Here is a 144,179-nt window from a genome sequence, read left to right as displayed (position 1 = left end):
TGCAGCCCGATTTGGGGAGATCTTACTTTCGTGTGGGCTCTGCAATGCAGGCAATACCTGATGTCGGGAAGGGAAAATAAGCAGACATAAATGACCAAGTATATTTTGGCAGGATGTGCAAAAACACAGACTAAATGCCCAGCCAATCTGATAGGGTTAGGAGAAGTCGCTATCATTTATACAGTGACCCAAAGGAAATAGGAACCTGACATGTAGGAAGCAAGAGAGGAAAAAAAGAGAGGTGGAGAGGTAGCAAAACATGTGTACTCGGCCGTGCAGAAAAATATTGCTTTATGTGGACATGTAGAGCCTTGTTTTGAATTAGTCACTGACCAAAACGCTCTAGTCAGAAAGCTAACTCTTTTACATCATAATTTGGTTGCAGTTCTTTCCTACTGAAATAAGCCACAAACTCCTCACAGGGTTTGTAGGCAAAGTTCCTTTTTAACAATGACTATGTTCAAAGACAAACGTGAGCATCAGACTCAGGGAGGAAATCTAAACGTCAAAAAGGTCAATCCATTCATTTTACAGATGAGAAAATCCAAATTCAGAGACGGTAAATGCTACCTTCTCTCCTGCTTTGCTAGCTGGAGCCGAACAAGGTGCAGAATCCAGGAGTACTGGTTCTCACTTTAGAACAGATTCCTATTCTCACTTTAGAATCGATTCCCGTTTTCACTTTAGAATAGCTTCCCCTTCACACATCTTCCACTCATACTGCACACGCCAGTCTCCTACTTTCTCCTCCCATTCTTCCCCTTCTCTCTCTTTACTGAAATAGAGATGTAAGAGCATTTCCCAGGAACCTCCCATTATTTTTTTTCTATTTTTGAATTTTATTTTATTTATTTTTTGTAAAGCAGGTTCTTATTCGTTATCTATTTTATACATATTAGTGTATACATGTCAATCCCAATCTCCCAGTTCATCCCACCACCACCACCCCTCCCCTCCACTTTCTGCCCTTGGTGTCCATATGTTTGTTCTCTACATCTGTGTCTCTATTTCTGCCCTGCAAAACGGTTCATCTGTACCATTTTTCTAGGTTCTACATATATGCATTACTATACGATATTTGTTTTTCTCTTTCTGACTTACTTCACTCTGTATGACAGTCTCTAGATCCATCCACGTCTCTACAAAAGACCCAATTTCATTCCTTTTTATGACTGAGTAATATTACATTGTGTGTGTGTATATATATATATATATATATATACACACCACATCTTCTTTATCTATTCGTCTGTTGATGGGCATTTAGGTTGCTCCCATGACCTGGCTATTGTAAATAGTGTGGCAGTGAACGTTGGGGTGCATGTGTCTTTTTGAATTATGGTTTTCTTAGGGTATATGCCCAGTAGTGGGATTGCTGGGTCATATGGTAATTCTATTTTTAGTTTTTTAAGGAACCTCCATACTGTTCTCCATAGTGGCTGTATCAATTTACACTCCCACCAACAGTGCAAGAAGGTTCCCTTTTCTCCACACCCTCTCAAGCATTTGTTGTTTGTAGATTTTCTGATGATGCCCATTCTAACTGGTGTGAGGTGACACCTCATTGTAGTTTTGATTTGCATTTCTCTAATAATTAGTGATGTTGAGCAGCTTTTCATGTGCTTCTTGGCCATCTATATGTCTTCTTTGGAGAAATGTCTGTTTAGGCCTTCCGCCCATTTTTTGATTGGGTTTTTTTTTTTAATATTGAGCTGCATGAGCTGTTTCTATATTTTGGAGATTAATCCTTTGTCCATTGATTCGTTGGTAAATATTTTCTCCCATGCTGAGGGTTGATTTTGTCCTATTTGTACTTTCCTTTGCTTTGCAAAAGCTTTTAAGTTTCACTAAGGCCCATTTGTTTCTTTTTGCTTTTATTTCCATTACTCTAGGAGGTGGATCAAAAGAGATCTTGCTGTGATTTATGTCAAAGAGTGTTCTTCCTATGTTTTCCTCTAAGAGTTTTATAGTGTCCGGTCTTACATTTAGGTCTGTAATCCATTTTGAGTTTACTTTTGTGTATGGTGTTAGGGAGTGCTCTAATTTCATTCTTTTACATATAGCTGTCCAGTTTCCCCAGCACCACTTATTGAAGAGACTGTCTTTTCTCCATTGTATATCCTTGCCTCCTTTGTCATAGATTAGATAACAATAGGTGTGTGGGTTTAGCTCTGGACTTTCTATCCTGTTCCATTGATCTATATTTCTCTTTTTGTGCCAGTACCATATTGTCTTGATTACTGTAACTTTCTGGTATAGTCTAAAGTCAGGGAATCTGATTCCTCCAGCTCCGTTTTTTCCCCTCAAGACTGCTTTGACTATTCAGGGTGTTTGTGTCAAATTTTAAGATTTTTTGTTCTAGTTCTGTAAGAAATGCCACTGAATATGATAGGGGTTGCATTGAATCTGTAGATTGCTTTGGGTAGTATAGTCATTTTCATAATATTGATTCTTCCAATCCAAGAACATGGTATATCTCTCCATCTGTTTGTGTCATCTTTGATTTCTTTCATCAGTGTCTTATAGTTTTCTGAGTACAGTTCCTCTACCTCCTTAGGTAGGTTTATTCCTAGGTATTTTATTGTTTTGTTGCAATGGTTAATGGAATTGTTTTCTTAATTTCTCTTTCTGATCTTTCGTTGTTAGTGTATAGGAATGTAAGATAGTTCTGTGCATTAATTTTGTATCCTGCAACTTTACCAAATTCATTGATTAGCTCTACTGGTTTTCTGGTGGCATCTTTAGGATTTTCTGTGTATAAAATCATGTCATCTGCAGTGACAGTTTTACTTCTTCTTTTCCAATTTGGATTCCTTTTATTTCTTTTTCTTCTCTGATCGCCATGGCTAGGACTTCCAAAACTATGTTGAGAGTGGCCAGAGTGGACATCCTTGACCTGTTCCTGATCTTAGAGGAAATGCTTTCAGTTTTTCACCATTGAGAATGATTTTTGCTGTGGGTTTGTTGTATATGGCCTTCATTATATTGAGATAGGTTGCCACTATGCCCACTTTCTGAAGAGTTTTTATCATAAATCGGTGTTGAATTTTGTCAGAAGCTTTTTCTGCATCTATTGATATGATCATATGGTTTTTATTCTTCAATTTATTAATATGGTGTATCCCATGGACTGATTTGTGTATATTGAAGAATCCTTGCATCCCTGGGATAAATCCCATTGATCATGGTGTGTGATCATTTTAATGTGCTGGATTCTGTTTGCTAGTATTTTGTTGAGGATTTTTGCATCAATATTCATCAGTGCTATTGGTCTGCAATTTTCTTTTTTTGTAGTACCTTTGTCTGGTTTTGGTATCAGGGTGATGGTGGCCTCATAGAATGAGTTTGGGAGTGTTCCTTCCTCTGCAATTTTTTGGAAGAATTTGAGAAGGGTGGGTGTTAGCTCCTCTGTAAATGTTTCATAGAATTCACCTGTGAAGTCATCTGGTCCTGAACTTTTGTTTGTTGGAAGAATTTTAATCACAGTTTCAATTTCAGTGCTTGTGATTGGTCTGTTCATATTTTCTACTTCTTCCTGGTTCAGTCTTGGAGGGTTATACCTTTCTAAGAATTTGTCCATTTCTTCCAGGTTGTCCATTTTATTGGCATAGAGTTGCTTGTAGTAGTCTCTTAGAATGCTTTGTATTTCTGTGGTGTCTGTTGTAACTTCTCCTTTTTCATTTCTAATTTTATTGATTTGAGTCCTCTCCCTCTTTCTTGATGAGTCTGGCTAATGGTTTATCGATTTTGTTTATCTTCTCAAAGAACCAGCTTTTAGTTTTATTGATCTTTGCTATTGTTTTGTTTCTATTTCATTTATTCCTGTTCTGATCTTTATGATTTCATTCCTTCTCCTAACTTTCGGTTTTGTTTGTTCTTTCTCTAGTTCATTTAGGTGTAAGGTTAGATTGTTTGAAATTTTTCTTGTTTCTTGCAGTAGGTTTGTATTACTATAAACTTCCCTCTTAGAACTGCTTTTGCTGCATCCCTTAGGTTTTGGATCATCATGTTTTCGTTGTCATTTGTCTCTAGGTATTTTTTGATTTTCTTTTTGACTTCTTCAGTGATCTCTTCGTTATTTAGTAATATATTGTTGAGCCTCCATGTGTTTGTGTTTTTTACATCTTCTTCCCTGTAATTGTTTTCTAATCTCATAGCACTGTGGTCGGAAAAGATGCTTGATATGATTTCAATTTTCTTAAGTTTACCGAGGCTTCATTTATTACCCAAGTTGTGACCTATCCTAGAGAATGTTCCGTGTGCACTTGAGAAGAAAGTGTAATCTGCTGTTTTTGGATGGAATGTCCTATAAATATCTATTTAATCTATCTGTTCTATTGTGTCATTTAAAGCTTGTGTTTCCTTATTAATTTTCTGTCTGAATGATCTGTCCACTGGTGTAATTGAGGTGTTAAAGTCCCCCACTTTTACTGTGTTACTGTTGTTTTCCTCTTTTATAGCTGTTAGCAGTTGCTTTATGTATTGACGTGCTCGTATGTTGGGTGCATATATATATATTTATAATTATGACACCTTCTTCTTGGATTGATCCCTTGATCATTATGTAGTGTCCATCCTTGTTTCTTGTAACAGTGTTTATTTTAATGTCTATTTTATCTGATGTGAGTATTCCTAATCCAGCTTTCTTTTGATTTCCATTTGCATGGAATATCTTTTTCCATCCCCTCACTTTTAGTCTGTATGTGGCCCTAGGTCTGAAGTGGGTCTCTTGTAGGCAGCATATATATGGGTCTTGTTTTTGTATCCATTCAGCGAGCCTGTGTCTTTTGGTTGGAGCATTTAATCCATTCACGTTTAAGATAATTATCAATATATATGTTCCAATTACCATTTTCTTAATTTTTATGGGTTTGTTATTGTAGGTCTTTTCCTTCTTTTGTGTTTCCTGCCTAGAGAAGTTCCTTTAGCATTTGGTGTAGAGGTGGTTTGGTGGTGCCAAATTCTCTTAGCTTTTTCTTGTTTGTAAAGCTTTTAATTTCTCTATCAAATCTGAATGAGATCTTTGCCAGGTAGAGTAATGTTGGTTGTAGGTTCTTCCCTTTCGTCACTTTAAATATATCGTGGCACTCCCTTCTGGCTTGTAGAGTTTCTGCTGAGAAATCAGCTGTTAACCTTATGGGAGTTCCCTTGTATGTTATTTCTCGTTTTTCCCTTGTTGCTTTCAATAATTTTTCTTTGTCTTTAATTTTTGTCAGTTTGATTACTATGTGTCTTGGCGTGTTCTCCTGCCTGGGACTCTCTGTGCTTTCTAGACTTGGATGGCTATTACCTTTCCCGTGTTAGGGAAGTTTTCGACTATAATCTCTTCAAATATTTTCTCAGGTCCTTTCTCTCTCTCTTCTTCTTCTGGGAACCCTATAATGTGAATTTTGTTGTGCTTAATGTTGTCCCAGAAGTCTCTTAGACTGTCTTCATTTCTTTTTGTTCTTTTTTCTTTATTCTGTTCCACAGCAGTGAATTCCACCATTCTGTCTTCCAGGTCACTTATCCGTTCTTCTGCCTCAGTTATCCTGCTATTGATTCCTTCTAGGGTATTCTTCATTTCAGTTATTGTGTTGTTCATCTCTGTTTGTTGTTCTTTAATTCGTCTAGGTGTTTATTCTTTAATTCTTCTAGGTCTTCGTTAAACATTTCTTGCATCTTCTCGATATTTGCCTCCATTCTTTTTCTTAGGTCCTGGATCGTCTTCACTACCATTATTCTGAATTCTTTTTCTGGAAGGTTGCCTATCTCCCCTTCATTTAGTTGTTTTTCTGTGGTTTTATCTTGTTCCTTCATCTGGTACATAGTCCTCTGCCTTTTCATTTTGTCTGTCTTTCTGTGAATGAGGTTTTCCTTCCACAGGCTGAAGAACTATAGTTCTTCTTGCTTCTGCTGTCTGCCCTCTGGTGGATGAGGCTATCTGAGAGGCTTGTGCAAGCTTCCTGATGGGAGAGACTGGTGGTGGGTAGAGTTGGGTGTTACTGTGGTGGGCAGAGCTCAGTAAATCTTTAATCCACTTGTCTGCTGATGGGTGGGGCTGGGTTCCCTCCCTTTTGGTTGTTTGGCCTGAGGTGACCCAGCACTGAGGCTACCTGGCTCTTTGGTGAGGCTAATGGCGGACTCTGGGAGGGCTCATGCCAAGGAGTACTTCCCAGAACTTCTGCTGCCAATGTCTTTATACCCTGCCCCCCACCTCTACAGGAGACCCTCCAACACTATCAGGGAGGTCTGATTCAGTCTCCTATGGGGTCACTGCTCCTTCCCCTGTGTCCTGATGTGCACACTACTTTGAGTGTTCCCTCTGAGAGTGGAGTCTCTGTTTCCCCCAGTCCTGTCAAAGTCCTGCCATCAAATCCTGCTAGCCTTCAAATTCTGATTCTCTAGGAATTCCTTCTCCCGTTGCTGGACCTCCAGGTTGGGAAGCCTGGCGTGGGGCTCAGAACCTTCTCTCTAGTAAGTGAATTTCTGTGGTATAAGTGTTCTCCAGTTTGTGAGTCACCCACCCAGCAGTTATGGGATTTGATTTTATTGTGAAAGTGCCCCTCCTACTGTCTCATTGTGGCTTCTCCTTTGTGTTTGGATGTGGGGGGTATCTTTTTTTGGTGAGTTCCAGTGTCTTCCTGTTGATGATTGTTCAGCAGTTAGTTGTGATTCCAGTGGTCTCGCAAGCGGGAGTGAGCACACGTCCTTCTACTCTGCCATCTTGAACCAATCTCTCCAATTATTAGAAGTTGGCCACCATTCTGTACACTCTGTCTTCTCCAACTAGTGAAATCCGACTCAAGTATAATATATGCAAATTACATTGAGTTGATCTTACAACCATCTGCCATCTTGTGTTTCATACCCTTTGGTACGGAAGTTACCCTAGAGTGGTATGCATTGTTACTTCACACTTTTGTACACACATGTGCTATTCTGGTTTCCCACTTCACCTCCGGTGAACAATAATACTTGACACTTAATAACAGTGTCATAATAACAGCAACAAATAATATTCTTATGATTCATCTTCAACTCACAATTTCAGGAACTTCAGCCCTTTTTTAATATCTCCCCCTCTCTCAGGTATTTCTGGAATTCTCCAATGAGTACATGTATGCTGACATATGGAGTTCATACTACTCACTCTCCTTCATTCATTTTAATTTGGGAGAAGTTGTCACTCAGCCCCTCTGAGTGGCTCCAAACTCCAACTTTTGTAGCTGATCTCTACTGAAACTTCTGGGGCTGCTGGACCAAACTTGCCAAGGCCAGCCCAGTGCTAAAGCTACCACGTACTTCCCACCACCCCCTAGGTCTGTTCCATGTTCTCTCAGTGTCCTCCCAACTGAAAATTTTTTGTTGAAACAGCTCTTTCAGTTTGCTACTAACAGAGTAGCAAACAATCTAGGGACATACACCATGCTGCCTTTGGAATCTCCCAGACTAACCTACTGGGATGTGTTGCTCTTGGATTCAAGTTGTCTGCTTCTAATGTCTCTTCCTTTAAGATGATTTATTTAGCAGAAGTTTTATTTTTGGTCCCTTTTGCAGCTAAGATTCCCAACAGACATATCCTGTAGCTATATAACTTACGATGTTTCATCTCCATAAGATACGATGGAATCCAAAGCACACAAAGATTGTGTGGGGCAAAGACAAAAGGGCCAGTGAGGTCTGAAATGCAGCCCACACTCCGCTCACCGAACTACGCAACCTAAGATATGTTTGCACCAAACTATGCAAACTATGTCTACCTAAGATAGTATCTTTTTCTAATTTACTTAATGGCTATGGCCCTGCTTGAATTCTTAGACTGATGCTTCAAATAGGAACTCCTGTTATATGGAGAGCAGGGACCGTAACTTATATTTCTTTTGTATAGACATCATCATATGGCTGAGCAGTGAGCATAGGAGCTACTTCACATGAATATGCTAGATAAAATCTATGAGGAGGCTGATGGTTCCTACCTAGGTAAAATCTCTGGCCCTGGCAGTCTTAGAAAACAATATGGAGATAAGAAAAGTAAAGGGTTCTTTAGAGTGCAAAATGCTGGCTTTCTCTCAATTTCTAAAATCAAACTCAAACCCCATGGCATTTATTTCCTCTTCCTGTACTGGATCATTGATACAGCATTGTGGTCAGGACCATATTCTGGTATTCTTCTATCAGGTAACCTTATTCCTCCAGGCATTAAGTGTTCCTAGAGCAGTACCATATAATTCCATGCCCCTCCTTCCTTAACGTGTAATCATTTCACAAAATAGGGATGTTTTTCACAATTCAATATAAAATTCTAGTGCTGTTGTGATTGTTGGTAAGAAAGGAATGAGATGGGAAGAGTCCGATGACTTCCCTGTAGTGAAAGCCAGAATTTCAGAACACCGAGTGGTCCAGCTCCTACTTCCCTTCTTCCTCAGGTCTGTTGGGCAGTGCTAGCTAAGTAGTGAGGACCATCCGGATTTAGAATTGCATCTTCAATTGTTTGACGCTAAACAGTATCTTACTATATGTACTCAGCAAACCTTCATTTTCATCTTCTTGTTTTTTGAAAATCTATACTTCACTCCCCCCCAAAGTTTTTCAGTTTACTGTCAAAGTTCACTGATTCAGCAACTTGCCCTTCCCAAAGTCTTGGAACCCACATGCAAAGATTAAACCCTGCTGTACAAAAAGTCAGACAATCCAGCCATGGAGCTGAAGTGGTTCCCACCCTTCACACTTGCCACACCCCATCAGCCAACAATAAATCCCCTCCCAACATAAAAATCCTCTCTCCCCCACTCACTCAAGAGTAAATCCCCTGTTGGCAGAAAGCCAGACTGAACAGATGTGTCTGCCACCACTTCCTGGGGTGGGGTCAGGCCGCACCAGCTTTGATCAACAAAAAGGAGGAATTTCTAGTGTCAAAGGCCCTCTGCAGAGAATGCCCCAGGGCCCACTCCAAGAAGTAAAGGGACCCAGGATTAAAAAGCAAGGAGGAGCATCCCAGCAGGGCAAAGCAGCACAAAAGACTCGTGCATCCAGAGAGGTGATGTCTTGGTCATTCTTCTCATTTCTTGGACAGTAGTACAAGTGCAAAGAAATCCGCCTCTCATGGCTAGAAGCTGTCTCTGAAGAAAGGAAATGCCTTAGTGATTTTGAGTTTAGTCCACCCTGTTATTTAATCATTCTTGCTAGTTAAAGACATTCAGGAAAGACTATTAACCCTTAATGCAACTCAAAGGTGTGTTACAGTAGTATTAATTTGTATTAATATTTGACCAGACCTGAAATATCTCCATAAATCAGTACGCTGGCTCATGTAAGGGACCATCACTGTTTTCACTTTCCACTTTCCACTAGGGTCATGTTTCACATTCTCCAGATGAGCCATTCAGGTTGGTCGTATCTGAGTGCTTCACTTGGAACTAAAACTCGAGAGCGTTAAAAAGTATTGCAACATTACTCACAGAAACTGAAGGAAACTTTTACGGTGAAACAGATAGCTAGTGGGAAGCAGCGCATAGCACAGGGAGATCAGCTCAGTGCTTTGTGACCACCTACAGGGGTGGGATAGGGAGGGTGGGAGGGAGATGTAAGAAGGAGATATGGGGATATATGTATATGTATAGCTGATTCACTTTGTTACAAAGCAGAAACTAACACACTATTGTAAAGCAATTATACTCCAATAAAGAAGTTTAAAAAAAAATTAAAAAACATCTTGGTCAGTCAGCCAAGATTTGCTATCCACTGCCACTGAGGAAATCTGTCCATCAGTGAATACTCTTTGTGATTTATTCCAGGTAGGAATCCATACTGCGTTCTGTTTTGGAGATTTTGTTAATCAGAGTCGGCGAAGTATTTTAACAAAAAATTCCAAAACTCACCCACCAATGTCTGTTGCTTGCACACTTTTCAGACCTGTGCAGGTTGGGGAGCATGGGAAAATTGGGACTCTGCTCCAAGCAGAAGCAGATTCTTTCCCTCTAGTAGCTCTGCCATCAGGCTTGGAGTCCTTTACTGATGCTGTGAATCTGGCAGGGTATGAGGGAAGACAGAGAACAGGAGCATTGCACCAACACTTTTATGGGCTGAGCTTGGAGGAGATTGGTGCACCTCCCTTTCACTCAGGCTGCTCTGGCCTTTGTAACTGCAAGGGAGGCTGGGAAATGTAATAGAGTTATGTGCCTAGTGAAAAAGAAACATTACAGGTTAACAGTTGCTACACAATTAATGCTTACTGTGGGTCAAAATTTGCGGTAAGAATTTGCACAATGAAAGAGGGGAGCCTTTTCATTCTCAAGAAAAAAGTCTATTCTAGTTTACAAAATGCAACATACAGCCTTTTCTTGACAATATGGTTTTTCAGCATTGATTTGTTTTCAAAATTTCAGATGGTAGAAGTTGCAGGTAGAAGAAACACTGAGCAATCATACACATACACACACATGCACATGCACACACACACACATCCTATGACTGCCTGAAGTATAAACCCAAAAGCCTGCATTTACCTTCATACATTTAACTTTTACTGGCAATTGAAGAGCTTTGCAGGCAAGATCAGGTTTTTCTTCTTTTTAATTAATTAATTTATTATTATTATTATTATTATTTGGCTGCATTGGGTCTTCGTTGCTGCACTCGGGCTTTCTCTGTTTGCAGCAAGCGGGGGCTACTCTTCGTTGTGGTGTGCGGGCTTCTCATTTTGGTGGCTTCTCTTGTTGTGGAGCATGGGCTCTAGGCATGCAAGCTTCAGTAGTTTTGGCACTCAGGCTCAGTAGTTGTGGCTCGCAGGCTCTAGAGCACAGGCTCAGTAGTTGTGATGCACGGGCTTAGTTGCTCCGCGGCATGTGGGATCTTCCTGGACCAGGGCTTGAACCCGTGTCCCCTGCATTGGCAGGCGGATTCTTAACCAGTGCACCACCAGGGAAGCCCAAGGTCAAGTTTTTCTAACTCCACATTATTTTCTATATATTTTAATAAACAATGAAGTCTTGTTCAGTTGTTTATAGCTACTGTGTTTGATTTAAAATGCAAAAGGTTTAGGGGATCGTGGAGGATGGAGATGGGTACATATAGGGATTAAGCTTCATTTTTGAAAAGTACTACTATCTTGAATGTTCAGAAGTTTACAACATGTGCAAGAAAACGCATATTAATGAGTGCTGGTGTGCTTTGGGTTGAGATGTCCCTCCTTTGGGACAGGTGCAGTGTGAGAAATACTATGAGAAAGAAGAATGAGGGAAAAGAGATTTCAAAAGTGTTGTTTTTCCTTCTCTCTCCATTTTCCTTTCCCTTACCTTCTCTTCTCTGGGGCAAAGATCAGCAAGTCAATCAAGGAAACAGGCTGTGACAGGGAGGAGCAGAAATGGCCATTGTGGTTGGAAGACTGAGTACATTGAGTAAATAAGCAAAATTGAGCAAATAATTCAATATATTGAGGATAGTGATACACACATAAATGTATGTCTGTGACAAATACATACACACATAGATATAGAAACAAAGATGAATGAGGGGACGTATTTACATAATATGTATACATATATATTTATATTAAATGTATATATTTATACATACATTTCTGAATTCTGTCCACTGAGAGGGCATAGAAACAGTGGCATCCCAATATAAAGTACAGTGAGTATACTAAGCATCTAGATCTTAGCTTTCCTATACCTACCTCTACTAAAAAGGAGTGGGACTCCTTTAAGAAATTGTAATTTCCAGGATTGGGATAGGAAAGCATAAAATAAACCTGGAACATGTGGTTTCTCCAGAAAATTGGGAAATGTTCAATAAATGATGGGAACATATCAAAAGGAATAGAAGTTCAAATAAGGACCTAAAAAGTGTAAATACATAAATAAATCAATGGGGGGTTGAGCGGGGAGAGTAAGCTCTTCCTTACTGTGAATGCCAGTAAATAAATGTAAAAGGAATGATGTAATTAGAGAATCACCTCTTGAGAAATATCACAGCAGGGGTTGATTCAGACGGGAGTCTTCAGAATATGCTAAAGTTGATGGGTGGAGATTTGATGAGGCACAGAATGTTGGCATAATCTCATGATACTTCCTTATCATATATTAGTAGTCCATTTGTAAAGCACAAAATCGAGAATTTGGAGAAAGTTGACAAGAACCAGTATAATGAGGTGACCACGGTTAAGATCCCCAGAGATGGATATGTTGGAATGGTGTGCCTCCTCTTTTGAGGGACTACGAAGAGAACAGCATCACTTCCATGATTTCCTGTCAAGAAAGCATGGTCTGGTCATGAGAAGTAGCAGATGAACCCAGGCTGCGAATGAAGATATAAAATCGAAAATCTGTACTCTTTCAAAGTATCAAGGCTGTGAAAAACAGGGAAAGACTGAGGAAGTGGTCCAGACTGAAATATCTGAAGACACAGGGTAACTAAATGCAGAAGTATTTCTGGATAAGATCCTGGAACAGAAAGGAAAATATGATATTATTGGGGCAATAGCGGAAATGTAGATGGCCCCATGGAAGGATGGTAGTGTTGTATCAGAACTGTAGATTTTCTGGATTGGAGTGTTGTATGCTAGTTATTTAGGGGAGCGTCCTTGTTTGGGTAACACATCCTAGAGTGTTTCAGGGTTATGGGGTATCATCTTTCGAAGTATACTTCGAAAAAGTTAAAAATAAACTAATGATAATGTGTAGATAAGTGACTGGTTATGGAAATGCAATAGTATGTTAACATTTGGGGGAGCTGGGTGAAGCAGTTACAGAAGTTTTCTGTACTATTCCAGCAAATTTTTTTAAGTCTGACAGTTTTTTCAAAGAAATAGCTAACCAAAAATAAAATAAACCGTCTCCATTTAAAGTAAAGTGTCTGTGAATCTCAAATTGGGTACACTTTGATATTTTTTAGTAACTCCAATTAAAATGTAAATTGCTTCTAATTATTTTTGTGGCCAGACCATGTTTTATACATGCAATTCCATTTCAAGATTGGACTCATAGAATCCAAGCTTTCATTCAAGTTATAATATCCAACTTTTATGAAGTGCAAACTAAGCTTTTATTTAGTGATAATATCTAACTTTTATTGAACATAAAAATGCTTTACCTGTATTATTTCATTATATCCTTACAATAACCCTATGGTTAGGCACTGCTTTTGTCCCCCTTTCCTAGATAAACAAACTGAGATATATTAGTTAGGATTAGGTTTGGCTGCACATTACAGGAAAGATCAAAATGACAATAGCTTACGCAAATTTGAAGTTTCTTTTTCTCCCATCTAAAAGATGCCTGAAGATATGCTGTCCAGGGCAAGTCATGGCCGCCCCCCCCCCCCACCCCCGCCCCACTTCTTTCTTTCTGTTCTGCTTTCTTCAGTAAGTGATTTCCATACCTAAGATCAGCTCATGACCCAAGCTGGCTGCTAGAGTTTCAGTTTCATTTGCATTTCCAGGCAAGAGTAAGGAAACGAAGTAGAAATCAAGGGCACTGCTTTCTTTCCCTCTAGTTAGTGTTGCCCAAAAGTCCCAAAGATCATTCTGTCATGGCCCAAATTGCCACATGGTCACACTTAGCTACCCAGTAGCTTGGTTAATGTCATGTTTCTGCTGAGCACATTGCTCTGAATTCCGTGAAGAATTCTACTGATAGTGGGAGGCAGCTAGCAATCTCCAAAGAGAGTATTTATCTCAGGTCCCCCAGCTAGTAAACTGAGGAGCTTCGGTTATCTAAGTCCAAAGCTTGAGCATTTCACAGGATGATAAACTGCTCAGTCATGCGGGGGCTGGCACCCTCCTGCAGGTAGCAGCGGTCTCTGCATGGTCAGCAGTAATTGCTGAACTGACATTGGCACTCAGTATGGCTTCAAGCTCATCAAAGGCCTTAGTCCAACATCACCACAGGAGCCAGAATTAGAAAGGAAAAAAATACATGAGTACTGTGTTTGAAGTGAGAGGACTCTATACCTGACTGTACATGAAACATTCTCAGGAATAATTGGTCAGGAGATCCCACAACAGGGAGCGAGGATCGGAGTTCTGAGGCTGTCATGGCCTCTGTTATTCCCCTGTATCCTGGGGAGTGATCTGTGATGCATGGGAAATCTGTAGATGCGGTGGAAATCTTCAGAATATTTTCTCAGTGTCTGAGGGGGTTGAAGGGAGATAAAGAGGTGGGTGGAAATTAATTGGACTTATCCTTCCTTATCACACTTTTCCCTGCACACACAAAACACTCTTCCCATAGTTACAGTAGTCTCACTTTCCTTGGAATAAATAACAGACATCTGTACCTACTCCTGCATTCTCTAGAAAGTAAAGTTTTTTAACCTCTCTTCCAAAATCCTTTAGAAGTCTCTATGGGAGGCTACCAGATGCTAGTTGCCTAAAACTAGACAGCAAGTCTGGTCCTATCAGATGACCTGGAGGACAGTGAAGACCCTGTCTGAAGTTCTACTCTGCATGCCACTGTGCCCCCAAGGAAACAGGAGACAACTGACTAGTTGCCAGAAATGGCAATAGATGATATTTTACCCCTCGAGCGTGGGGGTAAAAAAAAGTTTCGACACTTTCTTTATTCACTGTCTGTATAATTTCTCTTTCATAATGAAATCTGTTTAAGCCAGAGGAGGGAAAATAAATTCTCCCCAAATATTCCAAACTAAAATTGCTTTTGGCTATTTCCAAACCTAAAAGAATCAGCCAAAACAATTTCAAGCAAATCTTTTTGAAAGCACAATAACAACAACAACAAATTTCCCCTGAGTGTGATGTTGTGAAGGTCAAGGTCTAACCTGATGTAAACAAAAACATCTCAGTAGAGCAGAGTTAGAGGTTAAATAAATGTTTCTAACAACAGGGATTTAAAGCAGCACCATTAAAAATAGATTCTGTAGCCTGTAAAAAAAGAGAAGAAGGCAATGACTGCCTTTAATCTTTTCTCTGAGTTCTGAATGAGAAATACAGATTCAGGAACTCACTCTGGAGACAAAAGAAGAATAGATTTATGACTAGAAATGTGAATGAAAATACCTGTACAGCAAGGAAAATACTCCATTTAAAGCACATTATGTGCTAGTCATTTTGATAGAGAATAAAGTCCTTAAAATTTTATTTTAAAAATATATTCATCTTTTTCCAAGTCATATATGTCATTAGTGAAAACACATATAACCAAAAAATAAAAATCCCTCCTAGATCCCAATACCCACTAAATGTTCATTGTTACTAATGTCTTGGAATATCTGTTTCTTTTCTGTGCATACTCACACATATATTTTTAATTTTTTCTAATTTGTATCATATTGCAAAAACTACTCAGTAACACCTTTTCTCACTTAGCAAGTCAAAAACAGCATTAACCTGTATCACTAAATATTGTTCTAAAGCATGTTTTTTAAAATTGCTGCAGATTATTCCTTGTTATGTCCATACATAATTTCTTTCTTTCACAACTCTTTTATTTTCATCTGAATACATATTATTTTCAAATTTCTGTTATTATAATCAGGCCTGCAGTTTACTTTTTACATTTTTCTACATGAATCTTTGTGTAAATCCCAGATTCCTTCCTCAGGATAGTTTTTTAGAATGAATTACTGGACCAGGTAGCAAGAACATATTTAGGGATTTGGAAGCCTATTTCCAAAATGGCATCCAGAAAAGTTGTACTGATATCATTCTCACCAGCAGGGTGAGTGCCCGTCTCTGCCCTCACAGATATACATGTGGATAGATCATTTTATGTATACCTCCATTTTAATAAGGGAAATGTCTTTATTTCCCTAATTTCTAATACAGTTAAATACTTTTCATATATTTAGTATCATAATTTTCTTTTTTGGTTCATTGCCTTTTCATGTTCTTTGTTTTCTCACAGTCCACTTGTATTTTTATCAGTTTGTTAGAACTCACATATTCAAAGTGATGAATATTTTTGCCAGTTTTTAATTTGCCTTATTATTTTGTTTGTGATTATTTTGTTGTCTCTGCTGTTATACAGAAAGCTTAAATTTTTACGTAGTCAAATCTATTAATCTTTTCATTAATATGCTTAAATGTTTATAAAGGCGTATCCTATTCCCAACTGGATAAGTGTTCAGTCTTGTTCAGTTGTGGCTCTTAAATTTAGAGTGCATTATAACTGAAAGAATTACAACGTAAGACTAGCTTAGGGATTTTTATGTGATAATACAGTCCACTCGGTGGGGACATCGTCAAGTGAAATGGCCAAAATGTCCAGGCTTCTGTATGCAGAGGGGATTTCTGACACTGTGAAACAGGAAATAGAATGGAGTAAAAGATTTATGGGCAATGGGGGAAATCATCCCTTTCAGCTGAAAGAGTGGTCTTTATGACTGTTCTCATAGGCAGCCCATAAGATCTGAGAAATAGGAACCCTTCTCAAGGAACAAGCCACTTCAGTAGACGTTGGTAGAAAGTGAATTCTGCACGTACGTGCAAAGGCAAATAGAAGCAATTACAGCTGTGTAAGAAGTTGGTGAAGCAACCATATTTCAAGGCTGAGCTTTGAGTAATTGCTTTTAAAAAGGCAGAGGAATTGCCTCACTTGCTATAGACACCCTGACAGAGAAACACAACATTTAGATCAGAGTGGAGTGACAGAGCAAGCAAGACACAAATACCAGAGGAATTTTTTTATAAGACCAAGGAAGAGATAGATTTTGCAGCCACATTTGGCTAGTAATTTTACCAGCTCTTAGTGGGTTATGGCTGTGCTGCCTTTCAACCTGGTTTGTTAAATTTTTGCTCAAGCTTAAACTTTAGGTTATAGCATTCAGCCTCAATTGGTTTTTCTGTTGTTTTCCAATATCTCTAGATCAAAGATCTCACTCAAATATTGTTAAAGGCAGCATTCTAACCTGCATGATCTGTGTGACAACTGTGATCTAGATTTAGGTTCCCAGAGTGGAAGCACTACGTAGAGATCTCCTTTCAGGAAAGTGCAGAGGCAACGCTGATTACCATTTGGGGGTGTCATGCATACCTGACAGTAGAACGGGACTCCCCTGGACTGGGTTGTGATCAGGCAGGATCACTAATTATGTGAAGAGAATATTGTCGGAGAAAATTATCAAGATAGCATAAGGTACGTATAGGGTAGTTACTGAAAACTCAAGCATAGGTCTCAGAACTGGCTTTAAATAAAGCCTTCCCACCTTCTAGCTGCTAAACCTTGTGCAAGTCATTTAATTTCTCCAAGTATCAGACTCCCAGTCTGTAAAATGATTTTAATATTCTCAACATCATAGAGTTGAAGTGGGGATTCAAGGAGATAATGTATATTAAGTATTTAATCTCCCAGTCACAGAGCCTCATTTATTTATTGGCTCAGTAAACTGTTCCCGTCATTATAAACAACAAACAAGGAAAATTAATAATGTGTTTCTAGAATAATCCCTACATAAAAATGCAAGTAAAATGATTATAACCTAATACCTGCCTATAAACGATAATTGATTATTATCCCACCAATTAGTATCAGTGAAATTTTAAAGGAAATAAAGATTCATGTAAGAGTAAAAACTCTGATGCAACATGGCATTACCAAATCAGTGAGAAAACGGAAACACAATATTGCAAATCATTAGCAATCTCATCTAAAGATTGGTTACTCTTAAGTTTGGTTAAAACCTTCTATCATTATACAGCAAAACCAGATATAAATTCACTTATGGAGCCTTTATCATGTCCTAGGAGTTATGATAACTGTTCTCATTTAAATGATCTCATTTAACCTTACATTTTATTACAAAAGGAAACTGAATCACTAAGGATTTAAGAAAACTGTAAAATCAAACAGCAAAGTAAAGAGTTCAACTGGTATTTTCACTAGGCGTCATTTTCAAGCTTGACATTCTATTCATACACCATGAAGCAAATAGGAATTAATCTGTTGCAAACTGCCCAAACTCACAGCTTTTCTTGCAAGTTTATCTGGAAAAGGAAAAACATAGAACCATACCCACACAGTCAGAAACTAATTTCCAAGCTTTGGCTTTATACAACCAGAGGAGGAGTCATTCATTAAGAGGTATTTGGAATTTTTAGTTTGTTTTTTGTTTTGTGTTCATAAAAGCCTTGAGGAGTTGGGAGGGATCAAAAGAAGGGAATTGGTTATAATAATATGGTAACTTGCAGATCATAAGGCTAGTCAAAAGATTTTTCTTTAAGGACTGATTGAAAAATCTGAGAATTAATGGAGAAGTGTGAGTTTGACGTAAGAGTTCCTGTTGGATATTTAGGAGAATAAAAGAAATACCTAAAACTTTCCAAGGGCCACTTTTGCCTGTTCTAAAGAACCTTGGAGTAGCAAAGCCCGCTGGGCGCTTTACTCAGAATCAGGGGAATGTGCTATGGGTGGAATGAGACAGATGGAGGACTAGACCAAGAGTGTGTGTTGAGGCAGAATGGAGTTTCCTTAAGCTGAATAAGAAAGTCATAGACCTGAAGGCAGCCCGTCAATATTTGGATGCACCCAGGAGAGGATGTCAGCAGATTGCAAAGGCTTTAAACTGTGGGTTCTGGTTCTCAAACTATGAGGATGATCATGTCATGTACAGTGTTAAATACCATCACTCATATTGTAACGTCTAAAATAATTTTGTGGAGTGGTGAGACAGCATGGATGTATCCGTAAGAGCAAAGAGACCCACCTCATATTGACACACTTTTTCTGGGTCCTGTATAGCAGCAATCCTCTACAGGACTGCCTGTCACAGTGCCCCTTGGCTGAGACAGGACTCAAGGAAGGAGAAAGTCTACCAGTCTAGCAGAAATAAGGCAAACTTCTTTTCCCCAAATATTTTTTGAAGGCAGGTCACACTTTTGAGGAAGGGTAAATTGAGAATTGATTTATTTAACAGAAAGCTGACTACTACTGACTACAAATAATTCTGCCGCCTTCTAGATTTGAGAAATGCCACCTGCCAATTTAGTGCCCAGGAGGGAGTTTTTACAGCAATTACTGTTAATGGGAAATAAAGTTCATTTTCAAAATTGCAAACTGAAAGGAGCAGTTGAAAGTTGGATTCTGGTTTTCCTGAACTACGCAGTGTTTTTCTCCCTCATAAAAGACAACAAAGTTGACCCTCTGGTCCCACTGAACCTAAAAGGCCATCTCAGGGAAAACAGGACGTGGTTGAGAACAATGACATCTCTGCAAACCGCAGGCAGAGCCAGCAGACGAATAAAGCCCTGGTGTTTTTCAGAAAGTCGGAAGAAAAGCATGGATTCAAAAGGAAAACAATGACTGTGGAAATACTGTTGTTACTTTTGCCCACAAACCAAAATTACCACCTTCCTCCTCATACTGGTCCGTTGTCACCTGAATATAATGCCTAGGAATGACCTTCTCTGTATCAGATGCCCTCTTGCCCATGTTCTGAAGCCCACTACGTGGTTTTTATGTCCTTCGTCATTATTGTGATCTTTTAAATGACAAGTTTGTTCAAAAATTCTCAACAAGGAATCCCTAGTCATATGAGTCACAGAATGTTTGTATGTATATATGTATGTATATCATATATATATATATATATGATATACGTACATATGTTTTCAACCATAAGCATTGAAATTCAATAAGCTAGGAAGAATAACTGTGCGGGTGGGAAAGAATTATGACCACCTCTCCAAAACAATTTGTATTTGGTCTAAGACACTTTATAGCCAGAGTTGAGATTTCTGCTAAAATACAGAAATCTGTGAGTAGGAGATATTTTGCAGTTTTCACAATTGCTGTCACAATGAGAGCACCTATGAAAATGAACAAGAGAAAAGATCGATTTCAATCAATAAAGCAATAACAATGCATTAAGATATTCCTCTCTGTAACACTCAGCCCATTCCTCCTGCAACATTTCCTTTCAACGTCCTTAATCTAGGTACAAGGATTTTTAGAATTTCAAGCAGTTGTAAAGGAAGACATAATCATTTAAACCTAACTAATTTAGAGGAACATTAGCTCAAGAGCAAAATATGAACCACAATCTACTAAATTTACTATTTCTGCTATTCATCAGTTTCACTGATCATTACAAATAAGTACAATAAAAAGGCAATAGCTGAGGCACTTAAACTACATGAAAGAGAAAAAATGAATCTGTGTCATCTTTCAAGAGTTGATTTTTTAAAGTTCTTTTTATTCCTTACTGGCCCCCTTTTGTATCACGTATAAAAAATAATTAGAAATGGTAAAAGTCAATATAAAGGTCCAGATCCCTGTGTGTGAATAAGCTATTCATGAAAAAGTTGGCTTGCTCCTTTGAATGGTCACCAAGTACTTAACAGACACTCCTGTTAAATTTGTGAGGAAAATGATGAATATCTCTTCTTAGATCATGGGGATCTTAGGCTGCTGGTCCCATAATTTCCTATTATATGATCTTCATCTTCATTTGAATCTTGCATTTTTAAAAAGTTGTTTTAATGTTTCTAAACAGAAAAGTACTAAGTTATAAGACCCTTGAGGGCAGGACCTAAGTTTATTCATCTTGTTTTTCTCCCTAATGATTCACAAAGTAGCCCATATCATTAAAACTGCTTAATAGGTGACAGATGAGAGCTTTAACCTTTGCTCAAAATAGTACCTTTTTTGTCTGATTCTTGATTTTGAACTTGACACGTTTTCCTTTATATTTCCAACTTAACTTGCTTTACTTGGGTAACTAACAAGCAGCTTACTAAGCCAGAATGGCATCTCCCGATAATGAGTTTGGTTATCCAAGAACACCCCTAATTTTGAATTATGTTTTGCTCTTTACCTTATTTTATGTTATGTTCCATCTTGGCACTTGAATATCCTGTCTGTATTTTGCTCAAATGATGTTGCTGACGTAGGTAGAAAACCCTTGAAATTTATGTGTTCTGCAATTTCTTACATTTTGTTGCTGGAACACCTTGAAATCCTGATTTTGTACAGAAACTGTCAACATAAGGGACAAACTGGTGATTTATAGATAGAAATGTGAGTCTAAATTTCTATGTTGCCAAGCTGCTCATTTTAAAAACACAGTGAATTACAGGAGAAGTAAATCCACAAAACTGGAATGTTTCCCCTCATTTCTCCAATGAGTGATAAGCAATGTTCCTCTTCAGTGAATAACTTTTGTTTATCTCATTGATCATTTGCACTGAAAAATGTCTCATCCAAGTTTCTAGTCATCTCTTTCTTTAAAAAGAAATAATTACAGTAATCTTAGGATGATATTGCATATTAAATACCTGATTCTTTCTTTTGCATTTTATGACAGCTTCTAAAATTATATGCCAATTGGTACTGAAGTTCTGGTTTTGGAGAATAACAGCTCAAAGAAAATATGAACTCGATCCAAATTGAAATTATTTTAAAAGCTACATTATATAATAATGCTCAGGATATAAATGCTAGCTAAAGAAAGGGAAGTTATGCTTACCTTCTTTGTAAAAAAAATCAAAAATTTAACTTAGGACAATGAACAAAAAATCTAAAGAACTATCATGAGAAGATAACATCACACCCACCCAGCTGTAGACTAAAGCCAGTTTTCCATCAGAAGATAACATGGACCTCCACAAAAGTAGAAACAGAAATTTACTGTCTTTCTCAATATTTCCCCTTCTTATACTGCCATAATCTCTGACTCTCCTTGTCTTCATTCCAAAAACAACAACCAAGTAATAAAAGCAGAAGTAGCACAAATTTCCTCTCCATTATCTAAGGCTCAGATCCATTCTTTCCTCTTCTGTAATATCTCTCTTGACTTCTGTGACCCATACTATTATTTTTTCAACTCTCGTTTCACATTTCAGCCGTGACATGCAGCTTAACACTAGCTTTTGGACTACTTTTTTCCTTCTAACTGAATTGTACATTGTCTAATATTAACAGCTAACAGTTTGCCTGTTTTACATGTGTCAACTCTTTTAATCCTCATACAACTCTATTAGTAGTACCATTTTAGAAGTGAAAAACAGCCTCAGAGAGATTAAGTAACCTGTTCAAAGTCACAGTCGGCAAAAAGTAGAGCTAGGGTTTGGGTACTGGGTTTATATCCCTAAGCAGAATGCTATACTCTCTCAAAAACATTTCTACCTGGAAACAACTTAAACCTCCTCCTTGATACCTAAGACAGTGCTCCCTGGTAGTAGGGATTCCAGGTATCCAGATTCTGGTAAAGAAGAGAGACTTAGTTGGATTTAATCATGGACATTTATTAAATTTGTGCCTCTGACTTAATTTTGGAAGGCAGAGTAACCTTGGAAAATATGCTGTCATCTTCTGGGACCTTTCAAGATCGTTTTGCCAAATGGGGATGGAGGATACCGAACAAGAAAGGTAAAGGATCAGGTGGGCAGAGATGCCTGTAGCTACAGACCAAGCATGACGTACAGCCAGCTGCCATCTTTTCAGACCTGGACATTCTAATACCTGAATTGGGATCTGCTTTTGACTTAAAATGACTGTGACACTGCCTGTTACTAAGAATGAGCAGACAAGCCATCAGCCTGTCAAAGTAGCCAGTCCACAGCCAAAAAAGGATTACTCTCACTACATAAAGTATAGAGGGTGGGTGAGGAATAAAAATACAGTTTTATATGGATTGTAATCTACACAGTTGAACATACTGGTTACTCATATTCAAATACATGTTTGTGACTTTATTTTATTGTATTAACCCTATTAACATCCTCTGGAATTAATGCTTTACAGAATGGATTTTGAAAAATGCTATTAAATTTGTGAATGAGAGAGACGTTAGGAGGATAAGATGAGGTAGCACGCCAAGAGGGAAACTCAGATTTTTTGAGGGCCTGTTGTGTAGAGTGCTGTCTGGCCAGTGAGTTACATGGTTTGTTCTGATCTAGGACTCAAAAGAAGCCTATAAAATAGATATTATCCCATTTTGAAGAGAAGGAAACTGAGGAGGACATTTTACCCTCAAAGTTTACTATGTACTCGCCAGTTTATCTTTTAATTTCCACTTTTCGATTACTGTTAAGCTTTGGTATTATTACCCTTATTTTTATAGTTGATGAAATTGAGACTTAGATAGGTCACATATCTTATGCAACGTCACTCTGACCAGAGAGCCAGGATTCAAATCTAGTTCTAATTCCAACATCTGTGTTCTTAATTGAATGATTTAAATCCTTGAAATTAATTTCACTAAAAGAACTAAGTCATTCAATAATATTTCTAGTCTAGCGAAAGTTGTGCTTATGGCCCAGGGGTCACAGAGAAAAGAATGAAAATCAGCTCTGTGCTAATATCCAACTGCCTAGATGACATCTCTGTTGGTCTGAGTAACATGGCCAAAGCTGGATTTTTGATATTTTCCCTTAAATCTGCTCTACTTACAACTTTCCTCACTTTGGCTAATGGAAAATCTATTCTTCTACTTGCCCAATCTAGGAAAAACCTGGAATCACACCAGTTAACAAAGAGAATATAAAATAAACAGTTGTTAACTGGATATAAAGTTGTTAACTGAGTAACTGAAAAGGCAAAAAGTGGTATAATGGACGTAGAAAGGGCAGGAAGCAGCAACCGTGGCGGGGGAACAGAGGAGAGAGGTCGAAAATATTAACACTTAGTAGCTCAGGCCTCTAAGGAGAGGCCCTGACCGGCAGGTGCCTCTGAGAGAGTGTGACGAGGCTAGTTCTGTGAGCGCTAGAAAAGCTACAAACTGCTCTAAGGGAAGAGACTGCTGGGTTGCAGAAGCATTGCTGCAAACAGGAAGCAGACAGGAAGCCAATAGGAAGGAGCGAGTCCCTTCTTCCCCCTCCGCGCGCTGGCAGCCCCCAGAGTCTAACAGGGGAAAAAAGCAGAAAGGTGGCTCATAGTGTCCCAGCCCCAGTATCACAAAGCCAAATACAAGAAGGGTGAGTTTGCAGTTGAGAGTTAATAGCTTATTAACTGGCACACCCATTTAAAAAGTGTATAAGACATTGCCTTCCTTTGCTGAAAATCCTGCAAGGGTTCACTCACCATTTTCCTAAAATAAAAGCCAGAAGCCTAACAGTGACCCATGGGGCCCTGCCTGAATTGCTCCCCAGATCTCTGTCCTTACCTCCAGCTCCTCCATTCCTTATTCCCTCTGCTCCAGCCACTCTGCCCTGGCCGTCTTGCTCTTTCTCAGACATACTTAACATGGTACCATCATAATGGCCTTTCCTCAACAGTTCCCTCCACCATTCTGGAATGTTCTGCCCCAGAGATCTGAGTGGCTAACTCCCTCACCTTCTTCAAGATTTTGATCACATCTTACCTTTTCAAAAAGACTAGTGCTGACAACCCTACTTAACTCAGCACTCTGCCTTCCCACCCCTGCCCTGTGTCCCAATTCTGTGACCCTGTTCTGTGTTTTCCTTATTTTAACAGCACTCATCACCTTCTATCGTATTGTATGAGTTACCTAAATACTGTGTTTATTGTTACAGCCTTCTTTTTTTTGTTTTTTGTTTGTTTGGTTTTTTTTTGCAGTACGTGGGCCCCTCACTGTTGTGGCCTCTCCCGTTGCGGAGCACAGGCTCCGGATGCGCAGGCTCAGTGGCCATGGCTCACGGGCCCAGCCGCTCCGTGGCATGTGGGATCTTCCCGGACCGGGGCACGAACCTGTGTCCCCTGCATCGGCAGGCGGACTCTCAACCACTGCGCCACCAGGGAAGCCCTACAGCCTTTTTCTTGACTGCTATCGTGTAAGCTCCATAAGAGCAAGGATCTTTGTTTCTTCACTCATATAGCTCAGGCATCTAGCACAATGCCTAGCACATAGTAGGCACACATTAAATATTTATCAATATGAAAAGATTTCACTTTAGTCAGCTATGTAGAATTATTCATGGGAATGAGAAGAATGATTAAATTTTGCTGTTGTTTCCTTTATAAGTACAAAGGACTGTGTTTTGCCTACCCTGATAGGCAGATCAATTTGCTTTTCTTGGGTTAAGCCTTGCAGAAGATGGAAAAAAGTGCTAAAATACAGCCATTTAATAAGGGGAGGTGGCCTAGAATAAAAAATTCCTCTCAGATAACCATGAAGTGGTTGCTTTATAGGCAAATAATTGAGTCGATTGCTCAGCAGAATATATGAACATAAAATAACAATTGCACTGTTGAGCTATTAAAAACCAAATCCATATTTTCGCTTATACATTCCTCATTATTTTCCATATGTCCAAAGGGACCAAGTTTTAGAGGACTTATTTTTTCCAGCCTGAATAAGGTAGCATCTCAAATAATAAAGTGGTAGGTATGTAGCTTTATAATATTTCAGTAACCTGAACCAATAGGTTTTATGTACTTTTTCTCAGTGCATACTGTATTTCACAATAGAGGAATAAAAAAAATGTTTTAAAAATCATAGACAGCAAGACTTCCATGAAAATAGAAAACGAAACTGAGGTCAACGCCTGATGTTTTTGTGCTTTGTGGATATTATTTATCCACCTGATAAATGGACTTGACAATCGCAAGTTCCCTAGCCCTTCCACTTCTGGGAGTTCTGGTGTGACGGTTTTGCTCGGCCCCAGGGAGGGTGAGCTGGGGATGTTAGGAAGGCCCAGGCAGGAGGGCAGGGCTGTTTTGGAAGGGCGGGCAGCGAGGAGACAAAGGCGCTGCAGTATTCCCTCTCAGACAGGACAGGATCAAACTCCCTCTGAGTGATTAGCCTCTGGGGTCCCCAGCAGTAACAGACTCAGGCTGGTTCTTAAAACAAAAGTAACAGCTTTCACCAAGCCAATAACTTCTGGCCTGTGTGAGCCCTGGGAACTTGTGCCTCCCAGAGTCCTCTGAAAGCCTGATTCGCTACAACCTCATGAAAAATTTAAAAAACAAAACAGAACTCTTCCTCAAGCCTTTGGAATAAGGAATAGATGATCCTAGAGGGCAGATGGGACACTCCTGGACAGCCCTTCGTACTTGAAAGCAAGGCCAGAGGAGAAACTGCAGAGACAGAGGAGGCGATAACTTGCTGACTGAGCAATGACAAAGCACTCACAGGAAGGGAGAGGCCCCGTTCAGCCCAAAGGCAAAATAAACTGACAACAGGGCCAGGAAGACGGACCGAGAGAGAAGTTAAAATAGGCATACCAGGAGCTGTCTCAGCAGGCCCGGGCAGAGAAAAATCAGGCCTCGTCACAAATTCATATAGGATAAAGATCGTCCATATCTCCACTGAACAGGAGAAATGAGTGAGAACCATAGAAATGCTGCACATAATCCTATCTGGGTCACCTACCATAGCATAGCATGTACATATCAGAGGACGATGTCAGTATTGGAAAAGAAAAAGAAAATTCCACAGAGTATTGTCTTCCCCTACAAGAGGAACTCAGTGGTTTCCTGAACCATCCCACTTTACTGAAATTAATAATTTCCTTTCTACTCCCTAGAATCCAGGAGCCCCTCACCCCATCTTTCCTCGTCCTGTGTGTAAGATACATTAGGAAGAGGTTACACGGAATGGCCCTGGGAGGTAAAATTATAAAGAAAAGCCAGTCTTTATTGCCCTTCATAGCCTCCCTCCCTCCTCCCATCTCTATCTTTTTCTGCTACACACACACACACACAAACACACACACACCACCTTTTGGGGCTCCATTTGCCTTTCTCGGTTCCCAGCAGAAGTTACTTCCTTAGACATAAGGAAGAAAGGAAAGGCCTATCTAAGCACATTCTTTTGAAGCTTTGAATACATGAATCCCAACCTTTTAGAGATAAGTACACATCTATTCTCCATTTCAAGCTGGAAAACCACGTTTGGAAGAAAACCTGCTGAGAGCATGAGAAGCCCAGTAGCTTCTTCCTTTCTAGCAGGCTCCAGCTACTCCTTCCTAATGGTAAATATGTTTTGCAAACTTGGTAACTTTCAGACAAAAATCCTTTCCCAACAGAAATGTTCATTGGCAGCGGAGAATGTGGTCCTGAGAACAATTGCATCTGTGATTTTGGTTGCAAAACTGCTTCAGGCCATTCCTCAAAAGCTAGTCTGCCATAAAACTGTTAGCATGGCCATTACTCTCAAAACATATTGCATGAACACCATTTTGGATACTTTTGCTTTTGAAATATCTCCTACCCAGAATGCTCTCTTCTCAATTCTTGATTTATTTAAATTATGCCCCTTCCTTCAAATTTGAATCCAAGATTTATCTCTTCATGAAGCTCAGTCGCTGCAGCTGCATAGTTAACAGGTTTGGGGGGAAAACTAACCACCCATAATAATACTCTTCTCTGGGAACTCCACCATCCATATCCCCTGCTGAAGTTCAAGTTTGTTCTACCCAATCCATTTTTCTAGTCACAGTAAACTCAACCAGAGGTGAAAAACCTGCCCCAGCCAGTCAATTCATTTGCTGCCTAGAATGAGTCAGGCGACTAACTTTCACTCTCTCTTGAGTTTGAACCAAAAGACACGGAAACAGAGACTTCAGTCAAGCGTGCCTCTAAATTTTAATATTTTTTCTCATTCCCCAGGAAAATTTTATGGAGCTTTAGTTTCCATAATTTCCATAATAAAAACATTGGTTAGGTTTTAACTTTTCCAAATATAAAGTTTTTTATTGAAATATGAAAGATGGATATATAAACTGCCCATGCCCTTCTTCTCCAACGCTAAAGATTCATATACGCATGTCCCATCTGGAGTAGACATGATTCCTCAGTTGAGGATCAGGGCTGCAGTTGGCAAATGGGAATAACCTATCCGTAAGATCAAATAAACTTGAGGTCACCATGTTGGACCATGTGTAAGCAATGAAAGCCAGTCTAGTGAAAGAGTAGACAGACGGTATCAAGATAACTAGAGCTGAAATAAAGCATGCAGAGCCTGAGAGATGGAGTAAGGACATTATGTGACCCTTGGGAGACCCAGAACTGATTCTGTTTCTTACATCTACCCAGCTCCAGTTTACAGAAGAGCCAACTATTTTTTGATTCCTATGTTTGGAAGCTTGCCTCACCATAGACTCCCCCTTTTCCTTGGCACAGAACTAAAACGTTTCTGTTCCTTGAAGTCAAACCAGGCTTAATTTAAGGGACCGATAATAGGTGATCTGGTCTTCAAGTTATGATAGCAACAGATCTAAAATCCACTGTCCTTTGACTAGAGTAATTTTGGACTCTTGCTGATTTTAACTCTGTGTACATTTTGTCTAAACATACTATAACTTAAAGTATTAGATTTTAAAGTGATAATGACACATTAGATGAAGCATAGCTTTTTTGTACGGTATTTATGTTTTCTTCTTTTTTGATGTCTCACAAACATTTAGTATACATAAGGCAGATAATGCGGTCATAAGTGTTTGTGAACTGAAACTGTGCAGTCATTGTATGTATGGTTATTGAATAACATTCTTGGATGAGAGAAAAAAGATCATGACCTGCCTTTTTAACAGTTAATAAGTGGAAGCAAGTGAGCATTTCACTAATTTGCCATGCTCACACTAAAGCTATGCAACAATAATAAAAACTAAGCATTCATTCTAACCTTTAAAAATACCTTGGACAGAAAGCTAGGGAGATGGTTGGGAATCTTTCAGAAATCAAATAAATAGCAGTGGAAAGGCCAAAATTTAAATTCAGCTGTCCTTACAATAAATCTAGTAATGTCTCCAACATTCCACAAAACAATCTTTATTTTGAAACAAGGCAAACTTGGTCCAGAGATATTGTGTTATTCTACATTATAATGTGGTACCTGAAGTAGCCACTCACAAACTATTCTCCTAATAGGCAGGTGTTCAATATCTAATGCCAGGAGGCCAAGGGTTGATCTGTGGATATCAGTGATGTCACTGTAGATGTTTTGTTTGTTTTGTTGTTTTTTATTTATTTTAATTTTATCGGAGTATAGTTGATTTCCAATGCTGTGTTAGTTCCTGCTGTACAGCAAAGTGAATCAGTTATATGTAAACATATCTCCACCCTCTTTTCCCATATAAGCCATTACAGAGTATAGAGAAGAGTTCCCTGTGCTATACAGTAAGTCCTTATTAGTTATCTATTTTATATATAGTAGTGTGTATATGTTAACAGCTGAACTTATTCACTGTAGTTGTTTTAATGGGCTCCTGGGGAGAAAAGAAGCCATGCCAGTTGTTGAGACTTAAACAGGGCATAAATCACCCCACTCCTTAACTTTTCCCCTTTTTAGAGCTATCTTCTGAGGATAATATGCTTTGTGTATGATTCACACACAAAGTTGGAGAAGTAAAAAGTCTATACTCTAGGCAATCAATCCAAATGAATGACTTGTTTTATGTCTTAGGGGCATGTGTGTATGTGTGTGTGTGTGTGTGTGTGTATGTGTATGAGCATGTGTGTTTGCACACATGTGGTCCTTCCTTTCTTCGAAATTTGGATGGATGTATATTGACTTTCCATTTCAGTCCTTCATGTTGAACCCAAAACACCTGATACCAGGTAGTCATCTGCCCCAGGGATGTCTTATTCTCTCAACCAACAGGCCTCTGAGAAGGAGGCATTTTCTTTAAGTGTTTTTTTTAAATGTCTGTCTTACGTCCATCCCTAAACACCTCCCTTCACATTCTTCCTCACCATACACACACTTCTGTTTCATCCTTCATTCTCTTCTAAATGTTTCAATATCCGTATCATGTAGTAATTATTTTCCTTTATAATGTGTTAAATCATCAATATCAATAAGCATTTTCTGAATAAAGAGTTATTTTGGGTGTACAAAAGGTTTGATATCGGGCTGTCTGAAGGCTACTTGGGTTAAACCAAGATGCAGTATAGTGTGTCTACATTCAAATCTTGACTCCCCCATTTATTTGATATATGATATTGGGCAAGTTATAAACTTTAAGCTTCAGTTTCTGTATCTGTGAAATGGGGATCACAATGGAACCTCCTAGGAATATTGTGAAGATTAAATAAATTTATGCCTAGAGACAATATAGAACAGTATTTGGCAAATAAGAGAAATTCATAATATGTTCAGCTATTATTATTTAGCTACTAGAGCTTAGTTGGAAGTCTTCTAAAAACTGAAACAGAAAATAAAAACATACAAATTTAATACTTTTAGTTTGGTTCCCCTTCCTTTAACTCTCATCCTGATCATTTAATTTGACTTTAGATGAGCTAAGTAAATAGCTTCCTGCTAATTGAGATGCAAAATGATTAGGATTCTTCCTGATACCGATGACATGTTTTTGTTACTACGGACTAGCAGTGGCCTTACTAAATAAAACAGGTCCTACTATCTAATTATTAGCAGAAAGAATCATTTAAGATTAAGTATACTAAAACCAAAATTATCAGCTTCAAATATATTCTCTGGCATTTAATTGGCTTTTATCCAAAAATTTTATATGAGGTCAAATTATTCAATTACCCAAAGGCATAGTTTTCAATTAGTTAATAATAGAGGTCTCACAAATATCTAAATTGATTAAAATTTGACATGTGCTTATGTATCACTGATTTTTTTTCTCTGTCGGTGGTATGTGGTAATCATACCCATTTTTAATATTTTGTATCTAAAAGTGTATTATGATAACATAATATGGCATATAAATATAGTCTCCATTGCTATCCTTTCATAAAAATGTTGAGCCTTCCTATAGACATTCCTCTGATGTGGAGTGATCATCCACTCTGGCCTGTTTTGGGGGTAGACTCACTAATTTTCCTTATCCACATCCCTTTCAACTGACTGTCAAATCATAGGGTTCTCCTCTCTCAATTGTCACCATAGAATATTCTTGCCAGGGATTACAGCCTTGCATTCTCTGCAGGCCCCTTTGAGAGAAATAATATCACTCTGAAGGTTCCAAATGTTATTCTTAGATTGAGCCAGATTATCAGAAGTATGTATCAGAACTGCTTTTTCACTGTAATGCCAGCAGACTATACTGAGAAAGAGAGGCTTTGAATTACAGTCTTTGGAAGCAATAACATTATTTGGGTGTTGGTGAGGACCTTGTCTATTACATCCATTATATCCACAAAAAGACAAAAAAAAAAAAAACAAAAAACTTCTGGTTGTAATGTAATTGTTTTATCTGTCCCCTATGAGGTCACCAATTCATTGTAGACAAGTTAGTCATTTAGGGTCAGTCAAAACTCAGGATTTTTGGCTCCAGGTAAGGGGTCTAAATAAAAATCCTTCCCTGTAAGAGCTTTTTTTTTTCTGTCAATCCCAATTTAATTTATCTAAAACATTTCTTAAAGCTCAAGTGTCTTACAAGCACCATCTAATGGGCTTCACTGTTTGGTTTCTTTGACTTATCATAAGTGCTGATAACTTCTTGTGTACATTAACTAATAGGCCTCTTTCAAAGTATGCTGACATTTAGCTTAGTGTTAAATGGTTTTTAATGAGTTCCACCACAACCCCCTCCATCCTGAGTTTCTGCAAATGAAGCCCATTTTCTCTGTAATATGGAGAACTAATGGTACTGTGCATTCCAATGAATGAACCATGTCTGGATCCTAACTGGGTAACTTCAAACAAAATTACTATCACGAAGACAAAACATTCTCACGGTTGACTAATTTTTTTTTTCACTTTTTAGCTAGATAGGTGGCAACCCATAGACCTAGCCTCTGTGTCAAAGTATTTATTCCAAATCATGTGAAGAGTTTAATAATTATTTGAGAAATTTGATCTTTGGGACAATTCAATCAAATTCTGTTTACTTGGAGTGTTACATAGATTTTATTAAAGATTTGGGGACGGTGGTGGTATTTATCAGCCCACATTTTCTCAACAAATTCAGTTCTCCCATTTTTCCTTCATCTCATGGAGACTTCTCAGGACCTAAACCAAGTGAGGAGAGAGGATAGCAATTATTTGGCCAAGTTGGAGAGTAAAAAGTCTATACTCTAGGCAATCAAGCCAAATGAATGACTTGTTTTATGTCTTAGGGGCGTGTGTGTGTGTGTGTGTGTGTGTGTATGAGCATGTGTGTTTGCACACATGTGGTCCTTCCTTTCTTCGAAATTTGGATGGATGTATATTGACTTTCCATTTCAGTCCTTTATGTTGAACCCAAAACACCTGATACCAGGTAGTCATCTGCTCCAGGGATGTCTTATTCTCTCAACCAACAGGTCTCTAGGAAGGTGAGAACAAGACCAACAAGAACAAAGGCACCATCTCTTCTTTCTGTTGCATTGTGTCTCCTTCTTTCCTGATGCTTTCCTTGATTTCAAAATGTCCCAATTCACTGCATGCCTGTTCCAGGAAGGGGGGAAAAAGTGAATAAAAATAATGTATCATATACAATATCTTTAAGAAATTCACATAAATATTTTACAGACTGTACAGTAAATAATGTATGTGTTTAGAAAGGCAATGTAAATGTATTATAGACTGCAGACTAACTGTTAAGGTCAAAATGAAATCACTATGTTTGGAGAAATACAGTATGCCCTAAATGGTACCACACAATTTTACTGTAACTTAGTACAGTGCACTTCATAAATCACTGCATTCTCTGCATTACCTGGGAGTCAAGAATCCCAGTGGCCAAGGGCACTCCTCCCACCTCTCTCTACTGCTTTGAAAGACTCCAGCTCCCAGCTTGCCACTCAAGGCCCTGCTTTGAACTATGGCAGTGATCAATACCTGCTCCTTGAGAAACTAAATGAGGGCATGTGCATGAATTCACCCAGATTGCCTAATTTTCATGAGGAGGGTGGTGAGAAAAGTGATCAGGAAGGGACAGAGAAAACACCCAATGAATTCCAGATGTAACCTGAGTTGCTGCATATTTTTTCAGGTGGCCCAAGACACATCATTTTGGTTTCCTAAAGCCCGCTCCGTGTGAGTCTTGATTGGCCAGTCCAGGGTTCAGTTATACATCAATGCCCTTGTGATGCTTAAATATTATAATATTTACCAGATTATGTGAAAAAGACACAGGTATGTTCTGAAAGATGGATAATCCAAATATCAAAATCTTCAGAGGAAGGGTAAAATCGGGTCAGGCAACTCTTTTTCCAGCTAGCTGAAACAATGGGAATCAAGAATAATGTGGTAATCTAAGTATAATGAAAATGTTTCCACAGTTAGTTACCCGAAGAGCAGAAGAGGAGGCTTACCCCCTCTAGGGTTTTCAAAACGCTGCAGTAATAATGTCTTTGAGAGAGAAACACTCCAAACCTCTAACAGAAATGAAAACAAATATATAAAAAAGAAAGCTATAGGTTTAAAGATTATATGTAGAGCACTTTGATTAGTGAGTCAAATAAGAAACAAAGGAGACCTAAAGTGGCAGAACTCAGAAAAGAACTTAAGAATGATGGGAAAGAAGACATAAACTAGAAACCACAGCAGATTAAGGCTATTAAACAATATTAAAAAGAATCATCCTGAAATGCCATAATGAAGGGAGTTGCGGGGGGAAGGGGGATAAGAGCAAAAGACAGCAAAATGGAGGAGATTGGTTCAAGACGGCGGAGTAGAAGGACGTGCGCTCACTCCCGCTTGCGAGACCACTGGAATCACAACTAACTGCTGAACAATAATGGACAGGAAGACACTGTAACTCACCAAAAAAGATACACCCCACATCCAAACACAAAGGAGAAGCGCAATGAGATGGTAGGAGGGGCACAATCACAATAAAATCAAATCCCATAACTGCTGGGTCGGTGACTCACAAACTGGAGAACACTTATACCACAGTAGTCTACCCACTGGAGTGAAGGTTCTGAGCCCCATGTCAGGCTTCCCAACGTGGGAGCCTGGCAACAGGAGGAGGAATTCCTAGAGAATCAGACTTTGAAGGCTAGCGGGATTTGATTGCAGGACTTCAACAGGACTGGGGGGAACAGAGACTCCACTCTTGGAGGGAACACACAAAGTAGTGTGTGCATCAGGACCCAGGGGAAGGAGCAGTGACCCCATAGGAGACTGAACCAGACCTACCTGCTAGGGTTGGAGGCTCTCCTGCAGAGGCGGGGTGTGGCTGTGACTCACTGTGAGGACAAGGACACTGGCAGCAGAAGTTCTGGGAAGTACTCCTTGGTGTGAGCCCTACCAGAGTCCATCATTAGCCTCACCAAAGAGCCAGGTAGCCTCCAGTGCTGGGTTGCCTCAGGCCAAACAACCAAAAGGGAGGGAACCCAGCCCCACCCATCAGCAGACAAGCGGATTAAAGCTTTACTGAGCTCTGCCCACCAGAGCAACACCTAGCTCTACCCACCACCAGTCCTTCCCAGCAGGAAGCTTGCACAAGCCTCTTAGATAGCCTCATCCACCAGAGGGCAGACAGCAGAAGCAAGAAGAACTACAATTCTTCAGCCTGTGGAAGGAAAACCTCATTCACAGATAGACAGACAAAATGAAAAGGTAGAGGACTATGTACCAGATGAAGGAACAAGATAAAACCCCAGAAAAACAACTCAATGAGTGGAGATAGGCAACCTTCCAGAAAAAGAATTCAGAATAATGATAGTGAAGATGATCCAGGACCTCCGAAAAAGAATGGAGGCAAAGATTGAGCAGATGCAAGAAATGTTTAACAAAGACATAGAAGGATTACAGAACAAACACCTAGTAGAATTAAAGAACACACAAACAGAGATGAACAATACAATAACTGAACTGAAGAATACCCTACAAGGAATCAATAGCAGGATAACTGAGGCAGAAGAATGGATAAGTGACCTGGAAGACAGGATGGTGGAATTCACTGCTATGGAACAGAATAAAGAAAAAAGAATGAAAAGAACTGAAGACAGCCTAAGAGACCTCTGGGACAACATTAAACGCAACAAAATTCACATTATAGGGTTCCCAGAAGGAGAAGAGAGAGAGAAAGGACCCGAGAAAATATTTGAAGGGATTATAGTCGAAAACTTCCCAAACATGGGAAAGGTAATAGCCATCCAAGTCCAGGAAGCACAGAGAGTCCCAGGCAGGATAAACCCAAGGAGAAACATGCCAAGACACATAGTAATCAAACTGACAAAAATTAAAGACAAAGAAAAATTATTGAAAGCAATAAGGGAAAAATGAGGAATAACATACAAGAGAACTCCCATAAGGTTAACAGCTGATTTCTCAGCAGAAACTCTACAAGCCAGAAGGGAGTGCCACGATATATATAAAAGTGACGAAAGGGAAGAACCTACAACCAACATTACTCTACCCGGCAGGGATCTCATTCACATTCGACGGTGAAATCAAAAGCTTTACAGACAAGCAAAAGCTAAGAGAATTTGGCACCACCAAACCAGCTCTACACCAAATGCTAAAGGAATTTCTCTAGGCAGGAAACACAAAAGAAGGAAAAGACCTACAATAACAAACCCATAACAATTAAGAAAATGGTAATTGGAACATATATATTGATAATTATCTTAAATGTGAATGGATTAAATGCTCTATCCAAAAGAAACAGGCTCGCTGAATGGATACGAAAACAAGACCCATATATATGCTGTCTATAAGAGACCCACTTCAGACCTAGGGACACATACAGACTGAAAGTGAGGGGATGGAAAAAGATATTCCATGCAAAGGAAAGTCAAAAGAAAGCTGGAGTAGCAATACTCATCAGATAAAGTACACTTTAAAATAAAGAATGTTACAAGAGACAAGGAAAGACAGTACATGATGATCAAGGGATCAATCCAAGAAGAAGATATAACAATTATAAATATATATGCACCCAACATAGGAGAATGTCAATACATAAGGCAACTGCTAACAGCTATAAAAGAGGAAATTGACAGTAACACCAATGATAGTGTTACACCAAGTGTTACATAACTTACACCAATGGACAGATCATCCAACCAAAAAATTAATAAGGAAACACAAGCGTTAAATGACACAATAGACCAGATAGATTTAGTTGATATTTATAGGACGTTCCATCCGAAAACAGCAGATTACACAGCAGATTCTTTTCAAGTGCACATGGAACATTCTCCAGGATAGATCACACCTTGGGTCACAAGTCAATCCTCAGTAAATTTAAGAAAATTGGAAGCATATCAAGCATTTTATCCAACCACATCGCTATGAAATTAGAAATCAATTACAGGGAAAAAAACCGTAAAAAACACAAACTTATAGAGGCTAAACAATACATTACTAAATAACCAAGAGATAACAGAAGAAATCAAAGATGAAATCAAAGAATACCTAGAAACAAATGACAACGAAAACATGACGATCCAAAACCTATGGAGTGCAGCAAAAGCAGTTCTAAGAGGGAAGTTTGTAGCAATACAGGCCTACTTCAAGAACCAAGAAAAATCTCAAATAAACAATCTAACCTTACACTTAAATGAACTAGAGAAAGAAGAATAAACAAAACCCAGAATTAGTAAAAGGAAAGAAATCATAAAGATCAGAGCAGAAATAAATGAAATAGAAACAAAGAAAACAATAGCAAAGATCAATAAAACTAAAATCTGGTTCTTTGAGGAGATAAACAAAATTCATAAACCTTTAGCCAGGCTCATCAAGAGAAAGAGGGAGAGGACTCAAATCAATAAAAGTAGAAATGAAAAAGGAGAAGGTACAATGGACACCACAGAAATACAAAGCATCCTAAGAGACTACTACAAGCAACTCAATGCCAATAAAATGGACAACCTGGAAAAAATGGACAAATTCTTAGAAAGGTATAACCTTCCAAGACTGAACCAGGAAGAAGTAGAAAATATGAACAGACCAGTCACAAGCACTGAAATTGAAACTGTGACTAAAATTCTTCCAACAAACAAAAGTTCAGGACCAGATGGCCTCACAGGTGAATTCTATGAAACATTTACAGAAGAGCTAACACCCATCCTTCTCAAACTCTTCCAAAAAATTGCAGAGGAAGGAACACTCCCAAACTCATTCTATGAGGCCACCATCACCCTGATACCAAAACCAGACAAAGAGACTACAAAAAAAAGGAAACTACAGACCAGTATCACTGATGAATATAGATTCAAAAATCCTCAACAAAATACTAGCAGACAGAATCCAACAACACATTAAAAGGATCATACACCATGATCAAGTGGGATTTATCCCAGGGATGCAAGGATTCTTCAATATATGCAAATCAATCAATATGATACACCATATTATTAAACTGAAGGATAAAAACCATATGATCATCTCAATAGATGCAGAAAAAGCTTTTGACAAAATTCAACACCCTTTTATGATAAAAACTTTCCAGAAAGTGGGCATAGACGGAACCTACCTCAGCATAATGAAGGCCATATATGACAAACCCACCGCAAACATCATCTCAATGGTGAAAAACTGAAAGCATTTCCTCTAAGATCAGGAACAAGACAAAGATGTGCACTCTCACTACCATTATTCTACATAGTTTTGGAAGTCCTAGCCATGGCATTCAGAGAAGAAAAAGAAATAAAAGGAATCCAAATTGGAAAAGAAGAAGTAAAACTGTCACTGTTTGCAGATGACATGATACTATACAAAGAGAATGCTAAAGATGCCACCACAAAACTACTAGAGCTAATCAATGAATTTGGTAAAGTTGCAGGATACAAAATTAATGCACAGAACTATCTTACATTCCTATACACTAACAACAAAAGATCAGAAAGAGAAATTAAGGAAACAATCCCATTCACCATTGCAACAAAACAAAAAAGTACCTAGGAATAAACCTACCTAAGGAGATAAAGGACCTGTACTCAGAAAACTATAAGACACTGATGAAAGAAATCAAAGATGACACAAACAGATGGAGAGATATACCATGTTCTTGGGTTGGAAGAATCAATATTGTGAAAATGACTATACTACCCAAAGCAATCTACAGATTCAGTGCAATCCCTATCATATCACCAGTGGCATTTTTTACAGAACTAGAACAAAAAAATCTTAAAATTTGTATGGAGACACAAATACACCAAATAGCCAAAGCAGTCTTGAGGGAAAAATACAGAGCTGGAGGAATCAGACTCCCTGACTTCAGACTATACTAGAAAACTGTAGTAATCAAGACAGTATGGTACTGGCACAAAAGCAGAAATATAGATCAATGGAACAGGATGGAAAGCCCAGAGATAAACCTACGCACCCATGGTCAACTAATCTATGACAAAAGAGGCAAGGATATACAATGGAGAAAGACAGTCTCTTTAATAAGTGGTGCTGGGAAAACTGGACAGCTACATGTAAAAGAATGAAATTAGAACACTCCCTAACACTGTGTACAAAAATAAACTCAAAATGGATTAGAAACCAAAATGTAAGACCCGACACTATAAAACTCTTAGAGGAAAACATGGGAAGAACACGCTTTGACAGAAGTCACAGCAGGATCTTTTTTGATCCACCTCCTAGAGTAATGGAAATAAAAACAAAAATAAACAAATGGGACCTAATGAAAATTAAAAGCTTTCGCAAAGCAAAGGAAACTACAAACAAGACAAAAGACAACCCTGAGAATGTGAGAAAATATTTGCAAATGATTTAATGGACAAAGGATTAATCTCCAAAATATATAATCAGCTCATGCAACTCAATATTAATAAAAACCAACAACTCAGTCAAAAAATGGGCAGAAGACCTAAGTAGACATTTCTCCAAAGAAGACATACAGATGGCCAAGAAGCACATGAAAAGCTGCTCAACATCACTAATTATTAGAGAAATGCAAATCAAAACTACAATGAGGTATCACCTCACACCGGTCAGAATGGGCATCATCAGAAAATCTACAAACAACAAATGCTTGAGAGGGTGTGGAGAAAAGGGAACCCTCTTGCACTGTTGGTGGGAATGTAAATTGATACAGCCACTATGGAGAACAGTATGGAGGTTCCTTAAAAAACTAAAAATAGAATTACCATATGACCCAGCAATCCCACTACTGGGTATATACCCAAAGAAAACCACAATTCAAAAAGACACACGCACCCCAATGTTCATTGCAGCACTATTTACAATAGCCGGGTCATGGGAGCAACCTAAATGCCCATGGACAGATGAATGGATAAAGAAGATGTGGTACATATATGCAGTGGAATATTACTCAGCCATAAAAAGGAATGAAATTGGGTCATTTGTAGAGACATGGATGGATCTAGAGACTGTCATACAGAGTGAAGTAAGTCAGAAAGAGAAAAACAAATATCGTACATTAACGCATATATGTGGAACCTAGAAAAGTAGTACAGATGAACCGTTTTGCAGGGCAGAAATAGAGACACAGATGTAGAGAACAAACATATGGACACCAAGGGGCGGAAGTGACGGGGCGGGTGTTGGTGGTGGGATGAATTGGGAGATTGGGACTGACATATATACACTAATATTTATAAAATGGATAACTAATAAGAAGCTGCTATATAAAAAAAAAATTCAAAAATTCAAAGAAAAAAAATAAAAGACAGGAAAATGATCCCAAAGATAGTAATTCAAGCAATATGATCACCTGGGAGCTTGTTTTAAATGTAGATTACTGGGCTGTCCTCCCCAAAATTTTAGTTCATAAGTTTTATAGGGCCAGGGAATGTGCATTTTGAAAAGCTTTACAGGTGATTTTGATGCAAGTAGATTGTGAGCCACATTTTGAGAATCCCTTGGTTATCATGACAAAATGTGAGGGCAAAGAGGGATGGATGGAGGGGAAGGAAGGGTGTGTGCATCAGAGAAGGATAAGTTAAGCATTCTGTCTCATGCCACACGTCAACTATTGCAGATATTTGGCACCCAAAATCACTATCATTGTATATAATGAGCACCATGCATCTTTAAGAAGGTTAAATTTAGTTCAGTATTAGCAAGAAAAAAAAAAAGCAAGGTGCAGGCAGTTACATTCAAAGTGAATGCTCTTCTAAAACAGGGTACTGCTTACTATAAATCCTATCCATCATCCTATGGAAGCATGTGGTTTGTTAAAACGTTATACCTCACCGATAAATGATGGGTGGTCTCATTGTCAATTAAACTTCTCTTTGACTGTTTGTATAATAAGAGGACTCTGGGAACAAAGAAAAGGCATTTGGTTTGTTTAGTGGTATGGGAACAAGATAAATTAAAACCATGAGAAAAGGGGAAACAAAACAGAGAAGAAGCATGCTTAGGTTATCAATTTCTATGTAACAAACTACCTCTGCCTTAGCGACTGAAAGCCACAACCACTTCATCATATCCCACAATTGTGCAGGTCAGGAATTTGGGTTGGGCTCTGCTGGATGATTCCTTCGTCCCACATTGTATCAGTGGTGGTTACTGGTGGTATTCAGGTTGGGATGGGCTGGTCTAGTGAGTCCAGGATGGCTTCATTACATGTCTGCCTCCTTGGAGGAAAGGACTGGAAGCCTGGGCTCAGCCAGGACTGGAATATCTCAACATAACCGCTGCAGTATGGCAGGCTCAAGGTATCTGTACAGAACGGTGAAACTGCCTGCTTCTCAAGGCCTAAGACTGGAAACTGGCACAGTCACTTCTGTCCTGTTCTATTGGTCACAGCAGTCAGAATGCCCAAATTCAAGTGCAGAGGACAGACCCTACTTCTCAAGGAGAGGAGTGCCAAGGAATTTTCACCCGGATAGCTAAAATCTACCACCGAAAATGGCTGTGGAGAGTCATGTAAATATTTCTTTCTTTGCTGGCACATCAAGGATGAGTGAACTTGTAATCATTGCTTCCTTCCCCCCGCCCCGCCCAAGGTGAAGAAGTCTTCAAAGGATAGTTAAACTAATAAAGTCAGGATTTGTATGATTCACTTTTTCCTTACTAATACTGTAAGGAGTTCTAAGCAAAGATCCAAAATTGTGTTTTGTATGTAATGACTCACTGGTATAAATTAATTTGTCTTGAAGTGTATTACAAATAATTGGTTGCTGATAGTAACTAAAAATAATTTTCCAAATAATTTACTTATTTTTTAAAATAGAGTTGGGTTCAATGTCACTCTCATTCACATGTAGAGTTACATGTAGTTCCTAGAAGTCTCCCTCAGTATGGGATAAGCCTTTGGAGATGTTCCAAGTAGGTAGAAATTACCAGGCATTACTGGTGATGAGGAAAAAAATTCCTTTTCAGATGTAACTTTTCAGCTGAGACCCAAAAGATGAATGGGAGTTAGCTGTGCTAAGAGTTAAGAGCGTTTCAGGCAGAGGGAACGTGTGTAAAGGTCTTGAGGCTAAAACAGGCTTGTCTTAAACAAATAGCATGGGAGAAGATCAAGACGTAGGAGAGCTAAATCAAGCCAGGCAGTGACTTGGGAACACTAAGAATCACTTGGGCAGGGGCGGAATACTCAAAACAAAAAGAATAAAAAAAAGTTTTTAAAAAACACATGAAATTGAGTTAGCTTAGTCATTAATCACAACAATATTCTCCAATTAAGTCTTACGAGATTTGCAAACAATTTGCAGAATTGGCTAGGTTTAGTATCATCTTCTTCCATGTCTCCTGTGTAACTTTTAGAGAAAAACATGGAGAAACAGCTAATAACCAGGGAGTGGATCGAGGTAACATGAGGTCCTTGTACCGTTAGCAAAATGCTAAGCTGGTTTTCAGTTACTTTAAATATTTCTAATAAATTTCATCATAGAGTTGTAAAAACATTTTTCCAGAATATCTCCTTTGATTAAATTCCTTCTTATTTTATAGAAAATGGAGCTAAGAACCAGAGAAGTTGAAGGACTGCGTCCCACGGCCAGTTGAAGAGCAGTGGCTGGAGGAGACTCATCTTTTCCTGATATTTCCAGACCATCACGATCCACCGTATATCACTGGATGAGCTGATGACATTCCTGAAATGCACCTTTCAAATTTAGACAAATGAAAAAAGAAATCAACTTCCATCGCAAAGCATCAGAGATTGGGCTCTCCACAAGGCAGATTGAGACAGAGATGAGCATTTATTAGAAAGTGCTTTTAGGATCAACACTTATGTGGGGAAAGAAACAGAAGCAGGATGAGCAAAGAGAGAAGTTCCCAACCCTGCAGGGAACTCTCAGGCTGGAACGGCCCTTCAAAGTTGTCCTGCATTGGGTCCAGAGAGCCAGGTCCTTATACCCATGCATCAACCTATCATTGTGTTTGGACTGCCCGGGGAAAGGAGCAGGTGGCTCTTTTTAGAAGATACCATTCCCAAAGATGGTTAACAGCTGGCTGCTGGCAGTCAGACCTTCCCAGCAGCTGGAGTATAAATGCTTTCCGTGGTGGGCAGGGAGAGCTGAGCAACGCAGCACAAGGTCCGGAGCAGAAACACCACCACTTCTCACCACCCCACTGCGACAACCTCCACTAAGCCAACCGTGGGTCACTCCTGGACTCTTGCCGTAGCTCCCGGATGGTCTCCTGGCTTCAAGTTTTGCCCTGTTCCAGTACATCAGCCACATCACAGACGGAGTCCACCTCTTAAAACGTAAGTGAGATCACGTCTCGTCCTCGCTGGAAAACCTGTAATGAATTTGCGTCTCACACACAGTGAAATCGAAATCCTTTACCATAGCCTGTAATGCCCTACTTGATTTGGCCCTTCATCTTTATTGCTTTCTCTTTTGAACATACAGTGTACAGATTTTAAGTGTACAGTTTGGTGGGTTTGGCAAATGCACACACCCGTGGAGCTGCCCCAATTAAAATACAGAATACTTTCCTTTACTGCAGAAAGCTCTCTTGTGTACTTTTGCAGTGATCTGTCCTGCCACCCACCCCTACTTCTATGACAGAGGTAACCACTGCATTCTAATTTGAAAGATCTCGCAGCAATTTAAACCAACAGTAAATAGAATTGATTAAAAATATCTAATTTTTCTACTTACAAACTAAATGATTCACCCCTCTCAGAAGGTAGGCAGAGAGGACAAATCAGCAATATTCGGAACCGCTTCTTCCACAAAGAAACACTTTAAAGCTCTATCACCCCTTAAGCCAGGATTTCACATAAAGTGGTATAATAGTCATAATTAGCATTTTGCAGTGGTTCCAACATATTCAAGTTTCATTTCCTGATGTGAGCATGTATGCTTACATTTGTGCATAATAAGCATCTTCTGGTTTGAGTTTGCTTTGCTCACTGGAATGTAAATTTAAAAGAATCTAATGTATTCCTTTAATGACAATCATGCTGCTACAAGTAAACAAAATGGATGCCACTGCCCTTAATTTTTAAGCAATATGAATATCTGTAGCGAGAACTACATTCACGCCAGTGCCAAAAAGATTGGCTTTAAATAGGTGCAGATGTTTAAGGTGTTTGTTGTTATAGTTCTTGTTGGTGATTCTTCAGCATGTACCAAAATGCATCATTTCATAAGACTGATTTTGGCAAAGGTATTTATTCCCCTTTAGCTTTGAAGATTTTTTTATGAGGTACATTACAGCTCAAAACGAATGAAGGATTTCAAATGCACCAACTTCTTCCTTCTGGATATTTTTCCACATAGCAAATTTTTCAAAAATAACTTTGATTGCAACCAAGGGTATGTATTAGCCAAGCTTTATGGTGTTCAGCCAGAGATCTCCGAAGTAGCTTGAATAAATTGGGGAGAAGAACCAAAGGATGACAGGACTGGTGGTGGTGTTGAATTCTTGGTGCCCCAGCACCACGTTCGGGAAGTCACTGAGCTTCCAGTAGGATGCAATAGGGGACAGGTTTGGGTCTTCAGCTACCTATGAATTGGAAGACAGTGGGTGGTTATTCCTGGCAGACAGTATCTGAACTCACTTTTTACAGGTCTGTTTCAGATGACTGTTCCATTTTGATGACCCCCTTTCATGGGGAATTCTGAGATGTTAAATAACATTCTGTTGTTTACAGGCAAAGTTGTACCAAATCCATAGAGGAAACAAATCACATTTACCTGTTTCAAATGCAAACTGTTTACCTGTTTCAAATCACATTTACCTGTTTCAAATGCAAACTGATGAGAACAATTTGTTGTATGTGAATATTCGAACAGTTCCCACCAATACACAGTTCAAACCAGTACCTGATAAAAGCATGTTTGCTATTACAACATTTGATAATGAATTCTTAAAACCATCACTCAGGGCATACTGGAACTCAGCAGATTTCTCAGTATTGTCCAAGAGCATGGTCCTGAGAACAGAAGTGCCTATACGAGTTGACTGCAAGCCATTGACCTAGTCACATTGAGGTCTCATGTCAACATTGAATTCAACCAAAGAATGTTCGGATAGTTTGTGTATGAGTGTCAAGAGGACATGACAAAAAACAAACCCTACAGATTTAAAATGATTGAGCTTTGAATTTTATCTACTTTTATCTCATAAAGTTCATGAAACACTTGTAGCGTATTATTTGGTTATATACTTCATGGTATATAGAGTATCATACAGCTTTCGCTACAGAGCCACTCCAAAAATTCAGTGGCTTAGCCATTTTATTATTGGCAGTGCTGCCCGGTGGGCCTTCTTCTGGTTCAGGCCAGACTCCTGGCCTCATCTGGGTTCACTTATGTGTCTGCGGTCATTTGGTCATTTGGCAGGTTGTCTAGGGCTGACTGGCGTCAGATAAACTTGCTTACAGGTCTGGTGGTTATGGTGCAGTGTGTCAGCTGGAACAGTGGGGTATCTTGGCTCTCTGATTCTGATCATCCCATAGGCTAGCCCAGCCCTACCCATATGGTGGCACTGGCAGGGGTTCCAAAACCCAGTATGAAAAGGGACTTTAAGTCCCATTTTCAAATTGCATTGACCAAAATATTTGTGGTTAAGCCCAAAGCAAGTTTGGGTGGGGACCATACAAGGTCATAGATACAAGAACAAGTGAAAATTTCAGGACCGTTGTTTCATTAATCTCTCACATATAAAATGTGTGAATTCAATGTTAATAACCTATAGAGAAAATGGAATTAAAAATTGAAGTGTCAGTTTGAAGTACTAATGCCTTTGAATGATATAACTGCCTCTAAGGAAGCAGCTTCTTTGAATAACACCATTGTTTTTTTTCACATCATCCTGTATTGTTAGGGGTTCAGTCGTTCCCTAGTCCAGTTTGTTTCCATGTAGAAAGAGCTCCACTAGGATTACACTCTTGGCCTCTCTACAGCCCCTCACTCACTGCTCCTCGTGGGAGGAGGGTTGAATTCTCTTTGATATTTTCAAGAAGAATCTACTGGGTAGCTCTTTTCTCTTACTCGTGTAGATGAAGCTGGCTGAAGACAGCACATGTTCTTTGCCATGAGGTAAAAGCAGAGGGCTGCCCAGTATGATGGGTAGGTGAGTCTGTTTAAGTCTGTAATTTAATATTACAAAGGTCACCTTCCACAGATATAAGCCATATCGTCCAATATGTAATAAAGATGATATTGTTATCTCCTATTTGCCTTAACCTTTTGTTTTATGTCTCATTTGAATCAGAACTTGGTCCCCTTCAAATCCTAATGTTGGTTGTGGGAATACATGAGATTAATCCTGTCCAGCTCAGAGTTGTAACTAATATATGGAATACAACTTGAAAACTTACTTATTCCCTTCTGGTTTCTCAAATGCAGTGTCTGTTGTGCCCTCCACAACAGAATCATCTGGAGCATTTGTTAAAAATTCCTATTTCTGGGCCCCAATCCAGACCTACTGAATTTCTGAGAGTAAGGGTCAAAGAACTGATTATCTTTAACAAACACCCAAAATGGTTATTAATTTTAAATTGCTTTTTAGTTATATAAGGAAAGAAAGTATGTTGTTTTCTTTTTAAATTTTTTTTTATTTTATTGGAATACAGTTGATTTACAATGTTGTGTTCGTTTCAGGTGTACAGCAAAGTGATTCAGTTATACATATACATATACTCATACTCGTTCTTTTTTAGATTCTTTCCTGTTATAGGTTATCACAGAATATTGAATAGAGTTCCCTGTGCTGTACAGTAGGTCCTTATTGGTTATCTTATATATAGTAATTTGTATATAGTAGTGTGTGTATGTTAACCCAAGCTCTTGATTTATCCCTCTCTCCCATGTTTCCCCTTCGGTAACCATAAGTTTGTTTTCAATATCTGTTAAGTCTGTTTCTGTTTTGTAAATAAGTTCCTTTGTATCATTTTTAAAATTAGATTCCACATATAAGTGATATCATATGATATTTGTCTTTCTCTGTCTGACTTACTTCACTTAGTATGATAATCTCTAGGTCCATCCATGTTGCCGCGAATGGCATTACTTCATTCTTTTTTATGACTAATATTCCATTGTATATATGTACCACATCTTCTTCATCCATTCCTCTGTCAATGGGAAAGTATATTGTTTTCAAAGTACCACTCCTGTCTTCTCTCCAGATATCAATATGTCACATTTTCCACCTTGTGTGCTAACCAAGTTAATGACCATTTTTTACTTTAACATGGCTCCTTGCAGGCTTTTTCATTGATTTTACATACTATATGTGTATGACCAAGATAGTATTTGCTAGGTTTTTCTACTGTAGAGTTACATCATTTCCCCCTTTCCATATTATACTCTTTTGAAGCGACTCACTAAGTCCAGCCCACGTTCAAGGGTTGGGGAGGGAGTGGTTAAGCTCCATCCCCTTGGAGGGGAGTGGGTACCATCTACAAAAAGTGTTCTGAAGGAAGGTTTGTCTCTTCTCTCCTACTTATTTATTTAGTCAATCATTTATCTGTATCAGTATGGACTCCCGTATATTTATTTTATACTTTGGGTTACAATCCAGTACTATGTTATTTATTTTATTACTCAAATTGTTCCAGCTTTGCCACTGGGAGCTCTTTTAGGTTGGTTCCTCTGTCTCTTTGACAAGCCATCATCATTTGCTTCCTGAGCACATCTTTGAGACACTACAAGATACTCTAGACTTATTTTGTGTTTTCCCCCTTTTGCTTTTATATTTGATAAATTTCTTTATATATTTTAGATGATTTTTCTTTATATATTATAGATGTGTGCTATATATATATATATTTGAAAGTGTTTTTCCCAGTTCTTTGCTTGTCATATAATTTTGATATAATCACAATTATGCATATTTTAAGGGGTTTTTTTGTTTGTGTAAGAAGACCTTTTTTATCCCTTTGGTCATAAAAACATGCTTATATGTTCTTCTAGTAAATTGACAGTCTTGCTTTTACTTTTTCATGTTTAACCCATCTGGAATTTATCTTTGCATATGACATGAAGAAAAGAGAACACTTTATTGTTTTCCACACAGATAGACAATTACCCTAACATTGTTCTCCACTGTTTGGGATTGTCACTTCTGTCATTTGCCACATTCAGTCTCTTTTCTTCTCCCTTGATCTGCTTGTCTGTTCCTTCATCAGTATCACACAGTTTCAATTACTGTAGCTTTGTTATATGTCTTGATTTCTGTTTGGCCACGGAGTGTCTTAAGTCCTCTAGGTTTGAAAAAAACACTGATCTAATGCAGGGTTTCTCAGCCTCAGCACTATTGACATTTTGGGCCAGGTAACTCTATGCTGTGGGGGCCTTCCTGTACATAAGATGTTTGGAAGCGTTCCTGGCCACTAAGCACTAGATGCCAGTATCATACTCCCCCCAACGTGACAATCAAAACTGTCTCCAGATGTTACCAAGTGTTTTCTGGGGAGTGGGGTCAAACTTGCCCCCAGCTGAGAGACACGGTGGCCTAATTGAGGGACTAATGTGATGGACAAGACTCTTAAAGGACCTACTGTAGATTAAGATTTTCCTGGGTATGGTGATTCTGGGGACACTGGAGAATTGCACTTCCGTGTCTCCTGGAAATTAGGCTTGGATATATAATTTACTTGGCAAATGAAATAGAAGTAAACATGATACGTGTCCCCATTGAGAAGTACCTAAAAGCCAATGTGCACATTTCGTGTTCTCTCTCTCCTCTGTCATGGAGAGATTGGAAGCATGTGTTATATGTCAATGCATCTTCCAGTGACTTAGTTGAGTAGCACCCCTACTAAGCCAAGTTGACTGTAGTGTAAACTAGAAATGAACTTAATATTTTAAGCCAATGGGATATTTGGATTTTTGTTTTCAAGCATAATTCGGTCCATCCTGACTGATATACTAGAGTCTGAGCAATAAGAGAAATATGGTGCTGCTACTATACCCTGACTTAACTAGAAAATTATGTCTCTCTTTCTGTGTGTCTTCTGTGCCTCAATTCTGGGGAAAAGTATGAGCAAAAAACTGTCTAGGTAAGTGAGGTTGGCAGAAACTTTTGTTCTTCTTTGTCTGTACTTCCAGATACCAGTTAAGGAACTGGAAACTAAAAATTTTGGTGATGTGGAGAGAGGGTCCTATTCGAATCTCCATTAGAAGCCAAAGCACAGGTTTTCCTGTATCCATTTCATGGTTTCACTTTTGCAAAGGAGCTTCATATAATTGGATGGTCCTTAAAATATTTTATCCCTAAGAAACTCTCAGAAGAAAACAAAGCAGGGTCAAAGGAAAACAGACAAAGGCCTTCCTAATTTCAGGGGGAAAAAATCAACAGAGAACTGCATTTAGACTTGAAATTCAGTCTAAACTTGGGCTTGCTTTTACCAGTACTTGCTGTTATCAGTACTTCTAAAAACATTTCATGATGTAGTCGTTCATTGTATCAAATCTGAGACCTTGCTTAACGGCCATTTTTCTCCAAGTCTAGGAGATAAATCACATGCAACAAAACGGTACAGTGACCTCTTCAGGTTATTTTTTGGTAGGAGTTTACAGTGTTTCACCATGTTCTCTGTAGAGACCTTCATACAGTCATCAAAGTCTTGCAGACTAGAGTATTTATATTTAAATGTTCTGTCTTCTCTGCAAATCATTCCCAATGCCAGTGAGACAAAGTCTAAGGAATTACTTTATGGAGACTTTGGATCATTCAAAGAGCCTCCAGCTCTCCACATACCCTTTGGAGCCAATGCCCTGGAACGGAAACTCTAATTTTCTAAATTGGTAGGTGTGCACCATTACTCACCACGCAAATTTATTGCCTAAGAAAGCGGAAACAAGTGTAATTGGCTTATGCCAGGTAGAACTCCAGCAGGTGTACAGCTCTCCTGTCCAGCTACATAAACCCATCTCCCTTCAGTTCTTTGGCACCCATTTGCCAGAGACTCCTTATTCATGTCACAATCATTTGCAGCCCAGTTCCAAGGGAACCTGCCAGGCAATGTCATTCTCACTTTAAATGACTTTGGTCAACAAATGAACTCAGTTCTATTGTAGAAGGCTTAATGGTATTAAAATTCCAGTTGCTTGAATGTCAGCATTGGCACTTTTGATCACTAATATTGAATAGGTTCTTCATGGATTGAAACATTGGGAGCATTTGTACCCAGGAGCAAGGTAACTTCTTTGAAGTTGTTCCTTGAGTGTTATGGACAACAAAAATGATTTTAATAACAGGAAAGAGTCAAAAAGCTGTCTTTCCGGACTGCCCCAACGCAAAAGTGCTTGGCCCATAGCTGGCTCTCAGGAACTTTCAAGTGGAACACCCAGCTCAGGCCGACATCTTTGATGGACAAAACAGAGACTTGGTGGTTTACAAAAGCATCTGTACTGAGAAAGTGAGTAGTCAAAGTTCCAAATATGCTTTTCTGGAGTGTTTCATACCATTATTTAAAATAAGCCTTCTGTTGCTCTTTTAAATGACGGCATGGAATATCTTCAGTAGGAAGTGTGGAAATGTGACTGGGCATACTTTTATTACAGTAATTATGATGATAGTAGCAAATTTATGGCGTGCTTACTATGTGCCAAGCACCGTATGCTAAGTGTTTTCCTGGATTAACCATGATGGGCTCCATGAAAGCAAGACGTAGCACCCTGTCCCCAGTAGCTGCAGACACATTGTGCTTGGTACTTGGAAGTGCTTCATAAGTACTTGTTGAATTAATAAATTACTACAGAATCCCATTTAGCCTCATTCTATCACCAATTTACCTATAAGAAAATTAGGCTCAAAGGTCACAGCTCTGCAATTGTTGTAGGAGTATGATTGGAATGCAGGTTGTCCATCCATAAAGCCTATGCTCTTGACCCCTATATGGTGTCCATCTAACCTTTCAATTTTAACCTGCAGAAGAACATAGAAAATTCAGGAAAGGCAACTTCATAAGGATTCACTGATTCCTAGGTTTCCCCACCTTATTCCACTAATTATAGAGTGGCAGTATAAATCTCGTTCCCTTGCCCATTCAGGAAATAAACCTAAGTGCAGGGTAAATAAAGAATGTCATGTCTGGGAAACTAGGACGTGAGGGATTAGAAAATCATAGACATCTTGTGCAACTTTGGGGAGATTTTATTTGTAGTATCACACCAATTATACAGGTCTTTCTATTCACATAAAGGGCTCATGTAATCACTGACTCTTACAACTGACCTCTTCTTGGAAGATGACAAAGAATTCATTGTGCAGGGCTTTATTAGACAATTACTACAGGTGAAAACTTCTGCATTCCTTTTTCATTATGTCTTTGGCACTTCTGGGAACAGGAAAGGCGCTGAGTTGCTTACATACCTGACCAGTGCCATGCAATTTTGAGCCGGCCAGGATAGCTGCTCTTGGGCAAAGCAGTAGAGAAGAATGCCTCCATTGTCAAGCCTGCAGCTGCCCTGCTGAAAGGTAAAGAGGAGGGGAGATTCTAATGCACCCTACATTCCTTGGACCATCACATCAAACCACACGTGGCATGAAAAAGTGCAGATTTCAATTTAGGTAATGTACACGCCGTTGAAGGTTAGCAGAGGACCATGACCAGGCCAATTCATCTTCAGTAGATTAATGTCTGGGTTAGGCAGGTATGTCATAAAACATGGCCAATGCAGGGAGACACACCAGGCTTGCCTCCTCTAATGCACTGCAATGCTGGCCTGTAAGAGAGCTTTGATACTTGTAGAGCTATTGCTTTTAAACCTTGCCTCTGACCCAGATAATGTCAGAATGTCTGAATGCCTGTGATCCTCTTGTTCCACAAGAGCATCCCTAATGTAATGCAAATGCACATTGTAGGGGAAATTCCAGCTGAGAAAATGAGGCCTTATATTTCTAAAACCATATACATGTCAATAGCCCATTATTCTCCTGTTTTAAATGTAATTGCAGCCCAGTTTTGAATGAATTCCTGAAATAATAAAATACATTGAGTAGCAGTCCCTGACTCTTGCAGTTATTTTATGCCTGCTCTTCCTCCCGCTGTCCCTCCCCAGCCTCAAGAAGCAAGCAGAAGTTGTGGAGAAGGAAGGAGAGGCGAGAGAAAAGTGGAAGTCAGGTCCCTTGCCTTGAATGTGTTATCAGAACACTATGTGCAAAGAAAATAGGCCGCATTACAACATTGGTGCCTCTAAACCATTTATATAAATGTATCGTGCATGGTCCAGTTTTGCATGACAAATCATTTCCAGGCAATTAAGCATACTTATAATTGTTTTCTTTGGTAGGAACTTCCTTCAATTTCCAATTTTCCTTTAAAGCTAATGTTTCCTGTAAAGCCTCAACAGCAATCACTTGGAAAGAACCCTTCAGAATGGCTTTCTTTCTTAGTCATGGGAGCTGTCTTGCCTCCTCTTGATAAATTTAACATGTGTGTAGTACAACCTTTATCACCAGAACCGATGGATTTAAAGAGACCATTATTTCATTTGACTGCCCTCCTCTCTACCCTGTCCACCGACTTCCCACCATCTCCTTTTCTCAGGAATTGTCTGAAAAATACTTCTTATTTGGTTAAAGGTATCAGAAGTTAATTTTACAGCTGGGAGACTCATAGTGATCCTCCTAATGTTCTCTCTTTACAAGGTAATTGAGACCACTTCTCATTTTAATAAGTAAAATTAAGATGTCTTGACTTCCTGGAACACAGGTGTGAAACTTACCAGAAAGATTCCCCAAAATAGCAAGTGGGACCATTTTAGAAAATGAAATGGAGTGTTATTCAGTGTATCCTTGCACGTTTGTAGGAATTCTGACTTCTCAATTCCTTTTAACTTTCAAAAGAGCAGTGAAATATGATTTTTTAACCTTAAAAAGTTCTTGAACTCAACTGTTCCTTTACCTGTGGGTTAACTTTTACAAGGGGAAGATCACTGTGGTCCAAATTCTTCCCACGATTTCCTACAGGAAAACACTTTTGGGTGATCCCTGTGGTTCTTTGGCCCAAAGTTTTCAAATCTGTTTTCTGTTCTTTGAGTCCCTGAGTTGCATGATGAAGTGTATCACCCTCTGGCAGAAAGAGTCTATTAAGTTTATCATTTTGAATGCTTTTTACTACATGTAACAAAATACTCAACCAAAAGTTGCTTAAAATAGAAGACACTTATTGCTTCCAGAACAAGAAGCCCAGAGAAGGTGATTCCTGAGTTGTGTTGGGATTTAATGATATCCCTAAGGGCTCTGGTCTTCCCAAGCTTCTGCCCTGCACTTCCACCATTAGGTGATGAGATCTCTCTTGATGGTTGCCGATGTACGAATCATCAGAGTTTTTTGAAACCACATTCCGAACAGAAGAGGGGAATAGGAGTGATGGCTGAAAAAAAAAAGCCTTTCTTCTTCATACTTCTGATATCACCCCATCAGCCAAAACTGGCTCCTATATCCACATCCATAGCAATAACTGGCAGAGGGGAAGGAGTTACCTATGATTTACGTATGACAACAGGAGGAGCCTCCTGGGACAGAGCACCTTGCTATGAAACAAAACTGTTTTTTTTTTCCTTTAATAAGAAAGAAAGGTGGAATGGTAGACACCTTATAATATTTGTCGCATTAAGGGACAAAAGGAGTAAAGTACTATGTCTTCTTCCAATTAGCCATTTTGATTCTTACTGTTAAATTTACTGCCCTTTCAGGTAGATGGAGAGACTCTTAATCAGATTGAAAAAACCTTGAGAATGCAATCTGGTTAACAGGCATTTCAGTCTTCAGTCAGAATCAACTTTCTGCTCCATTGGGGGGAAAAAAATCTATAAAATACTTGCGTTAAGTAAGACACTGGTTTGTTTTCTCTGGACCTGTTTGGCATTGCAAATCACAAATTGCTTTGGAAAACTAGTTAAAGTTGGTTGTATAGAACTTTGATTATATGTTTCAATAGAAATTATCAAAAATTATGATTGGTCTTCTAGCCAGCCCCCCAAACTCTATACCTCCCAGGAGATCCCTGGGGTATACTGCTGACTCTACCCCTGCACTTACATCTTAATTGTTTCCTGAACAATAGTTACACGTTAAGCAGCTATAAGTCTTGGGTCACCTGTAAAAAGTGCTTGGAATTTACCCCCAAATTCTGGTGCTATGCCAAACAATTTATGTCCTAAAGCAATCAAATCAATCCTTTGCTATAGTTATAAACGTATTTCTTTGATGTCTCAGTGAGCTCATCCTTAAGTATTTGAAAGAGATGCAGTGCCCTTCCTGCAATTGTCACTTGGCTCAGAGCCATGTGGATTTGCTGCTTCTGATCGTGTAATCCACATAATCAAAAGTTTTTCCACCTCAAGAGTCAGCCTGTTACATTTTATTATTCCATGTTGATTGCATCAGCCTAGGAACAATGGATGCCATGTGGCACCCCTTGCTTTGGTAGCACTCTTTCGGTGGTCAAAAAGATGAGTTTTATTTGTTTCTTTGGGGGCCTTATTTATTTTACATAGTTTTAAAATAAAGGTTGAAAGTTTTAAGGATATTTACAAGTTCCTTTTTATCATGAACAAAATCCTGATTGTAAAATGGAATGCTTTGAGAATCTGTTAGAAAGCCTTGGCTACCAGTTAATAGGCATCTGAAAAACAGTGGCCCCAACATCTTCGGGGTTATCGTTCCCTATCATAAAAGAGCTCCAAAGAAAGCCCAGAACTAATATCACGGGCATTCAGTGCATGTGAATTTCTTCTCTATTTCTGCTTCAATTCCACCAGTTCTGTCCTACGGTTCACAGTAAAGAAGCGGAGTATGATGAGAGTGGAGGATGAAGGGTCGCCAAGGAAAAGGAAAGGGGTCGGAGAAGAGGGGAATCCTCATGGGGACAGAAGGAAGGCTAGGGTGGCATTTCCTGGTAGCTAGAGGTTGTAAAATTATATTGTTAACAAGTAGGGTGGGGACTGCCCATCGTGGAGTCCTCAAACATTATTTAGTGAGGTGTTACCGAGAACCTTGGCGCTTTCATCTTTCTTTAATCTATATCACAGATTGTATTCATAGAAATTCCATCTCTTATCTGTTTCTCATCAAGCTGACTTTCTGTCAATGTTTGTAATCCTAAGGATAGACAAAACTCAATTTAGCTTCACTTTAGTCTGAAGGGGGAATTATTTTTTGCAGGTAAAAAGTCTCTTTAGGTCTTTAAGTCTATAGTAGTTGATTAGTCCCTGAAGTAGAGAAAATTAAATTTTGTGGTTGAGACCCAGCGTACTTGGATGGTTTCATAATACAATGGCCACCGTCCAATGGCTGACAACCAAGAACTAAGGTGCACTCTGTACTTTACTCCCTCGTGCAACACCTGAAAATCCTGGAGTGAGTCAAGCAGCAAGTTAATGCTCAGACAACCCTCACCTGCAAACCATGCACAGTATAAGGAACTCATTTTAATGGTTTTTGGCTGAAGTCATAGGGGATAGGAATACAAAGAATGGCCATGATGGAATCCTGGGAAGTGCTGAAAGCCCCTTAGTTTGTGGTATGTTTTTCCCCTTTCCAGTTTCTTGTTACCTTAACTGTGCTTAAAAGACAGTGATTTTTTTTTCTTCCAAATTCCAGGCTGTACAAAGGCCAAATTGAACACTGAATAGCAAAAAAATAAAATAAATCTTCTGAATAGTTGTATATATGAAGGGACTCTTTTGGAGAGCAGCATTTGGAATTTAACTGTGTCTGTGGAGCCCCTCTGGTCCTAGGCTGAGATTCCTTTGCAATGGACAATCCAGTGATTCATGACTCCACATATTGTCAAGTTGATGAGAAAAACCAAATAGGCAAAAATACCACTTGCAAACAGATCTTGGACTTTTTCCTAAGTCAAATCTGAATCTTTTTTACAGATACTAAAACGTTTGGTTTGATGCTCTGTGCTTGTGTTCCCAAAGAAATCCCTGGAGAAAAGTCTTGGTATTTTAATTTGTTTATAATGGGTGTGGGTAGTGGGTTAGGGACAGAGATTGAAAATAACGATCCAAAAACAACAGAGATAGAGGATGTGGATATGTATTCATTTCCTATTATTGATGTAACAAATTACCACACACTGAGTGGCTTACAATGACACAAAGGTATTATCTGACAGTTCTGGAGGTCAGAAGTCCTAAAGTCAAGGTATTGGCAGGGTTGCATTTCTTCTGGAGGCTCCATGCCCTTGCCTTTCCCAGCTTCTAGAGGCTGTATTCCTTGACTCACGACCCCTTCCTTCATCTTCAAAGCACATCACTCTGCCTTCTGCTCACACCTTCTTTGCCTCTGATTTTGACACTCCTGCCTTTTTCTTATATGGACCCTTGTGATTACATTGGGGCCACCTGGATAATCAAGCACACTATTCCCATCTCAAGATCCTTAATCACACCACCAAAATCCTCCCTTTTTTTTTTTTCCCATATGAGGTAACATATTTGGAAGTTCTGGGAATTAGAATGCAGACATCTCTGGGGGCCATTATTCAGCTACCACAGGATGTTTTAAGCTAAACTTTCTAATTAAATTGCTGATTCTGGGATGTGTGATATAAATTCCTTTTCAACAAGGGATGGGGTGTGTGCTGTCTCTATACCACTGTGAGAATTCTTTTCTAAAACTCAGTTCTGAGATGAGAGTGGTTTTGCTACCAGTTCAGAAAACTTTAAGAGCTTCCCATAATGTAAAATAAAATGCATATATGTGCTTAGCAAGCCATTCATCCAAAGTTTTTCCCATATGGTCCCAACTCCATGCTATTATTTCCATTTAAACTGCTCACTCACCCTGTGGTGCATTTTCTTCCCCGTGAACCCTAAGCTACTCCCTCAGCCAAGTCTTCCACTATGTGATCAACATGCAACCCATTCTACAAGAACTATTTTGTATCCCATCAACCTCCGTAAAGTGTTTCCAGATACAGCTAAATTTGGAATGATCATTATTAAAATAAGAAATCCAAAGGTTTTTCAATGACAAAGAGATTTCATATGCATGATGTCATTTGTTTTCAAAGCCTCTTAAGATTAATTTACTTCATTTCCAGATGAAGAATCTTAGTCTCAAAGAAGTTAGATTGCTTGGTGAAACCTGGGACCTCTGAAGCCATCTCTCTCCTTGATCTTTTCCTTCAAACTTTGTTTCTTTGTCATCATATTTGCTGCAGACTGTTTTGTATCACAGTTGTTTGTACTTGTCTGTTCATTTCTGCCATTCTGTAGGCTCTGAGAGCAGGAGCCGTGTCTTTCAGTTTTGTATTCCATTTAGACTCCAAGAAAAAGAACTATCATTTATTGAGTGCTTATTGTATACCAAGCACTTTTCACTTTTTTATATTATTTGTACCTCACAATTACTTTGTGAAAGCAGTGTTATTATTTTCATTTGATAAATTAGGGCATTGGAGGTTAGAAAAATTTCATAAATTTCTCACGGATGCACAGCAGCTCGGCCTGATTCTCAAGCACACATTCTCTCCATGTACCCTGCTGCATACACACTCAATACATTTTTGTTGAAGGAAAACAAATATCACTATAGTGTAACTATTGTGAAATATCTTTCCCTCAGGGAAATAGTAAGGTAAATGTGGGATATGCCTTAAGGTGAAGTTCCAGGAATACTTTCTGAATGCCAAAAACCACGGGAAGGAGAACTTTGTCAGTCCACCTTATACTTCGAGGCCATCGAACTATCCTCCCCCATCAGAAAACTGACGTTTGAAGCCAAAGCTTGCTTAAGAGGCATGATTTTTTACCCTTTGGTACATAAAAAGTACCTTACACTCAGTTAGCCAGGAGAAGTGATTTCAGTTTTATTTCTGGACAATTGAGTAACACTTTGGTATGTGATTCACTGCCAAGTGGACGCCGTTGTTTTCACACAGCTGTAGCTAGGGATGGTGAGAGCTATTTACTGGGAAAATGATAATGCAAGTGGATGTTGTACTGAACCCAAGGGCAAGATCATTTCTGTTGTACTGTTTCACAGGATTGCAATTAGAGTCTGTTTGGTCAGCTTATTGGTAGAGCCTATGTGTTTGATGCTAATTCACAGGACAAAGTTATAGAAAAAAAAAAAGTTTACATTTTAAATTAAATCAAATGGGGTAAAGGTTCAGACCCAGTCAATTCATATTTTTCAGATTCATAGTATACTTTTCAACCATATAGAATGTATTCTTTCCTTTGGACTTACTTAACTGAAATGTTCGTACTTTGACTCAGTAATCTCATTCCTGGGAATGTACACGAAGGAAATGTTTTAACATAAGAAAAGAAGCAATAGGCCTGTTTTTGCAATATTATTTGTAATCACGAAACACTGGAAAAAACCTAAATGTCCAGCAGTCAATGAATGCCTAACAAATTATGGCACGTCCTCTTAAGGGAGTCATTATGCTGCAATCAAATCATAATTATGAAGGTTATTCAATTTACAAAACCGTGTAGCAATATGGGAAATGCTGATGGTGCACAAGTCAGTGAAGAACTAGATGGCAAGTTTAGCCAAGGTGTCTCATTTTATGGTTTGGGATGCAATTCACATACCTTTGTCAGGTGCCTCTGGCCAGTAATGTCATAAAGTCCAGGCTCGGCCACCAAGTCCTCAGCTCTCTCCTCATAGGATAGCCAGAGATTCCCAAATGTATTCCAGTGACTAAGATATGGGAGAAGTCTGTTCTACTTCAGTCATCCCTCCTTGTGCTCCCGAAGCTGAAGGTGGCTGCCTTCTGAATATAACACAGTCTTTTCTGGCCATGTCCAAATGAAAGTAGCTGAGGGGAAGCATCCTGCTCCAGTAGATGTCAGAGGCACCAAGGTGATGTTTACTCTTCCATCACATGTGACAGTGGGAACTCCCCATCAAAATGAACAGAGCCCTTGGTCTCCAAATGCTGTTCATTATCTCACCCACCCATGCCCACAGGACATGAAGATGCCCCAGAGTAGTGGACTCGGGAAGGTTTCTGGTGTCAATTCCTTCATAATCCAGTGTTGATGGAGAAAGGGGCTATAGTGCAATCGTGGCTGACTTGGAGAAAAGCCTCCTGGAAACCATGGAGCCAAACTGTCTCCAGGAGAAAATGGAGGCTGTGGGAACCAGTGCTGCTTCTAAAGCAGAGATGATTGAGAATTGCTGAATACCGAGGAAACTCTGAGACATCCAGGTGGCAGGGAGGTAAATACTGTTCTCAGGATATAGCTTCATTCCCCTGCTCTGGTTCTGACCATGAAATCCCCACTGGAGCCCTCTTCTAATCATAGCACGTTCTTCAGTGGAAGTCTAATCCCTATGTAATGCTCACCTAGGAGAAGTCATCATTAGGAGCCTGAACCCCAGGTATACAAGTCCATTGCACATTCAGCTCTTTGTTCACATACACAGGCAGTCCCTTCCTGTGGAACAAGACTGAAACAGGACGAGTTCCTCCCTAATGTAGAACCAATGTACCCCTTCCGCTCTCCATCTTTGCTCAGACCAGGAAGACTTTTGGTTTCAGCTCTCTTATACTTTTCATCTGTCTCTACCCTCACGGAAACAAGATTTTAGGAACTTAAAGTCTTTAGGCGTTGGTTGTAGCTAACTTAACCCAGCTGATAGAGCTCCCTTTCTCCAAATCTCTGGAGACAGATGTATAGCACAGAATTAAAGTCTAGAAAAACCAAGAAATCACCGATTTTACAACTCACCCAATGTTTAAATCTTCCAACTTGATCCAGAAGCCACTTCAAGGGAGCAAAAGGGAAGAAGAAGGAGAAGAAGAAGAAGGAAATGGGAAGGGGGTCTCTGCTACGCAAATTATGAGAGACTCCATGGAGGGAAAAAAGAAATTCTCCAACTGGAGCAACTCCATTGTCAGCTTTAGTGGATGTAGGAATTCTGCCTCCTCCACACACCCCAGAAAAAATTCTGAGAAAAAGAGTTTCATTACTTTAAAATAATTCTGAAAACCTCTGGTCTGTAGTATGCTTGTACATCGTCATTACGTATTTATGTATGTATTAAATTATGGCATCCAAAACAGAACGACATCACAACGTGACCCATTAAAAATAATAGTGGCCCTACGGATAATACCCTCAATACTTGACTCAGAGGGAGTTTTTTGCTTTGTTTTCTTCTTCTTGTTAGTTTGTCATTGGTTTGCAGCCACAAAACTTGTCTTCCTACCCCTGTATGGAGCAGTTATTGAATGAAACTGCCCCCTGGGAAGAGGTGTAAATGTGTGTGAAGCAGTGCCTTTTAGCTTAGAGCACACCTCAGAAGGGCCTCAGCTGTGAACCTTCAGCAGGAATGCTCACAGTGGCTGGAAAATGGGAGTCTTAATCCCGGAAGGGGCCTTGAAACACAGTATGTCCTATAGTTCACACCTCGCAGCCCTTAGGTCCCTTAGTTTCATAAAATAAATTTGCTCCGTCTGGGACCAGCTCTTCCAGGATTCTAGTTGGTCTCTTTTACTGGGGAAACTTACAGGAAAAGGAGAGTGAACTAACTGGGCCTGATCCTCAGCTTTTTCTGTCCTCCAGCTACAGGAGATGAGAGCCTCTTTACATGCTACCAAAGTGCTCTGGTTTTCACAATTAGCCTTAAATTTGTGGTAAAGTACTCATAAGCATTTATCATACTTCTTCCAATGCATTGATTGTTCCACATGAGAGCTATCTAATTTCTTAGTTGTTATAAGAACTACCCTCTGCTGTCCTCACATACTTAAGATTGAATGCCAGTGATGTTGCACCAGCCAATGTATTTCCTCCCCTCCCAGTTCAGCACGGGTGAAAGTTTTAAGGATTCTACTGCTACCATATCCATGGAGCTATCAATATTGCATGTATGTCCAGTGGTCAAGTCCTCATTGCTAGCCAGACAGACATAGATACAACTTCAAAATCACATTCGGCGTCTGCTTTTAAGGACTACTCCTGGCACTGCTGAAGCTTGGGAGCCCTAGGAAATAGACTCTAAGATGGAGATTTATATGCAAGAAGTTAATTGAAGAATGCTCTTGGTAGTAACAGCTGTCAGGAAGTCGGGGAAGCAGGGCTGGGCATAGGAACAAGTTGAACCATGATGCAATTCCAACAGGGAATGCTGAAGTGGGGATGGTCCTTCAGAGAGGTCCCAAACTGAGGCAACTGTAGCCCCACATGAGCAGTCATTGGATGTGGGCTTCCTCTCTTCCTGAAGAGAGGAAGCATAACTTTTAACAGCCCCCTTCAGCAGAGAGCAAAGCTTAGGGAACTTCTCAGTTGTGAGACATTACCCATCCCTCCCAGAAGCTGGTGAAATGAGGGGCTTCATTCTTGTTGGGGGGATTCCAGTGGTATATAACAGTATCTACTATAGCGTCCATCTCATTCTTGCACTTTTCTACAAGGATGTCATCAGTGACTGAAATCACTGGTGATCTCCACTTAAAAGGATGGAGATTGAGAGTTTGGGATTGACATGTACACACTGCTATATTTAAAATAGATAACCAGCAAGGACCTTACATGAATAAATAAATAAATAAATAAATGGACAGAGAGATGGTAGTCTAGTGAAGAGCGTTGAAAACACTCTGTCAAATAGTCACATGAAGATAGAGAAGTTTCAGAAAACAAGACTCAAAAATCATATTTATGAAGAATGCTTATTCCAGCACTCTAAGAGGAGTTAATGGTCACCAGAGCCTTGAAGGATTTTACCACTAAAATTAGTAACCAGTTGCTCATCATTACCCTAAGAAAACAAAAGATATTGAAGTATCAGGAATTTCAACCCAAGAAGTAGGAAAAGTTATAAATAATTAAGATTGGATAACGTCACATTTAATACTAGGAGAGATTATTGAATATTTTGGAGATATTGAAAAATTAAGTCTATTTTCATTTGTGTGTTTGTACTATTACATAATAGCTACCATCTACTGAGTGCCTACTCAGTAAATTGAATAAGATATTAGCCTAGGCATTTAATTATACCATTTTAATTTATATGCTCTTCCTGCATTTTGCACATGTAATTTAATTCCCACACACTCTAGGATATGTACTAAAACACTTCCTCTGTTGGATATAGGAGCATATTATAGAATTAAGTAAAAATAAAAAGCTTTGGGGCTTCCCTGGTGGAGCAGTGGTTAAGAATCCACCTGCTAATTCAGGGGACATGGGTTTGAGCCCTGGTCCGGGAGGATCCCACATGCCGTGGAGCAACTAAGCCTGTGTGCCACAACTGCTGAGCCTGCGTTCTAGAGCCCGTGAGCCACAACTACTGAGCCCATGTGCCACAACTGCTGAAGCCCATGCACCTAGAGCCCATGCTCTGCAACAGGAGAGGCCACCACAATGAGGAGCCTGTGCACCACAGCAAAGAGTGGCCCCCACTCACCTCAGCTAGAGAGAGCCCATGCACAGCAGTGAAGACCCAATGCAGCCAAAAATTAAAATTAAAATTAGGTGAAAAGACAGCCCTCAGAATTGGAGAAAATATTTGCAAATGAATCAACATACAAAGGATTAATCTCCAAAATATATAAACAGCTCATGCAGCTCAATATTAAAAATACAGACAACCCAATCAAAAAATGGGCAGAAGACCTAAAGAGACATTTCTCCAAAGAAGACATACAGATGGCCAAGAAGCACATGAAAAGCTGCTCAACATCACTAATTATTAGAGAAATGCAAATCAAAACTACAAAACTACTCTGTTTAGAATGGGCATATCAGAAAATCTACAAACAACAAATGCTTGAGAGGTTGTGGAGAAAAGGGAACCCTCTTGCACTGTTGGTGGGAGTGTAAATTGATACAGCCACTATGGAGAACAGTATGGAGGTTCCTTAAAAAACTAAAAGTAAAATTACCATATGATCCAACAATCCCACCACTGGGCATATATCCAGAGAAAACCATAATTCAAAAAGACACATGCACCCCAATGTTCATTGCAGCACTATTTACAATAGCCGGGTCATGGACAGACAAAAGGATAAAGAAGACAGATGGACAGACAAAATGCTGATGGACAGAAAAAAGGATAAAGAAGATGTGGTACATATATACAATGGAATATTACTCAGCCATACAAAGGAACAAGATTGGGTCATTTGTAGAGACGTAGATGGATCTAGAGACTGTCATACAGAGTGAAATAAGTCAGAAAGAGAAAAACAAGTATCGTATATTAACGTATATATGTGGAACCTAGAAAAATGGTACAGATGAACTGTTTTGCAGGGCAGAAATAGAGATACAGATGTAGAGAACAAACATATGGACACCAAGGGGGGGAAGTGGTGGTGGTGGTGGGATGGTGTGATGAATTGGGAGATTGAGACTGACATATATACACTAATATGTATAAAATGGATAACTGATAAGAACCTGATGTATAAAAAAATAAATAAAATTCAAAAGAGAAAAACATAGAGGAGTAAGTCCTAATGACTAGTCATGCATGCATAAATAATAAATAGCAACAGGCTCAAGGATGGGCACTTGACCCTAGCCAGACCACTGTAAACTCATTCTGGCACAAATTCCTGATTTTCTTTGTCATCTGAGTCTAGCTGTGCCTGAAGTTAGGCCAGTGATAATTAGTGAACAAGGGTCCTCCTGACGACTGTACCACGATTGCTTTGTGGACACTCATGCTGTAAATTTTGCTTCTTTTGCCTTCTAGAATTGATTACCATCTAAAAGAATAATTTCTATGCTTTCCATTTCGTGCATTTTTCAAACTCTCAGCCACATCTGAAGGTTCCTTTTACACAGGTGGTTTGCATACCGGTTGAACGACTACATGATTCCCACTTAAGATGTGCTTGTTCTGAATAAAGAATCTTCTTAACCTCTTAAGAATTTATCCAGCATAATTAGATACACCCTGATTCATCCACATGCTATCCAAAGGCTAAATATCTGTGGTTTTAATTGAAAAAGCTCGTTAACTTTAAATACAGCTAAAGTTATTGAGGGAAAAAAAATCTCAGTAGAAATCCTCTATTGGATTGTCTAGTTAATTAAAGGGAAAGGTTTGTATATTCTAAACCAATTAATCTTGACGTTGTTTCCACCATTTCACTGACTTTGGATCTGAGTCTAAGTACTTTGAGAAAAAAGCGTATGCAGGCATGCTCGTTGAATTACTTGCTAGATATTCAGCAGACTTTAATATTTTAAACTAAATCGTCTCTCTGGGTAACCAAACAGTAGATGAGGGGAAATTCCTCGTCATAGAATCCTTCCAGCTAATAAATGAGGAAGAAATGACATAACTAGAATATTACTGTACCGTAACCCCTCATGAATTTGTGCTTGTAGACTTTATCAATAGCTCGTTGCATCACTAGCAACCGAAAGGAAGCACTCAACACCACTGTAGTAGTCTTGCTGAAAAATGTGAGCCTGAATCTGATCAAGCCTCTAGAGCAGGGTTTCTCAGTCTCACCACTCGCTTTGGGCCAGATCACTCTTCATTGTGTGGGAGACATCTCCACAACATTCTCCTGAAATTCGCAGATCTTTAGTAGCATCTCTGGCTTCTACTTACCAGATGCCAGTATCATCCCTGTGTTAGGAAAACCAGAAATGTCTCAAGACATTGCCAAATGTCTCCTGGAATGGGGTGTGTGGCAGGGCAGGAGAGGGAGGAAGTCACCCTCTGTTGAGGGTCACTGCTCTAGATTCAACTACCAATTTACAAGAAATATATAGGATAACCAGACCCTGAGTAATTATTAAAGACAAATAGCTTTTCTGCTTGCTTGCAAGGGAGAAAAATGGAAGGGAAATCCCTAGATTTAAAATTGATTTAAGAGATATATAAACTACTTGCAAAGTGGACCTTATTTGGATCTTGATTAAAACAGACTTTACAGTAAAAATAATAAATAAGTCATTTGAATACTGACTGACTCTGGGTATTTTAAAGAATCATTGTTAATATTTAACTGTTCAGATGCTGCAGTTATGTTTTTTAAAAAAGAGTGTTCATCTCTTAAAGATACATGTAGAAATATTCAGAGATACAATGAGATGATATCTAGGGTTTGCTTCAAAATAGTCTAGGAGTGGGATAAAGTGGCAGGTGGGAGAATCAATTTAGCCACACAGATTGACCATGAGTAGATAATTTTAAAATATGGGTGATGGATACTTGAGTGATATTGAGACAATCCTGCTTATATTAGTAAAAATCTAAAAAACTCCATGACAAAAGTACAAAATAAAGTGAATTATTTCTAGGAAAGGTGGTTTCTTTGGAGAAAGAACTGTACAGAACATTTATAAGAACAAGAAAAAATTATCTGTATAATATTCATAGCCCTTAGAGGAAAAAACAGCTCTGAAAATGTTTTTTTTATCTTTAAGACCAGTTTTTTTAAAGTGGGCGGGAAATGCCTTCATTGTACTGGAATGACCCCTCTTGCATGGGGGAACACCTGCAAAAATATCAAATATTGTAAACTCGTTTAACCAGATAGTCCTTAGGGCCAAACATATTTTAACTTTCTCACAATGTTAAAACCATTGTTTAATTAATTCAGCTAAAAGTTTTTCTAATCAAATTTCCATCTCTCCTGTACAAATTCACAAGATAATTCTTAAATTTTCTTTTTTTGTCCTTGTGTAAATGCATATCTTGGCACTATCACCACCACAGCAGTCAGTCAGCAGCATCTGAATTGCTCCCAAGTGATCTCGCTTGCAGACTCTTCCCTCACCAGTTTTTCATGCGCAAAGTCATGTTTAAAAGCACAGACCTTACTATACCACCTCCTTACTTAAACACCCCAGTGTCTTCCAGATTCATCCACATTCATTCTTACACCCTCAGTGTGGTAGTCATAGCTCGCTATGAGCTAGACGGTGGATATTTCTAATCATTACTCACTGTATTAAATCTGACGCCCTTACAACACATTCACACATAAATCCTAGGCTCCAGGGGTTCCCTTTCATTGAATCCACTCTACAGGTCCTTTCCTACTTAAGTTTATTCATTCTATACCTATAGTCCCATCGCTCCCACCTTTATCTTGTTTTTTCACATGTATATCGCAATGGTTGACCAATGACCAACTATTCTATAAATCATTACCCATTATTACCAGTTGGGATGAATCAATCTCCTACATTCCCATTCCTCTGTACTTGTTCCACTAGTAGTCAGTGCCTCAGTCACTTTGGATTAAAGTATATTTATCCAGGTTTGCCACTGCACTGAGATTTCCAGGAAGACAGAAACCATATTTTCTCTAACTTTCATGGTTATGGCAACTGGTTACATACATGTGGCACAAAATTTTTGCTGAGTTAAGTACAGTGATGTTTGGACTCCAGAAAGTAACTAAATCTATCACCCAAAGTAGAAATGCAGGCAAAAAGATCACAGAATTCAGAATGGTCAGTTTGAAAGAAACAGTAGAGCAGAAATCCTTGTGAGATGATCTAATCACCAGAGGAGGGAGAAAGCATACATGATGAGTTTAGAGGTTCAGGATGAGGTTTGGTTCTTAAATCCTGAAATTCTTACCTCTCAAAGAAGCCTCACCTACAAATAACTGGAACAGAACTGGCACTGGAATGCTCCCTTATGAATAGCTGGATAAGCACAGATATTCTTTGTCTTAGCCCAGTTTCTCTAGAAAACAGAAGCTGACGCAAGACTTAAGTGCTAGTGCTTTACTGAGAATTAAATTATTTGGAGCAAAGCAGCCAAAGTGAGAAAAAAGAAGTGAGGCAGAGATGCATGAGAGGTAAATACAAGATGACCCTGCTCCACGTGGCTACGTGGACACCTCTGGATGAGCTATTGAGCTTAGGAACAGTACCTAGGGTGGGGATGGAAAGGGAATTGTTCTGCCTCTTTCTTCCCATATACTGTTCCCACTGGGCAAACTTTGCCCCAGGTTATGTCACCTGGCTACTTCCACAGCTTCGGGGGAAGCCATATTCCATACCTTATGGAGCCGTGGTTCTTCATTTGAGTCTAGAAGTGGTAAGGTGAGCTAATATTTAAAATATTATGATCCTTCCTGTTAGTAACACGTGGTTCCATGGTCCCTTCAGTTTGACCAATCAGATGAGCAACTCCTCCTACACCAGAGAACACAGGTGAAAGGCCTAAGCATGGGGAAAGTGTAGGGGTACAGTCCTCATTTCTAGCAGTCAGAATTTCCCAGAAGTTTCTAGTGGTGGTGAGAATACTAGCAATCTCTCTGATGAGTCAGTCAGGACTGAGTTGGGGATGGTACTGAATTAAGATCAACTTCGGCAAATTCCCCCAACCCTTCTTCCAGAACCAGGCAACTATTACTCTACTTTCTGGTTATGTAAACTTGCCTGTTACAGATATATCATATAAATAGAATCATGCAGTATGTGTCTTTGGTGAATGGTACATTTTACTGAGCATAATGTTTTCAAGGTTCATTCATGTTGTAGTATATGTTAGTATTTCATTTCTCTTTATTGCTGAATAATATCCCATTGTATCAATATATGATACTTTATTTATCCATTCATCAGTTTGTTGATATTGAGTAGTTTCTACTTTTTGGCCATTATGAATAACACTGCTATGAACATCCATGGACAAGTACTTGTGTTAACATATATTTGCATATGTATACACTTAGTAGTAGAATTGATTGGTCATTTAGTAATTTAATTTTTTGAGGTACTGCCAGGCTGTTTTCCAAAGCTGCTACACCATTTTACATTCCAACAGCAATGTATAAGTGTTCCAAATTTTCTGTATCCTCAGTACTACTTGTTATTATCTGTCTTTTTTATTATAGCCAGTCTAGTGAGTTTTATAAATTGAAATCTCAGTGTGGTTTTGATTTACATTTCCCTGATTACTAAAGATGTTAAGTATCTTTTCATGAGTGTATTGGCTGTTTGTATATCTTCTTTGGAGAAATGTCTATTCAGATCCTTTGCCCAGTTTTCAATTCAGTAAGAGTTTGTTATATATTCTAGATACAAGTGTCTTATCAGATATATGATTTGCAAATACTTTCTCCCATTCTTTTCGCTTTCTTGATGATGTCCTTTGAAGCGCAAAAGTTTTTAAATTTTGATAAAGTCAGATTTATTCTTTGTTGTTGTTGTTGCTTGTACTTTTGGTGTCATATCTAGGAAAACATTGCCTGATCCAAAATGTATGCCTATGCTTTCTCCTAAGAATTGTATAGTTTTAACTCTTACATTTAGGGCTTTGATTCATTTTGAGTAGATTTTTGTATATAATTTGAGGTAGGAGTCCAACTTCATTCTTTTACATGTGGATATCCAGTTATCTCAAGTTACCATTTGTTGAAAAGACTGTTCTTTCCCTATTGAATTGTATTAGCACTCTAATCAAAAATTAAATAACCATAAATGTTAGAGATACTTTCTGGACTCCTAATTCTCTTTCATTAATCCATAATATTTTTCTTTCTGCTGGTGTCACACAGTCAAGATTCCTGTAGACTTAAAGTAAGTTTTGAAATTGGGAAGTGTGAGTGCTCCAACTGTATTCTTCTTTCTCAAGATTGTTTTGGTTATTCTGGATTCTTTTCATGTTCATATGAACTTTAGAATCAGCTTGTCAACTTCTGCAGGGAAAACAACAAGGATTTTGATAGGGATTGCACTGAATTTGTGGACCAGTTTGGAGAGTATTATCATCTTAACAATTTAGATCTTCCAATCCATGAACATGGGATATCTTTCCATTTGTTTACATCTTCTTAAATTTTTTAAGGAAGATTTTGTAGTTTTCAGATTATGAGTTTTACATTTCTCTTGTTAAATTTATTCCTAATTCCAAACTCTTTTTATTAATAACAAACTTCCTAACATCTGCTTTTTAGTTTGTTTTTATTTTTTATCTCTCTCAGTCTAATCTCTGCATTTTGGTATGGCAATATGCAAAGCAATTAAACGAGTAGTAACATATTTAATCCTCTTCAGAACCCATGAAGGCTGCACTGCAGAATTGGTGTGGTAGTAGAAAAAGCCTGAGCTTTCAAGTTCAATTTTCTACTTTTCTCCCATTCTTAACTGTATCACCTTGGATTAGTTATTTAATTTCTGAGCCTCATTTTTTGTCAGCGAAAATAAAAATAGCTAATGTTTTTAATATCTTTATTATATTCTAAGCATTCTTCTGTTATACACATAGTAAATAATTTAATTCCTCACAACAACTCAGTGAAGTAGGTACTAAAAGTTATATTTCATAGATGAGGACACTTACTCTCCAATTGGCTGAGTTATCTGTGCAGTCACATTGTAGATGGTGCATCCATGAATCATACAGAGGCGGTTTGCCCTCTGTGGCCATTCTGTTAACCACAGCAGCATATTAATTCCTTCCTCATTGGTGGCAAAGGAAATTAAATAAGAAAAAAATGCATAATATCCCTGACTCATGATAGGCATTGTATAAAAGCTGTTCTTTATTAGATAAAATTTTTCCCAATTAATGATGGAAGACTGTTTTTTTTTATTGAATATAAATGAGTAGATTGTCTTTATTTGTGTCAAGATAATGAATATAGAGGTAAATTAATAATGAAACCAACAAAATGTAGGCTTCATGTTCCCTCACTTATACTAGCTCCTTACACTATCTGATTTGTAAACTTACAAACTTTTTAAAGAAGTTCCATCAAATTGTATAAGCTTTAGATTCCAACAAAAGGTTGGTCTGATCCTGAATATATATTATAAAGATAACTAGTGGATAACCCAGAGATTTCTCATTTGAAAAAGTAAAGGTGGGGCATCATCTACAACTGAGATGATGGTGGTGGTGATGATGATGATGATGATGGAGAGGAAGAAGAAAAAGGAGGAAGAGGAGGAGGAAGAAGAGAGGAGAAAGGAGGGGGGAGGTGGAACTGGAGAAGGGAAAGAATAGAGTTTAGTTTTAGATCTGTTCAGTTATGGGTGTGAGAGGAACAGTCAGAGAGAGATGTCCTATTATAGGGGTGACAGAACAAAGGTATAAATATGGGAACCATTAGTAAGGATGATAGTTAAAGCCACAGTTATGAAATCTGTCACCTCAATGCTACCTCAGGAAAATATGTAGCATTAGGTCAATGGTTCTCAGCTAGAGGAAAATTTGCCCCCCAGGTACCTGGGAATGCTACTGGCATCTAGTGGGCAGGAGACAGAGATGTTACTAAACATCCTGCAATGAAAAGGATAGTCCTCCATGACAAAGCATTACCTGGCCCAAAATGTCAGTAGTGTGGAGATTGAAAAATCCTACATTAGATGAAGGCCAAGGGGTTGAACCAAAGCAGAGACTGAAGGAAATATTGTTGAGAAAGGGATGAGGAGAACCAGTGTTTCTGCAGGCAGAGAGGGACAGAATGCATTCTGAAAAGACTATACAGAAATACAGGAAGTACAAAATGCCTTTGATTATTCACCTTTTTTAGGTCACCCCAAAATAGTCCACCATACTTTCCTGTCAGTGGTATCCACCATCTTCCCTCTGCAACTGTCTCATCAGGGTGATGATTCTCAGATGAAGTAGTGCAACTTAATTATGTCCAGGATAATAAGGGTGTGAATAGCATGCAGATGCTCAACACCTGCTAATCCCAAACTGAATAACTCTTCAAGTTAATGCCTTTTCATGGGCCCTGGTTCCAGATGTCTATTCTGCAAGTTTTGTTTTGCATCTAGTGTTAGGGTGTGTCTGGATTGATATTACACCATGACACTTATGGCTTATGTTAGTTGTTTAGTTAAGGAGAAACTGAAAATAAATTATCACTGTGCTAATTTGCACAGATATTGGCAGTGACTATTCATGTGACTTTGTGATGGTTAATTTCTGGGAAAAGATACTTGTACTCACACAAAAATACCAGTATCAAATATCCTTTTTTGTCTATCCATGAGCAGTTTCTTTAAACCTCCAGTGGTCTGCATTAAGCGCTACCCAAGAATGCAAGTATGGGGTAGGAGAAAGGTGGGGGTGGGGAGGTGGGAAGGGAATCCTGACACATTCTCTCTGTACATATTCTTAGTCATGGTCATAACCTTACACTTCTTTCAACTCTCCCTTCTTCTCTGCTATTGCTCCAACGAGCTTGTTAGCACCTTGTCTTCCATATTTGACTCATACCATTATCTTTCTTTTAATTGTGATCTTGGACTTTGCCACCCATATTTCTGATTCCCTACTGTCTGGGGATATCTAAGGTTTGTTTTTGTTTTTTTTAATGTTTTGTTGTTTGGTTGTTTGGTTGGTTGGTTGGTTGGTTGGTTATATTTTCTTCTCAGTATCCATTACCTCTTCTTCTGGCAACACCACCTTGATTTTCTTTTGGGGAATAAGCTGCTCAATGCATATGGTTTTGGTGGGGTATCCCATCCTACAGAGTCTAGAGGTGGATCTTGGACCTAGGCCTAGCTAGTTTGTGCATTCTGTTCCCTTAGTCAGAGTGACTGGTTCATGGATGATCTTGTGCCACAGGTTAGCTCAGAAAGATTCAATCCCAGGGCATTTTCTAAACTTCTGAGGAGATGCTTTTCTTTCTGCTGGTTTGTTCAGCTCTGAGGATTTCAGTCTGAGCATTTCAGCAGCCAGTTTTCTGAGAAGAGTCTGTTTGGAAATGAGGCTGACAAAGGAGAGCAGATCCATAGGATGGAGGGAAAGAGAGAAGAGAGAGGGAGGGGCAGTGACAGTAAAGGGGAACAAGAGACAAAGACAAAATGACAGAAAAAATGAGTCATATAGAATTCCTAGAACATCATTTGAGCTCCCAGTCCAGCTGGACCTGCGAATCCATCTCCAGACTTTTTATTGCAACACAAAGAGTTGAGTTTCTATTAATGGCATACAAAACCAGCCAGACTAATTGCTTTACCTATTTCATCAATAATTCTTAGAGGCACTGGAAATGGAGGGTAAAAAGGATGGAAGTGGTCCTCATGGAACTGGCAGTCTAGTTAGGAAGGCAAATTTTAAACAAGAGAACACAAGAGTAGTAAGTACTAAGGAATATGTACAGGGCACCTGGATGCATGAAGCATGAGGGCTTGATATGGTTAAAAGATTCAGGGAGAATCTCTCAACTAAATCCCCAATAACACTGACATGCATTCTTGTCTTAGATTGTGTACTAGTTATCTATTGCTGTATAGCAAATTATCCTAAAACTTCACAACTGAAAACCACAGATTTTTTTTTTTAATCTCATAGTTACTGTTGGTCAGAAATCCATAGGCAACTTAGCTGCCTGGTCCTGGATGAGGTTCTCCCATAAGGCTGCAATCAAGGGTGCAGTCATCTTACAGCTCAACTGGGGAAGGGTCTGTTTGCAAACAGCTTCAGAAGATTTGCTTTCAAACTCACTCAGCTAAACTTCCTCACAGAGCTGCCTTGCAGCACAGCACCTGGGTTCCCCTAGTGTGAATAATCCAAAAGAGAGTGAGAGAGAGCTCCCAAGACAGACCCACATTCTTTCAATAACCTAACCTCAGAACTGACGTATCTTCACTTCTGCCATATTCTGCTCATTAGAAGCAAGCTACTAAATCACGTTTACACTTTAAGGGAAGGGATTACACAAGAACGTGAGTACCAGGAAGCAGGAATCACTGGGGGCCATATTAGAGATCGTCTACTATAGTTTGGGTTCTCCTAAAAGCAGGTCCTGAGACAAGGATTTAGGTGCAAAGATTTTATGGAAAATTGATCCCAAGAAGTATTGTGAGGAAACAAGGAAATAAGACAGGAAAGGGAGGACAACCAGTAAATGGTTGCCATTGACTGAAGGTTTGTGTCTCTCCGAAATGCATATGTTGAAACCTAATCCCTGATGTGATGGTATTTGGAGGTGGGGGCCTTGGGGAGCTGATTAGGACATGAGGGCTCTGTCCTCATGAATAAGATTAGTGGCTTTATAAAAGAACTTCCGGAGAGATCCCTCACCCCTCTGCCATGTGAGAAAGCAGTGATTAGAAGGCCATCTATGAACCAGGAAGCAGGTCTTTACCAGACACTAATCCGCTAGCCCTTTGATCTCAAATTTCCTAGCCTCTAGAACTATGAGCAATACATATTTATTATGTATAAACCCCGCCCCAACCAGTCGATGGCAGTCTACTATAGCAGCCCAAAATGACTAAGATAATGGTCTCTGAGGAGTGGATTTTACCTCTGTGCCACTGGGCTCCATGCCTTTGGGATCCCAAGAGACTGAGTGGAACACTGCTCAGAACTCTCCCAACAAGGAGTAAGGAAGCTGGGAAATGTATTCATCATTTCCTGTCTCACTTTCCTTCAAGGTTACCTGCAACTGTCTGCAGGGATATGGGCAAGCACCAGCAACACCTGCTACAATGACCCTAGGACCTACCCCTGTCTATTTGACCTGGCTCCTGGGACTTTTCCTCCTTGACACTCACACCCCACTCACAAGAGTCTGGTTGAGATCCAGTCACTTTTGAATACAAAGAATTCATATCCAACTCATAAATATCCACAATGCATCACCTGTGTATATTTTGGTCCATTTGAAATTATAAAATGGATCAAAATACAATCTCAGCTCTTAAGATGTGTCTACTTTACTGGACAAGATAAAGTAGGTACAAATTGGGCATTACATTAGAAAGTTAAATACTAGTGGTGTACATTAAATATCATGGGAGAGAAACGGGAAAGCTTTCTGCATAAAAAAAAATTTGTCTGGATTTTTAACTGCAAAAAGGTAATGTTTAGATGCTAGAAACAGCCAGAAATTTGGTTTGACAAGAGGCATCGTGTGCCAGAGAGGTTTATAAGAGAGGAGGTTGAAGGCTCAGTCTAGGTACTGGAAAGCTTTTAAGTGCCATGTGATGAATTAGATTTCATTGGCAGCGTGAGATTAATTAAGGTGTTTGAGATAGATGTGACATAGTCATAGATTATAAAATAAATAATATCCCAATGAACATTTACATCTCACACTTAAAATGAACAGAAGGGAAAATGGGATTTTTAAGGTTTTTAAAAGTTTTGTTTGAAGTGAATTGCTATTACAATTATTATTATATATTATGCACTATTATTGGCAAACTCCTAAGCATACCATGTGCTCCAGATCAGAAGGCAATGAACTTTCTGTAAATGATCAGACAGTGAATATTTTAGGATTTGTAAGTCATATGGTCTCTGTTGCAATTACTCATCTCTTCTGCTGAAGAACTAAAGCAACCAGAGACAGTCTATAACTAAGTAGATGTGACTTTGTTCCAGTCAAACCTTATTTACAAAAACAGGCCAGATTTGACCCACTGGCCATAATTTGCTGACCCCTGCTCTAGATCAATGTTCCTCCAATTTTCATATGCAAAAATCACTGGAGAGTTGTTAAAATGAAGATTCTGATGTAGTAGGTCAGAGGTGGATGTTTGCATTTCTGACTAGTTCCTGGGTAATGCTGATGCTGCTGGTCCTTGGACCACACTTTGAGGCTTGGGAAGCACTGGGAACACAGAATCAGTGCCCAACTCTCCACACGATTCTCCACAATTTTCCATCACTCTCGGGAGTGCCTAACATTATTGAGATCCTGCTCTGAATACAGTGCAGTGCAAAGCAACAAAAGGAGATATAAGATGCTGTCTCTAGCCTAAAGGATCTTTGGTCCAAGGCGTCAGGGTTAGAGGCAGTACTTTCCCTTAATGCATTCAAAGGATCATACCTTTAAACACATATTATTTATAGAAACGTAGTCACTCAACTTCCTCCATGAATGTTGCTTTACTTTCTTCTTCAATTAAAGCCAGTCTAGAAAGAATTGGGGGTGATATTTACACTCCCCTAAGGAAAATGGGGGTAAACACACCTAACACTTTCTCCTTAAGAAAAACACTTAACTAATAGAGCCAGGAATTACAGTACACCCTTGGTACTTGGGGCAAGAGACTACATGACCCACGTCCAGAAAAAACTTTCTTTAGAGAATGTCTTCTTCAGACAAAGAAGTGCTTTTGCTCACTAGTCAAATATTAGTACTGAAAAAAATACATGGGTTTCCTTTAAGACAGCTCTTTCCATTCAAAATGCTAGGACTGTGCAGAAAAGAAATGAATTGATTTAAATTATCTGAAAATCATTTCTTTAAAGAAAAAAGAAGGAAGAAGAAAAAAATGTATCAGTGGTACTTCTCAAAGACTACTGGCTCAAAGAAAGCCTGGGAAAAGAAAGGTTATTGCCAAAGTAGTTCCAAACTTTTTGTCGTATAATGTTCTAAATTTCTGGGGAAAGAGAGCCTTCTGTTTTTGCTTATAATGCCTCTTCAAGGGCCTCTGATCACTACAGCTCCACCTAGTAACTGCTTGCTTATACACTCCAAAGGACAGCTCAAATGGCCACGAGTGCCCTCAGAAGGCTTTCTGTAATGTTGGGTTCATGTGGGTCCCCTCCTGCAATCACGCAGTGAGTTAGCATCATCTACCTAATAAAATCTGCACTCCATAGATGGAGTGCAAGTGCCTCCGGGATCTCACCCTTTCCAGCTCTTCCAGTCTCATCTTTGGCCAATCCCCTCCCCCAGAAACCACCACCACATGTCCTTGAATGTATAGTGACACCAACTTCTTCGAAGTTTTCTGAGCACACCAGACCTGATCATTCCACAGCACTTGCAGGTCACCCTGCTTGGAACATCTGCTCCTGTGCCACTTGTCCCCTTCCCTCTGTGTGCCCAGCACACTCTGACTAATGCTCCAAAATCAGCCCAAGTGCAGCCTCCTCTGTAAAGCAACTTCTGACATAGGATCATGATGCTCTGTGCCTCTATTGAACTTCATATCTACCTCCATCAGAGCATTATCAAATCATGTCATTTATGTTTTAAATCTATTTCCAAGCAAAACTAAAAACTCCTTAAGAACAAGGACTATGCCGGTTCACCTTCCTATTTCCAGTTCTCCCAAATAGAGTACTGGATGTAAAACATAGGCTTGAAACATGTCTGAAAATGTTGATGAGAGTGAAAGAATGAATGAATCAACAGGGTGAAGATATTTACGCAGAAACAGCTGTCAGCGCTGACCCTGGCTAATTAAATAATGAACGTGTAAGCTATTAGCCTATAGTTCCCACAATACCTCTACTTACAAACAAGATCTATAGTTCCAGGCTTTTAATCCATTAAATCTGTCCTTGTACCAAGCAGCTGGCATCACATAAAAACAGGTTTCCAATGCCTTCTGATTGGTCACAATCTTAGTTCTGAACTGCTTGTCCTAACCTACTTCATATACTACACTCCATGTGTTTCTGATCCTTCTGGCTTATGACCTCATTACACAATCTCCTGTTTACAACCTCACCTCATTCTTTAGGCCTGAACTTGGTCTTGCTTATCTGGCTATGGCCTGAGTTCTTCTCCTTGATTATATATAACTTGAATTCTCTCTTTGCATTCATGGTTCTCTAAGAATAGGTACCTCTTAATATCCAGCCTATTCTGAGAACGGCTTTGGTTAGTGCTCTTGCCGGACTCAACCCCACTGTTCTGAGTGGAATGCAAATACAAGGGTGACCCTGAAGCACTAATTGAGGGAAACTGACCTGTACTGCAAATATTAAAAAAGAAGGGGGGGCTTCCCTGGTGGCGCAGTGGTTGAGAGTCCGCCTGCCGATGCAGGGGACACGGGTTCATGCCCCGGTCCGGGAAGATCCCACATGCCACAGAGCGGCTGGGCCCGTGAGCCATGGCCGCTGAGCCTGCACGTCCGGAGCCTGTGCTCCGCAGCGGGAGAGGCCACAACAGTGAGAGGCCCGCATACCGCAAAAAAAAAAAAGAAAAAAAAAGAAGGGTAAAGTAGAGTCAAAACCATAATACAATATATACATCATGCCAACTGGTACATGTTATTCCATTGTAGAACCATTTGCATTCATCTCAGAAAAGATCTAACCTTTAATAGTCAAGTCATCAAGAGAAAGATGCATTGAAATGAGGAAAGAGAAAAACATTTTAGAAGAGTGTAGAGAAAGGTGATAAAGGGATGAATGAAAAAGGTAAAACAAAAACAATTTGGTATAATTACCCAGGGTGGGATATTTAAGGTCGAAGAGTTTTGCACCTAATACTGAATCTACCTGGAATTCAGTCTGGTCCAAGTCCTACTGCAGAAGAGGTAGAAGGAAAAAGACTTAAAAGAAACTACCAGAGAAACAAAACGGAAAGAGTCTTGGGCCAATACTCTGAATCTGTGCATCACCTATGGCAGGGGTCCCCAACCCCTGGGCCGTGGAACTGTACCAGGCCTGTTAGGAACCAGGCTGCACAGCAGGAGGTGAGCAGTGGGTGAGCGAGTGAAGCTCCATCTGCCGCTCCCCACCGCTCCCCATCGCTCGCATTACCGCCTGAATCATCCCTCCCCACCCCAGTGCGTGGAAAAACTGTCTTCCATGAAACCGCTCCCTGGTGCCAAAAAGGTTGGGGACCACTGATCTACAGAATCCTTGTATTTCACCGATATGTGAGAGAGAAATAAACTTCTGTGTTGTTTAAAAAAAAAGAGTAAGAGAGGAAAAATAAATTTCCAACCTTACATAGGTCGGCAGTAGTGGAGGAATTAAGGTTTGACAAGTCATCGTGCTAGAAACGGGAAAGAGAGGAGGAGGTACTGCTGGTTAGGAGCAGAGACAATTGGAGTCAGGGAGACCTGAGCTTGAATCTGAGACCTGTCGTTTTTAGGCAGGGAGACCTCGGAGAAGTGACTTGGCTATGCTATTTGCCAATTCCATCATCTATAAAATGAGAATAAGTACACCTAACATTCAAGTTGGTTTAAGGCTTAAATATCATCATGAAGAGTAGTTGATGCAACATTATTTGAGAATGTTCTCATGTCTGCTATGTCCTAGGAAAAGATGGAGGCTTAATTCCTACTCTTCTGGACAGTGTCCATGCAGTTTATAGGCTAAGAATAATGTGTGATTCATCAATGGCCATAACTATTAGACTGTTACTGATGAACCAGAATATAAATTAACTGATTTGTGGTTTCCTTTTCTTCAAATTACATCCCCTTCATTTTGCTCAGGAATTCTCTCTTGGATACTTTCATTGGCAACTCCACTGATGCCAATTATTTAGACCACAAACTTTGGAGACATCATTAATTCCTCTTTCACTCTGTATCCAGCCCAAGAACCCCCTCTGTCATTTCATCACCTTCACTGCTACCACCATAGTCCAAGTTGCCTGAATTATGGTAAAAACCTCCTAAATGGTCTTGCTGATTCTACCCTTGCTCCCCTATAGTTTATTCTGAAAAGAGGAGACAAAGTGATCCTCTAAAAACATCTTTCAGATCCATGCCTTTGTTCAAAATCCCCCTGGCTTCCTTTGTCACTGAGAACAAAGTCCTTTTGATGGCCTGTAAGGCCCCGCATGATCTAGCATCCTGCCTCCTCTGGTACTCTACCTCTTACCACTCTTACTCCCCGGTGCCCACTCCACACAAGCTACATGGGTTTCGTGTTGATCCCAGAATATGCCAACCTGCCTCACAGCATTTGCTCTTGCCTGGAACACTCTTCCACAAGATACCTGCCTGACTTCCTCACATTTCTCACGTCTCTACTGAAATACCACCTCATTACAAAGGACTACTGTCTTGGTCTGGGTTTCCCCGAAAGCAGAACCTGAAACAAAGGTTTGGATGCAGGTAGTTTTGGGGAACATTGATCCCAAGGAAGGGAGTCAGGGAGGAAGGAGAGAAAGCTAAACCAAGGGTACATTAGTGAGCTGGTCGATGTTACGGGCAGCCAGAGCTCAGTCTGGCTAGGTCCCTCTGTGGATCATGAAGAATGCTCCCCACAACTGTCTGCCCAGACGAGGAAGAGGCAAGTAGGTATCTACCACACCCCTTTCCAACTGGTCAAAGCTTACCAAAGGGAATGTTACTTCCCTTGACCAAGTGAGTTCATGCATTTCAGGATGCTCAAGGGGAATAAATTCAGTAGGGCAGCGAAGCCTCTGAAAAGAGAATAGAGATCAAGGTACAACTAAGTTGACATGCTCTTAGATGATGAGAATCTGGCTGCTGCAGCAAAGGATGAAATAAGAAAGATGGCTAAGAAGATATGAGACAAGGCTCAAGAGTTATCTCTACTTCCCTATCCAAAATAGCACTCCACCCCTACCCTGTCACTCCCTATCCCCTTATTCCTAACCTCATGTATTCACTTGCTCATAGGCTTAAAATTCTTCCCTACTAGACTGTAAGCAGCATGAGATTAGGAGCTTAGTGTATTTTGTCTACTATAGTATTCTCAATCTGGAATGGTTTGTGATATACAGCAACAAACATTTGTTGAGTAAATGAATGGTTTTGTATCTGTAAACTGATATGTCTGAGACAGAGAGAGATCTAAATATCAAGTTGTCTTTACATAGTCAAGATATGTTGGTGTTTTTTTGCCATTGACTTATCTGCCCATCCAACTTTCCTAACAATCCAGGATTCTGCATTTCTCCTAGGGAAGTTAAATCAGATTTAAGCCAACAGGCATCAACAGAATTACTGTTGATGCTCTAGATCAGTGGTTCTCAAATGCTAGCATATATCAGAATCCCCTGAAGGGCTTGTTATACCACAGCGTGCTGTGTCCTACACCAGGGCTGGATGGGGCCTGAGAATGTGCATTTCTAATAAGCCCTATGTTACTGCTGGTCCCGGGACCACATTTGGGAAACCACTTTATTAGACTGCTCTTGTAGCCCCTTGAAGTGGGCACTTTGCCTGGCCTAGGATTGGTGAGACCCAAGAGAAGAAGGAAGCTTGTTTCATTTAAGCTGCTGCAAAGCCCAGTACAATCCTGCTTCTTGGAGACTTTACAAGGTCACCATTCAACATGGGATTTACTTACTGTGTTCAGCTAATCCTGATGAAGAGTTCAGGCCTGTTTAAGAGCTCGCTTTACAGTCAGCCCTAGGACCATATTTTTTAAATAAACCATATCTTTCTTTAATTGGCACATCTAAGTGGAAGCAGAGAAGCAGGATATGAAGACCAGAGTAACGACAGTAAAAATCTCAGAAATCATGAGGAAAATGAAAAAGGGCAATCCTGATTTGGAGGCAGCGTTCTTTTATGCTTGATAACTTTGGAGGAATCAAACTGATTTCCTTTGAAGAGGGGAAGAAATTGCAAGACAAGTAATTAGCTCTCCATTCCACAGGAAAAGGTAGTTGACTATGGGCAATGGTCGGCTGCTACTATTGCTTTTAATGCTGTAGTTCTCAATCAAAACCAGCTGTCAGCTGCACTGATTTCAGTGGGTAACTTGGGGACCAAATCAGATGTAAGAGAAAGAGAGACAGTGTGTCAATCCTGAGTCTTTGCGTTTGCTTTCTTTGGTGGCCATTTAGGAGGTGGTAGAAACACAGGACGCTGTTCCAAAAAATTCAGCCTCCTGTGCTTTGCCTCACGCTCCCACCCCATCCCACCACTCTAAACAAACTAGGCCGTACTTTAATATAGCACCTATTTTGGGGTTAGATTTCACTGGAATAAGTATTTTTCAACAAGAAATGTCATTTGTCTCTTATGGCACAAGATTAACAAAGCTAATTATTAGAGAATATAAAATTAATTTACTAGCTGAATTTAACCAACTAGCTAACCTCCCAGAGAGTTGAATCTCTCTCTAGCTGGGGCAGTTTTTATTCCTATTGGTTACGATAAACTTGGGAATTTTCCTCAAGGCTTATCCTAATTCCAAAAAGATCTTCTGAGCCTTTTGCATTCTGAAATTCTGGTGGAATTATGCATCATTTTGTATACTAAGGGTTTGAAATTGTAGTTCTTTACTAAAACTTTTTAAGTCTGAAGATGCTTATAGAGTAAGATACATATATATAGGTATATGTAAAATATAGGTATATAGATGTAGATAAACAAAGATGCTTACAGCATAATGATGAAATTCTCAACCAATGACCTTTGGGCCAAATTTGAATCTTTACAAATAGCCTTTGCAAATCATCTGAAATCTTTGCCAATTCTTGAAAGCACGTCTCGTTCTCAAAGTTTTATAAATATCATTACCCCTTTAAATAAGTGGGAAGAGCAAATAAAATTGTGTAATGATCCTTTTAGAATAATTTCTAGAATTCTTTCTTAGGCTTTATCATATGGCAAAATTTCAGAAAACATAACCTAGAATTCTACAAGACTTATAAAGATATTAATATATCCCTATCCATTTACATTTCCTGCCCCCAAATTCTCCTGAGAATCTTAACAATATTGCTTTATTTCATAAGATCCCAGACTTGCCAATAGAATTTGCATATGTGGGTTGTGACCCATCCCCAGTTCTAGTTGCGGACGTGCCACAGGAAGGTCTTATTGCACACCTGAAATTGAGCTGTTCGTACTCTTCTAAGCAGGAGATGATGAAATACAAACTTCCTTAGTTAACTACTCAGGAGTGACTATCTCCAGTGTAAAAGGCATTTTATAAATTGGGGACATTTTTAAAAATCCAAAAGGAGGTTTGGATCAGCAAGATGACATTCCTAGAGGTCCCTTCCAGAATGATGTGATGTGATAGTCTCACTGGGCAGCCCTTCCAAGGTGATCCAGTGTCAAAGATGTGGCCCAACAATCTGTAGAATCTTGTTTGGACCAAGAAGAAAATTAATACCTGGGCTCCGAGCACCAATGCAACTCTGTAATTAAACACAAACAAGATCTTTTTCAGTATTAAGCAAAATGCACGGACATTTAGTCTACTCAGTGTAAAGCCCCACATGGAAGCAGCATTGACACTGAAGTGGTGTCTGAGGGCCTATTCAAAGCAACTCCAGAAAATGCTTCTCATGCAAAAAAGCAACTCTCAATTCAGGGTAGCAGGGCTTTACCATCTCATGTTGTTGGTTTTGTGCTCATTTTGGCAATAAATAAGAAGTAAATTACAGATTGAATACTTCTACGAAGATGCAGTTTTTTCCTTGAAGAACATAACTAGTCTACATCAAATAAAAATTGTGTGTGTGTATGTGTGTGTGTGTGTGTGTGTGTGATTTACTCTTTAGATGCATGATGGTTGATGGATTTTCATTGCACATTTAGAAGCCATATGGTAATGCTAGGTCAGTACACACTGCAACACGGCATGAGTCCCTTTGTCACAGTGTGCTGCAGAGCCCTTATCTTCATCTGATTCCACAGCAGTGTGGGTCTGTGCCAGAGGGATGTAGGGGGCTTCAGAGCAGCTTCTTTCTGTGAGCCCATTATGGGAAAGACCCTCTGGTGGGCTGATGATTATCTAACATAAAGGACTCTGGATGGGCAGGTCTAGTGGATAATAAAGGGATAAAATTCAGAAGTGGCTTTGGTTTAGATGCCACAAAATCCTCATGGAGCCAATCATAATCTTGAGAATGACCTCAGAAGTACCCTTTTCTTTAGGTTTCCCTTATTCATAGAGAACTTCCGGGCTAAAAACAAGAATTCCGTAGTGTTTGTAGACTGGAAACTTTTTAACTATGGACAAAAATTTAAATTTCTGGTAACCAGAGAGAACTGGGTGGCAGCAGGAGGTTTGGAAGCAGAAACCAAAAGGAAGTTAAGTTTGGAGGTTCAACCAAAAAGTGATCTGGATAGCAAGGACACACTAAACCTTATTTTTATTTAATAACATTTGGCCTTAATGAATCAATGGGACAGAAAATGGGAAAAAAGGACATTAGAATTGTGGCTTGTATTTTGGGCTCTTGTTTCTGGAGATAACAAAGGTTAAATTTTCTAAGTCCTGAGTTTCTCATCTACAATAAGGGAAGTTGATTAGAAACCTCCAGGTTTCCTTCTAGCTCTCAGATTCAATAATTACAACTATATAACTTATGATTCTCCTGCTACCATTTTAAAGCACCTACACTGATTTCTATGGGAACCATAAATAAGGGAATAGAAAACATGTGTTGTATCTCATTTTCCTTTACTCCTTAATATTATGGTAGGGTCAAGGCTCTAAGAATACTTCTATGATCTGCTATTTACATGCCCAGCCAATAGGCCAAGATAAGTCTTGCGAAATCAACCGTTTTGTTTCTATTACTGCACTGAATCACTATAGCTGTGAACTATTATGTCAGAATCATGTCATAAGACAATATTCAGTGACAAGATGAAAAGGTTCTTTGCCTTATTCAGACCAAATATCTATTATGAAAATAACTAAATAAGATTTAGGGTGCTCAGGCCATCCAGGCTGTTGGTACAGAATCTCCCCAGTTGATTGCAGCATTGAACAACCCTATGCTTTCCCCAGTCATTAGGAACCTGGTCTTTGAATCTGAATACGAGCTGTCTAAACAGCATTAGTAATGAGCAAAATGAATCCAACTCAAGGGCCTTGTTAGTTGCTTATCCTGATCAACTGTAGGCTCTATTATATGATTTAAATAGTCCTCCTGCTAGGTGAAAGTGAGTGGGAAAATAAACATGATTTTTGAGCAGTGCAATCATTGTACATTTAAATGTGCATATATGGTATGTCTTCATTAACTGCACAAATATTAAATGCCTACTACATTCAAAGAATACTTGAATCTATTAAAATATGACATTTTCTTCACCTTCTCCAAACACCAAGCCCTGATGGATTTAGAGAGAAAGGAAATATCTTTTCATATTATTTAATCAGCCAGCCATGGATCTATCATCATTCTAAGCAAAGACCTTCTGACAAACTGCTGTTTCATTATTCTGCTGACACACATAAAGTGGGCTTTTCCCATGAAGCATACCTGAACCTCCAGAGCCCATGGATAACTTGTGCTTAAGAGACTAGATGCTGTTATTCAGAAGCACGAACACGTGATATTGTAGACTCTGCTGGTGTGCGGGCCTGTGTGCGTGTGTGCGCGCACACACACACACACACACACACACACACACACAGAGTCAGCACTGAGCCCTGAACATCTCTGCATTATTGGCCATGGTGTACAGCATGCTCTGCTTCTCCACAGTTTCATTTTGAGCTGCAGCTAATCAAAGCACATGCTTCCTTCCTGGCACCAGCACAGCCCAGATGTGCAGCCCTGGAAGGCATCGCTCCAATGGTGTCACCTGCCTATAACCTCCCTTGCCTGATTCTCCAGCAGATCCCAGAGTGGTGATGCTGGGTTTCCTGCCAGCTTCACCTACTTTCACACCATTCTCTCATAAGTAGAAGAAACTGGTGCACTTTGTATGTTGCTAAACTGAGAAGGAACAGATCACGGGCACAAGAATTTTCACTTCTAAATCACTGAGAAAATGGAAAAGGTTTTTGCATGCCTCCATATGTAGTAGAATATTGTGTTCATACACGAGAGGCTGGGCTGAGCAGCAATCGACAGATGTATGACCTGTTCTGGAATGGAGCTGAATTCTTAATCATTCTGCTCTACATTGAAATCACACATGGTTGCGGGTAAAACCCCAACCATGGGGCCCCCTTAGACAAAGAACCATTGTTTGTGGTTTTGGCCCCGGAATTCTCCTGGACTTCTGTGGTTCTAGGCAAAAATGGTAATTCAGTCAGTTCGACCGTACACAAAATAGGAACTGATTCTGGCAGATTGCTCAGTTTTAAACATATCCAACCCCTGTTTGAAACAATTTTGCCCGATTTTCACGGAGGCTCCATGTTAATGGCTTACATTACTTAGACATAAAGGCAAAGCCCTGACTTTCTCTAGTAGTTTTGATGTAAAAAGGAAGCAATTCCCACCCAATCTTACCAAATCAGTTGTCCTACATCTTCATGGTTCTGTAGCTCATAGACAGAATTTACTCCAAACACCTTTGGAAGTTCTTTGAAGCAAGAAAGTAAAAGAAGGGCAAAACAAGACTGTTTTAGAACAGACTGGTGTAGTAATGGAACATCACCTTCTTAAAGGGACATCAGTAATATTCTTATGTATCAAGAAACAGTTTCTTCTGCACTTTCTCGTGTTGTTCAGAGTGTAATGTTGTTGCCCAAAACAGTACGATATTAATAAAAACAACATCCTTTTTCTTCTAAAATTTTTCATCACTCATGTGGACAGTAATATTTTCTCAACACTGAAAATGTGTAATGTCTGGTGGATAGATTCATAGATTCAACAGTGGGGTAGCCCTCAGCTCTTCTGTTTCTGTGTTTACTGTTCCATGGAATTTGAATAAGATACCAACTGTCCTAACAGTGGAAATGGCACAGATGTCATTAGGTGATTTGCGTTCTCGTTTTGGCCCTGCCGATAGCTTGCTCTGAGGTCTCAAGCGAAACACTTAATTTCTCTGAGACTCAGGGTCCTCATCCGGAAAAGAGATCAGCAGTTTTCCAATTTCTTTAGCACCAAAATTCATGTATTAAACAAAATCTCTAACACATAAAACAGATGAAAGTAATTCAGATATTAGTGTTTACTTTTGTAAGTTTAGATTCATAATGTGTTGATTGGCCCTCCAGTGACCCCTCGGATCATATATATGAGAGAACCTCATTCTAGGTGTAATGGAAACCTCAAACGATGATGATTTGCTGAAGGTTTTATGCAACTGCTTTACCAGCCCTGAATGTCCAACCTCTGGGATTTTTATGAGAGAATAAAACCTTGAGTATTTAAGCCATAGTTAATTTCGATTTTCTTTCTGTGTAGCTGAATCTAATCTTAACTAAGTAAGTTGGGCCCCACCCCCACCCCAAAAGGCTGAATTACTATGCCTGTTTTCCACCAGATGTGCTAAGGGAGGAGTCCTGCACTGAAAGTACTGCAGCCAGAGGGATTAGGTGATTTCCTGTGCAACCTTATCTTCCCCACACTTCCTATTTTCAATCATATCTTACATCTCTGCAATTTTAAAAAGCCAAACTAATACTCACTTGTTCAGGGCTTAAAGAAGAAAGGTGAAGATAGAATTGGCAAAGAGATGGAAGAGGGCGAATGGAAATAAAGGAAATAAATCATATATCATCTGAGTTGGGACAGGATTTGGGGGGTTGTACATTGTATCCATTGCCTAATTCCCTGTAGAACTTTCATTCTACACGCTTAGATGAAGCACTGCCATGTAGTAGGTAGTAAGTGTTAGCCATGAAGAGATGAATGAGACATTCCCCAGGTTCAAAATAAATATATAAACTAATGGGATACCTAAGCACAGAAACATGTAAGTGCAAATACTTTATACCCCTCCAAATTGGTTATCCAGTCTCTACTGGAACATTTTCTATGATGAGCTCTTATTATCCCATGCCTCCTACATGGTCTCTTCCATGAGCAGATAGTACTAATAGACTTCTCTATCTAAAAGAGCACCCCGCCACTCTATCCCCTCTTCCTTTATAGCACTTAATCACCTCCAGATACATCACGTATTGTATTTTTATTTGCCTGGTTAATGACTCTATCCTCCTCACCCTAGAATAAAAGGAGTGTGAGAGCAAGAACTCTATTTTGTCCACTGCTTTCTCTTCCAATGCCTAGAAAAGTACCAGGTACCTAATAGGTTTTCAATAAATACTTATTGAATAAGATCCATTTTAAGAAAGTTCTTTTTGCTATTGAGCCAAAGCATGCCCTGATTACTTAAGTCTATTTCACTTCAGTTTATTGTTGGATTCACTTTGTGTTATATTTCACTTTATAATGGTGAAAGAATGCTATCTATATCTAATGCTAATATCTTGACAGTAAAATGAGACACTAAAAGACAACTTCTTTCAATTAATCCTTGATAAGCATCCTGGAATCATATCAAATAACTTTCATGTCTTTTCTATATGACAGCTCGTCAATTACTAGGAGGCAGTTATCCTATCCTACCCTCTTGCATCCGCACCGATAGTCTCTTATTCCTCCTGAAATTTTCAGTTCCTTAAACTCTTTCTCATGTGGCTTATCATGTCTCTTCATTCTTGTTACTCCCCTTCAGTTGTACACTAATTGGTCAAAATTCATTCTAAAATGCACTGCCCAGCACAGTATAGCATAACACTCTCAACTCCCTTTTCTAGATACCATGTTTTTATTAATGCCTCCTAAGAGACATTTGCTTCCACTCTTAAGTCATGTTTTCCTCTTTCTTGTATCCTAAACATTATGAAATATTTAATGTGAATAGAAAAATGACTATTTAATAGTTGGCTTAGTCCAATTCCTACCAGCTAAGCCAGGAGGAAGCAGCCTGACCCCTGAAGGGCAAGCCTGGGGAAAGCAGGAAGTAACTAGCTAGCCCAGGAAGGGCTCCTGCTGGGAAGGAGGAAGCTTTGCTGCACAGGGTGTAATCTTATGCAAATTATGATGTCTTCTACAAACTCATCTTCCAGTTGTAACTAGGCTGCTCATTCAATACTGACAAGAGTTTAAGGCTATTTCTACTAGCTACCAAAACATCTGGAAGAAGAGGTAAAAATCACCCAGATGTTGGAGGAATGATAGAGTTGAGATGGCAGCTAGTGGCAACTGTCATCGTCCTTCTTTTTGCACTCTTACAAGACCTCATTGAACCTCTTGTTTTTCCAGTGTGTCAGCCTTACACACACACATACACAAGCACATATATATACGTGTATATGTGCATGTATACGTGTATATGTGCATGGAAGTTTGTGAAGGACTTCCATACCTTTTACAAGGGAAGGAAAAGGATTTAGATTTTTATCTTCAAGATCTACGTATCAATGAAACTCATCAGTTTGAGGTTACTATTTATACTTGAAAGTTGTAGTAGAATTTGGATTTTAATTTTGCAGTGTCTGTGATCATTCAGAACTTTTTTTGTCTCATACCAGAAACGTGTTGGTTCCCATGATGACAAATATCAAGTGCCTGTTTCTAGCACTTTCAGCTTCTATTTTGTCAGTTGTCTCATCTATAGCTGCCTGATCTCAGGGTCCTCCTGTGTTCCATTGGTTCTGGGAGTCCATGATACCATGACAACAGAATCATGACCCCATGATGCTGTCGTCACTGCTTTTTCTATAAATCTAACACCATAAGATAGTTCATACAGTGAAATATTAGATTAAATATTAAAATTATGTTCCTCTATGGCATTCCCATTAGTGGAAAGACTATGAGAAGAAAAGAGACCACAGAGAATTATATATGGGTCTGTTTCCATAAATATACTTTTCTGCCAAAAGTTATATAGATTCCTTGCATTTGAGTTCACACACTGAGTTATAGTTGATTTTCCAATGGAAAAGAGACATATCCCTGTGGCTAAGTGAATGGGAAAGGCAATGCAGGCGTTTTCTTTTTTTCTTTTAGCACTGAAAAATTTTACTGTGATAAGTAGGGAAACTTCTAATGCCACTGAGAAATGGGAAAATAAAAGAGCATATTGCAAAATATAGAAATTTATAGCACCACCTATTGGTTTCAAAATAAATATTGAAGTTGTTTCTACTTTTGCTAATTATGAAGACTAGTATAAAGAGACATTATTATAATTTTGAGTCTTATGAAGATTAATATTTTTACTTCCCAGTGAATGATGCTATGGAAATTCTTTGAACAAAACTCATATTTAGGACTAATGTAAAGTGAAGCTTTTATATGCCAGGGAAGTGAAACAGAATTGAGATTTGTGCTCATGCATTTACGTGTGCCAAGTTGTATTCAGTTTTTAAAATCACCCTTTCAGTGTTATTTCTAAACCGATGAAGTTGCATTTTCTCTATCGGGCAACTGGAACGGTTGGGTTAAAACTCATCTGGCTTTTAATTTCACCATTCATGCCTTCCCCTAAGATCTGGAAAAGGTGCTGAAAATCTCTCATTAAATTCTTATAGCATTGGCTACTCCAGACTCTCATTCAGATGTTCGTTACCCTTTTATTCAGTCCAGCCTTCATAACAGTGAGGGAGGCTTTGCGGGAATCTTAGAAATGCTTGCTTTCCACTCTGCTTTCAGAATGTTCCCGTCTACAGCTTTTTCCAGAATGCATGACCCTTCCTAGGAGCAGGGAAGGAAAGAACCATTCGTCTCTTTCCCACAGCATATGGACAACACTCTCCGTAGAAACTCCCTTCCCCACCCTTGGGACTTCTGAGTTTACGAAAGGATCACTTTAAGTCTGTAATAGAGCTTATGAACATATTTGCTCTGACCCTATTTCTTTTGCATGGATTATTTTTAAAATCAAGTTTCCCTTTGTAAGACTTGAAGTGAAGTAAAAGCCTTGAGGCCATCAAACATGACATCCTGCCCCTAATATTTGTAGTGGGCGAATGATCTGGAAAACTGAGCTATATACAGAGGGCCTCAGAATAGAACTGAAAGAAAAATAATCCCATTTTGACCCCACATTAAACACTGGTTTTAAATGGTTTCTTTTCACTTAACCAACCATTCTCTAAAATTTCAACAGGCATTAAAATATGAAGAATGACTAAATTTGAAAGCAGAGGACAAGAAAGAAAACAATACAAAAATAATAGTGGACTCTAAGATGAGTCAATCAGAAGGAAATAGACACGTTATCTTCAGGGAAAGAATTGTTAGGCCGAACTGTATAAAATTAAATTTTTTGTAGGTCAGAAATTGTCAAATGGTATAAATTTCACATGATTCAATCAAACATTAAGTGAAGGAAAAAACAATTCAATCATGTTAGAAATGAAAATGAAAGCGATAGAGGAAAAGAGCCAATAATGCTTCACGTAATTCAGAGAGTACAAATTAGCATTTGAGCCTTTCTTCACCAAAACTGTCCAACTGGTTCATCTTCGCTCCCTCTGTGACTGACTCGGTGCTCATTTCTAATCATGAGCATTTGCTACTACTTTCTTTCAAATACTGCATCGCTTCTCATCCAGTTTCTAACAGGTAGTTTAACTGTTTCCATATTTGGGACTACCCGTCTTTAATGGAGTAGAATTCAAAATGGGATCCATGATCTTATTTAGGGATTTTTTCATAAAACAGTTATTTTTGCCTTGTTTTTTAGATTTTAAGATGGTTGGAAGCGGCCACAGCCTGATTAGACTCACTGCACACTCCCCCCACTATTCTAAACAGGCTTCACACTAGGCAGCCTTCACACCCTCCCTGCAGGTCTTACTCACAGAGCAAGTCATAATAACAAGCTTCTATGCCCTGGCTGGCTTTTTGGCTCAATGGGACAGTTCTGTTGCCAAATCCTGCTTCGAGGGCTTCATGGGTTTATCCTTACATGCACCTTCGTGACGTCCTATATTTTGTCTCTTTGAAGCTCAGGTTCATTTTCTGTGTCTTCTTATTGCTATATGGGTGACAAAATGTCTACATCTGGAAGGAAAGAAACCCCTCAGATATTTTTGTTTTGTCCTCTGAAAAATATCCTGTTGTGCATGTGGGGAGAAGCATGTTAGTAATAAGAGAAGGAAATGATGGGGTCAGCAGGGCTGTAAGAGACAGTCCAGATGAAATTTAAAGAGGGAACTGCGGTGACGGTTTTTGAGAAAACTGGGTGATGCGAGTTTCAAAACCTACAGCCCATAATCTGGACTCGGCTAAAACATACCAGAAAGCTTAGCTCAGACCTGTAAGGTTCACTTCTTCTAAACATAAAACAAGGAAACGTGGAAGGTTTGCTCTTTCTCTTTAATACAGAACGTTAACAACCTGCTTTGGGGAACAGGAATCTTTTTATGGAGTAAGAACTAGCTCTTTAAAAATGGGAAATACGTGTGGGAATGGTGTTTATTTATGCACTCGTAAGTATACACACATGCAATGATTATTAATATTTACATACACATACACGTATGGAAATAATTGTCTCAGAAAGTGGTTTAGATCTAGAAACAATTGGCAGACAAAGAAAGGAATGGTCCAGTCTACAAAACCATCCCAAAGGACAACAGTCCTAACAATGGGAAGGCTGATAGCATAATAATCCCCATAAAACAACATGGGGAAGAGGGAGTGGAGGATTCTTCAGTATTTTTATGGATTCATAGGAAAGGTTTTAGAACCTAAGTTCTTTTCGAATTAACTTTTATTTCCTTGTGCAAAAATAGATTGACAGCTTCAAAGGAAGGTTAGGTGGGTGTCAGAGTCTTGGCAACGGGTGATAACTGCCACACTTGGGTGGGTGTTTGCTAGATGGAGGGAGAATAAAACAGAAAATAAGCCCTCCCTTCTGAAAAGATACTGCCACCACGAATATGCCACTGTCCACTACAGAGGATGTGTTTTGTTCTGTCTGTGCAGGATTCGGGTTGATTTTCATCTCTGTACAACACACGCCATGGAATATTTACATGTTTGGGTACATCAACAAAGGGAAAAAAACAAAACAAAACAAAACAAAAAGACCCACACGCAACACACACACACACACACACACACACACGCGCACACACACACACACACACACACACACGCAAAATGGGATTGTGCTCCTTTGTTTTGCATTTTCTGTAACCCAGATTGCGGTAATTATCTCCCTGGCTTTACAAGCCTTGTCTTTCATTCTAAAGGCAGTTTTTGGAATCGTGTTACACTTAACTCAGTTTAACAAATAAGAGTAGTCTGGCAAAATGGCACCATGTGCTTTCCACAAATATTTGTGGTATAGGCAAGCTCTCAATGTTTTCATTATGCCCAAGGTTCTTTGATTTGAAAGCAAGTGGAATAATGTAAAGAGGGAGAGAAGCATGGATTTGGGAGCTGGGTGTGTGTTGGATGCACTTTGCAGATTCTTCTGTGCCAGAGAACTGAAAGGAGGGAAAAGATACATTTTAAAAATAACTGGAAGAATAAAAAGAGGAAGGTTTGGAGGCATTTAGCAGAGCACAGTTTACACTGGCGTGAGCTCCGGGCTAATGATGAAATAATAACATTTGGCACTTGGAGCCCCAGAGGCTGACAATGCGTGCACTGTAGCCTGTGCACTTCACACGTTTGCCGGGCTCTGTAGTCGGGACAAAGAAATGTAGCACAGAGGCAAGGAAAGAAGGGGTGAGAGCGAGAGTCTGCATTCAGGTTGACTGTAATATAAATATACATATACCGGGCTACAGATGTTCCTCATTGGCGAAGACTGGCACATCATTACGTGCTGTGCTTCATAATATTTTAATGAGTTTTTCTCCAAATAGCAACAAAAATGAACAATAAGAAGCTCTTAGGGAGGGAAAGTTGGTGTTGTTTTTGTCCCTGGGAAAAAAAAAATTCTCATAATAGGTTATATTAGTAATGGCAGAAAAAAAGCTCGTCTGGGTTTAATAAAATGGAATCGAGTTTAAAATATGGTTTCTGAAACTAGTTTCCCTTTTTTTTCCTTCAACTTTCACAGTTCATTCTGGCTAAAGGAATAACGTTAACGGGTTGTAGCGTAATTCTGGGTGATTGTTTCTCTCGCTCTCTCCCTTTCTCTCTCCCTCTCTTTCTCTTTTTAGGGAAAAAAAATATCCTTAAGTGGAACTGTTGCAACAATGCTGTTAATATATTGTTCCAATTAAAGTCTTGAAATAAATAACAAACCACTTAATATGAGTTGTAAATGTCGTGCTGATTTAAGCATTGTTACACATAGATTACATCTCTTCAGGGGATGGATGGCTGGGTCCTCAATGGAGGTTTTCTCTTTGAGCATGTGTGTGTGTGTGTGTGTGTGTGTGTGTGTGTGTGTGTGTGTGTGTACACTCACATGAGGTTGTGTGTGTGCCCCATTGTTCTTTTTTATTTGCTATAGGGTAAATTCCAAATAAAGACTTAAAGACTAAGGGAAAGTTTGATACCTGCAATACCAGTTTTTAGCATTACTGCATTACTGCCCCTGCAAGGAAAATAATTATTTCTGGCCATGTTCATTTAAAAAAAGAAACAAATCTATAGCAAAATTAGAGTATGCCCCTTATTTTAAGATGTAACCCTTTGAATGGGTTCTTTACACAGACCTTTTTATTTTAATGTAAGATAAGAGAGTTTAGTTTATGAACATGTGAGTAGCAAAACTATAATAAATATAATAGATACCTAATAACCTCTGGATGTTATTTGGTGAAGACCAACAAATTTCCACATATAACATACTGTGTATTCAGGTATGAAGCGCAGATACTGTCTTCCTAACTTGTGGATTAGACATCATTGATTATTATTTGGAATGTCCATTTCTCATGTAAACGTTCTATCATTTACCAAGTTTGATGTTTTTTATTGATGACAGAATATGCCCAAACCTCTTCCCATTTTTGTAAATCCCACTGTGGTATATGTGAGGATTAATGAGAGAGGGAAATCTCATTTCAAGGGATCCATCAGACGACTAGGCTTAAATAACTCAAATTTATTTTGACTTTTTGCATTTAGACATTAGGAAATGACAAACAAAAGCAGTGGACTCCAAGCATATATTTGCGTGAAATAACTTTTAGGAAAATTCCTGAAATATTATTTAAAGACAAATTAATTGTCAACCCCTCTTATATACCTCCTTCTTTGGAAAGTAAAATGCTGTTAATAGAGAAAGCTGGAGACACTACAAAACTTGTCATGTCCTCCAAATCAGAATTTAAATGAAATTGAATTATGATGAGTACAGTTTTAGTGTCAAGTTTATTTCCATTTTTTTAGAAGTGGATATTCTGTGCATGACAGTTTTGTTAACTTAATTGGCCAGAATACATTAACAATCTGAATATCACTTCCTGCTATCCTAGATAAAGGCCCTGGATACTGTAGCTCTCTCTTCTCTCCACTCTCTCTCTCTCTCTCTCTCTCTCTCTATATATATATATATATATATATGGCAATTCTAAAAAAGTTTTCTGTGAACATAGATAAACTAATATGAAAGGTACAAAATGAGCATGTGTGGCTTTTGATGAATTCTTGATTTCTAATAAGTAGCCTGAAGAGTTAATGATTTTTTTGAGAAAAACAGATTAATAATAATGAGTTAAACTGTATGTGGGCTGAAACAGCTAACTAAATAAGACGTTGTATAGTATTTGAAAGCCTGGACTTGGTGGTAGCTGGATTATATGGACTCAAATCCTCACTCTTCCACTTAATATCTGGGTCCTTGAGCAAGTTTATTAACCTCACCATGCATCAGTTTATCCATCTGTGAAATGGAGATGATGGTAATACCTTCCTCACAGTCTTGTAAGGATGACAGTAGTTAAGAAATGCAAAGTGCTTAAAACAGTGCCTGGTACATAAGTACTGAAAAAGTATTTGCTATCATCATCATCATTACTATTATTACTATTTAATGAATCCAGTATGCTACTATTAAATCTCTCCACTTACCCTTTGAACTAGACATTAGAAGTCCTGGGTCTCAGATTCAGCTCCACACTGACTGGCCTTGTGATCTTCATTTAGCCTGTCTCAATCTTCTATTTCTTTTAGCTGTAAAATTAGGGAAAGTTGAGAGATAATTTATGAGTCTAGTTACATGTTAGAACATAAACCTTTTAAAATAATTCAAAAGTCGACTGAGGATATCTAATGATGCTACGAAGAAAAAAAGTGATGCAGGGGAACGGAAGTCAAGGGCAGAGGGATTGAGAAGCATGGAACCTGTCCCCCACATCGTGCCCAAGAGAATTTTTCCTCCCATATGTAATGCCACAATATCTAAGAGGCCACAACATAAAATATTGGGGCCACCGTGAACAACCGAGGGTCACTATGGTCTAAAGCTGTGTTTAGAGTCCTTAGTCTTAGCTCCTAGCTCTCTTCGGAGAATAACTACTACCTAGAATTCCAAACGCAGAATGAGAGAGACCACGAACTTGTCTTCAGAGATCTTCGGCTTCTTCTCTCTGGACCATCAGCCTTCTTGGCTCACTAGAGTATTTTAATCCATTCCATAGAATTAAATTAGTATTTTTTAAAAAAACAAGCAGAGGCATATGGAGTTTTCTCTTGGGAGCTGAAGTTGCATTTTCTTTTTCGGGGGGGGGGGGTCTCTCCTGTCTGCTGACCACTACTGGTGACCCCATGCAAAACCAAGTGCTTCTCAGCTGGAGTCAGTGTGGAAAATAAAATACCCATGCACTACACAGTTTCCCTAGATGCCAGCACTGATGGTTTCTACTTATGAATGTTGAAAATATTTGACATTCTATCTGCTTAATGATAATAACACCTAACAGGTCCTGAGTACTTACTCTGAGCCAAGCTGGTTTCTAAATGCTTTCTAGATATTAACTTGTGGATTCCTCCCCAAACCCTCTGAGGGCATTTGTCTTCCATGTCTCAGATGGAAAATAGGACAGAGAGGTGCAGGTCATACCGTGAGGAAGTGGCACAGCTGATGCTGGCATCCAAGTTTCCTCTGACTCGAGCACCCAGGCCTCTCGCAGTTACACCAGGACCCAGCTCCAACAATAAGTGCAATACAATAAATTTAAAAAGTGAAGTCAGGAAAGCTTCCCAACCAGCTACTAGGATTTATGACTACTAAATCGGACTATAAGATATATCTATCTGCCATCCGCCAGTTTTAAAAATAAGAATGCTTTATGCTTTGAATGGTGACTTCACATCTTGTTCTGATTTGAATTTCCCAGTGACTTTGAGATGTAAGGAAAACACCCAGGTTTTGGAAAAGTACAAGTTAACACTTCCTTCTCTTGCTCGTAATTTCTACTTTAGGTCGTTTCTAAGGAAATTTACTCTGTGCTACTTACATACTAGCAAGCTATGTAATAAAACCCACTAGCTCATCTTAGGATACCAAGCCCAGATCTAATTTGATAACAGTGGGAGAATCTCTGGCTGGTATAGATCTCAGAGCCCTCCTTCAAGTTATATTAGGGGTGTTTCTATTATTCTACCACTGTGGCTTAGAACCTCTAATTCAATTAACAAAAACAAGTCTAACCCCGTCACCGTTGGCCAAGAAACAAGTGACTCCTTCATGGAGGGGAGAGTCCTAGCTGTCTGGTCTAGCCGCCCTGCCTACACTTTGATTCACGCTGCATTGCCAGCCTTGGAGGACTGACATTTTATTCTATTAAGCAGAGCCGTCAAGCCATATCTCCACTGGACAAAAAGGAAAAGGGAAGCTCAGAGTGGTTTGAAACTCCGAGTGAATTTTGAAGTAGTAAATGGAGTTGAAGCTGGATTGACTCTGAATATGCATATTGTTTTCTATTTTAAAAAGTTGAAAAAAGAATGTTTATGTCTAAAATGTATTTTGATATGTAATATCTTTTTAATCTTTGCCTCAAGAAAACAAATGACAATGCCAACAGCATTAAAAAGAATTAACGTATTATGGTTCTCTATTGCTATCAATTATAGCTCTACATATATGCATCCTTTTCATCTAATCAGGATGGCTTAAATCAAGACACTTATAACCCAAATTTTGATCACTATTAAAATATCTTAAAAGCTCAATATTTAGTGAAAAGAATTCCAAATTACCCTGGAAATAATGTGAGGTATACATACACACTGCAGCCCATGACATCATAAGATAGTATATTAGGCAGTCATGCAGCCAAGTCTAGATTACTTTCTTCCAGGTGTCTCAAGCCTAGGCTTTTCTCTTCACTTCTTTACCTGCAACATAAACTTTGGAAGTTAGGTCAAATGGCTTTGAACCCTCACTCCACCATTTAAGAGCAGCCCAAACTGGGCAGAGTTACTTAAAGGTTTTGAGCCTCAGTTTCCTTATCTTTAAAATGTGAGTAATAATTCCTGCCTTACAGCATTGCCAGGATTTAAGAAAATGTATGTGTTGTTCCCATCAGAAGGCATGGTTCATAGTAGTTGCTCTATAAATAATCTAGCTGCTGTTTCTGTAATTATTTCTACCTTTCTCTAATTTTCTGTATCTGTTGCTGATACTATCTCAAATCCAGTCAAGCTCTTCGTGATGAGATTGTACAGTTCTACCTTGGCCAGAAAGCAAATAATCAAGTGAAAAATGTATACAAAGGTCATTAGGGTATAGGGAGTGAGAAAGAGATCATGAGAAGAAAGTTGAGCTATCTCTTATTGTTTTCCTGAACCTGGTATTTGAGGGGTAAGGGAGTAGCATGTGATGGTTTCATTTTCAGCATTAAGAGGCCGCATATTGTCATGCAACTGAAGAGAAGAAATGATACTCAGGAGTAAGATGTTGGTTGCAAAAGAAGCCCTTTGTCAATATGACTCACTGGCAAATATCCAAGGATGTACATTTCTAATTTCCTTTTACTCAATGAACGTTTATGCTTATGAAAAGAACCTATAAGCATTGACTTGATTTCCCTACAAAACAAAACAAAATTGCCATTATGAAGATGGTCTTGTTTTTGTTGAGTAGGTTAATTTCAGCACCCCCATCTGAAGGCATGCTACTCTAGCACATAGAAAAAAAAATCTCACTAAAATTTAGGGAAAATCTTGTAAAAGAAGGACTCCCTCGAAAACCTAGTGTTGAGGAATCTGCCATTTCTTCCCACTGTCAGGGGAGCAGGGAAATAGTGCATATGGGTGTGTCCCTAGACAAGCAACCCAAGAACGGAACTGGAGAAAGCTGAGACAGAGATAGCAAATGTCTGGGCTGTCCTTCCTGGCACAAGTGTGTTTGTGACGGGCTCCACGTCCATGCAATGGATTCAGCTGGATGGGAGCCTGGTCCATTACAAATGATGGAGGGAATGGAGAAAGTTGTTTCCCACGGAGAGGATGAAGTTCAGAAGGCAAAATGAATCTTCAGGAGAAACTTTCAGGCCTGCGTTACCCTGGAAATATAACACGATCCTATTCAGCCCACAGGAGGATCCTCTTAGGCTCCACCATATAGTTTATAGTTCTCACGGTACTAAACGGAGCTTTTTAAAGAAAACCTTATAGATATTTTCCCACTAGAATGGGCCTCAGAAGCAAAGAAGATTTTCACTGTACTTAGAGAATATATTTGGTGTTTGCATGGGGCAGAGGAGTGAGGCTTAATCCAAGTGATTCCAAAACATTTCATGGTGAATGTTACAAAAAGGTCAAGTTCAGCTCAATAGAAGAAAAAACTTTGACAATTACATCTATCCAAAAACTGGAATGGACTGGAGGTATTCCAGCAAAGGCTGAAGGAGCCCTGCTTGTGCATGTTCAGAAAATCTATATTTTGGAAACGTATTGGGCTAGAAACCTAAAATGCTATAAAAATATTCAATAAAAGAGGAGAGTCTTGGTATCAGAAAATACTGAAAAACAAAGTTGCATCGATTCTAAAATAATACATAGAAAGCGAAGCTAAACTGCCATGCTCTCCTCCCCACCATCCCACTCAAAACCCTGCCATTAACTTGGTGCTTGGTGCCCAGAAGACAGGAGCATGCACTGCGGACAGTGCTTTGCTTCCAGTGACTTCAGGAGGAGGCTAGCTGCAAGCAAGAACTGGATGATGGTTAAGCCACGTGTTTCTAAACCATGGGTTTCTAGTGGCCTAGAAGCATCCTGGTTTATCTGGCTCTGGTGGGAGCCTTCCCATAGCTCACCAGGTCTCCTCTGCTGATTTGTACTGTGGAACAGAGAGTATATTTCTCCAGTCTGTAATCATAATGTCTCTGCTTTACCACTCTTCAAGAGGATGACTTTAATTACAACTATGCCAGAATCATGTTTAATATCCTTGATCACAGGAAATTCTGTTGGCCTTTGCTTCTTGGTTTTCATTACCTGAATGCCCCCCATCCCCTTTCTTCACTCTGTAAACTCTGACTGATGCTTTAATTCTTAGCCCTTGAACCCTTCCCTGACCATTGCATGAATTCTTACCTGGATATTCTTCCGTCTCTTGTACTTCCATGGAGCTGTGTATAGATCCCTACAGTAGAACATATGACCAGGACCTGCCACAAAATTTACACAGCCCAGTGCAAAATGAAGATATGGGTCCCTTGTTTATAAATTACTAGGAATTTTTTAATGGTGGCACAGAGCGTTAAATCAAGTGTGGGGACTTTTGTGATTGCACAGATGACATGTGTGTGAAACCAACCCTACTTCTGATACTGTAATCAGATTCTGTGTTACATATTCTGTGTTGATTTCAGATTACTAATCACCAATCACCCTTTTTTGTGGTAGTATCAGAGTTCCATTGGGGGGCTTACTTCTTCCCCAATGTATATGTCTCAGTGCACCTATAAATCAAGGCCCCCAGCCTCTCCTGCTAAGGAATAGGCACATGACTAAACTCTATTAACTCCTCTCTCTCCTTCCCTCCTTCCCTCCCTCCCTTCCTTTCTCTTTCTCCCTCTTTCCCTCTCTCCTTCTCCTGAGTCTTGAATCTTGAACAGAAAGATACAAGAACAGGGAAAAAAATTGGAATGCATTTGTTCACTGGCAGCGCCCTCCAAGACTGTGGAGAAGTTATTGGTACTTAAACCCTTAGACATGCTAGTTCTTCTTCTGTTTTCAAGCCTGATTCTCCAGCCTTCTCGTTGATCCTGTGAGTGTCCCAAGAGCTTTCCAATAAATTTCTCTCCTGCTTAGGCAGCCAGAATCTGTTTCTGTTGCTTGCAATCAAAGAACCCTGTGAGTGATAGTATATCTCATTCTCTCACTGGACTGGGAGTTCTTTGGTCTAATTAAAATTATAGCATACATGCATTAACATACATACAGAAAAGACAGAGTGTTTCACATATGGGATTTCTTTTAATTTTCAAAATGAGCCTTCAAGAGCTGTCGCTATCTTCACTTTTCAGATGACACCAATGAGGTTCTGGGAGATCAAATAATTTTCTGAAAGCGTCCCGTTTACTTAGTTATGGAGTCAAGCTTTTCAGACTGAGTTTTTTTCTGACTCCCAAGACTACACTGTCCCATGATGTTTTGTTCCTTTTGCATCCCCATTGTCTGGCACATTGCTGGGCACATCGTATTCCCAGTAACTATTAAACAAGTGAATGAATAAAGAAAAGAAGGAATATTCCCACCCATGTCTTTATCCAGTAGCAGTTCGTAACCTGTACCTAATGGTCGACAATTATAAAGTCAGATTTTTATCTTTTGCCTCTCTTATCATAATATTTTATTTGCCATTTACTACTATGAAAACATTGGCAGATTCATCACTTATTTCTAAAACTAGCTTAGCATACCAATATCTCAATTTATTTCATGATTTTTTTTTAGCAGTTCACTGTGACTGCCACTTTCCAGATCGAAGGCACAATGATTGGCGCAAATATATATCAGTTCTTGACTGCCAAGGAACAAACTGCAACTTTAACTATTCTGGCCTTTACTTTAATAGAGACATTCTCAAATGATTGCCCTTTACCCATAAATCTTTGCAAAATCAATAATGTGGAAGGGGTAAAGGTATATAGAGTCTGAGAGTCTGCCTGAAAATGTAATTGTGCCACGGTCCGACAGCCTTGAGGAGAACCAGACAGACAAGAAGGTAGCTAGAGCAGTTCAGAATTCTACATGGGATCTGTCTATCATATAAACAGAGCAAATACATCTGGCAGGTAAAAACAAAACCCATTATTTCCCCCCTTATGTGTGTCTAAACAATTCAATGTAAATAAGATGTTACTGAGCAAAGGACTGATCTTTACTGTTCCGTGTACAGGTTCGGAGGTAAAAAAAAAAAATTAATTACAAAAGCTTGCAAACAATGTAAACAGCATTAAGCGCAGTAATTATAAGATAAGCACTGAAGCAATTTTCAGTTGATTAGGGGTGGATGTACAGAGGTAAACCTACAGTTTGCCTGCTGGTGCAAGAATGGCTTAGGTGCCAATTAGTGGTTATTGCTACTAATTATTAAAAACATTTTTAAGGGTAATTAAAAATTAAATGCACCTGGGCTTCCCTGGTGGCGCAGTGGTTGAGAGTCCGCCTGCCAATGCAGGGGACGCGGGTTCGTGCCCCGGTCTGGGAAGATCCCACATGCCGCGGAGCGGCTGGGCCCGTGAGCCATGGCCGCTGAGCCTGCGCGTCCGGAGCCTGTGCTCCGCAACGGGAGAGGCCACAACAGTGAGAGGCCTGCGTACTGCCAAAAAAAAAAAAATTAAATGCACCTGTATGATGTCTCATAACTGTGTGGTGGTAAATTGCTCTGATTTTCCATATCTATCACACAGGAACTGCTCAGTAAGGTGGAGAAGCTTTATGACACCTAGTATCAGAAGCCAAACTATATATGCATATGCCTTCTCTGTGCAAGCATTGCTGGAGCTCAGTTTTTCTGCTCAAAAGTTTCTATGAATGAATGCTACTAGGTCAAGGTCATTACAGTGCTAATGAGGACCATAGCTGAGGGCTTAATCCTTTACTTCTGACATTAGTTATATCCTCGTTGTGATAAAATACTGTTGAGAAACTAAAGAAGTTAAGGAAAGATAAAGCTTAGCCTCTCTGAGACCTCACTTTCCTTCTTAAAAGCTGTGCCAGAGAGGACAACTTCAGAATTCTAGTACAAATACTGGGATCTCACCATTAGCTCTATGACCATGGGTACATCACTAATCCTCCTGGCATCGGCTATTTTACCTTCAAAGCACAGAGGTGGATTAACTGCCCTTGCAAGTTCCTTCCAGTGTTAAAAATCTGTGTCCTGATTGGGCTGATATTCATATGACATGAACAAGAAGAAATGGATAATATTTACTGAGTGTTCATCCAGTCTCAGGCTTTTCCATCAGTGGGTCAGATCTTTGGCTGTGCTCCGGAATTACCTGGAGATCTTTTCAAAACTATGATGCCAAGGCCCGTTCCCCAGAGATTCTGATTTAATTGAATGGAGGTGGGAACAGGGCATCGGTAGCTTTTCAAAGCTCTCCAGGTGACTCTAATATGCTTAGAAAGTTACAAATTACCAACATGCTTTCCATACATAAGATCACTAGTTCTGATATTTTAAAATACTCTGTGAAGTATGTATTTTTGTCCCCATTTTACAGATGAGTAAACGTATTTAGGGACTTTGTGTCTATCATAATATAAATGTGTCAGAGACAGGATTGAAATTTTGGAAAACTGACATTTTCCAAGCTTCTCTGATCCAAAGATCCTGGCTTCTCTTAACCTTAAATATACTAGCAATTTTATATGTTGTTGATTGACTTTCTGCAGTCTCTCCTCTTTGGTTACTATTTGTGTTATTATAGCACACATCATTAAATGCCTTTTCTTTAAATTTCCTTATAGTTCTTGGATATGTAAATGAATCGTACACAAAATAAGGTTCATGAATTTGCTTGTCATTCCCATAAAGGATTCTTTGACACACTGCAAAACAAAATGTTGGCAGTCCAGGTGTGATGTTCTTAAAAGAGCAATCAGGGCTTCCCTGGTGGCGCAGTGGTTGAGAGTCCGCCTGCCGATGCAGGAGACACGGGTTCGTGCCCCGGTCCGGGAGGATCCCACATGCCGCGGAGCGGCTGGGCCCGTGAGCCATGGGCGCTGAGCCTGCGCGTCCGGAGCCTGTGCTCCGCAACGGGAGAGGCCACAACAGTGAGAGGCCCGCGTACCGCAAAAAAAAAAAAAAAAAAGAGCAATCAGTCTCTTTCAATAGCTGACGGAGCCCGAAAAAAGGTCTCCTCTCCTCAGGAAGAGGAGGCCTGAGAGACTTCTGCTGTCTCACTACAGCCAAGTACACAGGAGGTGATGAAGGAACACACGGGTGTGAGCGGCCAATGGGAAAAGAGGGGAATTTCTATTAACCTCTGCCTCAGGCCTTTTAGGTTTGGTTTGTGTTGTGTTCATCTTAAGGCCATAACCTCTATTTCTCATGATTATCTCCCTGGCCCCAGGACATCTCTACCACTTATTTAGTTATTATCTCCACTGGAAATCTACTTATCTTTTAAAAAGGCAGGAAACAATTTATGTCCCACCATCATTCTATTTACAATCTTAATCCTACACAGCCAAGGTAAAGAAAAGGAGTCATTACCTGTACATATTGGCGAGTCTACTATTTGATACATTATTGGAGCTTAAAGATACAGATAACAACAACAAAAAACAAAAATGCGCTTCACACAGCATTTACTGCTCTTCTTTTGATTGGAGCTCCTGCTACGTACCTGAAAGCAAGAAGGAGTAGTATTTTCACGCCAGCATATAATTGGCAGATCCATATTTTGTTTTTGCTTGTTTCTTTCTTTCAGCAAAATCAGCCTGCCTTCTTTCTGACTTTCCCTGCCAAGCATATCGAATTGTGTGAGGTTTATGGATGTACAATCATTCCTGGGCAACCTGAAAGCCAGGGGGATGACAAGGAGATACTGCAAAACAAAATTTACAAAAAAAAAAAAATGGTAAAAGTATGAGTGAATACTAGAAGACAGATTTGAGATAATTATTGGAGAGATGACAGAGTATATCAGCCATGATTTGTTTTGCCAGGTTGTCGTTTCAAAGATAATGAAGAACTATTAAATCAATTTCTTTTTTTTTAATCCCTCGGGGAAATGAGTACACAGATATTAAAGAATAAATGAAATGAATACACAGATACTAATTATAAATACTAATTATGATAAGTTTGAACAGCTAGCTACTTTAGATAACACTGGAAATATTCGCTATGCAAATGCATAAACTCTACCCAACGGCTTTCTAGATCCCTGGCATTAGGTCCAGAACTATTGTGCAGAAACAGGATGGTGGCTCAACTTGGTTGGGGGTCATTTTTATTGCCAATTTAACTCGTGTTAAATTAGTGGGTATTTAACTATCACTAAAACAATTTAGGGCTCAATTCACCAAAGTATCATTTTTACTAATATTTTAGTGAAAAGTGAAGAATTACTCCTCCCCATGCTGTCCTGTGATGCCAGAAGCACCACTCTCTCTAGTCTATAGTAATGAAACTCGCATTGCCAAGGGTGGGCTGCTTGCCTACCAAGGAAAACAATACTCTCCTTGAGAGTTTGGTATCCTGCTGTATTTTATTGCTGTAAAAGCGTTTTACCATCCCTCTTCACTGAATGAGATTTTTAAAAAATTCCTAAATCACGAGCCAAATTAGCCTAATCCAATGCAGTATTTCATGGAAGACCTTCAATGTAGGATTGTTACATCAAACTACCAACTTTTCGTTTCAGGAAAGAAAAAAAAAAAAAAACATATTTCTCTACCAACAAGAAACATGATCCACTCCGCATTCAGAAAGATTTACAAATGCCACAACACAGTTATCTACCAGCAAACATATCATTTCTTTGTTTTGTAGGACACCAAGGATGAATTATTCATGAGCCCCCATTTCAGATGCTTATTGTGTCTGGTGGCAAAGGCTCCGCCCGCTCAGCCTCAGGAAAGCTCCAGCGCTTTGCTGCAGGCACAGTGCTCTGTGCCATCCAGGGACCAGCCGCGTGCTCTCGAGTTACTGGAGCAGCGCATGCGGTTCCAGTGGCCTCAGCTGTGGAGACAGCTGTTTGCCCACAGTCTGTGATGGCAGAAATGTGTGGTAGGCTTCCCCCTAACAGCATGCACCCCCCCACACACACACACCCTCACACACTCCCATGCCATGCATCATACATCATACCACCAAGGGGATGCAAAGAAGCCCCATGAGTTGGGGACCAGAATGAGCGATGCACCACAGTTTAGAATAGCTCTTTATCTTGTATGGAAAATTATTGGATAGTAGGCTGTACAGCCTCAGAATCTAAACCCTTCTTGTAATTTATGTATCAAAAGATTTGTGCATGCGTGAAATTCAGAATGATTTATTGTTTAGTTATTGCCTTATTTACTTACTTAATGGATTGATTGATGTGCCAGGATCCCCAGACAGCAGCAGCTTTTTTTTTTTTAAGATTATTTTAAAGGAAAGAGGTGGTTGTCAGGAGTTTCACAAACACAGTCAATGCCTCCCTACTGGTGTGTATTCACAATGAATTCCTTTTGGCTCTTGCTACCTGTCTGTGGCTATTCGTTGACACAAAATACTGCACCTTGCACACAATAGGAAGTGTTAGAGATGAAAAATAAATTAGGCGTGGAAGGGTAAACTACAGGGAGAAAATCTGAACGGAACACCAGAGTTTCAGCCAATATAAGCATCTATACTAGGCAATCCCTTATGTGGAGCTTGGGCTGCAAGCGATAGAAAAACTCCTCTACAATGGGAGTTATTAAAATTCCATGTGGCATCATTTCTTCACAGAAGAGGGAGGTGCAGACAGAAAAGTCCCACAATTTGAATTCCTCTCGTAGACCTCGGGTCATCTGTTTATCTTTCGGACACTGACTTACTTTCATTTTGCAAGGACATGCTACACCTGAATTAGTCAATGTAATAAAATAAAATTCTCCACAAACGTTGAAAAGGTAGTTACAAGAAAATTTTCACAAACCTCTTACTAGCACGGCCCTTGAATTCTATTTGTTACTTTATAAGGGGCTCAGGACAGGAGAAGGGTGGACCCGTTTCTAGAAATGGGATGTTGAATTTCTCTAGACTTTTATTCACTCAGTGTTCTATGCGTGCAATGTTTACGTAAGATCTTTGTACCCTCATTCCCAACCGAGCTCTAATTTGACATAATGCGGCGTAGAATGGCACCAGTCATCGGGCTTGCATCAGAAATGCATTTTATTTGGATTCAATTCAGACTCTTAACGAACTGATTCCTGTAAATGCAGCAGATGGGAGTGAGGCAAATGGGAGCGTGTGTGCGGCCTCACACCCAGCATCACTGCTGCTTCCCTGTGCTAAAGCCTTTCCTGAGTTAGCTGGTTAGTTAGTTAGCTAATTAGTTAGGCACACTCCAACTGAAACTTTTCATTATAATTAACACATTTATCCTAACAGTCCACCAAACTGAGGCATGAAAAGCTACCGTCCAGCCAAGGCAATTCGATTCTTTCGTTTGCTTTCTCTCTCCTCCTGATAAATGCACTGAATGTTGCCAGAGATGGTCTAACGGTTTATAAACCTGGCAAAGCTGTAGCCAGAGCTTCTTTTCTAAAAGTCAATTAAAAATGCTAGTTGCACTGTAAACAGAATTCTCCATAGAAGAATGCCACGCAGTGCCCAGAGTGGTCTCTTAATACAAAATATCAATCTGATTTTCCTCAGGAGATTTGCTCTCCTTTTGCAATGCAAATATTTTCAAGTGTACTAAACACGTTTTAGCACCTCAACATAGGCACTAAAACTATTTGCATGCAAAATTACCCAGAGTAGGCAGACAGGCACAAGCTTATGCTAGCACCATATGTGCTGAAGAATTTGAGCCAGGAAACAACTAGTATCTGGACGTTATTTACAATTTAAATTTAATTTTACATTATTATTCAAACCAGAGCTTATATATAAAGTCTCTATTAAAATTAATGTTTCACATGGAACAAAATTTCACCTAAAGTTACATGTTTAATAGTACTGGGCTTTTTTGTTCCAGCTGTCTAAACCACTCAAGAAGGACAATACGGGCACTTTTGTCCCTTGCCTTCCAACTCTACCTGCATGCGTGGTTCATTTTTCCCTCTAACAAATTCTCTCGGAAAGAGCAGCAAAATTAATGTTGATTGGAAAGCCCAGAAAGCAACACAAAACAGAGACCAAGCCAGACACATGGAAGCGCAGAAGTGATTTGAAGAACTACACACCACTTGGAAATAGCGTAGAACATTGTTCACATTCAGATTTTTAAAAAAAAAAAAATCTTTTTTTTTCTTCCTAAGAAACTCCCTTTCATGTTTTTTGAACATGAGCAATGACTCCGGTTTAGCATTTAGTTTGCAAATTGCAATGTGTCATAGTGTCCCAAGAAAACAGCACTTCTTTATGTACTCGGGAATACTGTTAACCCTTTATCTCCATTATGCTTTTAGAGCACCTTGATGGAGAAATCCGAAATCTGTTGGCAGTGTTTGGATGGTGTATTTAAAAATTACTTGTTAATGCAGATCAAAATAGAACTCTACTTTCTTCTTTCTCTCTTCAGGTAATTTAGCATTTCAAGTTTGGTGAGATTTCATCTCATTGTTTTAAATGTTTACTAGTTTATTTTTATGTTCATTTTAGGAGAAATATATTCAGCTGAATCAGAATGAGTATTTCTAACCCACAGCTATAGAAATAAATTTAGAGTGGAGGGAATATAAGAAAAATCAATATACTGTATTTCATCACAAGGCACGTCAGATATGCCCAGAATCTTAACTACAGAGAGTTCTTTCCCTTGGATTAGAGATACTCAAATTTTTTATAAATCTAGCATATATAATTTTTCTTTGAGAACTTCAAGTATTGTTCTCAGTTTAACAGCTTTTTGCTTTCTCTTTCTTTCTTCTTTTCCTTCTTTCTTTCATAAGAAGAAGAAGCTGCTTTCTTTCTTGACTTGCAATCAGCCTTAGAAATGTTGAATCATTGCCTAGGTGCATGAACTCAATTCTGAGTAGCTTTAATTTAGAGCTGCCAACATTTCTATAACATAAGCTCTCTAAAAGAGGCCCACAGAAGAACCAGAAATCTGTGGTTGTGTAGAAAGTTGAATGGGAATGGAAAATCTCCACGTTTACACGTCTATCCTTGCATATTAATATCATTACATTTAAAGGCTGGTTTGATTTCAAACATTGAATTAATTAAGGGAACTTCCAGGTCGAGTTATAAGGCCAAATCAAATGCCAACAGCTCCCTCTACTGGCTACTGGAGGAAATCATTTGATCTCCATCAATGAAAAAGAAATTTGCTGTTTATTTAAGAAGCATCTTCATCAAATTAAATTTTTTGCAAAACATAGAAGCTTCTGGGGAAAGCTGAAAAATGTTCACTTGTAGGGATATAAAGAAAAACACTAAGAATTATAGAAATAGAAGTTGACAGTCATGTGAATTTTCTGCTATCAGTAAAGAGTTCCTGTCTCCACTAAAAGAACATCTACTTATTCTCTTGCCCAGCACCCTCTATTACATAGAGTTTGGGTTAAGGTTAAAATATAATTAGGGCTAGGTTTAGGTTTGCATTTTCCCAAATCTAACACAAATACTAAATTTATTTTCTGGAAGTTGACAAATCTTAATAGAAGCTAAATATTTTTCATGATATTTCTTTGTCACTTGCTGAATTTTAAAAAAGAAAAAACCCAAGACTATCTTTATTGTTATTTCAGTGAGAATTAATAGAACACTTTTAACTTGTATATCATTTGGAAGCAAAAATGTTGGCTTCTTTTATTTAAACTCTAGCATTTGATATAACAAGTAGCTTAATTAGAGCTATAAAAGTAAAACATGTAAAAAATAAGCTGCGTTTTCCTCGCAGACTCTGTGCCTCAGCCTTCATGGAGACTACTGTCTTCCACCACCTGAAATAATCAATCTATTGGGTTTCACTCATTTAGAGCTGTCTCTCCCTTAAGTCTCCCCCAACCCCTCTGCAACACTTGGCCACATTTTCACGCAACCATATTCCCTGAACATAAATGGAAAATGTAACAGCATACTCAGAACTTTTCAAATCCCACTCATTTCAACAAGTGAGACTTGACAAGGTTGATATGATAGGCGCATGCGAGAAGTTTTAGAATTTTGACGTAAATGCACCGTGAAGGAAAAAACCCTTCTTTTTTAGAAGGGAAGAAATACAGCACTGCAGAGGCATCAACATCCCATTCTATGGGTGGGCCTTAACAATGCTGTCCTCAACCTCCAGCCCAGTTTACCACATAATTTGAAAACAAACATGTAATTTTTGAGAGATTACCAAGATAGAATAATTATTTCCCTCTCTCTACCAACCTGCCATTCCCCTTCCCCCTCCACCCACCCACACAGCCTCGAAATATATGTATGTATCCTTCATCTTTGGGAATAGGGCCACTTCTTTTAAAAGAACCATCCTGCGTCTTAAACTTGATATCTTAATTTAGGAAATCACACTTATTTCCTAAAGCACCCATAATTGGTGTCAAAAGCCTCAGAGAATCTTTTTATGATAGGTTCTTCCTTGTTTAACAATATAATTATTGTTGAATTACAGTACATATTGGCATGCGGTATTTTTCGGGATTTTCTTATTTCACTAATTCTCTTCTAACACTAATTCTATTTTAGAAGTTGAATTTTTGAAACATTCAGTTAAAAATGTGGTTTCGGAGTCAGGCAGTTCTCCTGTATTCAAATCTCACCTCTGTCATTTACAAACGTGTAACCTAAGGTAAGCCACTTAAACTCAGGGAGACTCAATTTCCTCTTTGGTTAAGAGAGAATAATAATACATCTCTACCCCATTGGGTAACTCACTGAGGTTGCCTTGAGATAACATGTGTAAGATGCTCTAGCAAAATGGCACATAACAAACAACCAACGTTGCTATTCCTGCTTAATAAACAAGAAAAAGAAGTCGTATGTGAATGAAACAATGTAACTGGTCATTTGATTTCCTGAAAACAAATGCCACCATAGTCAACCAAGGGAGCATTGAATACCAATGGCTTTGACTAGAAAACTGAAAAGAAGACATTATCTAAAACAAGGATTCAGATTTGATGGGTGAAGCAACCATGCTTCTTACCTGGGAGAGCACAGCAGAGTTCTTCCCTGTGATGGGACAGGCACTGGTTTGCAGTGGGGCAGTAAGTTAGAACGTAGAACCAGAGAATAAAGTTGTCCTTCAGGGCTCATCTGGAGGGAACATCTACCGGACAATGGGTCCACAAAAGATGATGAATCATTGGCAGAATCCTTTGAGAATCCAAGCTTTGGAAGTGGATAGACCTTGTTCCAGTCCCACCGCTGGGCAACTTTGAGCTGTGTGACCTTAAGCCCATTTCCTCACATGGTCTGAGCTTCAATTTTCAATTCTGAAAAATAAGGATATTGTCTAATTCACAGAGCTGGGTGAGAATTTTGATCACAGATTATTGTAAAAGATTCTACACGGTCCGGCTCCTCCTTTCCTCTGCAGCTCTTCTGCTTCAGTCCACATCTTTGCTCCTTCTGCTGCAGACGAAGGGGCCTTCTTGGAAGCCTGAGGTCCTCATTCTTGCCGTGTCCCTCACAGTGCATCATCTCTTTAATGGCAGCTTCTTCATCATATCTTAGCTCGGTCATCCCTTTCTTGTGGAGGCCTTCCTTGATCTTGCTGAGTGGGCCAAATTCCTTCTGTGTCTTCTTCAACTACCTTATAGTTCTCCTCCATCGTGGTGCTTATCACAGGTTTAATTTAGTTTGATTGACTGTCTTCCTACTAGACTATGAACCACTTACTAAGGGCAGGAAGTGGCCGGGGTTTTTTTCACCATTACATCCTCCATGCCTGGTAAAGAATAGGTACCTAATAATTACTGTTGAACAAATAAATAGAAATCCAACACATAAGAGATACTTGGAAAATGGTCGTTACTACTACAAAATCTTAGCATCAGAGGGAGCTGAGAGGTCCTCTAGAGATTAGTCCAAATCACTTTTGCTTCCACTATGTCTCCACCACGTTCACACCCTCTTTAGATCCATGAGCAAGGAATCAAGATCTCAAAAATCAATGGATGCCTACTAAAGTCTACACTTATTATCCAATGGCATCCACATTTCCCTTGGTTCTCCTAAATCACATTCCCTTTTATAATTAAAACAATGTCTCAGTTGTAAAGAGCTATGAGTGTGATGACAGTAACTCTGAACCATGCCCTCCAATAGGGGATTTTATGCAGTGATGGGACTGGAAATTATTTACTTTGGGAAGAGAATCCTGTTGGGATTTCTGCACAAGCCTTTGTATACTGAGAGATGCTGCGCATATTTATGGGGCTGGGAGGTCCTAGAGCTGCATTTTCAGATGTTCCTTATTTCTCTATTTGTGTATTTATTCAACTCCCCACCTTCTGGAAATTCTGTCACTGGGTAGAAATGGTGATAATGGCTGGGAAACATTTTAGCGCCATAATAAAAGTCACTAGAAGTGTGGTAACGCAAGAAAGAAAATGTAGTGGTAAAACCGTAGAAACATTTAACAAATTGTTTTCCACTAATTAAAAAAAAATAACCCTTGGAGACTTGAAGGGCAGGAAATGCTGCCACTCTATTGCCTTTTTAGTCAAATGCCTTCATAGGCATATCCCTTTAACGTATATTATTAATATTGATCCCGCAGGGCCTGAAACAGTTTCCACCTCATCCCTGTTCTAACTACCCCAGGACACTCTGACCTTCTTTCTGAATTCCCATTATGCCTCTTTGCACTCTTTACTCTTTTGTGAATTGTTTTTGATATTCATTTTTCTCTCTCAACTAGCTTGGAAGTAGGGACCCCTTGGAGGAGGGCTTGGGACTTTGGAAACACATACGGATTTTGGAAGAGCAAAATCCGATTGGAATCCCATTTCTTTACCCTTACTACCAGGATCTATGCCTTATTTAGAGCTATCTGACCAAATTATTCGAATTGAAATAGACGAAATGTGGTGCAGTAGCAATAGTTTACCTTATCACCCTGCCCTCATCATGTGCTTGGTTACAAATTTAGTTAAATTCGTTTCAATACTTCTTATAAAACTTTTGTATATTTGTTTTTACTTTCTGGTTAGGAAACATAGACAAGTTCTTTTAGAAAATTTGAACAATTCAGAAAACTATAAAAGAAGAACTTACGAATTAGCAGCTGCCATGTTTGAGGGCTTACTGTGTGCAGAAACTGTGCTGTCTGTTGTGTATTTCTATTACCCCTTTTAATTTTGGCAGTAGCGCAGAAGGTAGATGATAATATTATTCCCATTTTACATGTGAAACAACAAAAGTAAAGGATCCCTGAGGGTATACAACCAGTGATGGATTTGGAAATCAAATCCAGCCGCTCACGCCATAGCATAACCATAATACTACAGTAGTTACTAAGATTATCCATAAATCACCCATGTCCCATCATAGAGGGAAAATCCATGCTGTTCATTTTTTGTAGATTTAATAATATTTCCTTCCAATTACATGTACACACACACACACGAGGCATGCACACACATATAGGGGGAGCTGTGCAGTATTTTTAAAATAAAAATTGGGATCATACCATATGTACAGTTTATTTCATTAACGTATATTTGGCATTTTCATGGCATAAAATTTATTCAGATATACACCTTTAGTAGTGACTACGTAAGCATTTTTTTACCCTCATTGAACCATCTTTATCTTGGACTTTCAAATGATTCCCAATCCTTAGCATGTAAGTTTTCTCCAGGTTAAATTTACTGCATATTAGGATTATGTACATTATAATCTCCAATGTATAAATTAGTTCTCATAGGAAGGAGATAATTATGTAACCTCCCAGATGTACCACTTGTGATTTAGACCTTGTAAAAAACAAAAGACTTTTATAATAATCCTCCAGCCCATTCCATTATATCATTCCATTTCTTAATAATGATGAAAAAAAAAAACAATCTACTTAATCCAGTTCTGCCCACAGTACCAAAGTGCCTGGAGGCCAAGAATGAGCCCTCATACATCATTTCACCAAGTTTGGTCACTGGGCTAAGAAAGGCAATGTGGTGTCACAGAGAGGAGTTGGACCTGTAGACAAAGGTCTGGGACCCTAACCATTCTCACCATTTATTACTGTGACTGTATTCTGAGCAAGGAAAATTGATCGTTGTAAGCCTCAGTTTCTTTGTTGTAAATTTTAATAGCAATACATTCTCTCCTGTCTTGGAGGGTGGTGGTGAGAATTAAATGCTAGAACACTCTGTACACACTGTATTTTATTATTATTATTATTATTTAGGCTTGTCTAAACAACCATACACTTATTTAGAAAGAAAAATCACAGAAAATTTTTGGGTCCATCCTTTTCAATGCATGGAAATGTCTACAAAATTCACAGAAGCTCTATTTGTTCTGAAAAAAAAAATTTGTGGACCATTTGTGCCCCATGGAAGAGAGGAATGTATCAAGAATGGGAATTGACTTTATTTTTAATAGAACACATTTCTTATGATCCTTGATTTTTTTTTTTTTCTGTTGTTGAATTCTATTAGAAACTTAAAACCACTTCTGTGTTTCTCATCATCTCTACTTTCCCTCTTCTTGGGCCCATGACACAAAGCCTCATGCTCTTTAGAAGACAGAGTAAACAAAAATTAGTCAGAATTCCTCCCTTTAAGGCAGGCTTGATGCCCTCTCTGGTTGTGGCTCGTATGGGTTCTTTGTGGCTTAGAGCAGAATGTCTGGCCTGGAAAGCAGAAGGCTTTTAGCTGGCTCTTGGCATGCGTGTTTTGGGACCCTTCTCTGCTCATCGTCACTGTCTCGGTCACCCTGCATTTCTCTTGACACCTGGACACTGACCTACCATGTAACTAACCACATTGCATAAAAATCCAGTGAAGGGTGAACCTTCTCACTAGTGTGAGTTTCTAGGGTCCTTCTCATGAAAAACTTTGGTTAGGGCTTCCCTGGTGGCTCAGTGGTTGAGAGTCCGCCTGCCGATGCAGGGGACACGGGTTCGTGCCCCAGTCCGGGAAGATCCCACATGCCGTGGAGCGGCTGGGCCCGTGAGGCATGGCCGCTGAGCCTGCGCGTCCGGAGCCTGTGCTCCGCAACGGGAGAGGCCACAACAACTTTGGTCAGAGAATCATACCACAACTGTTGTGGAAGGGGGACACCTTCCAGGGCCCGAGAGTGGGCTCTCGTCTAACACTCGGAAATGAATTGTCCGAGGAGACACACGTGCTGACAAAGCAAGAGACTTTATTGGGAAGGGGCACCCGGGTGGAGAGTAGGTGGGTAAGAGGACCCAGGAGGACTGCTCTGCCACGTGGCTCACAGTCATGGGCTTTATGGTGATGGGATTAGTCTCTAGATTGTCTCTGGTCAGTCATTCGGACTCAGGGTCCTTCCTGGTGGCGCACACATCACTCAGCCGAGGTGGATTCCAGCGAGAAGGATTCTGGAAGATTCGTAGGACATATGGACTGGCGTCTCTCTTTGACCTTTCCTGAATTCTTCTGATTGGTGGTGGCTTGTTAGTTCCCTGTTCCTTACCAGGACCTCCTGTCGTAAAATAACTCATGCAAATGGTTACTGTGGTGTCTGGCCAGGGTGGGTGGTTTCAGTCAGTGTTTCCCCTAACACAACTGGTATGTTAGCTGTAATGTCTGTTCTCTTATTTTTTTCTGAAAAATTTCCTTGTCACATTATTTTCATTCTCTCAGTGATTATTTGGGAATATAACGCTTGAGTTGAGAATTCGCTTAGGGTTATCAGAATGCTAACCTGGGCCTGCACGGTGTGATATGAGCTTTATCGCTTTCTTTACTGAATTTCCCCCTGTGTTTTTTTTTTTTTAACATCTTTATTGGGGTATAATTGCTTTACAATAGTGTGTTAGTTTCTGCTTTATAACAAAGTGAATCAGTTATACATATACATATGTTCCCATATGTCTTCCCTCTTGCGTCTCCCTCCCTCCCACCCTCCCTATCCCACCCCTCCAGGCTGTCACAAAGCACCGAGCCAATATCCCTGTGCCATGCAGCTGCTTCCCACTAGCTATCTACCTTACTACGTTTGTTAGTGTGTATATGTCCATGACACTCTCTCGCCCTGTCACAGCTCACCCTTCCCCCTCCCCATAACCTCAAGTCCGTTCTCTAGTAGGTCTGCGTCTTTATTCCTGCCTTAACCCTAGGTTCTTCATGACATTTCTTTTTCTTAAATTCCATATATATGTGTTAGCATACGGTATTTGTCTTTTTCTTTCTGACTTACTTCACTCTGTATGACAGACTCTAGGTCTATCCACCTCATTACAAATAGCTCAATTTCGTTTCTTTTTATGGCTGAGTAATATTCCATTGTATATATGTGCCACATCTTCTTTATCCATTCATCCGATGATGGGCACTTAGGTTGTTTCCATCTCTGGGCTATTGTAAATAGAGCTGCAATGAACATTTTGGTACATGACTCTTTTTGAATTTTGGTTCTCAGGGTATATGCCCAGTAGTGGGATTGCTGGGTCATATGGTAGTTCTATTTGTAGTTTTTTAAGGAACCTCCATACTGTTCTCCATAGTGGCTGAACCAATTCACATTCCCACCAGCAGTGCAAGAGTGTTCCCTTTTCTCCACACCCTCTCCAGCATTTATTGTTTCTAGATTTTTTGATGATGGCCATTCTGACTGGTGTGAGATGATATCTCATTGTAGTTTTGATTTGCATTTCTCTAATGATTAATGATGTTGAGCATTCTTTCATGTGTTTGTTGGCAGTCTGTATATCTTCTTTGGAGAAATGTCTATTTAGGTCTTCTGCCCATTTTTGGATTGAGTTGTTTGTTTTTTTGTTATTGAGCTGCATGAGCTGCTTGTAAATTTTGGAGATTAATCCTTTGTCGGTTGCTTCACTTGCAAATATTTTCTCCCATTCTGAGGGTTGTCTTTTGGTCTTGTTTATGGTTTCCTTTGCTGTGCAAAAGCTTTGCAGTTTCATTAGGTCCCATTTGTTTATTTTTGTTTTTATTTCCATTACTCTAGGAGGTGGGTCAGAAAGGATCTTGCTGTGATTTATGTCATAGAGTGTTCTGCCTATGTTTTCCTCTAAGAGTTTGATAGTTTCTGGCCTTACATTTAGGTCTTTAATCCATTTTGAGCTTATTTTTGTGTATGGTGTTAGGGAGTGATCTAATCTCATACTTCTACATGTAGCTGTCCAGTTTTCCCAGCACCACTTATTGAAGAGGCTGTCCTTTCTCGACTGTACATTACTGCCACCTTTATCAAAGATAAGGTGTCCATATGTGCGTGGGTTTATCTCTGGGCTTTCTATCCTGTTCCATTGATCTATCTTTCTGTTTTTGTGCCAGTACCATACTGTCTTGATTACTGTAGCTTTGTAGTATAGTCTGAAGTCAGGGAGCCTGATTCCTCCAGCTCCGTTTTTCGTTCTCAAGATTGCTTTGGCTATTCGGGGTCTTTTGTGTTTCCATACAAATTGCAAAATTTTTTGTTCTAGTTCTGTGAAAAATGCCAGTGGTAGTTTGATAGGGATTGCATTGAATCTATAGATTGCTTTGGATAGTAGAGTCATTTTCACAATGTTGATTCTTCCAATCCAAGAACATGGTATATCTCTCCATCTATTTGTATCATCTTTAATTTCTTTCATCAGTGTCTTATAATTTTCTGCATACAGGTCTTTTGTCTTCTTAGGTAGGTTTATTCCTAGATATTTTATTCTTTTTGTTGCAGTGGTAAATGGGAGTGTTTTCTTGATTTCACTTTCAGATTTTTCATCATTAGTATATAGGAATGCCAGAGATTTCTGTGCATTAATTTTGTATCCTGCCACTTTACCAAATTCATTGATTAGCTCTAGTAGTTTTCTGGTAGCATCTTTAGGATTCTCTATGTATAGGATCATGTCATCTGCAGACAGTGACAACTTAACTTCTTCTTTTCCGATTTGGATTCCTTTTATTTCCTTTTCTTCTCTGATTGCTGTGGCTAAAACTTCCAAAACTATGTTGAATAAGAGTGGTGAGAGTGGGCAACCTTGTCTTGTTCCTGATCTTAGTGGAAATGCTTTCAGTTTTTCACCATTGAGGATGATGTTTGCTGTGGGCTTGTCATATATGGCCTTTATTATGTTGAGGAAAGTTCCCTCTGTGCCTACTTTCTGCAGGGTTTTTATCATAAATGGGTGTTGAATTTTGTCAAAAGCTCTCTCTGCATCTATTGAGGTGATCATATGGTTTTTCTCCTTCAATTTGTTAATATGGTTTATCACATTGATAGATTTGCGTATACTGAAGAATCCTTGCATTCCTGGAATAAACCCCACTTGATCATGGTGTATGATCCTTTTAATGTGCTGTTGGATTCTGTTTGCTAGTATTTTGTTGAGGATTTTTGCATCTATGTTCATCAGTGATATTGGCCTGTAGTTTTCTTTCTTTGTGACATCCTTGTCTGGTTTTGGTATCAAGGTGATGGTGGCCTCGTAGAAGGAATTTGGGAGTGTTCCTCCCTCTGCTATATTTTGGAAGAGTTTGAGAAGGATAGGTGTTAGCTCTTCTCTAAATGTTTGATAGAATTCGCCTGTGAAGCCATCTGGTCCTGGGCTTTTGTTTGTTGGAAGATTTTTAATCACAGTTTCAATTTCAGTGCTTGTGATTGGTCTGTTCATATTTTCTATTTCTTCCTGATTCAGTCTTGGCAGGTTGTGCATTTCTAAGAATTTGTCCATTTCTTCCAGGTTGTCCATTTTATTGGCATAGAGTTGCTTGTAGTAATCTCTCATGATCTTTTTTATTTCTGCAGTGTCAGTTGTTACCTCTCCTTTTTCATTTCTAATTCTATTGATTTGAGTCTTCTCCCTTTTTTTCTTGATGAGTCTGGCTAGTGGTTTATCAATTTTGTTTATCTTCTCAAAGAACCAGCTTTTAGTTTTATTGATCTTTGCTATTGTTTCCTTCATTTCTTTTTCATTTATTTCTGATCTGATTTTTATGATTTCTTTCCTTCTGCTAGCTTTGGGGTTTTTTTGTTCTTCTTTCTCTAATTGCTTGAGGTGCAAGGTTAGGTTGTTTATTCGAGATGTTTCCTGTTTCTTAAGGTGGGCTTGTATTGCTATAAACTTCCTCCTTAGAACTGCTTTTGCTGCATCCCATAGGTTTTGGGTCGTTGTGTCTCCATTGTCATTTGTTTCTAGGTATTTTTTGATTTCCTCTTTGATTTCTTCAGTGATCACTTCATTATTAAGTAGTGTATTGTTTAGCCTCCGTGTGTTTGTATTTTTTACAGATCTTTCCCTGTAATTGATATCTAGTCTCATGGCATTGTGGTCAGAAAAGATACTTGATACAATTTCAATTTTCTTAAATTTACCAAGGCTTGATTTGTGACCCAAGATATGATCTATCCTGGAGAATGTTCCATGAGCACTTGAGAAACATGTGTATTCTGTTGTTTTTGGATGGAGTGTCCTATAAATATCAATTAAGTCCATCTTGTTTAATGTATCATTTAAAGCTTGTGTTTCCTTATTTATTTTCATTTTGGATGATCTGTCCATTGGTGAAAGTGGGGTGTTAAAGTCCCCTACTATGAATGTGTTACTGTCGATTTCCCCTTTTATGGCTGTTAGTATTTGCCTTATGTATTGAGGTGCTCCTATGTTGGGGGCATAAATATTTACAATTGTTATATCTTCTTCTTGGATCGATCCCTTGATCATTATGTAGTGTCCTTCTTTGTCTCTTCTAATAGTCCTTATTTTAAAGTCTATTTTGTCTGATATGAGAATTGCTACTCCAGCTTTCTTTTGGTTTCCATTTGCATGGAATATCTTTTCCCATCCCCTTACTTTCAGTCTGTATGTGTCTCTAGGTCTGAAGTGGGTCTCTTGTAGACAGCATATATAAGGGTCTTGTTTTTGTATCCATTCAGCCAGTCTGTGTCTTTTGGTGGGAGCATTTAGTCCATTTACATTTAAGGTAATTATCAATATGTATTTTCCTATTCCCATTTTCTAAATTGTTTTGGGTTCGTTATTGTAGGTCTTTTCCTCCTCTTGTGTTTCTTGTCTAGAGAAGTTCCTTTAGCATTTGTTGTAAAGCTTGTTTGGTGGTGCTGAACTCTCTCAGCTTTTGCTTGTCTGTAAAGGTTTTAATTTCTCCATCAAATCTGAATGAGATCCTTGCTGGGTAGAGTAGTCTTGGCTGCAGGTTTTTCTCCTTCATCACTCTCAGTATGTCCTGCCACTCCCTTCTGGCTTGTAGGGTTTCTGCTGAGAGATCAGCTGTTAACCTTATGGGGATTCCCTTATGTGTTATTTGTTGTTTTTCCCTTGCTGCTTTTAATATGCTTTCTTTGTATTTAATTTTTGACAGTTTGATTAATATGTGTCTTGGCGTATTTCTCCTTGTATTTATCCTGTATGGGACTCTCTGTGCTTCCTGGACTTGATTAACTATTTCCTTTCCCATATTAGGAAGTTTTCATCTATAATCTCTTCAAATATTTTCTCAGTCCCTTTCTTTTTCTCTTCTTCTTCTGGAACCCCTATAATTCGAATGTTGGTGCGTTTAATGTTGTCCCAGAGGTCTCTGAGACTGTCCTCAGTTCTTTTCATTCTTTTTTCTTTATTCTGCTCTGCAGTAGTTATTTGCACTATTTTATCTTCCAGCTCACTTATCCGTTCTTCTGCCTCAGTTATTTTGCTATTGATCCCATCTAGAGTACTTTTAATTTCATTTATTGTGTTGTTCATCGTTGCTTGTTTCATCTTTATTTCTTCTAGGTCCTTGTTAACTGTTTCTTGCATTTTGTCTATTCTATTTCCAAGATTTCGGATCATCCTTACTATCATTATTCTGAATTCTTTTCAGGTAGACTGCCTATTTCCTCTTCATTTGCTAGGTCTGGTGCATTTTTATCTTGCTCCTTTATCTGCTGTGTGTTTTTCTGTCTTCTCATTTTGCTTATCTTACTGTGTTTGGGGTCTCCTTTTTGCAGGCTGCAGGTTCGTAGTTCCCGCTGTTTTTGATGTCTGTCCCCAGTGGCTAAGGTTGGTTCAGTGGGTTGTGTAGGCTTCCTGGTGGAGGGGACTAGTGCCTGTGCTGTGGTGGATGAGGCTGGATCTTGTCTCTCTAGTGGGCAGGTTCACGTCTGGTGGTGTGTTTTGGGGTGTCTGTGGCCTTATTATGATTTTAGGCAGCCTCTCTGCTAATGGGTGGGGTTGTGTTCCTGTTTTGCTAGTTGTTTGACATAGGTTGTCCAGCACTGTGGCTTGCTGGTCGTTGAGTGATGCTGGGTGCTGGTGTTAAGATGGAGGTCTCTGGGAGATTTTCGCCGTTTGATATTATGTGGAGCTGGGAGGTCTCTTGTTGACCAGTGTCCTGAAGTTGGCTCTCCTACCTCAGAGGCAGAGACCTGACTCCTGGCTGGAGCACCAAGAGCCTTTCATCCACACGGCTCAGAATAAAAGGGAGAAAAAGTAGAGAGAATTAGTAGAAGTATGAGGAAAGAAAGAAGGAAAGGAGGGAAGGAAGGAAGGAAGGAAGAAAGAAAGAAAGAAGGAAAGAAGGCAAGAAGGAAAGAAAGGAGGGAGGGAGGGAGGAAGGAAGGAAGGAGGGAAAGAAGGAAAAAAGAAAGAAAGAAGATACAGTAAAAATAAAATAAAGTATAATAAAGTTATTGAATTAAAAAATTCTTATTTAGAAAAAAAAAGGGACGGATAGAACCTTAGGACAAATGTTGGAAGCAAAGCTATACAGACAAAATCTTACACAGAAGCATACACATACACCCTCACTAAAAGAGGTAAAGGGGGAAAAATCATAAATCTTGCTCTCAGAGATCACCTCCTCAGTTTGGGATGATTCGTTGTCTAAAGGAGGGAAGGAAGGAAGGAAAGAAAGAAAGAAAGAACGAAGGTAAAGTATAATAACGTTATTAAAATTAAAATTAATTATTAAGAAAAAAATTTTTTAAAAAACCATGGACGGATAGAACCCTAGGACAAATGGTGGAAGCAAGACTATACAGACAAGATCTCACACAGAAGCATACACATACACATTCACAAAAAGAGGAAAAGGGAAAAAAATCATAGATCTTGCTCCTGAAGTCCACTTCCTTAATTTGGGATGATTAGTTGTCTATTCAGGTATTCCACAGATGCAGCGTATATCAATTTGATTGTGGAGCTTTAATCCGCTGCTTCTGAGGCTGCTGGGAGAGATTTCCCTTTCTCTTCTTTGTTCTTACAGCTCACCGGGGCTCAGCTTTGGATTTGGCCCTGCCTCTGCATGTAGGTCGCTGGAGGGCGTCTGTTTTTTGCTCAGACAGGACGCGGTTAAAGGAGCCGCTGATTCGGGGGTTCTGGCGTACTGAGGCCGGCGGGGAGGGAGGGGCACTGCGTGCGGGGCGGGCCTGCAGCGGCAGAGGCCGGTGTGACTTTGCACCAGGCTGAGGCCCGCCGTGCGTTCTCCCGGGGAAGTTGTCCCTGCATCCCGGGAACCTGGCAGTGGTGGGCTACACAGGCTCCGCGGAAGAGGGGTGTGGAGAGTGACCTGTGCTCGCACACAGGCCCCTTGGTGGCGACAGCAGCAGCCTTAGCATCTCCCGCCCGTCTCTGGGGTCCGCGCTTTTAGCCGCGGCTCGCGCCCGTCTCTGGAGTTCCTTTAAGCAGCATTCTTAAACCCCTCTCCTCACGCACCAGGAAACAAAGAGGGAAGAAAAAGTCTCTTGCCTCTTCGGCAGGTGCAGACTTTTCCCCGGACTCCCTCCCGGCTAGCCGTGGTGCACTAACCCCTTCAGGCTATGTTCAAGCCGCCAACCCCAGTCCTCTCCCTGCGCTCCATCCGAAACCGAAACCCGAGCCTCAGAGCCTCAGCTCGCAGCCCCGCGCGCCCCGGCGGGTGAGCAGACAAGCCTCTCGGGCTGGTGAGTGCCGGTCGGCACCGATCCTCTGTGCGGGAATCTCCCCGCTTTGCCCTCCGCACCCGTTGCTGTGCTCTCCTCCGTGGCTTCGAAGCTCCCCCCTCCACCTCCCGCAGTCTCCGCCCGCGAAGACTAGTGTGTGGAAACTTTTCCTCCTTCACAGCTCCCTCCCACTGGTGCAGGTGCCGTCCCTGTTCTTTTGTCTGTTTTTTCTTTTTTTTTTCTTTTGCCCTACCCAGGTACGTGGGGGTTTCTTGCCTTTTGGGACGTCTGAGGTCTTCTGCCAGCGTTCAGTAGGTGTTCTGTAGGAGTTGTTCCACGTGTAGATGTATTTCTGGTGTATCTGTGGGGAGGAAGGTGATCTCCGCATCTTACTCTTCCGCCATCTTCCTCTCCAAGACCCCCCCTGTGTTTTATTTCAAGAGTTTGTATCATGGTGAATATGGTTCCATAGGCATGTATTTCCAAGTGATGGACTGCTAGACAGATTTTACTTTCTTTCCCCTCTCTTTTGCTCTTAAACATCAGATGTTTCCTTTTTAGCAGGCTCTTAAAAATGAATCTCGTTCTCTAGAGTCAAAACTCTTAGCAGCCTCTGCCTTGCCTATCTGTGATAATGGGCCTGTAATCGTAGTTTTAAGCTTGAGCCTGAAATCCCAGAGAAAATATTAGTCTTATACTGTGTGCTCCATGTGTGGTAGTATGATTCCTGCATCAAGAATTAAATAATAATTACGGTTTACTTCAGTAATGTAAATGTTTACATAAAATAAAAAGTGAAGAAGAAGGGTTGGCTTTCCATTTGGCTCGCAGCTACCATGCCCAACTGCACGTTGTAACCCACCTCTGGATGAGAATTTCAAATCCTGTGGTTACCTACCCTCAAATTTCAAGACATCACTCTTCAGCTTTCTGTTATGTTTAAATGAGGAGACAGTCAAAAAAAACTTGTTAAGGCAACTTTTATCTTTAATAGTAGATTTAAATATAATATACTATCTACCTCTTCTCTCTTGTTTTAAAAAGATCCGCCAGCCTGTCACACTTAAGAAATTGAACCAAGACGTGTTATTGTTACTGAACGCAAGTTCACGTACCTGACGCACAGTGAGGCCAAACAAAACCGAGCAGAGAAAGGTTCATTGCAGGCCCATGCAAGGAGAACAGATAGCTCATGCCCCCCAAAACCCAGGACTCTCCAAAGGGTTTCAGCAAAGCCCTTTTTTTTAACATCTTTATTGGAGTATAATTGCTTTACAATGGTGTGTTAGTTTCTGCTGTATAACAAAGTGAATCAGCTATACGTATACAGAGTGGAAATGTAAAAGTAAAAATACTTCGCCTTTTGAGAAGTTGAGCAAGGTGAACAAGTGAAGGCAGATGAGAGGTTCTTGGCCATTCCTCTGATTGGTTACAAGCATGAGAGAAGGACCTCAAAACGAGCTCACACAGAACTGATCAAATATTTTTTGATCACTTGCCGCAGAAGATTTGATGCCCCGTATTAACCCATATGATGTTTTTCGTCCTATCTTAATTTAACAGAGTTTCTGGCAAGTGGTGTGCAGAGTTTACCACTGCACACCCATTTACACAGTGGTGTGTAAACGGGTTTTGAAAAATATATATATTTTAAATATCTCCAAGCAATCGGTGTTCTCTAAGTACACCACAGTTCATTTTTAAAAACAGTAATTGAGTTTTACTATGTGCAAACACTGGAGTGTGCTCCTCTGTAAACACAGCTCTTGCACTAATTTATTTGGAGGAGAAAATATGGATGCTACCAGTGGTGTGCTGGGGCTGACTGGTGCCTGCTGGGGAAAGCCAACTGTTAGACTTGGGAATTTTGTGGGCCAGTTGTTAAAGATAGCCATTATTAAAAGCTAAATATTAGGGGCTCCCCCGGTGGCGCAGTGGTTGAGAGTCTGCCTGCCGATGCAGGCGACGAGGGTTCGTGCCCCGGTCCGGGAGGATCCCGCATGCCGCGGAGTGGCTGGGCCTGTGAGCCATGGCCGCTGAGCCTGCGTGTCCGGAGCCTGTGCTCCGTAACGGGGGAGGCCACAACAGTGAGAGGCCCGTGTACCGCAAAAAAAAAAAAAAAAAAAAAAAAAAAAAGCTAAATATTAGGGCTTCCCTGGTGGCGCAGTGGTTGAGCGTCCGCCTGCCTCTGCAGGGGACACGGGTTCGTGCCCCGGTCCGGGAAGATCCCACATGCCGTGGAGCGGCTGGGCCCGTGAGCCATGGCTGCTGAGCCTGCGCGTCCGGAGCCTGTGCTCCGCAACGGGAGAGGCCACAGCGTTGAGAGGCCCGCATACCGAAAAAAAAAAAAAAAAAAAGCTAAATATTAAATTAAATTTAGATTTAAGCAAAAAGTAATAAATACTCAAAATTCATCATTCCTACTTATTTTACTACCTTATACTACGATCTGTGCTCTTGAGGTTATCGGCATCCATTGTATCTGAATGGTGAAATACTGGATAATGGTATTACTGCACATCTTTCCCAAGGCTGTATTTAGTGATGTTCCATCAGTAGTTTGCAGTCTGCCAGGTGGAAGTATTTGCACTAAGGATGCTACGAATCAGAATTTTTTTTTCCTGGCAGGCTGGTGGTTTAACCAGCATACCACTGGCTTTATCTCAGTAGAGTGAAATAAGAGTTTATTTCAAATGGAACCTTCAGTTCATACAGCTATGAAGGGATGCAGCCAGAAACAGAACTGATGTTTCCAGTTCAGTTTTGCATCATCTTTACCCACTTTGATTATTAGTGGAACCCTGTCTTGAAAAGTCTGTGCAGCATCCTGGTTCAGCAAAGAGTAGGAGAGAGGTTGGTTATTGACAGCTCCAGGGATTAGAGAGGGGCAAGGATGGCCTGATTTTCTGCTCTTTGACTTTTTGGCTTACTCCTTGCTACCTTCTATGAGACTATATGTATTTAATTGCCTGGTGAATGATATAAAGAAGTCTCAGCTGCACTGGGAATATATTTGATCTTGTCTACATTAAATAGAAGGGAAAAAGTAGTTTTAAATTTTTTATTTATTTTTGACAAAAATTGTATATATGGTATACAACATGATGTTTTGATATATGTATACATTGTGAATGATTACAAAAATCAAACTAATTAACATACCCATCACCTCCCATAGTTACCAGTGTGTGTGTGTGTGTGTGTGTGTGTGTGTGTGTATGAGTGTGATGAGAACTCCTGGGATCTACTCTCAGCAAATTTCAAGTATATAATACATTATTATTCACTGTAGTCACCATACTATACATTAGGTCTCCAGAACTTATTCATCTTATAACTGAAATTTTGTACCCTTTGATCCACATTTCCTCTTTTCCCTCAGCCCCCAGCCTCTTGTAACCACCATATGTTACTATGAGTTTGACTTCTGGGGAAAAAAAGTTTTCAGGGGAAAGGATGGGATTTGAATAGAATCCTGAAGAATGGAAAGGATCCATCTGGATGAGAGAAAAGGTCAAAACATCAACAGATACACAAAGGGAAGGAAGGGCAATGACCGTACTAGAGGAAAGTAAAGAATTCAGTATGGTTGGAGAACAGGATTTATAGACAAGTGTAGTGTGGAAAGGGACTTGAAGGGTAGATGGAACCTGATTACCTAAATGGCAGTATTGAACTTTGATGCTAAACTGATGTAGGTTTGGGAGAGAGGGAAAGATTTGAAGAAGAAAAGGAGTTTCAGTGTTTGCTTTAAAAAGTTTATTTTTATTTTTAATAAATATGCTTGTAGTATACACTTAATTGATAATATAAGGCAATTTAATTTACCTTTCTCTATGCAAATTGGATCCAAAAACATGTTGCCTTTAGTATATTAAGAATGTGTAAAAGATCCTCTCAAATGCTGCTACATCAGGCATCAAGGACATGAGAAATTTACCTGTGGTTACTTCAGAAAATACATACACTGCACATAAATTTTACCATAAAAACTTAAAACTTCATGAAAAATCATGAAGTATTTCCATGCCACCTTACACAAATTCAATATCTGTAATGTTATCTCGAGGGAAATAACATGTGCACATTTGAAACAGTCACAAAAGCTACCCGTGTTCAATTAATAGTGCATTGTAGATTACAGGTTTACACCAACCAATACTTAAGAAATTGAATCTGAGTGATACTATTAGCTCAACTAATCCTCTTGAATAAGCAAGGAAATTTAACGTATTGGTGGTCTACTTTTCTGATCATATAAATATATAATATACTGATATATATTAAATATATAACATATAATATATGAATGAAATATTCGGTATCATCCTTAGCTTTGCAGAATTGGTAACTATACCACAGCAAGATGTTATTTCTACAATCAGTGTACATGGGATGACATGCCATCAGTTTCCTTGACTTAGAGTTGATAAGCACTCAATTACAATATATACCCTATAGAAGCTCCAGACAATCAACTTTTTTTTTTTTTTTTTGCGATACGCGGGCCTCTCACTGTTGTGGCCTCTCCCGTTGCGGAGCACAGGCTCCGGACGCGCAGGCTCAGCGGCCATGGCTCACGGGCCCAGCCGCTCCGCGGCATGTGAGATCTTCCCGGACCGGGGCATGAACCCGTGTCCCCTGCATCGGCAGGCAGACTCTCAACCACTGCGTCACCAGGGAAGCCCCAGACAATCAACTTTTAAAAAAAAGAAGGTAGTCCCTTGGAAGACTAAAGCAAAATGTTTAGCTGGACTTTTAAAAAGTTTTATCAATGAGAAGAAGCACCTAAAAGGAAAATACAGCTTTAACAACAGAGGGGGGGAAAACCCTTAAACATCTTGAAAACCAAAGCAAAATGCAATTTAAACAACATTTAAAGAGAAATACATTTTATGAGACTAATAAAAATTCGATCTACAGGATTTTAGGAGTTCATTACTAGTAAGTAAGCATAACCTTGCAAGTACCATGTCCCTTTTTCTTCCCCTTAGTCAGAATTTAAAGTGTTAGCTTTCATTCAGTCATGGCCAGAGGTGAGAGAGCAGGGAGGAGCTGATAAAGTAAAGGATCCAAAAACATTTTACATGAATGTCACAGACTTCCAATGAAAAGGAATACTCAACAGGACCAAAAGTTCATATTACTGATATACTCTTCACTGATTCAGTTTTTAACACGTGAAAATAAATGGTATTAAGATACAGAATCTTAATATATAACCCTTACTGTCAAATCCTTGTTTTATGGAAGAAAAAACGAGATCTCTTGGGCTTCCCTGGTGGCGCAGTGGTTGAGAGTCCGCCTGCTGATGCAGGGGACACAGGTTTGTGTCCCGGTCCGGGAAGATCCCACATGCCGCGGAGCGGCTGGGCCCGTGAGCCATGGCCGCTGAGCCTGCGCGTCCGGAGCCTGTGCTCCGCAACGTGAGAGGCCACAGCAGTGAGAGGCCCGCATATCGCCAAAAAAAAACAAGATCTCACTCAATTTCCAGTAACACACAAACGTATCTTACAGAAGAATTTTATAATAGAAGGGTTAATAAACCCTCGCTGCCTTTTTTTCAAAGGGGATTTTAAAAAGGTGTAACATGATCAATAAGTGGCCATGTTCAGAATAAACTAGAATGAATGGGGTAGAGCGAAGAAAAGCAAGAATATCTAGCAAAGCCAGATTATCTTCCTGTGTCCCAATTTTTGTGCAAAGGAAATCTTCCTGAGGGCAGGCACTCACATACAGCTCAGACCTGTCATCAGCTTGGTACGTGCATCTCATCATTTCATCGGTCACCGTGCCCCATTCCTTTGAATAGGTCCTAGTTGGGACACAGCTAAAGAGGAATACAGTGGAAAGGCTTAGCGTTTAGGCTATGGGGTCACGCTCTCTAGACTGAAATCTGGGTTCCACTGCCCACCACCGCTGAGACTGCATAGGTCACTTAGATGCTTCAAGCTTCTCCTTTCTGTGAGATGTTGATAATAGTACCTCCCTTAGAGAGTAAGAGGAGTAAGCATATTAATGATTGTAAAATGCCTAGCACATGTCCAGGCACGTGGAGAGCAGGTTAACTATTGTTAGTGTTATTTTACTGATGTTAGTAGCCAAAGAAAGTATGATATCAACAGTTTGATCTGACCACAATAAGTAATTATATAACTTAACAGAAAATGAAGTCGTCTGAGGCTGTGTGGTTGTGTGTGTGTGTGTGTGTGTATGTGTGTGCAAACCTGCACATGCACCCACCCCCGTGTGTAAACCTGCGATGGTCATGTAACTCCTCTGTACAATTACTCCAATCCTCCTCTTTGCCCACCTCTCAAAGGTACCATATTCTAAGGTAAATCAGAGCTCCATCAGCTACCACTTTTCATTCTCTCACAAAGTTCCCAACTTAAGCTCTGACTGTGCTGGGGAGAAGACAAGACTGAGAACCAGCTGACCCCACCTGGAGTGTGGGTATAAGGACAGCCAGGAAATCCAAGAGAGCAAAGCACAGTCAACGCAGGGAATGCTCTGATCCTGGAAACTGAAGGGCAAGGACAGAGGGAAACCTTGGGGACCATTCTTCAGTAGTTTTTACCCAATCATGAGAGAGAAAAAAAGGACAAAACTAAAGCCCTTCTGAAGAGAATGTAATTATCTTTCTATTCCACCTCACTTCTAGCCTTAGACTTTATATTGACAAACTAAAGCATTTTTTTGCATTGAGATAATTTGACTGGATCAGGGTTTTTTTTTTTTTTTTTTTTAAAAAGAGCTTGCCTACAGTGTTTGATGCAGTGAAGCTTCATGAGAAGATGGATGAAATGTGAAATATTTGGATTCCTGGGTCAGCTGCTGCTTAGGTATTTACCTGCTTATTGTCCAGGAACTCATAGAGGATGCCTCCTAACAAGATCAAAGCATCACTACTTACAGTTTAAAACTGGCTGATTGTGGAAATCAACTTTACTTGACAGAAGCTTCAGGAGGAAATTGAAGCTTTCATTCCAAAAATGGTTATTAGGAGGTAGTCTCCTAATTTTATGTTAAGTCACAACTGGTAAATTTCTTCATTGACATATATGTTGAAGATACCACAATGGAAGATTTGTTTTTTTAAGTATTTCCCACATTTTCATGATTCCCGGACTTTTGTATTATTTATAAGAGCAATAAATATAATTATTTATACATTATTACTTATTATATTAGTTATTATTACTTATGATTCTATTCTGTGTCAGTGACTATAAACACATTTCCTTCTAAATTCTATAGCAAAATTATAAATGCGTTATTTTCCTTATTTTCACAGGTAAGGAATCTGAGGCTCTAACCTAAGGTCACATAGCCAGTAACTGACGGAGATGGATCTCTAACTCATATTCATCAGATACCAAAACACATTTTCTTTCCAAAGATGTCACATTACCTTTAGTGTTTAAGAAACATTTATTCTGTCCATATTTGCTCCCACAGTGAACATTAAACACTTATCAGAGACCAAGTAATGTGTTGGGTATAATACAAGCCATATTATGCCATGGGCATTTAAATGTCAATCTTTGAAATGAACTTACAGAAATTTCCATCCCTGATTGCAATAATGACATTACCCAATATTCTCATTCCCGACTCCACATTTCCTATGTATTCAAAGAGAAAGATGGCAGCAAAATGCAGAGTTCTTATTGGAACTGGTGAGATTTGAAGAGCTCCAGTGGATTATTTCTATAGTATAAAGTATTTATCTTCCAAATTTGAAGGACAGATGTTAACATATTTCTGAGTTGCTCCTGTTGCACGAACAGATGCTTAACCATAACCACCTAAAATAATCTATAGTAATTAATGGGCATTTTTATACTTGTAGTTATTGTTCTATTTCTACAATAATTCATACCTTTGACTTTAGCAAATTAGGTACAATTTTGAAACAGTTTTATGGAACTCAAAAATCTGAAACCTGCTCCCAGAATATCAAGTTTTGGGTTTTTGGTTTTTCGTACGCTATATTTGTATGACTAGACCCCAAATCCCAACCCCACTACCTACATGGTTCGTATATTCACTGCCAACTTTTAGGAATAAATATGGGACATGATTCTTCTCACAACAAGCTTCTGCAGCTGATAGCTTTAGAAATCAGAGTTGCATACAAAGGAAACAATGGTACGAATGGTTGAAGAGTTCCAATGACTGTAGTTGGTGAAAGTTAAAGGAAGTGTTTCAGCACAGATCACATGTCTTGGGTTGCTTTCTCCAAATATTTGAAAGCAAAATAACTTTATTCGAAAACCAGATATTAGTTTGAAGGAATTTTTACTTTATCTGGAAGGAAAGAAAGAACCCCAAACTAACCCTTGTCAAGACCTCCTCTGGGCTACACCACAAAGTATTCAGCCAGAATGCATTTGGACGGAGGGCAGTTCTCTACCATTGGCCTCCATTTTGTCAGAATCAGCATTTGTTCTGGCTGGTCGATGCCAGTATATGTGAATTATTAAATATTTTGAATTGCACCCCTGACCAGTGCTTTGAAAATGTTGTTTATTTTTTTTAATTGTATTGAAGTATAGTTGATTTACAACGTTGTATTAATTTCTGCTGTACAGCAGTGACTCAGTTATACATATATGTATTCTTTCTTCAGATTCTTTTCCATTGTGGTTTGTCACAGGATACTGAATATAGTTTCCTGTACTATACAGTAGGACCTTGTTGTTTATCCATTGTATATATACTAGCTTGCATCTGCTATCCCACACTCCCAATCCATCCCTCCCCCACCTTCCCTCTGCCTTGGCAACTACAAGTCTATTCTATGTCTGTAAGTTTGTTTCATAGATGTGTTCATTTTTGTCGTATTTTAGATTCTACATATAAGTCACATCGTATGGAATTTGTCTTTCTCTTTCTCACTTCACTCATTATGATAATCTCTAGGTCCATCCTTGTTGCTGCAAATGGCATTATTTCATTCTTTTTTATGGGAGTAGTATTCCATTGTGTATATGTACCACATCTTCTTTATCCATTCATCTATCAATGGACATTTAAGTTGTTTCCATGTGTTGGCTGTTGTAAGTAGTGCTGCTATGAACATAGGGGTGCTTGTATCTTTTTGAGTTATAGTTTTGTCTGGGTATATGCCCAGGAGTGGGATTGCTGGATTTTATGGCAACTCTATTTTTAGTTTTTTGAGGAACCTCTATACTATTTTCCAAAAATGCTGTTTAATTTAATCCTCACTGCAAGCTGTCGAAGTATTATTATCCCAATATACAGAGGAAGGAACTTTGAAATGAGAGGGAACGTTCATATCCACCCTGGTTTGGAAGTGTTTCCTCTGGGGTCAACTTTTATTACACAACAAGAGCAGAGCTATACCTTTGTCATCTCTGCGTTCTAGTGTCCAGGAGAGTCCTGCCATGGACTTGGTGCTCAAGAATGGTTTACTCCATTGAATTGAACAGACAACTGTTCATCTTTGTTGGGATGAAGAATATCTCACTTGTCCAAATTCCATGAGGAATCAACTCAGGATTGAACAGCTTTAAGAATTTGAAGGTTCCACTATGTTTAACATATCAATAAATGCAATTGCAGAAAATTTACTTACATTAATCTCTCTCCCTATTATGGTGTAATTTCTTCTCAGGAAAGGGGCAAATACTTCTAGAACTCTACCCCAAGTGAATGTGATACAGATGAATATATAAATACAAATATATTCAGAAAAGTATTATTTGAAATATTAGAAAGCAATAAACTGAATACCTAACAATGGAAGTATGGCCTAATTCATCATAATGAAGTTTTACAGTAGAATGTTATGCAGTCATTATGAATCATTTTTCAATTAATTCGTGATTTTGTATTAAATAAACTTTTTATTGAAGTATAACATACAGGACAGAAAAATACAAAAAACCTTAAGTATGCACTCAATGAGTTATCAGAGAATTACACCCTGTAACCACCATCCAATTTAAGAAATAACTTATTCCCATTATCCCAAAAATCTATTTCATGATCCCTCTTAAACGCTTCCCTCACCTTTCTTCTCAAAGGTATCTGTTATCTTGACTTCAAATCGTATATGGGGAAACACCTACTAAAACATAAGTGAAAAGGCCAGAACAAATTGTATGTGCAGTATTCTCCCAGTTATGTGATCATTGATATGTAACTAAATGTGCGGGCAATTATTAGAAGGAAATAACCGAAATGTTCTCAGCGGTTATCTCAGCAAGCAGATAAGGCGTGATTTTTATTTTCTTCTTCCACAGAAAATATATATTATTCTAATAAATAGTTAAAGGACAAATATTATGTAAATGGAGTAAAATATATTACAATCAATTATAAACATGATTTTTTTTCATATTTGCTAGGAGTTGGCATTATTTTTATAGTCCTAAAATGTGGAAGAGCTCAAAAGGTTGCCTAGGAAGTTCGGCTGTTACATACAATGGTATTTAAAATAATATATCCCCTATTAAAATGTAGGCAATTATGATGTGCCTTTGGTTACACCATGGACACCAATTACTGTGAACCCCAAGCACATACCACGAAACCACATGTGGTATGGTCCTAGCCAGTGTGAGTTATGATTTGCCACCAGCACAAACCTTGTAAGATTCCCATTATGCTAGCTTTACCATCTTCCAGAGAATTTCTTTCCCATCCTATGGCTCTGCTTGGGAAAGAGAGTAGAAAATGATGCTGGATATTATAAAGTCAGACTCGCAGGAATTATACAGACAGGGCAGCAGAAGTTTCTGAGAACAGGTATAGAGTTTTGGAAATCGGTCGAGATCCAGGAGCATGTAGATGGCATTTTCTACATCTTGCTTAAAATTAACAAGAAAAAAAATGTATCTGTTACCTTTGTTTTTGCAGATGGCAGATAATATATTGATGAGGGGGTAGAGATGTGGAGAAAGATATAGTTCTCAAATAAGCATTAAATATGCAATCAGGATTAGCTGGATTCTTTTTCATTCCTCACTTCCTCTTAATATTTGTCAGTTGAGTATTTATTTTGAAAACAGATTAGAATTTACTATACAGAAGGGATGGATGAGACCTAGAGGGAATGAAACAAGAAGTAAATAGAAAACAAATGGAAAGGAATTCAACAGAATAATTCACAATATGATTTACCCAAGAGAGAAGTTGAAAAATTTCCTAATCACAAAAACTTCCTTCTTGGGAAGTGAGTTTTTCCAGAAGGAGCTGGAGAAGGGAACAAATATTTGAATCATTGATGATAAAAGCCTACTCCTCCATCCAAGCAGAAGACCCTGATTCTGCTCTGTACTGTGAAGAATATTCCAGACTGAGTTGTCCAGGTTGCTGAGAAATTGCAAAATTTGAGTTGGGGGAAGGGAGTGGAAATTGTTAAGAGTCACTGTGGCTCAAACTTCATACATAGTTATGAAGTTAGCAAATTTTAGTTCTCAAACAGCTCTCTCTATCGTCTAGGAAGATACTATTTTTTCCTGGAAAGAAAAGCCCAGGACAGTGGAATTTCTAAAAATCCTGCTCTAATAGCCAGCCTGTAGAATTTAGTGGCCAGCGGTGACCCAAAGTGGTAATTTTTCAAGCCCTGACATTTATTTAATGCCTTTAATGTGGTTATATAAAAGTATTTAACATAAACACTATTAATATTTAAGTGGCAGGTGGCTGCTAGGCATAGTGGTTTATTATTTATAAGTCTTTTTCTTCTGGTTCATGGGAAGATGAGTGGCTGCCATTGACCCAAGAAGGATTCTTTTAATATCACCCATTAATTTCTTCAGAGAAAGAATGCCATTACCTTGCAGCTTGGAGGTGTTGCAAAATATACTAATGTACTAGACCCGAGGTCAAGAGAATTGCATTGAGGTTGTGCATCTGTACCTAGGGAGAACTGTAAGCTGGTGCATTTGCTTAGCCTCTCTGAGACTCAGTTTCCTCATCTGTCAAATGGGAATGTTAACAATGTTTTTCTTAGGAACACATGCTGTGTGCATAACAGAGTGCTTTGAAAATAGAAATTGCTTAAAATTCGTTTCCTACCTCCCATTAGGGGTTTCAGTTCCCTCAGTGAAAAGAAACAGTGGATTAAGTATGGAATATCAAATAGCTTCATTTCATAAGATAACTCCAATCAATTGATATGAATTTCCTAGAGGGTATCCTGAAAAGGATTTGAGATCTGGTATATCTGAAAATGATAGATAGATGATTCACATCTGCCTTGGATAAAGAAAGAAGAATGGCTGCCCATGTGCTACCTATTTCTCAGCTCCCACCCCCACCCCAGACTCAAAAGTCTCTGATTTTGAACTTGGCCTTTGTGTTTATGAACTACCTTGGGTAGAATTAAGGGAGGCTAATTAGGATCATTGTTACTAGGTCTTTAAAACAGCCCTAATAAAATTGGGCAGAGCCTGGCAATTTCCCTACTCAGCTTAGGGCCTTTTACTCACAGACATTGCACAGAAGCTGGCCTTGCCAACTTTTGACCAGTGAAGCTCTAAGTCAAAGGCTGGTATTTGAATATTTGCCAGTAAAAACAACTCTGTGGAGTTTTATTACCTTATAATTCCCAAAGGAGTCATGATAAGATCTCTGCTTATCTTATTTCTTTAAATCATTCCACTCACCTTTCTCCTTACTTCACTTCTCTGAATTTCACGGGAGGAAGACAGGGAGCAATGTGACTGGAAGAAATGAGACGTAGTCAACAATTTGATCATTAATAAACATAACTAAAAAGTAATTTCAGCAATTAAGTGCATCCTCGTGTATAATTATTAAATTCGTTAAGACCAATTGTTTTAAATATTACGTTCTATTTTCATGAGTTTTTTACTTTTATGTAAAAAAATTTTTGGAAAAATAATTTTTAACTGCCCCAAAAGGTCACAACCCTAATGCAGCTATTCAGATTACAGTTTATTCTATTCCAGGTTTTGTATATTTACATATGTACAGTTACTCTTAGTGGTTGTAAATATAATACACTTATGATTTTAAATTCTCATTATTCATTCAGAATTTTATTATAAAAACTTTGCTGTGTTTTTCATCTTCATTATAAACAGAAGTGGTCATGTTAATTGCAGCATAGTATGTCATTAGTGTTTGGATCAGAATTGATTAGCCATTTACTCCTCATAGGGTTTTTATATTGTCAGAGCCATATTATAATTCGAACTTATGTTTGTCTACACATTCCAACATGGTATACCACACAGACTGACTGAGCTTTGCTCTTGTTTCATTGAAGAAAAATATTTTGTGTAAAAAAAACAAGTTCCGCAGTCCATCATTAATTTTTTTAAAAAACAATGAGAATATGTCCTAGGTGAAATATTTTAAATATATCACATTTTGAAATAAATAGTTTCCAGCTATGTCATAGAGTTTGAATAATATAATAAATATAATGATGTTCCCTTAAACATTGTGCCATAAAAAATGACATCATGATATCTGAAATGTTCATCATCGTCTTAATTTTTGTCAACATGACAGCCAACACTAGGTCATACCTTTATGAATATGGACTTCCACTGGGCATACATGGAAAACTAGTGGAATGAGGTCACCAGGGCTCTCCCTGGTGTACAAGGAACCTCCTAAGTGAAAAATCTTTAAAAAGAGTTGAAATATAGTTGAAAAGTATAAAAGACTGGTTTTTAAGTAAGACAGCTTGGGTAACCTTGCTATGTGACCATGGTAAAGTCATTTAACTTCTCTGTTTTTGTTTCCTTATCATATGATTGATATAAAGATCCAACTGCTCTTTGAACAGTGGCTGACATATAACCTGTCAATAGATTTTAGCTATTATTATACAGATTTAGTCCAAGGACAATGTCAGGATTGGAGGGAGGTAAGATTCTGAATAAGGCGTGATGCTTGTCATTCTGATGGTCTTCTAGCTCACATCCTAGGAACTCATGGCAAACTCTGAGGATGGGAATCTACTAAAATAAATAAAAAATGAAAACCAGAAGAATCATTTTGTGAAAAGCTTCAGCTCATGAGAAGAGAAAGTAAGAAGACAAAGGCTCCTTACGTGGTAGATGATGACACTGGTAGCCTCACATTAGTCAACACGTCCATCTTTGATGCCCTCATTGTCTAAAATCATCAACAGAATAGCAGTGCCTTGAGGTGACAACTAATGACACATGTCTATTTGCCATTGGTAACAAAGGAGACATGATCCTAAAAAAGCCGGAGAGAAGACAAAAATGTAAGAAAAAGCCTGGAAGAAATTTCCCGGAATTCTCAAAGGAGAAATTTAGAGGGTCTATTCCTGATGGTGGGGGCAGTACTACAGAGAGTAATGTTTTGCGGCCCTTACTTCACCCACAGGCAGTTATGATATACCACACTCAGTTTTTAGTGGTGTGAATAATGATTTGCTATAAAAATCCGGAAATCGATTCATTCCACAAACATTTATTGAAGAGCTATAATGTGCCAGGCATTGTTTACTATACCAGTGAGGGTCAGACAGATTATATCGTCATAACAAAGTACGCCCAAATCTCACTGATTTACAACAACAAACGTCTTTCCTCATTTATGCTGTAGTTCTCTCATGGTAACGATGGCTCTCCTGCATCATGATCTTCACTTAGGAGACCCAGCCACTGGAGGAGCTTCTCTGTGGTATATCAGTGGTCTTATAATAGAAAAGAGAAAGGGTGAAGCCCTACCTGAATGATGAAGCACTTCTGTGCTCAAGTACTACATGTCAGCCCCTCCCACGACCTTCTGAATTCAACAGAACAGTGATACATAATCTCTTACAGAGTGGGACAGCAGGGGGGAAAAATGAATTTTCAGCCAACAGCAACACAATCTACTTGCCATGAAATCTATCCTCAATGGTTGTACTGTCTGGTAGAATTTCATTTGGTCAAATTAGTCTTAAATATGATACTTAATGGAGTAAATATTCAGACATCGGTGAAAGCACAAATGTGATAGTACAAAGTCAGTGTGCTTTTAAGTGTTAGTTGCTTGAGATTATTTGAAATTGAGGATCATATGAGTTCAGGGCTCTAGGATTCAGAAATGACTCCAGATTCTTTCATCATTCCCCAAAGGAAAAGCAAGAATAAGTAGGATACCAGACATTTATGCAATCCCTCTGAGATCATAAAGCTAACAAAGGAAAGTTTTCAAAGGGCAAAAATACTTTACAGTTTCTTTGCAATAGACATTATTCAGTAAATACAACATCATTCATGACCTGGAAACATACCACCTTGGGTTGCCATCCTGGCAGGTATCATAGATTGTACAAGGTTGGGCAGGTTAAATTCTTAAAAGGAAGACCTTTTTTGGAACACCCAAGGATTACAAAAAGCACAGCTGTCTTTCAGATGAGGTTTTATTCTCAGTGTTTCTTGTTCAGTGACCCTTCCTAACTGCATATAGGATACTTTTCATTCATTTGCTTTGGCCAGTTTTATCTTTGATTTTTGTAACTGAAATTGTCTTGCCCTTTACTGCATTTAAATAGATGGAATGGTCTCACTTTAGACTTCTGAAACTATTTGTAGACCTTCGCCTTCACATGTTTGAAATAAATGTGAGGCATTAATTTTAGTCAAACAACACTGAGCCCAATTCACTTGGGAAAATGCATTTCAATGTGTAATTTATCATCCAGGACCTGTCCACTAGTTCGTTACTCCCAGAGAGTAAATTAGGCACTTTGATAGGTGCATTAAACTCCTCCTGGCTACTAGGTACCATTTAGGGCTGTGGGGCAATAATTTACTTAATGGTACCTTGGTGACCTCAAAAAGTTTGTGTTATTTTGAAAGTTCTTAGTTTTCTTCCACAAAATAATTTATGCACTAGGAGGCTGGGTATGCTTATAAATATGTTTCCAGATAGGCAACAACTATTGAATAGAATAAATAAGATAACATCGTCATGCTGATGCAGACGTGAAATGTTTCATAACTGTGTTATCTATCCTATCCACGCAATAGATGTGTATCTCACAAAACAGTTATTTCTTTGGGTTTCTTTTTTTATTTACAAGACTGTCTTCCATTTTATTGTAATTCGTAACGCTTCATAGCTGTAAGGATTTCCAGATTCACATCACTGCATTTTTCCATAGTACAAGACACATTTATCCAAAATTAGAATAATGTGCTAAATATCCTGAAAGTTCTGACAGCAACTTACATCCTGCTTCTTCCTTGATTCACAGCAGAGCTTCATCCATGTTAAATAAGTTGCTTGTTAAGTTTTGATACCTCCTACTTCAGTCACTTGTTTGTTAAATTGCCTCAGATTAAGCTTGATCCACCAAGTCAGGTAAAAACTCTGGATTTTGCTTTCACCTGGGGGAGAGAATGACTGAGAAAAAGAAATATACCTTTCATATTTTAATGTCTCTAAAATTTGGATATGTCTTATAATTGATATGTGCCTGAGTTTCTTTGGTAACATTTTTTTCTCTCTTGTTGTCATAAAATGATGGTACGTCTTATAACTGATGGCATATTGGATTTTTGAAATATAGTAGGGCAGTTTATTTTAGAATTTTGAAGATAAAGACCTGGGTGAAAATAGTTCTAAGAACATGAAAATATTGCCATTAAGAAGAGCAGAAGCTGATAATGTTTTCATACCCATTTCAGTTACACCGTCCCTCTGAAGATGAATTTATTCCCACCAATCAGTTTTGAAAATGTTTGAATGGGGCAGACACCGACAATTATATGAAAGTAAAACCTATGTGAAATTTTAAGGGAATATATGTATGCCATAATAAATCAGCAGAAATACCTGTTTAAACAATTAAAGACTATTCCTACTACTTTCCAACTAATGGAAGTTGAAATAGTGACTTGCCAGTGAAGCAGAGTTTTGGAAAGAAGCACTGACCCAACAAAACTTGTGTTTACAACTAATATACTTCTTTTGTCAGAAGAAACCTGTAAGGGAATGTCTTTTTCAGAATAACTCTACTCAAATCATCTCAGTTGCAACTTCTCTGGACCTCTTTGGATGGACCATCAAGTTCACATGTCAGTGACAATGGAGAAAGAGGATTAGAGTCATAGGAAACAAGAAAAAAAAGGGGGAAAAGGAGGAAGGAAGAAAAGGAGGATAGAAAGAAAGGAACAAAAAGAAGAAATTTTATAATTAATCAAGATATGGAATTCCTGAAATTATACCCTTAATGTTACCCTGAATTTAAAAAGATATTTGCCTAAATATTCTACACATTTTTATTAACAAGTAATAAAAAAACAAATGTGCCTCATTCTCTTAGTAAAATGTGATGCTTATTAGAGTTTGTTTGCTGTATTATCCCAAAGTACCAACATACAACTGGGAATCCCACTTCTAATATACAAAATGTCAGAATTCCAAAATGTGATTTCATGAGTATTTAACACCAAGCTCCTTGAATTGGGCACTTTTCAGGAGAGATTTCATTCAAATTTAAACAAGCAGCTATGTCATAATTAAAATTTCAAATGGAATATATATAGTTGAGTACCATTTGAATTTAAGTCCTGGAGTACAACAGAACCGTAAACTGTTACATGATAGGAGTTTTTTGTGTCTGCATACCTCTAGAGAATAAACTCAATTTTCTTTGTGAAGGGAGGAGTTAAGATGTGATACACATGACAATAGTGAGAGGTTCTGAGGTGTCTGCACTGTTCCAGCCGATATCACAGCACAGCTTCACATTGAAGTTGAATGTCAAACATGTATTTGAACTCTGAAAACTCTAATAAGATTGATACATCTACAAATTCTGTATTTGCTTGAAATTACTCTTTAGAGTCTCTTATTTTTATAATCTTTAAATTACAGAAATAATTAACATGATTAAGAAAGTCCTAACTTCTTTGGAAATTAGGGGAAATAATGTAACTAATTTTTTTCTTTGGATTCACTTCTGTTGACTCTGTTGATCCATCTGTACCTTGTGAGTATGACCAGGGTCTGGTGGCAGGCAGCAAAAATTATTAAGTTTGAAAGACATGACATTCAAACTCTTGGTTGTACTTATGACCTTTCAAACATCCAGGAAATTACATTACGTTCATAAAACAATGATAATGATATTTACTTTTATAGTCATCAATAAGATTAAATGAGCTCATGTATGTAAAGCACGTAGCACATCGAATATGTTCAATCACTGGTTGCTTAAAATAAGTCCCATAGTAACCAAAGAGTAGTAGTAGCTTACTTTTTAGTTATGTGGTTAGAATCTATTTGATGATTTACTTCTAATTTCTCCATAAGTTTCATAAGCATCCAGTAACTCAACTCAATAAATAGTTATTGTATGATGTGATAGGACTAGAGAGGTAAAGTATTTCCCATAGAAGTGCTCACACAGCGTGTCGACATGTCAATAAACATTCACATGAGAAGAACCCTGTACACTTATTTTGCAGTCCTAGCAAGCAGTGTGGGACACCCTGTGACAAAACTGTGGTGGGGAAGATGAATGATAGCGGGTACCCTAAAACCACTGATGAGAAACATCCAGAAAGATGAGCTTGAAATTACTACCTAAAACACAGAAATAGCATCCATAAAAAGATGGGGAAAAACTGTAAAAGACATATTAACACTCAACTTTTAATATAGCTTAGAAACAAGAAGAATCAGCAAATACAAATATCTGGAAGAAATAGAATGGGATGGGAATCTTGGTCGCCTTGCTAGTTTGGTAGGTTAAAAGACAGATAAGGTAAAATCCACATTATCTTTAATGTAGCAGACAGCTAATCAGAGATCTAATTTTAGCTTTGTTCATATATTAGGGTCAATGGTCTTTAGGGGTGAGAAACTTATTTTTTGCTTGAAGTCTTAGGTCCATGACGCATGAGATGATATATTTTGTTGATCAAGAAACATGGGATGGCCTTGAGGGAGACATAAAATGACTCAAGAATGTGTGGGTCATAAGGAGACTCTGATCACAGTCTTTCAGTGGCCCTGAACTTCCTCTTCCATTCTTCATCTTCTCTGCCTTCCAAAGTCACCAGGTCTTCCTCTCCTCTCCTACAGGACAGATGATCTTTCACATTTGGTTCCTTTAGAATTATAGCTGCTAACCCAAACAGGCATATCAGTAACTTTTCCAAAGAAGGCATTTTTTTTTCTCCATGTAAGAGAAATTCTTGTGCCAACTGTTAAGAGAATACTATGTTTGAAACAGACTAATAGATAAAGAGAACCAACTGGTGGTCGCCAGAGGGGATGGGGTTAGGACTTTGAGCAAAATAGGTGAAGGAAATTAAGAAGTACAAACTTCCAGTTATAAAATAAATAAGCCATGGGGATGTAACATACAGCATAGGGAATATAGTCATTAATATTATAATAACTTTGCATGGTGACAGATAACTACTAGACTTATCATGGTGATCCATGCATAATGTCTCCAAATGTCAAATCACTATTTGTACACCTGAAACTAATATAACACTATATGTCAACGATTCTTCAATAAAAAAAGAAAAGAAAGAGAATACCGTGTTCTCTATTTGAACACTCCACAGTACATTAGATATTCTAGTAATTCACGCGTCTTCCTTTCTCCGCTTGCATAATCATAAAGCTTTAGAAAGTAGGGGATGAGGAGCAACTGAAGTGCATCTATAAATCACGTGACCATCTATCATCAACTTGTGAATCAAGGTCATGACCAGAATGTTGTTTGGCAATAGCATCCTTGATAACGATGCATAAGATAGTCAGTTATCCAGCCTTTTCAAAGATCTGTCATCTTCTGTTGCCAAAGGGTCATCCATTTTTGTTTTTGTTTTTTAACACAGTATTACTTCTTTGCTACAAGATAAAAAGAAAATTACCAGCAGTGTAACAAGGGTTTATAAAAACAGGAGGGCTAGTTTTTACCCCCCTAAAAGAGCAGTTGATATGAAGATTACTCTTTTTTTTTTTTTTTCAGGAAAATCATGTACAATAGGGAAGATGGTGGTGGAGGGGAGAGCACGGTGGTGTAAGGGACCATGGGGATGAGAGGGAGATAAAGAGATTCAATGACTATTATGAGTGGGAAATTTGGAAAGGGGGAAAAGTTCTTAAAGTACATGTGTGCTGTCTAAAAGTCCTTCAAGGAATCTTTAAAATTTAAGTTTTCTTCACAGAGCCAGTAAACACTACTGTTTCTTTATATGTTACACCACATAAAGATTAGACTCTATGGCGCCTCAGGTGTTATATGTGACGTAAATTTATATATAAGAAGGTTTATATATATGTATATATATGTTTTTTTCCATGCCAGGCTCTTATATATCTTTACATCTTCCACAACACCAAGCATAGTATTTTGCACATGGCAGGTACTCAATAAATATTCGCTAAAGCCACACAAATAGGTATGGTTCTCAAATTAGTATTTACTAACCTGGAAGCACTGTGATATGTTGGAAAGAGTATGTGTCTAGTTACGTGAAAAATTTCAGCTATACTCCCTGGCTTATTAAACTCAATGGCTTTGGAACCTTCAGCAAGTACTTTCTCTTTCCTGGAATCACATTCCTTCTCTGGATCATAAGGGCATTGACTACGTCATCTCTCACTGCCTGTCCAACACTCTAAGTCCAACACTGTAACCTTACAAGTTCCCAGGTACTTTTATTTGGCATGGATAGAATAAGCATTGTTTAGCCCCAGATCCTATCAGTTCTGCTCTGCAGTTCTTTAAGGCTCTATTGGATTGTTCATTGTTTATTGTTTTAAGATAAACAGCTGACAGTATACTCTGAGAGCAGGGTGATGAGAAGCACACATTTACAACTCATGCCACCGTTGTCTAAATGACTAGAGGTGATAAAGCAGCCTCAGTAACAATAGTAGCTACTGTACGTTCCCTATTTATTGTGTGTTCTAGGCACTGTGCTAGTCATTCAAGAAACATTTTCTCTTTTGCTTATAATAATTCTGATAAGTAGGCCTCATCTTAGCCTATGCAGTTTTAGCTGCATAGGTGTCTCTCCTAGATAGCACTCCTTGAAATCAGTATAACAATCACGAGAAAGAGTGCTGGTGGTCAGCTGGTATTAGGGGCTAAGGATGGGTTCTGTTCTTCCTTAGATGGTAACCTATGGACTCACAGCAAAGATACTGTGTAAGTTTGCATTCACAAATTTGTATTTGTAAATATGCTACTGTTAGTAGTTTTTTGTAAGGAATTGATATCTCTAAAGGAGCAACTTTAGGAATATTTGAATGGATCTTACTTGCGCTAATGAATTTTATGAGATATATACTTTGTCCTATTTTCAGCTGGTTCTATTGGAATTGGCTCTTCCTTACAAGTAGAGGAACTAAAGATTTATCGTCCTCAGAACATGTGGAAATTAGAAAATGGACTAATGGAATCCATTAATATCCTTTCAACAATTAGATGAATTGTAGATCAATACAGTGTATTAATAGAGTCAAACTGATTTATATAAATATCCCATCAGGACAGCCTCAGGAAGATAGCACTAGTCTGAATTGTCTTGAAAAGAACAACAACAAAAAAATCTTACAGGACAAAGGCCTCTTTCCCACCTTGTATTTTAATAATTTTGAAGTGAAACTAAAATAAGTTAGTCTATATGGCTTAATGGAAACACACCACAACTGATTGAAAATTAAACATCTAATAGTAGCAAGGTGAACAGCATTCTTGTAATAAAAAATTAGTTCTTTGTCATGCATTCCACAGTCAAATGTCTGTATTGTTTTTTAAAAATGATTTCATATAATAATTATTATTTTAGTTTAGATGTCCTTTTCATTTTCAGGATGCAACTCTGAATAAAGGTACCAATTAAATATGATTGATATAACAGTTACCCTCCCCTGTAGACGTTCTCCATAAACCTCAAAGCCTAACCTCAAAGATAAAAAATAGAATTCCAAAGGAAAATTACTGCAAAAGTACTTTGTGCTAAACTGGCATCAAACATAAAAGTAAAATAATGTCCATAAAGCTTAAGGGGCTAATTAAGATCTTAATGTGGTCTCATTCCTAGGAAAATATTAGGGCTTGTGACTCGAGAAGCCTTGTGTTTCACAAATTAAAACAAAAACAATTGAGGTAGTACGTCTATCAAAATGTTCCAGGATTGAAATTTAATGAAAATCTTTAATTAATTTATATCTGGATCACATTTTCTCATTATCAGTGACAATCATTAGGAAAATAGAGAATGGTATGAACTGCCCACATTCCCATAAAAAAAAAAAAAAGGAGCTCAAAAGGTAGAGCGTGGCAGTTCAGCAAGAAAAAGAAAACAAACTATAAATTATCTTCTGCAGAAGGACAGCATGTTCAGCCAGACACGACAAGTTTTATTTTTTTTATTGCTCATGGTACTCCGGCACCCTCGCTTATGTGTTTAGATTTAACAAAAGCATAGCTGGGCTTTGGGAACACTCAGCGCCAAATGAGGGGCTGGGACACATCCATTCACATGTTCCTAAAAGGAGATGGGCACAACCGTAGTAGGTATCAGACCCTGTACAATTTGGAGCAGGACGCAGAATAAAGAAGTCAGCTTTAATTCTGGAAGAAAGGTGGAGAAAAGCCCAAACATCCTTTTCCATTAACACTGACAGCATGTGGAAATGAAAAGCAAAACGGAAGCATAGGATAAGGAGAAAGCCGTTTCTTATTTTTCTGTCTCTGAAGAGGAGAAAAATAATGTATATTGGGTCAACATGAGGCATTGATTGTCATATCACTGATTATAAATTTAACGGCCATTAACACAGACGCTAGAAGAGCTGTCACTGACGTTCAGTAACAATTCACTGTTACTTAAATGCACCTTAAATTCCCATGTTGCTTCCAAAGGCAAGGTTTATGAAATTTTATAGGGCATATTGGAAAGCATCCGATAGCTGACTCATGCTGGTCAGTAAGGAAGTAAATTTTTCCTTCCCAACTGGTCACACCATTCTAAGACCATCCCTGTTCATACACCTGAACACTCAGTGATTGCTCCAATCCTTTGGTAAGGCTGGAAAGAATTGAGGGCACAAATCAAGGGGTACAAACACCAGCTCTTACCAAAATGGACCCACGGAGGGGGTTATTGTTTGTGAAACTGACCTTTGATGATTTCACCACAAAAGTCTAATCATCTCCACAAATGCCTTGCAGGGAACATGAAGTTAAAACCAGAAGTAATTCGATCACAGCCAACTAAGTGTTCTATGGAGAATTTCCACATTCTTAAATTTTTAACGATAACACAAAATGAAATAGGAAGAAAGGAAAATGTTGAGAAGAAGCAAAGAGTGTTCAGAGGGAATAATATTAACTTAAGGAAGCTTAGGTCCCCGATTCCCAAGGTTCGCTCAGGAAGGATTTCTCTACCTCCTCAGTTCTTGAAAAACTGTATAGGTGTTCTTTGGAGAGAAAAAAGGAGGACTCCCACCTTAGGTTCTGAATACATTGTTTCAGCATCCTGATTCTGTGTCTAAACCATATCTCTTTTTTTAAATCAAATCTCTTAAAAAATCATACCTAATATGTATAACAAGTGTAATGTCAAAGGCACTGTGCCAAGGGTTTTGCACAGATTATCTATTTTACTGGCCCCAAAAGTCCTAAGAAGAAGGTACAATGATTGTCCCTACATTATAAAGGTGAGGTAGAGTATCCTCCAGGAACAGATTTATTACATGGCAGGTCAGAGATATATCTTCAACTTTTAACCAGTCTCTGGGCCCCAGTTCTGGTCAGATTACTTCCTGGGACTGTGCTGTGAATACAGTAGCCACTAGCCACATGTGGCTCTTTGAAGT

Source organism: Grampus griseus, assembly GCF_964374135.1.
Source record: "Grampus griseus genome assembly, chromosome: 6".
Taxonomy (NCBI): Eukaryota; Metazoa; Chordata; class Mammalia; order Artiodactyla; family Delphinidae; genus Grampus; species Grampus griseus.
Note: the sequence above shows the minus strand (reverse complement) of the source record.